The sequence below is a fragment of the Oryctolagus cuniculus genome, chromosome 14 (genome assembly GCF_964237555.1).
Source record: "Oryctolagus cuniculus chromosome 14, mOryCun1.1, whole genome shotgun sequence".
NCBI classification, from domain to species: Eukaryota; Metazoa; Chordata; class Mammalia; order Lagomorpha; family Leporidae; genus Oryctolagus; species Oryctolagus cuniculus.
In genome coordinates, this window is record NC_091445.1 from 71302406 (window position 1) to 71446584 (window position 144179).

At 38.9% G+C, this 144179-nt stretch overlaps 1 protein-coding gene across 1 annotated transcript; it reads right to left on the reverse strand.

Annotated features, from left to right (window-relative positions):
• Positions 1-4474: 4474 nt before the first annotated feature.
• On the reverse strand, positions 4475-65320 carry EMB (embigin). Its single transcript, XM_008262186.4, has 9 exons — positions 65083-65320; positions 53784-53873; positions 32299-32482; positions 31988-32076; positions 18371-18498; positions 14820-15099; positions 14037-14070; positions 11522-11576; positions 4475-10796 (listed from the first exon to the last, which is right to left on the reverse strand). Exons 1-9 carry the CDS (start codon positions 65186-65188, stop codon positions 10779-10781), a joined length of 984 nt encoding a protein of 327 aa, XP_008260408.1. The 5' UTR covers positions 65189-65320; the 3' UTR covers positions 4475-10778.
• Positions 65321-144179: the final 78859 nt, after the last annotated feature.

Here is a 144179-nt window from a genome sequence, read left to right on the forward strand (position 1 = left end):
TGTTGTATCACTTGGCGGAATGAACCAATGGATGGAAAATCCACCTGCTTTTCTCTCTTGCTCTCTCTTTTCCTCTCTTCTCACTGATAGCCTACCTTTCAGATAAATAAAACAAGTTTTTAAAAAAGAAATTACAAAGTGATTTGTTCTAGTAGAAACAAAAAGATGCTAACTAGCAACATGAAAATATATGAAAGTATAAGATTCACAAAATTCTCTAGGGAGCTCATGAGCTGCAAGAGAACCATAAAAAAGCTAAAAGTAAAGAGAATAAATTCAAACTCATAATACCCATACTATAATGGTATTCATAAATTATTTTAATTCTGAAACTTAAAAGATAAAAAATATCAAGAACATAAGTAAAGAAGTGTTAATAGATCGATAATATTTAATGGATATAAATTGTGATCCAGCAATTCCATTCTGGCTATAAATCTAAAAGAATTGAAATCAGAATCTCAAAGCAATTTATGCACTATTGTATTAATTTCAGCACTACTGCCTAAAGCAAAATAATTTCCATCAACAAATGAATAAATGAAGTGTAATCTATACACACAATAAATATTATTCAGCTTTTAGAGAGAAGGAAACCCTGCCATATGTGAGAATATCAGTGAATCTGAAGAACCTTGTACTTAGTGAGATAGCAAATAACAGAAAAACAAATACTGTATGACTCCACTTCTATTTGATCTCATAAAACAGGAAATAGACTGATGGTTGCTAGGGGCTGGAGGAAGGGTAAAATGAAAGATTGCTATTCAGAGTATAAAGTTTCAGTTTTGTAAGCTGAGTACATCCTTGAGAACTGCTATATAGCATTGTGTCCATACTTAACGCTACTGTATTGTGCACTTGAAAGTTTGTTAAGAAGGTAGAACTCCAGTTGTGTTCTGATCACAATTAAAAATAAATCAAAATTAAAAACAAACTTTTGATTTGTCTTTAGGTAGATTTATTTTATAACATTTTAAACATCTATGTTTTAAAGATTTATTTTATTTATTTGAAAGAGAGAAGAGAGAGAGAGAGAGAGAGAGAGAGAGAAAGGTCTTCCATCCATTGGTTCACTCCCCAGACGGCCGCAACGGCCGGAGCTGTGCCAATACGAAGCCAGGAGCTTCTTCTGGGTCTCCCATGGACTTGGGCCATCTTCTACTGCTCTCCCAGGCCATAGCAGAGAGCTGAATCGGAAGAGGAGCAGCTGGGACTCGAACCGGCACCCATATGGGATGCTGGTGCTTCAGGCCAGGGCTTTAACCCACTGTGCCACAGCGCTGGCCCCAAACTTCTAAGTTTTATGTGTAGGTGAAAGATTTTTGTTTGCTCCACCTCTAGAAACTTCACAGCACAACAAAGGGAAGAATCTATGTAGCTTGATAATCGTTTTGAGAATCTCCGTAGTTTTTAAAGTAAAAAAAATTATTGCATAAAATTTAATGTTTTATATAAAAACAGGTAAGCTGGCTCATCATGTCATCAGGCAGGTGTCTGTCTCACTCATAAACATGCACTGTTGAGTGTTATCCCTAGCCACACACTGTCTCCTGCCACTCCAAGTCATTGTCAGCCCTCATTGGTTATTCTTACCACCTGGACCACACTGTAGCTATTACAATGGCTGCAGGACACCTATTCAAAGAAAGAATTTTTCAGGTAGCCCATCATGTCATCTCCAAAAAGAAACAGCTTTATTTCTATGTATCGCCCAGCTATAGTTCTAACACTTTGTTAAGGGTTTTTTGATCTATACTCATGAAATACATTAGTCTAAAGGTTTCTACTATTTGGACTGTCTTTGATTTGGATAGTAGGCTAAAACTGGTTTCATAAAAACAATTTGAGAAATGTTCTTTAAGTGTCTGCAAGAAATTACGTAGAATTGATGTTACTTCTATTTATTTTCATGCTTTTAGGCGTTCTATTATTCATATCTTGGTAATTTCTCTGAAGCATTTTGATGATGGCTGTTTTAAATAATTGTCAGATAAAAATTTAAAAAAGATCATCCTAACATTTGTTACATCTTGGTGTTGACATATGTTTATCATTTCTTCCCACAGTCAGGTTGAGAATTTTGTGATTCTTGATAGGGCATGAGTTTTTATTGAAATGAGCACATTAGTTTTATGAGACTCTAGATATTGCTTAAATATTCTGTTTAGCTGGCCTCCCCTGACACAATTGGTTGAGGAAAAGGTACTTCACTTCATTTCTGTTAGGTGTAGTCAGAAATCCAGGTTCCTCACTCTGCCTCCAATGACAATCCAGGGGAAGTGGGATACCTGGTTTCTCTCTGGCAGGATTAGGGGCTCAAGCATCCCCCAGGGTATGGAAGAGTTTCCTCACTACCATCAATTGGAATGAGAGTCTTGGCTCCCATACCCAGATCCACGTTTATCCCTTTGCTATTAGGGATGGGGGTGGGTTATAATGGTGGTCAGAATCTTTTATCCTTGGTTTTGTGTGGTCTATTGTTAGCTGTACTTCCCACGAGGGAAGGGAAGGTATATCTAGGCATTTCTCCAGAAGTTGAAGCCCAATCACTGTTTTTAAATCTGGTCAGTGCCATAGACAATTACTTCTTTCCTTTAAATCAGATTCATGCTATAGAACATGAACACTGCATTGTTAGCCATTAATAATTTTAAGGTACATATAAAATTATTTTGGTTAAAGTAAGGGTCAAATATAACAGAGTGAAATATTCTTGTATACTCCCTAATATTTTCTTTTTGCCTGTAAGAATTATTAAAATGTCCTATTTAGAATATTGATTCTCTTTTACAGCAGGTATTTTTGTAGAACACAAATTTTGAAACACTTCACAACCATTTTTAATGATTCAATCTAAAATAACCCTTAAAATTGAAAAACATTTACCTAGGACAACAAATAAATTTGTTCTACAGCTTCATTTTAAATATTTACTTTTATCAAAGTTATGGCTGCCATTTAAACTTTCCAAATATATTTTGTACACTGAATTACTTTGTGACTTTCAATTTGATGTGTAAAAGCAGAGCTCGAGCTAGAGGTATATTTTTTCTTGGGCTTGAGAAAAAGGAATTTTTTAACAAAATTGAAATTTTCAATGGGGATACACACACACATTTAGTGTTTCCTGTCATCTAGTGTGTTTCCATTCAAATACCACTTGTTCTCCTTGATAGGTGACAACTAACTGAGCACCAAAAAGGAAACCTGTTAAAGTGAAATGAACACTATGAGAAACGGTGACTTGATCAGCCCTCACCCTGACTGTTGATGAGCAGCTTAATATGTTATTCCTCTTAGTATTTTGTTTGTTTGTTTGTTCTACTTAATACTTTTGGTTGAATACTGTAATCAATACACAATTCTTCTTAAGTGCTGAAACTTAACTGAAAAGTGATTGCTGTTAAATATAAGAGTGGGAGAAAGAGAGGGAAGAGATGTGCAATTCGGGACATGCTCAAGCTGACTTACCTCAAACGGTGGAGTTAGAAACATACCAGGGGATTCCAATTCAATCCCATCAAGGTGGCATGTACCAATGCCATCTCACTAGTCCCAGTGATCAATTTCTATTCACAATTGATCATAATGATAGGACTAAGAAACAAAGGGATCACATAAACAAGAATAGTGTCTGCAAATACTAGCTGATAGAATAAAAAAGGGAGAGAATGATCCAACATGGGAAGTGAGATACACAGCAGACCCATAGAATGGCAGATGTCCTAAATAGCACTCTGGCCTCAGAATCAGCCTTAAGGCATGCGGATCCAGCTGAAATGCCCATGAGAGTATTTCAGGCATGGAAAGCCAAGACACTCTGGGGAAAAAAAAAAAAAAAAACCCTAAATGAAAGATCTCTGCAAGTGAGATCCCAGTGGAAAGAATGGGTCATCAAAGAAGGAGGCACCTTTCTCTGAAGGGAGGAGAGAACTTCCACTTTGACCATGGCCTTGTCTAAACATGATCAGAGTTGCTGAACTCAGGGGGCTTCCATAGCCTTGGCAGCTCATGACAAGAGCCTAGGGTGATTACTGATGCCATAAACAAGAGTGTCAATTTGTTAAGTCAACAACAGGAGTCACTGTGCACTTACTCCTCATGTAGGATCTCTGTCCTTACTGTGCTGTACATTGAGATTTAATGCTATAACTAGTACTCAAACAGTATTTTTCACTTTATGTTTCTGTGTGGGAGCAAACTGTTGAAATCTTTACTTAATGTATGCTAAACTGATCTTCTGTATATAAAGAGGAACGAAAATGAATCTTGATGTGAATGGAAGGGGAGAGGGAGTGGGAAAGGGGAGGGTTGCGGGTGGGAGGGAGGTTATGGGGGGGAAGCCAATGTAATCCATAAGCTGTACTTTGGAAATTTATATTCATTAAATAAAAGTTAAAAAAAGGAAAAAAAAAGAAAAAAAAAGAAATTAAAAATGAAAAACTTGAAAATGTATTTTCCAACACTTAAATTTTAATTCACAAAGTACATTTTATTGAATATAATTGCATATTACATATATTCTGTGAGTTATATGTGACAAAAGCATTTTTAAAACATTCCTATGGAGACATTTTCTGAACTATTTATACAATACAGAAAGGCATTTCATTCTGATGAGAATTTACATATGCATGCTAAAAAAAAAAGAACATTACATTTTTTAAGAATTGTGTCATAAGAAATCCATGATGCTTAATTTAAATAAATCTAAATGGTCAAATTTCTGTCTTAAAAGGTACAAAATAGTTAATATAATCACATTTTGTACTATTCTTTTGTGACATTAAGTAGCATTAGAGCTAATTACAAAATAAATCTAATATTTTCATTTTTATCAAACTTTAGAAAAATAAGAACTTGTGCTAATTATTTTGAGATAAATCAGAAATTATATAACAAAATTAATTTTTATAAACAAACTTTTAAAACAGATGTACACAAAAATAAAATATAGATTTTAACCAATATCTTAAACAAGTGTCCCTAGCTTTTTCCCTTTGGGATAATGAAGGTTAACCATGGGATTAAAAGTAACTTTAGAATGTATACATGGGTGATTCTCACTGATGTCATAAGCAAATTTTATTACAAATGCATAATGAGGTATGTCTTATTGACAATCACAAAGGCATTATTAGTAGTTATTAGAAGATATGCAAGTCAAAAGAATAGTGATGTTCTCTCCATAAGCCAGCAAAAACATGACTTTCTTGGCTAGCTTCTCTTGTAACTTGTGAATCATACTTCTGAATGCCAATAAATCTTAATCTTGTTAGATACTTTTGGAAAGTAATAAAACTTTAAGCTTACTAAATTACCTCATTTTGGGCATTTTGCTGGAGGGAGACTCACCTGGAATTTACTAAATAAAGGGAAATTCCCTGCATAATCTAAAAACAGCTATTTCCCTGAAAATTAATTTCTGTTTATCTTTCAAAGTCAATGTGGATGTTCCTGCTCTGTGTTGGGTCAAACATCTATAAAGCACTTAGTTCCTCTCTGCAGGTTAAACATATGACCACAGGGTCTGGTCTCTGCCTGCTGTCCTACAGGAATTAAAAATAGCACCTTCTTTCATTTTCAGTGTTCAGCTGATAAATTTTACGGTCACCCTCACTACTGATAAATACAATTAGCCAAAGAACAAAAGTTTCCTAAAACAAATTAAATCGTGCAGATTCCAAAGCACCACTACAGGGACACAAGCTGACAAAGCATGTGTCCCCTAAACCTTGAGAGTAGGAATATAGAAATTAAGTTACAACTGCCTGCTAAAATAGAGAAATTTCTTTTATAAAAAATTATGAGTGATAGCTAATAGCTTCGTTTTCTATAAAGAGTGTATCTGGCAGAAGAAAATAGTTCAAAATGGAAGTTAAACCTTGGGTCTTGAGGCAAATTCCTTGTATTTCAATCCCAGTTCTTAACACTTGCAGGTAGGGTGGCTTCAGATAATTTGCTTAATCTCTCTACACTTGTTTCCTTATCTATTCAAAAAATTAGATAATAAATATTGTTATAGTATAGCAGGATGTGGGATTAAATGAGATAAAACATTTCAAAGCAATTTGCCCCACACTATGCAGTCAACAAATGTCAACTATTATTATTGAATAGAATGATACATTCTTAATGAAAAACTCACTTGGTAAAAAGGGCATGCACTGGCCCTTCTAGATACAGTGTAAATATATTCCTAAATCCCACATGAAAGAATTGCCCATAGTTCCATTTTCTTTTTCTCTATATCAAAGTAGGATAAATTAATGGTGTATTAATCAAAACCAAAGCAAGCAGTATTTAAATACGCACAATTTAAGATTATAAAACAATGGAAGCCATCCCTCTCCTTTGCTTTCCTTTAATAAATACTTATTCAGAGCATGCTATGAATAGGTAACTATGCCTTTTAGTCAATACTGGAAAAATACTTGAACTTTTTTCCACCTAAAGATGAACAATGTTAATAGGAAGTAAGTCTCTAATTCTTTGCATGGATTTTTTTTCAACCGTAGAAGATTCATTTTTCTATTAAGAAGTATAGTATATATTCAGTAAATCATTTTGTATAAACCTACTTAAGTTCCTCAAAGTCTACCTAGCGAACAAGGAAACAGAACTGATAGCTTTTTCTTGTGATGAATTTGATGAGAGATGTGCTTTCCATAATTAAAACTAAACAATGAAACCTTTAAAAATTGTTAAAGACTACATTTTGAATTGTATTCAATATATTGTAAGGTTTCATAAAATCCTGGAAGAGAAGTGGAATGAAAAGGTATATTGGGTGGGCACAATACAATTATCTAAAATTTCTTATATATAAGGTCAAAGAATCATGTTGCAAGAAACAGAATGAAAAATAAGGTTTATATTTTTATCCTCCATGAAGCATGGAGGATTAAAAGAATTTAATTAAGTTGAAAGCAACACACTAGACTATCTCTAAAAATAAGCATAAATCTGTGCAACTTGAGTTTCATGTATGCCTTCATTCATTCATGCATTTCATGATATCTCTAATACATCCTCACCGTGGTGGGTACAATACATGGAAATAAAAGGCACAATTCAAGAAAAAAGACCCACAAATATATTTAGCTAGTGGATAATAAACACAAATACACAGAAAGTTAGTTGGGTGCATATGATGGTACATATCACACTGTGTATAAGGGAGCCTCCAAAATGTGACATCAGATTAAGCAACCTTGAGTCAGTCAAGTTGGGAAGCATTCTAAGCCAAATCTCTAAGTGCAAGGCTACTTTAAGACACTTGGGAGAGACAGTGAATGGAAGGACTGCAACATTACGCAAGAGCAAAGGCCAGCCCACAGAGGCTTGGCACAGAACCTGCTGCGTTAAGTTACATAGCAAGGTCTGTGTTTTAGAAGAGCACTCTGACAGCAATGCACAAGATAGACTGACAGGAAAGCACACAGAGGTAGGAAAATCAAGGCATTAGCTGTTCAGCGGGCTGGGATGCAGTGGGGAGGCAACAGAATGACGTCATGAGCCGTTAAAGTCAAGGGAACAGGCATTCATGACCAATAAGGCACAGCAAATGAAGGAGAAGAAAATACCACAGTGAGATCTAGGTGTGGGCCTGAGTAACTAGGTGCTGGGGGAAAACAAAGATCGCAAAGGGAGATGATTTACGTTTTAGTATACACTGAATCTGAAAGTATCTGGGAATCATATGACTTTTTAAAAAGATTTATTACACAAAGAACATCATGAAATCTACTTAGTATGCTGAGAAAACCACTGGCTGGAAAGATTAACAGGATTTCCTGAGATGTGTAATACATAAACTTGGAGTCGTTTTCCTCGTTCAGCTTTCCTGCTGCTTAGAATCTGCAGTTGATCCACAACTGGTAGTTATTAGTTATTCCATTCACCGTCTCCATGAGTTTATTTAAGGGAAGCATTTCATTTTAGCCTAACAGTGGTGAAATAATTTTTTAGAAGTCTTCCAAGGAGATTCCTTAAAGCCAAAATTCATCTTAATTTTTGAGAATTTTTTTCTGCTTAAAGTTTCTTAGATAAATTGTTTTTGCTAGGAAAAAAAAAGTAAATAGCAAGCAGTGTCACTTACAATTTCAATTTACTACATAAATATTTCAGATTATTTTACCTTTGGGCACCAATTTTTCTTGCTTTAAAACTGTTTTAGCCTAAACAACCATGGCAGCAAAATGCAAGGATGCATTCTGCAAATGAGCTGCATATTGGTTATGGTTTTGTATCTTAGTCAAAGAGTAGGTTTGACTAATTTTTCAGTGAATTTAACATGCTTAGATTAATTAAGCTAACTGGTTGTAAACTACCATGTAGGTATCACTCCAGGTAATTTTGTTAAGCTAACATGAATTAAACCACAATAAAGTCATAGCACTGAGGGCGAAGAATAAACTCATGTATGCTAAGCACTTTACTCCAATGCAAGTTTAAAATGTTATCTCAAAACAGTATAAAAAGAAAGGCAAGCCAAGGAAGGTAGAAACAAAAAGAGGGGGAGAGAGGGAGGAGGAAGAGAATATCATTATATTCTTCTTAGAACTGTATCCACAAACTATATCGAATTGTTATAAACTAACTAAATATTTAAAAATTTTAAAAAGAGAAATAAAACTCAGATATGTCTTATATTGGAGCATTCATTCATGTCCCCGCCTGTTTGCTTCGGATCCGTCTCTCTGCTAATGCCCTGGGAAAGCAAAGCAGAAAGGGCTCAAGTACTTGCACACTGCCACCCATGTGGGAGAACTGGATGAAGCCCCAGGCTCCTGCCTTTGACCTGGCCCAGCCCTGGGTCATTGCAGTCATTTGTGGAGTAAACCAGGGGATGGAAGATCCTTTTGTCTCTCTCTCTCTCTCTCCCCTTCTTTTTGTTAATCCACCCTTCAAATAAATAAAATAAATCTTTAAAACATATATGTAATTAACATACTTTACAACAAAATACTACATTTTTTAAGCAACAAAATAATGGGTAGCTCCAAGTCACCACCTATGTGTATTATTCATATTAGCAGTAATGTAATCATCACTTAAGAGGTTATATAATTTTTACTATTGGACTTTATTATAATTTTTTTTGACAGGCAGAGTTATACAGTTAGAGAGTGACAGAGAGAAAGGTCTTCCTTCCATTGGTTCACCCCCGAAAAGGCCGCAGCGGCTGGCGCACTGCGGCCCATCCAAACCAGGAGCCAGGCACCTCCTCCTGGCGGGTGCAGGGCCCAAGCACTTGGGCCATCCTCCACCGCCCTCCTGGGCCACAGCAGAAAACTGGACTGGAAGAGGAGCAACCAGGACAGAATCTGGCGCCCCAACCGGGACTTGAACTGGGGTGCTGGCGCCACAGGCAGAGGATTAGCCAAGTGAGCCACAGCGCTGGCTTATAATTTTCTTAGCCAATACATGGGATACATTTACATACAATTTTTTTTTTCCTTTCAATCATTGAATTCCTCTTCCTCAAGCTTTAATCTCATAGTCACTAAGAACTGTGGCTGCTTCACCACCATTCTATGCTCTACAGTCTTCTGATTGTCGTTACTTTAAGCTGCTACCCTGTGCACATCGGGACACTGGACCCACCAAACACCAAGGCACCCAGCAAGTGCCATATCATGATCTCAGGCCTAACCTAATATCCTGAAGCATGATTTTAATATTTCATTCAAAGCTGACAATTTTTCAAGTCTATTAAATTTCATTTGATTTGGTTATAGTGTGTTTATAAAAGATTTCAGTTATACATGCAACAGAAATTAAATATCCTATGTTTTTAAGGTAAGCCTAAGGCATTCAGAACAAAATAAAAGGAGAACTTCAGTACTTCTGGATTTCCAGTTAATTATTATTGTAAAGCACCAATAATTCATTTTTAGCTATTTAAATAGTGTTGCATACCAGGAAATCAGACATCAAATAAAAGATAGTAAAACACCATGAACCACAAAAGCATCAATATAGCAGTTTCATTATGACTACATGGCACTTAAACCTTAAAATATCAATACCAGGTCTACCTTAAGAAGTACAACACTCATGGCTTAAAAAACAAATGCTTGACTTTAAGAAGCACTTCAGTTTCACGTAGGGAAGCAGTGGAGATGAGTGGAATAAAGATTGGAGATTTGCTTTTGTAGTGACAGAGCTTTGGGGCAAGTGTGTAGTTTTATTTCCTTGTCATGGTCAATGTTTATGGATAAGGAGTCATTCTGTAGACAATGAAGAGTAACCACCATAAGCAAAAGCAGAAAGTATACATTTCCTAAGGAAGACTTTTTTTTTCAATATCACAGAAGAATAAACTACAGAAGAACTGTTACAAATACATCTATACATAGTAGGCATGATTGGAAAAATGTTTTAAGAGAAATAACAAAGAATTTCTCTTTAATTAATTCTTTGGTTATAAATAGGTCTTGAGTGACTTTTGTTATATGACAATTAGCTGATTTTGCTGGTGTCTGTTTTGTGTGTCCCGCTATGACCAGGATGAAATTAATTATCCTGGATGATAGTTTGTAGAATGTATTTAATTCAATTCACTTTGCTCTAATGTAAAACAATTACAGAATGAAAATAGGTCTTTTGACAAGAGATAGCATATGTTATTTATGATCTGTTGTACATGTTGCATAAATTTTCATCCTTTTAAAAATAAAAACTCAGATGCTTTAAACAGGAAGGACAAACAAGGTGAAATACAAGCACATGGTACATCATTCCATGATTCTTGATATGATGTTTCCCCTTCACTGGCCCACAGATTCCTGAGTGAAATAAAGCACAATAATCATAATTAGCATGGCAGGCTTACTCAAAAGAGGGGGATGCTATTACTGCCCAAACAAAGAACTCCTACTCTAATAATGATGAACTAAGATAGTTGTGAGTCAGCTAAATAATGTTGGCTATTTTGGAACAGTTCATAGCACCAAATATATGGAAATCTCTGAGAATAAAATAACATAATAGTAGAGAAAACTTAAGAGCAATGAAAAAGAAATGCAGGGCTGGGCATTTGGCTCAGTGGTTAAACTACCGCACAGGACACCTGCATCTCATATCAGAGTGTATGGGTTTGAGTTCTGACTTTGCTTTCCATTCCAGCTTCCTGGTAACATGCACCTGTGGAGGCAGCAGGTGACGGTTCACGTACTTCAGTCTTGCCACCCACATGACAGACCCAGACGGAGAGTACATGAAACATTTTAAAATAAACTAGCCCAATGTGACAAAAGAAAAAAAAAATGTACAAGCAGCATAATCAATTTCCTTGTAGATTGGTGGTTACCTGTTCTCTGGTAGAAAAGGATGCCGTGTACTTTTGTGTAATTGTATATTTTACCCTATAATAGTATAAACAAGTATATTCAAGCAAATAGTGAATGACTAGGACTTTAATGAAACTGAAAAAAAAAAGCAAGTGGGTTAATAGGTGGTGGAAGTATATTGAATTTACTTATTATTTGGAATATCATTTAGAGTGACTTACACTTTTCCTGTGCCTTGGTGCATTATTTTCTATACCATTGCTATCATCTAATTTCCTGTAAAGAAAACAAGAGGGAAAATCATTAGATGCTTACATTGCCTAAAATTAAGTCTGTAGACCAGTCTATCATAGCTATCAGGTTAAAATGTAAAACATCAATACACAGAATTTATCCTTACTAAAAATATTTTACTCGTAATACTGATGGTATTGTTAGGCCATTGCTGAGACTGCAGCTATTGCCACTGATGATGGAGACAAAGGCTTGCTCCTTTTATGCAGAGGAAGGATTACTTCCCCCCAAGCATAAGTGGAGCTTGAGCTTATCATCACAATGTATGTATTGCTTTGAAACATGCAAGATAGTATAGTCAATGAGGTACTTAGTCCACTTGTGTGCCACTGGTGTTATAATCTGATACGTTTATTATATTGAATTAGAGGTTAAAGTTGGTTCTTCATCTACCCAATGTGCATCAGAGCACGACCACAAACGTGGGCTTCAGATTCTTAGGAACGAGTAACCTAGGTAAGCAGGGTACCTAACGGATGTCCTTCAAGGTCTTACGCACAGGCCTACCGAGTTAGCTACTAGCCTTTGCATAATAAATCCAACCAACTAATCAATTTTGTCAAAAGTGGGGTATGACTGGTATGTAGCACTGTAGGGCTTAAATGCCTGAGTGAATCAGATAATTGAGGAGCTCTCATTGAAATATTTGAAGTGACTGACCTTCTAAAATATTACACATTTAGTACGATTTTAAAGCACTTTTATCAAGAATCTTGAATAAATTATGGGTATCTAAACACATGTGTAAGCATGATGCACATATAAATATATATCATATATTAAATTAACCTCTGCCCGCCCCCCAAGTGATCTCAACTAAAAATTCTCAAAGGATCGTTGATAGAGGGATGCCCTATGAGTTCAAATGTCCTGTTACAACCTAAAGATGAGAAAGCCGCACACTTTCAGTGAGCTCTAATACAGATAAAATAGACAAAATGATGTAGATTATCCCGAGTTTCCAAAAAAGAAAGTCCACCTTTGCTATTACAGACTGAATCAGTTTGACACTACTTCTAAATCATTCTAGAGAGTATTAAAGAGTAGAATAGGTTGTATAAGTGAAAATTCAATTATTCAGAAGCTATAGTCCATTCCAGTGTCCAGGCACCATCCTTTCAGAGTATTTATTAAACACACCAGAATGCACCCTCCACCTCTATCTCGCAGAAGTGATCAGAGACACGGGGGAGGCTGAGCTGAGAAAACAGCAGAACCCAGACAACTGCCTTCCAGCATGTGAATGGCTGCCATGTTTATTAGATAACTCTAAGAAAAAGGACCAATACATGGGAATCGGAACTATTAACATTGTAAATAAATATAAACAGGATGCCCAGTTCTCCAGGAGGACTGACTGCCTGGGAGAGGAGCAATCCCTTCCAACTATGAGAGTCTCTCATTCTAAGACAACACTGCTTTTACCCCAACTGGTATTATGGAACCTTTCATATAATTATTTTGTGTCCTTAATTTGGAAGTTCCTATCTTGCTGATGTATTTTACCTCCTGTATGTGAACTGATCAAAAACACCTACTTGAACAATGTCCGTGAATTTCTCAATGCTGCCAGCTCTGCTTTGCTTCAACACCAGCCTCTCCCAGCACGTGCTGGCTAATAGGGATAAACTTTAAGTGCTGTTTTGTGTTGGGAACAGTTGCTCGGGCCTCCCATTTCTCAGCTTTCTTTAAGCTTCTTTAATTCATTTTCATTTCTTGGTCTCCAGCCCTGGCTCGGTTCCTCAGACTTGGGCAGCTCTGTCTCCAGCTTCCACACTCAGTTCCCCAGCTTGGAGAGTCAGCCACTTTCACCTCAGTCACACTCAGTTATGTCCCTGGTGATTTTAACCCTAGCCTTCTCATGTAAACAAGGGAGCTGGAAGCAAACACACGGCACGACTGGTGTTCTCTAAAAAATAATGAGCAAGAGAATCCTAGGCCAGTGATTCTCAATGTGACAAAACCAGAACAACTGGGAGATGTTTGCAAGAAATACAGATCCCCAAACCCCAATCCCAGAGGTTCTGATGGAGGAGATCCAGCAAGGTCTGTGCACCTGTATTTTGTACGATCCTCTTAAGTCATTGACAATACAGCCAAGGTGGAGAATCACTGTGTTATCGAACACCTGTGCTTCACGCCTGCACTAAGCATTTTGACATATGCAATATTCATTCAGCTATGTGGCAAGGGCTATTATTGAACTCCTTTTGTAGAGGGAAAACCGAAGCACACAGAAAAGAGTGTAGCAGGCAATGGAGGGGGATGCTAATGCAGACTCCTGGTTCTGGATGCCACGCTTCATCATCGCTAGGGTGGCACAGAAAATAACACACACGCCTGATATTCTGATGCTTTATCCTCAGCTGGAATCTTCATTCAGCTTCATACGAATTTTTATTTTACTCAAGTGAAAATTAATCTGTAAAATGTAATACTTACAACTGTTCAATTTGTTCAAATTCTTTCCCTTCATCTGTAAGAAGAATTTGGCCATGAAGTAAGGTTAGTTAGATATTTCTTATGTTCAATTTAATCTCTCCCCTTCCCCAAGAATACACTGTGCTGTGCTTCCCCTTGGGAAAGGGGGAGAGGCGTGCTGCCTCCCACATCCGCACCTCCTTCATGCCTTCCCCTTATCTGCCCTCCAGGCCCTACCCGCATTTCTAATCAACCACAGTTCAGTGCTCTGGGACTTCGAAAACTATGACTGATAAGAGCTTGCCATTATTTATATTAGCAAAAAGATTTAGTACAAAATCAGGAAAGAATACAGGATGCAAGATAAAGTTCTCAAAGGACCATCTGCACTCTTCATTCACTGGGCAGACACTAGGAAAGTTGGAAACTGACAAGACAAGGTCTCTTTTATAAGAATTCCAGAAGGCCAAACATTTCTCAGTGAACTATCTAAATGACAAGGTAATTGTTTAAGACTTTTCATATTATCACAGATTTTCCTAATATTCCAGTACTGACATACATATTACCTAGTTGGTGCATTGGTACCAGGAGCACCAAAAGAAAAAAAAGAAAAAAACAGAATCTTAATACTAAAATTTTTTAAAAATTGAAACAGGAAGATGACTGATATACTTTCACCATTATTATTAAGATTCTTTCCTCAAAACTCTAAAGTGACTGGAATGTACCAACTCATAACACATATCGTATGTGATACTTACGATTATTAAGTGTAATGTAATCTAAAAACACAAACCCTACCTGGTTGCTTCCTTTTCTTTTGTGTGTACACTTCACAAAGCAGAATAATGGCCACTAAAAGAACAACCTCAGCAATTATTGCAAGAAATGGTTTGAGAGGCACCCAAAAGCTCAGCACGACAAGTTCAATGTGTTCTTCACTCTCGCCCAGGTGGAATTGTGCCCGGCACCAGTAGGATCCCCCATCTTCTTCTGAAAGATGCATTATCTTGAGCCTTGTTTCATTAGCGTGTGTTCCATTCATCATATACTTATCATTCATTTGAATATCAACAGGAACCTAGTATAAGAAGACATTAAAATCTTTATATCATATTGCATTATATATCTTTATATACATATCCCATATGATCTAGTTTTGGGTGAAAGCTGTTAGCTAATGCCAAGAAAATTGCTTACTATGAAAAGTCACATTAAAATTCATAAGGGACCCAGCTTTATTGTACAGTGGGTTAAGCCACTGTCTGCCATGTCAATATCCCAAATTGGAGTGCTAGTTCAAGTCCCAGGTGCTCCATGTCTAATTCAGCTCCTGCTAATGTACCTGGGAAAGCAGCAGAAGATGGCCCGAGTATTTAGGCCTCTTCCATCCATGTACGAGACATGGGTGGAACTTCAGGATCCCAGATTTGGCCTGGTCCAACCCTGGCCATTATAGCCATCTGGAGAACGGACCAGAAGATGGAAGATCCCTCTTTCTGTGTCTCTCCCTCTCACTCTCTGTCACTCTGCCTTTCATATAAATAAGTAAATCTTTTTAGAATGTGTGAGAAGTTTTATTTTACAGATAAGAGCTCTTAACAGAATTCTATCTCCCAAATAGCAAACAAAGGAAAAAGGATCCTCTTCTGCAAGTATTTAGCACTGAATGCTGGAAACTACAAACAAGGGCGTAACTCACCACAGGTAAATGTCAGAACTAAAAGCAGAAAATTCCTAAGTATTTGGACCTCACATTCTAATCTCTGACTACGCTTCAGACTACTTCTTCCTTCAGAAGCACAGGCACAGGGGTTTTTTTCCTTCCTTTTTTAAAATTTTATTTAAGGCATACAAATGTCATGTATTTCATATATACAGATTTAGGAACATAGAGATACCTCCCACCCTGACCTTCCTCCCACCCATGATCACACACTTCATCCTCCACCTTCCTCTACTCCCACTCTTAATTTTTACAAAGATCTATTTCAATTTACTTTATATTCATAAGATTAACCCCACTCTAAGTAAAGAGCTCAATAAACAGTATGAAGAAAAAAACAACACTGTTCCTCAGTAGTAGAAACAAGAGCTGTAAACAATCATCGACTATCCAAATGTCAATTTCACTCCAACACATTACATTTTAGGTACTCTATTAGTTACCACAGATCAGAGAAAACATATGGTATCTGTCTTTTTGGAACTGGCTTATTTCACTAAGCAGCACGGGCACAGGGGTTGAGCCTGAAGCTACTATTTCTGACCATCGCTGTAAAGGAAAATCGCTCATTTTGATAATGGGAGCTCCACAGGCTGGAACGGCACATGAAATCCTGGGCCTTTGGAGCTGACATAAAAGGACTGATAGAGACCCTCAGTGGGGCTGGTTCCTGCGGTGGCTGCACTTCACATCCGGGTTTCTCTTCCAGGCAAGCTAGCTTCTGAGGTTGGCTGGGTTTCCCCACTTGGCTCACAGCAATCATACAAAGCTATTTTGGAGCTGTTTTATTTATTTAAATTAAATTTTATTCTCAGGCCATCTGATGCCTTTGCTGTTCTATCACTCAACTGTACTTTTCAATAAATGCTAATCTACATACAAATATTCTCAGAGATTTTCTGAGAAAGAACTGTCTGTGAGTTTATTATTTGTCAAAGAAATTATACCAAACTGACCTCTTGTGCACAGAACTGCCTGGGATGTCTGTTACAAACGCACATTCTCTGAATCAGATAATAAATCTAAGTATTACGTTTATAACAAGTCCAGGCAGATTTTGAAGCAGGTAATTTATCTACATCTTGAAGAAGCATTTGATCTAAAGTTTTGACTTATAACCTCTTCCTTCCACTTTACTCACACCCCAATGTGACCCATGCTTAGGGCCAAATTAAGAGGATAATGATTAGTATAGCAAATGGAGCCAAGTTCAAGTATATGCAAAACTACGTTAGATTTAGGCTATTGAGCCGGCGCCACAGCACACTAGGCTAATCCTCTGCCTGCGTCGCCGGCACACCAGGTTCTAGTCCCGGTCGGGGCGCCGGATTCTGTCCCGGTTGCCCCTCTTCCAGGCCAGCTCCCTGCTGTGGCCAGGGAGTGCAGTGGAGGATGGCCCGAGTACTTGGGCCCTGCACCCCATGGGAGACCAGGAGAAGCACCTGGCTCCTGCCATCGGATCAGCGCGGTGCGCCGGCCGCAGCGGCCACTGGAGGGTGAACCAACGGCAAAGGAAGACCTTTCTCTCTGTCTCTCTCTCACTGTCCACTCTGCCTGTCAAAAAATTAAAAAATAAAAAAAAATTTAGGCTATTGATTGTCTAACATCACACATGCATAAGTAACCAGGCTGTATATTTCAAATTCCAGTTGAGATTTATTTTTACAAATTTACATGATTTTTTAAAAAAATATTTGCTCATGCACAATGACTGCTGTTCCTAATCACCAGGAAGAAGATAAGCGGAAGCAGTCACAGTTGAAGTCGCTAGCTATGTGCTCTGGAACTATTTCTTTGAAGAATTAAGCCAGTGTTGGCATAAAACAGTCACTGCCCTGTCTAAGTCCTTCCTTTATCAGCCTTCAAGAGCCTCTAATATGTTCCTTCTAGAATTACAGCTTGCCTTTAACAAGACTTTAATTTCAATTCTCATTAGCACCAGGCCAAGAGAAGGGTGTACCCTAAGGAACAATGTTCTAATTTCCCAGCCATTAGAGGTTTTCTGGGAGAAAGACAGGAAGCCAGAAATGATTTATTAGAATACTCATGTTTTTCTTCCTATCAACTGTTTGAATAGCCATTTCACTTAAATAAATAGTAATTCAAAGTGCAATATTTGGCCACCAACAGGAATCTGGAAGGCTAAGAAAAAAAAGGTCAATGGCATTTACTGATAAAACCTAACACCTAAGTTCAAGTTACTAATTTTTCACTTTTTTTTCAAACTGTACCGTTATATTACATTAAGTCAAAGGTATTTCAGGAGAGAAGCTGGAAAAGAAAGCTTTTTTTTCTAGTTACTTTCCTGGAACGATAAGAAAAAACAGAATCTGTTTTTATGGGGTTATTATTAAACTGAGTTACTAAAAATGAATTGAAACCTCCTTTCAAAGGACGCCAATAAATTGTTCAACCTATAAAACAAAATACCAACTAATGAAACATTAAGAATACCTTCAGATGTACAATATAATGTGCTGAGACTATCAAAAGACAATTCCATTTTTCACAGTTCTTTAAGAATACATAATAAAAGATGATATTTGTAGGAATGTTGAGAATCTTGTGATTTATGAAATAAAAGTTTTGTTGATTTTTTCTTCGTATCAAAGAAACGTGGCCTTACCTGTGTGCTCCCATTACTGCTGTACCAGCTCCAGTTCAAAGGAGAGCAATCTTGACATTTACACGACAACACGGTAGAATCCCCCACATAAGTGACCAATGGCTTGTTTTTTCTATGAAGTTCAGGGACTAAGAAAAATTCAGAGAAATGTACATTTTACTAAAAGAATTTAAACACAGGGAATGTGCATGTATTCCACTTGAAGACATTTTTATCAATGCATAATTTTCTGTATATTGTTTCAGTTATATATAAAATAAATTTAATTTATGGTAGTTAGAGTGCAGTCTGTAACAATAATAATAGTAGTGGTTATATGGCCCCCAATATAATTGTCTTCAATGCAGAAAAGAGAAAAGTTTTCTGGGGGCTAGTGCTATGGCGCAGCTGGTTAACGCCCTGGCCTGAAGTGCCAGCATCCCATATGGGTGCCGGTTCTAGTCCCGGCTGCTCTACTTCCCATCCAGCTCTCTGCTATGGCCTGGGATAGCAGTAGAAGATGGCCCAAGTCCTTGGACCCCTGCACCCACGTGGGAGACTTGGAAGAAACTCCTGGCTCCTGGCTTCGGATTGGCGCAGCTCCAGCCTTTGCAGCAAATTGGGGAGTGAATCATTGGATGGAAGACCTCTCTCTCTCTCTGCCTCTCCTTCTCTCTGTGTAACTCTGACTTTCAAATAAATAAATAAATCTTAAAAAAAAAGAAAAAAAGAAAAGTTTTCTGAACCTAAAAACTAGAAACACTGTAAAAATGGTTGCAGATTTTAAACAAGAAAGAATTTCATGTTTTTGGATCAATTCTTTCTTCATAACTACTAAGGTATCACGGAGTAATTATTTTCCTCAAAGTTTTACTCTTAGATGGCATTTGAGTAGACAGAATGTCCAAGATTTAAAATCTTGAGTTGCTGCAGACTTATGCAAAGACAGCCAAAAGTAAAGTGAGAACAGGAGAAAAAAGCACAGGGAAATGAAGAGAAAAAGGACAGACTAAAGCAAATAAACAGATTTAAAATATTTTCATATAATTTTACAAAATAACATGTACTAATATTAATGATCAAGTAGACTTAGCAACAAAGATTTTGTTGATTTCACTTTGTTTCATGTAAACTATAGCAGATTTGGAGTTCGTGGAATTTTTTGTTGGTCTCCTTTGTTTTTTTTTTTTTTTTTTATCTTTTATTTGTTTAGTTTGCCAGCAGGGGAAAGAATAAATAAATTTCAAAATCTAAATATTTTATACTATGTAGACAAATTTTACAGATATTATTTAATATTCGCCTGTTATTCAATTTTTAGATTTTGTATTTGAGAGGCTCAAGATAGGGAATGGAAAAATCAGTTTAAATTGCTAAAGTCGGGCTTCTAGATTAAGTACGTTTTCTAAGCATTCATGGATGTTTGCTATGCAAAGGTAACTGAAAATCAGTTTAAATTGCTAAAGTCGGGCTTCTAGATTAAGTACGTTTTCTAAGCATTCATGGATGTTTGCTATGCAAAGGTAACTGAACACTTGCTTGATGTAGGAATTATAAAGATGAGAAAGAAGGAAAAGATATTAACAACAGCCAAAGAAATTCTGATTCATATAACCACCAGACAAATGGTAAAAACAGAGTTGGAGAGCGGGTTTTTCTTCATGGGTTTCATCCTCAGGTGATTATGGTTTCATTGGTGAGTGAGGCAAGTCTTCTTTTGGCCCTTGTTGAAAACGGGCCTAACCTCTTGACTCCAGTCTAGTCACACAGAGCACCCTCTTCAACAGTGCTGCTGCGGAGCAGCAGGGCACAGAATGAAGTGCTGCTAATAACCAAGAGACGCACAGAGGAGGGAAGTATGTCACCCACAAAGGTGTAAACTCTTCAAGTAATCACAAGGCAGACAACAAAGGTAATGCATAATAAGCTATGGCTCCCATACTTCTCATAACCAAGTAAACATGTTTGATTAAGGCTGTGCAATTTCACATTAACTGAAGATTTTAATCTCCCAACAAACAGTCCATAGACCCCTAGGGAAAAAATAGTAGTGTGCCCCTGAGGGATGTGACAGAAGAGATGAGTTCGAGTGACCAGGGTAACATGCTGGTGACTTTGTCATTGCAGCCAAAGAAACTGGGGAGGTAACCTTGCCAGCGACATTCAGAGATCACTTCTAAGAGACCTAAGAGTGTCCCATTCTTTTCAATTGGCCACCATTATACTGAGGGACATAAGGGGCATGTGGCTAATTTCAGAAGTGGGGTCCTGAATATTAGAAGGAGTCCACACAATGACAGTGTGACAGTGATGGACATGACACAGATAAGTTTTGGATTGAGGATATATTGAACATAGGATTACACTTTGGTGTTACTATGCCTGAGGACCAGGGTAAACCATATCCATCTTACAGTGCTGTTTTAAAGGATTAAATGAGAGAACATAAAATGTAAAGTGTTTGGTGCATTGTAAACACCATAAGATTAAAACTTCTGCTGTAATTATGCACTGACACTGCTTTCTTAAGTAAGTTTTCTTAGAATCTGTAAAGGCCATGCCTTTCTACATAGTGGTCATTAGCCAGCTTAATAGAAAGGATGAACTTCATGTATGATAATGGGCTCTGGGCTAGCTAGCTTTATGAAACAGAGAAGAAATAAAACAAGGGAAAAAAAGATGAGAATTAGAAATTCACCTGAATATATCTCCGAACCATGGGGATGTGTAAAAACACAGAAAAATGAGGAAAGGACTCTAAACTGAGTTCTTTCAGAAAATGCATTCCATCTAAAAATGGAGAGGAAAGTAGTAAAAGTGAAACAAAACACACATTAGGTCATGAATTCACAGCCAAGAGGGCCCAGGAAAATAACAGAACAAGCAAATTGAGATGTTCGTGATAGCACAAATCCAACCTTGAATATCATGTAATAATCAACTTTTGTAGAAGCTATAAAAATACTCTAAGCTTTTAAAAATTTTATTTATTTAGTTTGTTAGTTTCCTATTTATTTGAAAGGCAGAGATACAGACAGATGGAGTTCCCACTGCTCGTCCATTCCCCAGTTGTCTACAATAGCACAGATGGGGCCAGGCAAAAGTTGGGAGCTAAAAATCAATCCAGGTCTCCCATGTGGGTGGCAGATAACCAACCATGTGAGCCATCACCCAGTACCTCCTAGGATGTGCATTAGCAGGAAACTGGAATTAGGAGCCAGGACTCAAGCCTAGGCATTATAATATGGAATATAGGCATCCCATGAGGCATTTAAACTGCTACATCAAATGCTTGCCCCAAATTCTACCACTTGAACCACACGTTCAAGTGCTTGGCTAACACAATTGAAGAGATTATTGTATCAATTTTATAATTTAAGCATAAATTAGAACAATTCAAACCAGGGTGCCTAATTATTGTTCTTTTCCAATCATAAGAAATGAAATTGATTAAAAAAATCTTTTAAAATCTTGTTTCTAGATCTATGTAGTACACAGAGCAAAAAGAAAAAGTGGAATAACAGTTTTACACATTATTATGAAACATAAGAATAAAAAGGAAGTAGCCTATTTACAACATATTGATTGTAACAAGACAGGCAGAATAATGCAAAAACTACTTTGACACAATCATGAGCTAAACTTTTAAATAAAAGGGAACCTATTATCCAAAAGCTTTTCTTTAAATTAAAAAAAATAGTAATAAAAGTAAAGGAGTTTTCTCTCACATAGATGTTCTGTCCTGTATTGTTATTTCGGTTCAATTTCCTCAGTCTATAGCCAAGTTCATTCTTATATCTACATAGCACTAAAATGGGGGAAAATATCCAATATATTAAAATTGTAAGTAACTCTAGGATCCAAGAGAATAATAAACTGATCATCTGCAGATGCTAATGTAGCAAATATGTTTTCTTGAAAAACAAATAAAAAAAGTTTAAATGTGAAAATGTTGAAAGCTCAATTAGGCTGAACCACAGAACATTTGATTCTGTTTCCTTTTTCTTAGGATAGATCCAGTTTCTTCCCTACATATTAGAGGCCACGGCAATAGAATTAGGGACAGTGGTTTGTGGGCTGAGGTCCGGACAGACCTCTGCATAAATTCCTTCCTGCCTTCAACTCTCCTGTTTTCTAGCCCTAGAGGGGAGGGCTCTCCTGGGGTGGTCATATTCCAGGGCACTTATTGGGCTCTTTTCCCTAAAACTGGGAATTTGTGGACATAAATAATTCAGTCCCATACTCAGCATTTACTTTTTCTGGCTTGTGAGGTTGTAAGTTTCTCTCCAGAGCAGTAAGTGCCAATCTGAGTTTGTATTGTGAAGGAATAGACTAGACAGCCTTGGTTTAATGTCCATAAGACCCTGTTGGGGAAAAAGAGGCCTGCTAATCATGTAGTCAAGCTTCCCAAGGGTTTCCACAGCAAGGCTTGTGCCCACAGCAAGTCAATAAAGTGTTTTATCTCCCTTCTTTTATACATATGTTCACATCAGAAATTTTGTTGTGAGGAGTTACTCTTGAAACCCAACAAAGCACTATCAATTTCAGTCAATATTTTAATCATACTACTCTCCAAATTATCCAACGCCCGGTGTGGTTTTATTAACTAGGGAAAAGTACGAGAAAACTGAATTATTTGAGGGAGAAATCAACCCTGCTTAAGATAGATGTCAATCAAGGACCTTCAGATTAGCATGAAGGGGAGCTTGGCTATAACAGAGATTCTTCTCTGAAGCCCCAAGGTTCCCTCCGAGCCACAGACGGGACAAAGTCACACTTGCTGAGTTCCATGTGGAGAGCCACAAGGCATCACGGTGGATGCTTCTGGAGCCACTGTAAAACAAACAGTGCTTTGAAGAGCAGTTTCCCTACAGTGTTTTGTGCTAGTCACAGCCAATTTCTCCTTCCCCAAGCTGTTTATCTTCCAGATTTCTCAACCTCAGCATATTTCTTTCTGAATACTAGGTCATGCTTCAGCAGGAAATTTTGTGTTGAAATATAATGACGACATTGAAATTTACCCATAGGCTAAGATCAAATGTGGAAGAAAGGCTGTTTGGAGAAAAACTCATTTGCTAGTCTCTAGGAGGCACATAATCAGCAGCTGCAAGGTTACCTTGGGTATTCTGTGAGATTTAGTTGAGGAACCCATGGCTATGCTACTAAATCATCATTATTAAATATTTAGATCAGGCTGTAGACTAGAGACAAGTAACAATGACTGAGTGATGACATAGAGACACCAAAACCAAAATTCTGTTTTGCTTTCATCCCTTCTATTTTTATTCACTGTTCCCTAGACAAATGCCCAGTACAGCATTAACCATTCCTTAACTCTACTGTAGGAGGCTGCTAACAACAATGTGGGGTTAAATTATAAAATTCACTACATTCAGGGAGTATTAACTTGTTTGAACTATTCAAGAAGCCACAGTTGGTTCTGCACCACTGTTTTTTTTTTAATGCTGGGAAATATTTATTAACATATAAGTATACTGATCTAGCATTCTAATATGCCCTGTTGAGTTTTAAAATTTTGGATAAAACAGGACACATAAAATTCTTGAGGTTAAAATAATCCAGATTGAAGATGGTAAAATTGCTGATTCAGCCTAGTGTCAAGGAAGACAGGATTTTGTTCTACTCAATAATATTAACAGCTCCCTGAAGTTGTAAGAATGTAGATCTATATTTGCATACTCATAGACTACATGGCCTAAATGCCACTTTCAGTTCAGGGACATTTAGATATTATTAAATTAAGAAAAAGATTCTTCCATATTGTCAAGACAGCTACTAGACTTCAACACTGAATTTCCTAGCTGGTTCTGTTACACTATTTATCCATGCTTTGACTTTCAGGATACTTCCTGGGGCAGAGAAATGCCTGAGCCATGACATGTTCTTAGCATTTGGAAATCTCACATGACTTCCCAAAAGATTTTGTTCTTTAACAATTAAGTTCCTGATACTTCCTACTAAGAGCTTTTAACAATGATTAATATTACAGAAAGTGTTCAACAATTTCCTTAGAATATTTGACTCACTACCAACAAACATTGAACCATCACTCATCTTTCTTGGGTAAAAAGTAATCATCATATCAGCAGTTGCAAGTTTCCTGTATGCATTTTTCCAGTCTTCCCTGCTCTGTCATCATAGCCAAACACTCACAGTCAGCATTTTTTTTTTGCAATGTCCTAATCAGTGACATTCATGCCCTTTTACAATTTTATAGTAATAAATCAACCAGCTCCCTCAAAAACAGAAGCAGGGACTTTTCCAATGAATTGGTCTGAGGACTCAAGCCCATACACTATATAGGCAGCAATTTTGGTTTTGGCACAATTTGAAATACAATAAAGGTTTCATTTACATTCATTTGTACTCTTCTAAAAAAAGATACTTATTATTCTTTGGAAAATCATAAGCAAACCACGTGGAGAAAAAATATAATAAGACATTTATAAAAATATGTACCATACAAAATTAAATAATAACATATAATAGTATAATATGAATTATTCCATAGATGCCTTTAAATTCTATTCAAATAAATTATTTCTTCAAACAATATTCAATTTAAATGAATGATGTAGAATAATTATTCTACCAAGGAAGATCTAGAGGGGCCCAACTTGTTAACATCATAAACATCCATAGGATATACTGTACATTTAAAAAATAATATTAGGTGGGCAGGCACCACAGCTCACTTGGCTAATCCTCCACCTGCGGCGCCGGCACCCCGGGTTCTAGTCCCGGTTGGGGCACCGAATTCTGTCCCAGTTGCTCCTCTTCCAGTCCAGCTCTCTGCTATGGCCCGGAAAGGCAGTGGAGGATGGCCCAAGTGCTTGGACCCTGCACCTGCATGAGAGACCAGGAGGAAGCACCTGGCTCCTGGCTTTGGATCAGCACAGTATGCCGGCTGTAGCATCCATTTGGGGGGTGAACCAACAGAAAAAAAGGAAGACCTTTCTCTCTCTCTCTCTCTCTTTCTCACTGTCTAACTCTGTCTGTCAAAAAAAAATTAATGTTAAGTGAACACTAAAAACAAAATAGGTGAACCAAGTTTCTTCAAGTAAATTAGAAAAGAAAAAACATGAATTTTCAGTGGCTCTTTGTATTCCTTAAAGACCTGATTTAAAACCTATGTTTTGTGTTGGTGCCCCTGACACCAAGCCAACATCAGTTCACAAGTTAATAACTGAGAAATCAAAGATTTTCCGTTGACATATTTGACATTAAATTTACTGGTAAACTGAAAAGTAAAATGCTTTGGATAATCTTCACATTACAACCAAGAATGACCACTTCCAGATATAATTTACATAATTTATTACAAGAGCATTAACAATAAAAAGTAATACTTTCAACATTTTCTTCAAACAAGCATGAGTAATACATATTTCCGGAGTACAAGGTCTTCTAGAAGAGAAAAAAAATGTACGTCAAAAGTTGAATTTCTCCAGGGCACTTTAAGTCAGAAGATTTGATGAGCATTTTCTCAGGACCTGTAGGCCTACCTTACATATTTAAAGGAGATTCAAAAAGTACGTTTACTTTTTGATTTGGGATGCATGTGTTTTGCTCACTAGGATAGGGGAAATTGAAGAGGAAAAGAGGAAGGGAGGGAGGGAGGAAGGAAGGTTGGTTTTCAGCTATATGTTATTACAAAAGAGTCCAAAAGTTTGCAAATTTCAAGTTTTTATTGTATAAAAATTAGAGCAAGGTATTTGATTGTTTTTGTAGCTATTGTGAATGGGATTGATCTTAGAAGTTCTTCCTCAGCCATGGCATTGCCTGTGTATACAAAGGCTGTTGATTTTTGTGCATTGATTTTATACCCTGCTACTTTGCCAAACTCTTCTATGAGTTCCAATAATCTCTTAGTAGAGTTCTTTGGGTCCCCTAAATAAAGAATCGTATCATCTGCAAAGAGGGATAGTTTGAGTTCTTCCTTCCCAATTTGTATTCCTTTAATTTCTTTTTCTTGCCTAATAGCTCTGGCTAGAACTTCCAGAACTATATTGAATAGCAGTGGTGAGAGTGGGCATCCCTGTCTGGTACCAGATCTCAGTGGAAATGCTTCCAACTTTTCCCCATTCAATAGGATGTTGGCTGTGGGTTTTTCATAGATTGCTTTGATTGTATTGAGGAATGTTCCTTCCAAACCCAGTTTGCTTAGAGTTTTCATCATGAAAGGGTGTTGTATTTTATCAAATGCTTTCTCGGCGTCTATTGAGATAATCATATGGTTTTTCTTCTGCAGTCTGTTAATGTAGTGTATCACATTGATTGTTTTGCGCACATTAAACCATCCCTGCATACCAGGGATAAATCCCACTTGGTCTGGGTGGATGATCTTTCTGATGTGTTGTTGCATTCTATTGGCGAGAATTTTATTGAGGATTTTTGCATCTATGTTCATCAGGGATATTGGTCTGTAATTCTCTTTCAATGCTGCATCTTTTTCCGGCTTAGGAATTAAGGTGATGCTGGCTTCATAGAAAGAATTTGGGAGGATTCCCTCTTTTTCGATTGCTCTGAATAGTTTGAGAAGAATTGGAGTCAGTTCTTCTTTAAATGTCTGGTAGAATTCAGCAGTGAATCCATCTGGTCCTGGGCTTTTCTTTGTTGGGAGGGCCTTTATTACTGTTTCAATTTCTGTCTCAGTTATGGGTCTGCTTAGGTTTTCTAGGTCTTCCTGTTTCAATTTAGGTAGGTTGCATGTGTCCAGGAATCTATCCATTTCTGATAGATTTCCCTGTTTGCTGGAATACAAGTCCTTGTAGTAGTTTCTGATGATTCTTTTTATTTCTGTGGTGTCTGTTGTTATGTTTCCTTTTTCATCTCCTATTTTATTAATTTGGGTCTTTTCTCTTCTTTTTTTAGTTAGTTGGGCCAATGGGGTGTCAATTTTGTTTATTTTTTCAAAAAACCAGCTCCTCATTTGGCTGATTTTTTGTATTTTTTTTTGGATTTAATCCTGTTGATTTCTTCTCTGATTTTAATTATTTCTCTTCTCCTACTAGATTTGGGTCTGGTTTGCTGTAGGTTTTCTAGATCCTTGAGGTGAATTGAAAGGTCATCTATTTGGTGCCTTTCCAATTTCTTGATGTAGGCACCTATTGATATAAACTTTCCTCTTAACACTGCTTTTGCTGCGTCCCATAAGTTTTGGTATGTTGTGCTGTTATCCTCATTTACTTCCAGAAAATTTTTGATTTCTCTTTTAATTTCTTCTATGACCCATTGTCCATTCAGGAGCAGGTTGTTCAATCTCCATGTGTTTGTGTATGCTCTAGGGATTCCTGAGTTGCTAATTTCCAACTTCAATTCTTTATGGTCTGAGAAGCTGCATGGTATGATTCTAATTCTTTTGGATTTGCTGAGACTTGCTTTATGGCCTAGTATGTGGTCAATCCTAGTGAAGGTTCCATGTACTGCTGAGAAGAATGTAAAATCTTTAGCTGTAGGATTTAAATTTCTGTAGATATCTGTTAGATCCATTTGGGCTATAGTGTCATTTAAATCTACTGTATCCTTTTTGATCTTCTGTCCTGTTGATCTGTCTATTTCTGAGAGTGGAATATTGAAGTCCCCCAGTACTAAACTGAACCAAGGACGTTCAAGATCTCTACGATGAAAATTACAAAACCTTAAAGAAAGAAATAGAAGAGGATACCAAGAAATGGAAAAATCTCCCATGCTCATGGATTGGAAGAATCAATATCATCAAAATGTCCATTCTCCCAAAAACAATTTATAGATTCAATGCAATACCAATCAAGATACCAAAGACCTTCTTCTCAGATCTGGAAAAAAATGATGCTGAAATTCATATGGAGACACAGGAGACCTCAAATAGCTAAAGCAATCTTGTACAACAAAAATAAAGCTGGAGGCATCACAATACCAGATTTCAGGACATACTACAGGGCAGTTGTAATCAAAACAGCATGGTACTGGTACAGAAACAGATGGATAGACCAATGGAACAGAATTGAAACACCAGAAATCAATCCAAACATCTACAGCCAACTCATATTTGTTCAAGGATCCAAAACCAATCCCTGGAGTAAGGACAGTCTATTCAATAAATGGTGCTGGAAAAATTGGATTTCCATGTGCAGAATCATGAAGCAAGACCCCTACCTTTCACCTTACACAATAATTCACTCAACATGGATTAAAGACTTAAATCTAGGACCTGACACCATCAAATTATTAGAGAGCATTGGAAAAACCCTGCAAGATATAGGTACCAGCAATGACTTCTTGGAAAACACCCCAGAAGCACAGGCAGTCAAAGCCAAAATTAACAATTGGGATTGCATCAAACTGAGAAGTTTCTGTACTGCAAAAGAAACAGTCAGGAGAGTGAAGAGACAACCGATAGAATGGGAAAATATATTTGCAAACTATGCAACTGATAAAGGGTTGATAACCAGAATATACAAAGAAATCAAGAAACTCTACAACATCAAAACAAACAACCCACTTAAGAGATGGGCCAAGGACCTCAATAGACATTTTTCAAAAGAGGAAATCCAAATGGCCAACAGGCATATGAAAAAATGTTCAAGATTACTAGCACTCAGGGAAATGCAAATCAAAACCACAATGAGGTTTCACCTCACCTCAGTTAGAATGGCTCACATTCAGAAATCTACCAACAATAGATGCTGGAGAGGATGTGAGGAAAAAAGGACACTAACCCACTGTTGGTGGGAATGCAAATTGGTTAAGCCACTATGGAAGTCAGTCTGGAGATTCCTCAGAAACCTGAACATAACCCTACCATTCAACCCAGCCATCCCACTCCTTGGAATTTACCCAAAGGAAATTAAATTGGCAAAGAAAAAAGCAGTCTGCACATTAAAGTTTATTGCAGCTCAATTCACAATAGCTAAGACCTGGAACCAACCCAAATGCCCATCAACAGTAGACTGGATAAAGAAATTATGGGACATGTACTCTATAGAATACTATACAGCAGTCAAAAAAAAAAGAAACCCAGTCATTTGCAACAAAATGGAGCAATTTGGAAAACATCATGCTGAGTGAATTAAGCCAGTCCCAAAGGGACAAATATTATATGTTCTCCCTGATCGGCGACAACTAACTGAGCACCAAAGGGGAAACTTGTTGAAATGAAATGGACACTGTGAGAAACAGTGACTTGATCAGCTCTTGTCCTGACGGTTGATGTACAATGTAATACTTCATCCATTTTAGTATTTTTTTTTTGTTCTAGTACCATTGGTTGAACTCTGTAATTAACACACAATTATTCTTAGGTATTTAAATTTTAACTGAAAAGTGATCCCTGTTAGAAATTTGGAAAACATTATGCTGAGTGAAATAAGCCAATCCCAAAGGGACAAATACCACTTGTTCTCCTTGATAGGTGACAACTAACTGAGCACCAAAAAGGAAACCTGTTAAAGTGCAATGAACACTATGAGAAACGGTGACTTGATCAGCCCTCACCCTGACTATTGATGAGCAACTTGATATGTTATCCCTCTTAGTATTTTTTTGTTTGTTTGTTCTACTTAATACTTTTGGTTGAATACTGTAATCAATACACAATTCTTCTTAAGTGCTGAAACTTAACTGAAAAGTGATCACTGTTAAATATAAGAGTGGGAATAAGAGAGGGAAGAGATGTGCAATTTGGGACATGCTCAAGCTGACTTACCTCAAACGGTAGAGTTAGAAACATACCAAGAGAATCCAATTCAATCCCATCAAGGTGGCATGTACCAATGCCATCTCACTAGTCCCAGTGATCAATTTCTGTTCACAATTGATCATAATGATAGGACTAAGAAACAAAGAGATCACATAAACAAGAATAGTGGCTGCAAATACTAGCTGATAGAATCAAAAAGGGAGAGAATGATCCAACATGGGAAGTGAGATACACAGCAGACCCATAGAATGGCAGATGTCCTAAACAGCACTCTGGCCTCAGAATCAGCCCTTAAGGCATGCGGATCTGGCTGAAAAGCCCATGAGACTATTTCAAGCATGGAAAGACAAGACACTCTGGGGGAAAAAAAAAAAAAAAAAAAACTAAATGAAAGATCTCTGCGAGTGAGATCCCAGTGGAAATAATGGGTCATCAAAGAAGGAAGTACCTTTCTCTGAAGGGAGGAGAGAACTTCCACTTTGACCACGGCCTTGTCTAAATATGATCAGAGTCGCTGAACTCAGGGGGCTTCCATAGCCTTGGCAGCTCATGACAAGAGCCTAGGGTGATTACTGATGCCATAAACAAGAGTGTCAATTTGTTAAGTCAACAATAGGAGTCACTGTGCACTTACTCCTCATGTAGGATCTTTGTCCTTAGTGTGCTGTACATTGAGATTTAATGCTATAACTAGTACTCAAACAGTACTTTTCACTTTATGTTTCTGTGTGGGAGCAAACTGTTGAAATCTTTACTTAATGTATGCTAAACTGATCTTCTGTATATAAAGAGAATTGAAAATGAATCTTGATGTGAATGGAAGGGGAGAGGGAGTGGGAAAGGGGAGGGTTGCGGGTGGGACAGACGTTATGGGGGGGGGGGAGCCATTGTAATCCATAAGCTGTACTTTGGAAATTTATATTCATTAAATAAAAGTTTAAAAAAATAAAAAATAAAAAAATAAAAATTAGAGCAAGCTAAGATTAATTCTGCAACAAAGTGCTTTTTAAAGAGTCTGTGTTGTCTACTTGCACAGTGTTTATAAAATCTACAGTATGGTACCACGAAGTCCTAGGCCTTCATGTTCACTCACCTCCCACCCACTGACTCACAGGGCAACTTCTGGTCTGTGAGCCCCATCCATGGGGAGTGCTCTGTCCAGCTGCACCACTTTTTATTTTTTAGACTGTATTTTTACTACCATCTTTCTAGGTTTGGATATGTTTGGATATTTAGTGTTATAATTGCTTCTGGTATTCAGTATAATAACACATTGTACAGTTTTGTGGCCAAGGAGCAAAAGGCTACAGGCTACAGCCTGAGTATGTGCTGGGTACACCATCTGGGTCTGTATATGTAACTCCTACAGTGTTCACCCAAGGACAAAATTGCCTAACGGTGCCTTTTTCATAGCAGAGCTCTGTCGTTAAGTGACACATGACTATATTTTAAAATGTCCTAGCTTGATGACATAAAGAGCAAGCAACTCTTGTGCATCTTTATACTATTTTTCAATGTTACAGATTTCCAGAATCCCAAGCTGTGGAGATACTGATAAAAAATAAAAAAATAAAAACACCAAACTGCATCCTAAGAGCTGAGGCCATACTAACTTAAGAAATGTGGAGAACTGTTGTAAAAGCTCTGAACTTAGATGGCTAACTAAGTAAATTCAAGAGACTGCGATGATTTACAAAAACCTGATTTTCTGGTCTTCAGCACTAAACTCTGGTCTTTACACTATGGAATGAAAGCAGGAGGGGAGTGACTTGGGAATATAAACCATTTTAAGGTCACATCTGGTAATTCAATGGAAAGCATACAATTTTCTTCCAGTTGCATTTTGTTTATTATTATAGCAATAATTTAAACTTGGGAGATTCAGAAGTCTAAGAACATAATGTGAAATTATTATTTCCCAAGCTATTAATACTGACCTTTGATATTAAATGTTCCCCTATGTACCTTTTCATCTTCAAAGAAACAAGAATAACTTCCCATTTGTTTGCTGTTAACAATGGTGAACCTAAAGATAATTCAAGTCATTAATATAAGCTTGTTCTCATAAAATTTCTTAATGAAGACATAATTAATCAAATTTAAAATAGAAATAATTCTGTAAATATGCAAATTAGAATATTAGCATAACACTCAAGTGATGGCAAAGTGAAGAATGCTCAGTCAATAAAAGTAGTTAGAATTGCACTTATCTGTGGCCAGCCTTGCAGATTTGACTTTGTATACTCACATGTACTGAGTAGACAGCATGTTTCCCCTGGTACTGATGAGATGATCCTCAAGTAACTCATTCCCTTTTCTCCAGGTCACATTTACTGAATTTACATCCCCAGATGTTGTGAACTGGCATGTGAGCTCTACATTACAAGGCCTTTCTAAAGTGATATTTTTTTCCATCAGCATGCTGGATTGTTCTGTTAGCAACAAAGGGGAGCAAAATGTGGTAGAAGTTACATTCAGGAGGAAATCCAATATATAATGCATTTTAAGTTATTAACAATATCACTGTATCATAGTTTTTTAGTGTAACATTCATTTGTTTCTTTGAAGCATATTCCTTAATCAACTCAGATCTTCTCTTTCTTATGCTCTTTCTCAGCCACAGTGGGAAAAAGCCTGGTATAACATTTATAGAATCACAAAACCCTAAGGGTGTGACAGGATTTACTTAAAATCTCTATAGCTGAGTGAGATTTGTACAATGAGCGAGTACAAAGTGTGCCAAGTACCCTGACAGTGTAGTAACAGTACAGCTGTAACAACTGTAACAACAGATACACATCAGTGGGGTAAGAATGGAATGATTTTTTTTCTTTTCAGGAACCCTGTTGCTGGTATTATTACAAGAATGTTTCCTGCATAATGTGGATTGGAGGTGTATGTCATATTCTTTCCTTCCCAGAAAGAACCCACAGAGGGGTGAATAAAGATAACAGGCGTCAGACAGAGAACAGAAGCAGCAGCCTGTAGTTATAAATTGAACTGAATTGTAAATACCAGGATGAATTCGTATGGTGTTATATCTTAACAGAATATATATATACACATAATATGCACACATGCATGTGTTAAAAAATGCCAACAAAGCATAAGGCATTTGAGGTCCTGAAAACTCTTTTCAGACTAAAAACAGAGCCTCTCCAAAGAACTCAAATGTCCTAAATCTCCACTCCCAGGAGCAATCAAGGAAGACTGACTCATCCCAGAAGTTTCCACACCACCTAAACCTTATTACAAAACTATCACATCTCCTATCTCTTCTCCTAAGGGCTCACTTATCTTTTCAAAAAGCCATTTGATTTTCTGTGAGTGGCCTTTCTCCGCCTCGCCTTTCCCTTATTAAGATGGTATATGGATGAACCTGAAGGACATTATGTTAACTGAAATAAGTCAAGCACAACAAGGCAAATATACCAAGTGCTCAGTCGGATGTGGGAGCTAAAAACATCAATCTCATAGAAACAGAGAATGGAGCAGTAGTACCAGAGCCAGGCAGAGGCTGGGGAAGGGGGAAGGGGTGAAAGACACTGGACGGTTAACTGTCCAGAGGCACTGCTGGATAGGAGGGATACTTTCTAATGCTCTACAAAACAGTTGGGCAATTGTGGTTGGCAAGAACTGTCTATTTCAAAACAGTTAGTAGAGAGGGTTTTAACTGTTCACAACACAAAGGAATGATAAATGTTTGAGGTGATGGGATATGCCAACTATTCTGATCTGATCATACGTGTGTTGAAATGTCACAGTGGACCTCATAAACATGTAAAATTATTTACAACAATTGAAATATGTATTTTAAAAGATGTTATATAAGCCCCCAGTTCTAATTACCTCCTTTGAGCTCCACTTTTCTCTGTAAACTCCTGTATATACATGAGCACATCTGCCTTGTTTCCGGATGATTATTCACCTTTCGTCAGCTTAACTGGCTGAACCTAAGAAGGTAGAGGAAAGGTTTCTCTTCCCTGTTTGGCACGAGGGACAGGAGAGAAGGTCACAGGTCCCCACCAATCCCACTCATTGCAGATGTTGCAACTAAGGTCTCCAGACCTCAGACCAGGCCAACAAGGGTAAGCTTTCCCTGCCAGTCTCTCCTATTCCAGCTGGGGGGCAGGGTTCAGTAAAGCAAAGCACTGAGAGCCTCCCCTGGTCTTTTCTTTCTTCAGTTTAATCCTCTAACCACCCCATACTCTAAGTCCCTGACGATACATCCTAGGGGACTTCAAAAACTCATGGAAAATGCAAATTATGAAAAAACTATGAATAGATTTTTAGAAATCTTTTGCATCAAAGTAAAGTTACCTTTTAATTCCATTTTTTTTCATTGGACTCTCTGAAGTAACTCTGTGTGTGTGCATGTGAGTTAGGGTGGCAGGGACCCAAGTACTTGAGCCATCACCACTGCCTCCCAGGATCTGCCTTAGCAGGAAGTTGAAACCAGAAGCTGGAGCTGGGAATTGAACCCAGGTACTCAAATGCTAGCCACAGATGTCTAATTCTAATTCTTTTCTCCTAGGCCTAACATTAGGCTTCGACATATTCAAATCCCATTTTACAGGAAAATAGCTGATGGGAGAACTACATTCCATTGGGGGCCAGCTCTGTGGCTTAGTGGGTAAAGCCGCTGCCTGCAGAGCCAGAATCCCATATGGACACTGGAAAGTGGACGCTGCTCCACTTCTGATCCAGCTCTCTGCTATGACCTGGGAAAGCAGTAGAAGATGGCCTAAGTCCTTGGGCCCCTGCACCCACGTGAGAGACCCCAAAGAAGCTCCTGTGTCCTGGCTTCGGATGGGCGCAGCTCCAGCCATTGTGGTCATCTGGGGAGTGAACCAGCAGATGGAAGACCTCTCTCTCTCTCTCTCTCTCTCTCTCTTTCTCTCTCTGCCTCTGCCTCTGCCTCTCTGTAACTCTTTCAAATAAATTAATAAATCTTAAAAAAAAAAAACAGCAAAAACAAAAAAAACTACATTCATTAACCAAGACGATCCAGAATGCAGGAAAACTACAAGATGAATGATCTGGCTTTGTCAACAGATAAATTAATAAATGGAGACAGAAGAGCTGTGTTTGGGAAACCTGAAAATAAATGATATTTCTAAAAAATGCATGCCTTTGGGAGTGGCATTGTGGCACAGTGGGTTAAGTCACTGCTTGGGGCACCACATCCCACATTGGAGTACCTCGGCTCAAGTCCTTCATTTCCAATCTAGTTTCCTGTTAATGTGCACCCTAGAAATCAGCAACTGATGAATCAAATATTTGGGTCCCTGCCACCCATGAGGAACACATGGATTGAGATTCTGGCTCTTTGCCTTAACTTGGTCCAGTCCTGGCTGTTGTGGGTATTTGAGGAGTGAACCAGCAGATGAAAGACTCCCTCTGCTCTTCTTATTTTTTAAAGAAAGAAAGAAACTTTTTTAGAATGCCTTAAAAAGAAAGCAAAACTAAGCTGTAAAATTTAAGGATGTAATATTTATTATGCCTGGGTAATAAAGCAATAAATAAAAGTATGAAAGTGATGAGATAAAAATCAGAATAGTGGCAGTTACTTCAAAGGAGAAGGAAGTGTGCTTGCGAGTGGACACTACATTATATAAACCCAAGCTTTTCTCACACTCAGAAGTGGTAGGTAATGCAGAGAACTTAAGTAAAACGTCAAATCACTTTTAATTACACTTAAAACTTAAAACTTTGCAAAATGCTTTCTTAAGCAATGACCAGGTGCAGAGTTTGCAAACAGTGGAGTATACAGTTCACGTAAAGTGCTTTGTGAGCACATGCCTGAAATAACTGCTTGTGTAATCGCATACTTGCTGAATTGAATTCTATGCTCAAAAACGGAAAAAAACAAAACCTAGGACCTCAATAGGAGGCCAATTATAAAGGGGTAAAATCGAGCACATAAAACTGAAGATATTTACACATTTCATCATATTTGCTGAGCATCTCCTACATGTCAGAAATTATAGTAGGTACTATTAACAGGATAAAATGTTTCAGAATCAACTGTATTTGGTCCAAAGCTTATGCATCTATAACTTTTCCTCACTTCCCCTTATCTCTGGAAAATACACTTAAAATTTAGTCCTATTTTTCAGTCAAATCTCTGTCAAAAATGTTATTTCATTGATCAGTCTCTTGAAAGAATTAGCTGGCTACACAGTCTGTCCTCACTTGCATTCCAGCTTCAATAAAGCATATTCTGGCGTCCTACCTCATCACACTATAAAATCCACTTTGTTTTAGGTGAAAAATGGCCTGTTTAACCTGCTGACCTCTTTTCAGAGTTCATGTTTTATTTGAAGTCTCTAGAATACCAGATAGATTACTTATTCCTTGAAATTTCCTTTACTTTGTTTCTACTAATAGCGTTAAACATTTTGTATTTAATATTATGTATTTTAAACATTTTTCTAGCCACACCAAAGTCTTCCAACTACCCTTTAAATGTTGATGCCTCATGGATTTTGCTCTTTGGTCTCTCTACTTCTCAACTTGACACTCCTGTGTTGCATTTAATTGTTACTTAGAATACTCTTTCTTGTTTTGAATACTCTAAGCTCCATTCAGAACTTTCTTGATCTGCAGGCCCATAGCTCCAGGCATCTACTCAGCATCTAAACCAGATATTCCGCATGCATTTCAAACTCAGTATAACCAGGGGAGATCATTTACCCTTCCCTTCCCCTGACTTGTAACACTGAATCACACACACTTGTATTCAGTTGATTCTACCTCTGAAATATCAAACTTTCCCCTGTTCTCTTCAACTCTTGCTGTTAAAGTCAATATCTTTCTCCAGAATCAGGCAAATGACGTCCTACCTTCTATTAGCTACTTTTTCGTCTCAATTATTTAATAATGACACCAAACTTGTTCTTCTAAAAGTAAAAGTAGGATAATTTAACTGGTATGATTGGATAGATACCTTTCATTTGCAAATAAATTATCTTCATAATGGATACCTCTTTCCTTATTTGTAAAATGGTACAATACATTATTTCATGAGGCTATAAACAGTGCAATATAAGAAAAGCACTAGTAATATAAGGGTACTTTAAACAGTTTTTGAAAAACAGAATTAAATAATAAACTTATTTTGGTGAGGAAACATTTTGAAATTACACATACAAGGATCTTTGAAAATTCATGAAAAAGTAATTATTATGAAACAATTTATGCATGGATTTCAAATAATTTTTGCATCAGAACAATTCATCTTCGATTCTATTTTCCCACAAACCTCTTGAAGTGCCCTTGCATAATATACCAATTGCTCAATAAGGGTCCACTTACTTCATCTCATCATTTTCTCATTGGGGAATATAATAAAAACTATCATGTTCAGTGCTAAGATTTATATGATTATTATATTATTTAGTCTTCACAACAGTTCCATGAAGTAAGTGTCATAGTTATTAACTAATTATCTTGACCAAAATGACCAAAATGATATATAGTGGCTATGCTGAATCTCAAATTTAAGTGTGATTGAGCAAGATTCTCATGGCCAATGGTACACACCAACTCAAAATATGAAATCCTCTTGGTAATGGAATTAACTTCTTCACCTTCAAATGCTGAACCAAAATATTTAATGAAAGAAAATACTACCAGAAAATGAATCAAATTTATAATTTAGAATTACATGGATGTGATGATAGATGAACAATGTGATCTACACATTTTAAACATTCACATTTTTCATGAAATGCTTCCTTTATATCCTTAACATCATAAATATGTAAAAACTTCTGCTAATGTTAGACTCTTTTGTGGTTAACCAGCAAACCAAGGTTCAATGTATGTTTCAACTTCTCCAAATTGCACAATTGCAATGTGTTCCTGCTAATTTGAATGTTGCAAAAACATCTATGACATCTGCATTTTTAGGACTGTAGCCACTTGTTCAGCTTTTAAACATATCTTTAAGAGATTGTTCTTAAAATTCTAATTTTATATGTGTCTAAATCCTCTTGTATTTTCATAATCAATTTGTTTTTTTTTTTTTTTATGCATACATTTCTTTTTTTTTTTTTTTTTTTTTTTGACAGGCAGAGTGGACAGTGAGAGAGAGACAGAGAGAGAAAGGTCTTCCTTTTGCCGTTGGTTCACCCTCCAATGGCCGCCGCTGCAGCCGGCGCACCGCGCTGATCCTGGCAGGAGCCAGGAGCCAGGTGCTTTTCCTGGTCTCCCATGGGGTGCAGGGCCCAAGCACCTGGGCCATCCTCCACTGCACTCCCTGGCCATAGCAGAGAGCTGGCCTGGAAGAGGGGCAACCGGGACAGAATCCGGCGCCCCAACCGGGACTAGAACCCGGTGTGCCGGCGCCGCAAGGTGGAGGATTAGCCTATTGAGCCACGGCGCCGGCCTTTCATAATCAATTTGTAAGTATATGGACCTTTCAGCGGTTTTCAGTCTTCAGAGCATTGATGCATAGATCTGACGGGGTCCACTGAGGAGCAAAGCTCTTAAATACCACTTGATATGTAAGCCTACTGTGTTCTTTTATAGAAAGGGAAAAAGTGGAAGCCAATTAAATGTCTTGCATAGAATAGTGTTTACAAATATAGCAGAAACTCTTACTATGAAGAAGTACATGCATTGCAACACACATGCAACTGATAAGACAGGACAAGTTTCTCGGAAGTAAAGACAGGAAATGCAGAGCCCCAGCAGCCTGATTTCTCCTTCATCTCACCCTAGAACTTAAAGAAGTCCCATGTTACACCCTAAATTTGCATGAAACGATGGGAATCGTTACAGAAACAATAAGAAAGCCACACTAATATGAGGGCAATACTCCTATATAAAATTAAAGAAATTAGTCCTATTTTTAACATTGATATTTTGCTTTTTATCATATGGACTTGAATTGACTTATACAATCACTCTTCTATATAAGAATATCCTAAAATGTATATCCAACATGTATAAAATAACTTAAGAACATTGCTCTTTGCTTCTTGTAATTTAACCTATTTCCAAAAGTCAATCTCATATTGAAGTGAAGAATCATGATCATTTTTTATTGAGTTATTTCTGTGATCTCTGATCAGTGCAGTATTGATGTGATACAGCGTACAACACATATGGCTTCTGAATTCCAAAAGCTTAAAACACAAAATCACAGGGCTGGCATTGTGGCATAGCAGGTAAAGTCAGTGACACTGGCATCCCATACATGAGCCAGTTTGTGTCCTAGCTGCTCCACTTCTGATTCAGGTCCTGCTAATGGCTGGGAAACTCAGCAGAAGATGGTCCAAGTGTTTGGACCCATGCCACCCATCTGGGAGATCTGGATGAAGCTGCTGGCTCCTGGCTTCAGCCTGGCCCTGCCCTTGGTTTTTGTGGCCATCTAAGGAGAGAACTAGTGGATGGGCGGATGGAAGATCTCTCTCTCTCTCTCTCTCTCTCTCTCTGCCTCTTCCTCTTTATATATAATTTTGCTTTTAGAAGTATATTTTGAAAGTCAGAGTTACAGGGGAGAGTAACAGAGAGAGAAAAAAAGAGATCTTCCATCCACGGGTTCAGTCCCCAAACAGCCACAACAACTGGAGCTGGGCAGGTCCGAAGCCAGGAGCCAGGAGTTTCTTCCCAGCCTCCCCATGGGTGGTAGAGGCCCAAGCACTTGGGCCATCTCCATTCCTTTCCTAGGTGCTTTAGCAGGGAGCTGGATCAGAAGTGGAGCAGCCAGGACTCAAACTGGTGCCCATATGGGATGCTGCTGTTGCAGGCTGTGGCTTCACTCATAATGCCAGTGTCAACAAATCTTTTTTAAAAATGCAAAAATCACCATTGTACACAGAGAAACCTAAAAAGGACATAAGCCTACTTGAAAAAAAAAGTATAACTATTTTCTTATACACTTTCTAAGTATATGTATATAATTTCCAAGTCCTCCCTTTGGAAGTTCTTAAGATCTTTAAATTGTATGGCTACAAAGAAGGAGGTACCTTTCTCTGAAGGGAGGAGAGAATTTCCACTTCGATTATGGCCTTGTCTAAATAAGGTCAGAGTTTGTGAACTCAAGAGGTTTCCATAGCCTTGGCAGCTCATGACAAGAGCCTTGGGTGATTACTAACGTCATAAATAAGAGTGTCAATTGTTAAATCAACAACAAGAGTCACTGTGCACTTGCTCCCCATGTAGGACCTCTGTCCTTAATGTATTGTACTATGCAAATTAACGGTAAAACTACTACTCAAACAGTACTCTATACTTTGTGTGTCTGTGCGGTGCAGTCTGTTGAAATCTTTACTTAGTACATACTAAATTGATCTTCTGTATATAAAGATAATTAAAAATGAATCTTAATGAAGAATGCAATGGGAGAGCGAGTAGGGGATGGGATGGTTTGCTGGTGGGAGGGTGGTTATGGGGGGAAGAACTGCTATAATCCAAAAGATGTACCTATGAAATTTATGTTTATTAAATGAAAGTTTTCTATAAAAAACTGTTTGGCTAATATTACATGAGCCTATTCGCAAACTTTTTTTTAAAGATGTATTTATTTATTTGAAAGGCAGAGTTACAGAGAGGCAGAGGCAGAGGAAAAGAGGTCTTCATCTGCTGGTTCACTCCCCAAATGTCTTCAACAGCCAGAGCTGGGCCAATCCAAAGCCAGGAGCCAGGAGCCAGGAGCCACGAGCTTCTTCTAGGTTTCCCATGTCAGTACAGGGGCCCGAACACCTGGGCCATCTTCCACTGCTCTCCCAGGCCATAGCAGAGAGCTGGATTGGAAGTGGGGCAGCTGAGACTAGAATTGGCACCCATATGGGATGCTGGCACTGCAGGCAGGTGCTTTATCCACTATGCCACAGCACCAGCTCCCACCCAAATTTACCAGAATTTGTTTGTACAGGCATCCTCAAAAAAAAAAAAAAAATGTGGGGGTGGAGATACTAGAAAACGCGATGGCTTTTACACAAACAAGTCAGCTTTGTCAAAATAATTTATAAAATAATTAGTAAGATTCTGGACACTGTGCAAAGTAAAAATCCCAGAGAAGATCTGGTTGAATTTTATTAAATAAAACTCCTGTTTGTCACTGTTTTCTTGTACTTCAATTATCATCAAGTTATTTAGATAACCAGAATCAAAGTACCCCTCCCCACAACAGAAGTTTTGCAAGTAGCAAAGCTCCTGCTCACTATGGAAGCATAAAAGCCAAACACACCTTCACATCACATATCTGATGGCTAGAGGTTGGCCACTTGACTAATCATACTGTACCACTCAGGGCTTCAAAGTTAGAGAGTTGGGTTAAGGACCTAACTAGAATTAATCACAATAACACAAGCAGATAGGCGGCTAGCAATGATAGTGCATCATGATAAATTCATCTACTCATTCAACACTTAATTTCTGAACATCTACCTATGCCTATTATTTATCCACGCATTCAACAGTTTTAATAAAAATCTACTTGGCCTTTACTCTGGGACTGGTAAAGAAGACGGTAAAAGTGGCAATATCTTAACCAGACCCTTTTAGTGTTCCTTTCTGTCTTCCCTATGTCCTTGCCATTTCCAGAACTTAGCTATTAATTCTGTAGTCCAAAATCCATTCAGTGAATTATTTCCTACTTAATTGATTAAAAATGTTTCCATACCAGCTATCAAGATTTATTAAACACTTCATTGTATTCTTCTTCCACTTAATGATTAAGGTTTTATGGCACTTATATCATTTGGAAGCTCAGAAAAATCTAGGATATATACTTTTTGGGCCCTAGAATAAACTCCTAACCAAAGCAATGACTAAGGTTACTAGGGAAGCATGGTTCAGGCCTGGGCAGGGATCCAGGACTCAGAAGAGCCAATTCCAAGCCCTGTACACTCCATTCCATGCAAAGTCCTTCCCTCTTGTTTTGGAACCGTAACAACATATTTATAATTTGCACTATCATTTTGCATATACAAATCAAGGGTATGCTATCACAATTTGCCTTCAATTTTTACATCTTCTGTAGCTTGATGGAAAATTTGTTTGTTTTGAACCATTTGTACACCATCACTTGACCATAATGGAATAAAAGAAAAACAACTGGAAGATGTCAAATCATTAGATTCCCCAGTACAAATAACCACTTACATTTATATTTTGAAAAGGATTATTCCAGTACCTTTGAATATCATTTTAGAGACAGAGCTGTTATAGAAACAAATCAGGAGAACTCTTAAGTAGAACTCCACAAATATCATATAAAACTAAAAAAATATGTTTGTGCAATGAGTCAAGAATAGAGAGGGTGCAGAAAGTAATCAAGATTGGTTTCTTCATTTCCTCATCTTCTTTCCCCCACATGACTACATGCACAGAACAAAGTATTTAAAAATAACTGGATTTCATCAAAGAGTTAAGCACAGAAGCCATAGTACCCAGCAAAACAAGACAAGGGCCCATAAACATATAATATAAGTAGAAAGCATGACACACCTCTTTGGTAATGAATTTCTACGAACTACATACTTACACCTTGATGTCAGTTTGAGATTTGATCTTATGCTAATAGTTTATGTCTCCTGCTATCAATTTCCAAGCTCATAAAAATGCAAATCTGGAGGTCTCCTTTGAAAGGCATTGATTCTGTAGGCCTATGCCATAGTACACACTCAACTGGCTAGATCAGGTTAAGTGCCTGCTTCCCGGAGTGGGCTGCCCTAACCATCCCAACACTCTACTCTCACTTTCACCCTCTAACATAGCACCTTTATGCATTTTCTTCCCTATACTTTACACTGCCTGACTTCCTAAAAGTTATTTTGTTTACTTGTGTATCCATTTCCTCTCCCCACTGGAATATAAACTGTATGACATTAACAAAATGAGAACAAAAAGATAACTGCTGGGTCTGGTTAAACCAAACTTCCAATAAGTTTTTGTTGAAATGATTTTAATAATGCAAATGGCTCCTAGAATGCAGAATTTAAAATAGTAAGTCTCTTCCCTAGACAGAGAAGGAACTTCCCTTAGACGGTAGGCTTGGGCTTATTAAAATTGCATCAGGAAGTGTATGAGGAATTCAAGATAGAAAGAACTTAAGGAGGTATACAGGACATGTGCAAGAAATTCTGGTTTCACATAGTGGATTCATTCACTAACCAAAACAAATTCAGTACTTTTCTATTCTACTTGTGATACAGAAGTGAACAAATAATTTATCATGTTAGCAGAGGAGACACAATTCAAACATAAACATATAAAACCGAAAAATATGTTACAAATACAATCAGTGAAGATTGGAGGGGTGGAGAAAGCACTAAAGATTGGCATCTCCTTTGCCTCATCTTCTGTTCCCACATAAATATAAGCATGACACAAAAGATTTTAAAATAACTAAACTTCACCAAAGATTAACTGGAAAAGGTACTCTAAATCAAATGCTATCTAGATCATACATACAATACAATATCATGAAAACATTAACTTTCCCCAAAAGCAATCTACAGATTGAGTGACAAATACATCAAAATCCAGTAAATGCTCTTTATGGAATTTGGCTTTTCAGAAAAACTACATAAAAAAACAAGATTTAGAAAAATATATTTTTAAAAAAGAACAAAGGCATAGGAATATTTAATTATAATGCTTTAAAAATTAATATCTATATGTGTGACCCTTCCTCTCTCTGACACTCTGCCTTTCAAATAAATAAGTAAATCTTAAAAAAATACAAAAATTAAAGTGGGAGAAAAATAAAAAGTACATAATCAGTATCCAAAATGAAAAGCTATCTCATTTAAATAAAAAATCAATAGCAAAATGAATAAAGGATGTTAACAGGTAAACAGATACACACACACACACACACACATCAAACTCCAAAGTGCAAACCAAAACAACGATACAGCTTTTCACATTCATTAGCAAAGACCAAAGAGCCTGATAATGTCAAGTGCCAGACGGAATGTAGGAAAAATTCAACTCAAATATGTGGGGGCAATTTGGAAGAATCTATTAAAATAAAAAGGCATGTAATTCTATTAAATATTATATATTAATTATATTTCTATTAAATCTATTAAAATAAAAGGCACACATATCCAATTATATTATACTTAATATAATTTCTATCCCAGCAATTCTGCTTTGTGGTATTGATCCTAAAGGATCACTTACAACTATGTCCAGAGAGATATATGTAAAGTGTTCATTGCTATATAGTTTATAATAAAAAATATATAAGCAAACTAAGTCTTTTAAGAGAAAAATGTCTAAGTAAGCTGTGCATTTATACAGTGCATGCCAGTAAAAGAAAAAAGCTAGATCCATATAGAATACTGGCAGATCTCCAAGAATTGATTACAAATGACAAAAAGCAATTTCAGAACAATGTATCTGGACTTACACCAATACTATATTTAATGGCTTCTAAGAAGAGATACCCTGTATACAATGTCCCCTTTTCTGTGGTTTCACTGTCTGTGGTTTCAGTTACTCAGGTTCAAACATGGACCAAAAATATTAAATGGAAAATTCCAAAAATAAACAAACCATGAAGGTTGGGAGTCTGTCACAGCAGTTAAAGCAGTATTTAGGACACCCACATCCCATGTCAGAGTGTCTGGGTTTGAGTCCCAGATCCTCTACTTCTAATACAGTTTCCTGTTGATGCATACCCTAGGAAGCAACAGACGATGGCTTCAAGTACTTGGATTACCATCAGTTACATGGAAGATCCAGACTGGGTTCTGAGCTTCTGGCTTCAGTCTGGCCCAGCACTGACCCACCTCTCTCTCTCTCTCTCTCTCTCTCTCTCTTTCTGTCTCTCACTACCTCTCTCTCTCTCTCTCTCTCTCTTGTCACCTTTCAAGTAAAATGAAAATAAATTTAAAACAAGCCATAAGTTTTAAACTGCATATTGTTCTGAGGAATGATGAAATCTCACACCATTCCACTCCGACCTGCCTGGGACCTGAATCATCCCTTTGTCCCTCACATCACATCCACACTCTATGCACTACCCACCTGCTAATTACCTAGTAGCCACCCTAGCTATCAGATCAACTGTCATGGTATCACAGTACTTGTGCTTAAGTAACCCCTATTTTACTTAATAATGGCTAAAGTACAAAAATAGTGACGTTTCCCTTAAGTGTTATCTCACATGTTCACTAGAAGGATAAACAGAGTACAGTGCAATGTTTTGAAACTGAATAAAAAAATCACATAATTTTTATTACCAGATATTGCCTGATTGTTATATTTTATTATTAGCTATTGTTAATATCTTACTGTGCATAATTTATAAGCTAAACTGTATCATAGGTGTATGTATAGCAGAAAACACTGTAGGACTTGGCACTATTTGTAATTCCATCATCCACTCGTATTTAATGTTTCTTCTTATGCCTACGATCTAAAGTTCAAGAACGTCCAATCCCACTGTTCTTTAGCTGACTCTCAGTTTCAGCAGCTGCTTCATTGTTCTTCACGTTTCTCTCTTGTGACATGCTCTCAGCAGGGACTGCACAGCCAGGCAAACACAGCATCCTCCCAGGGATGTTTGCCAGGTGCTTTCCTGAAGAAATATCGCCTGCCAAGTGTCACTCTCGCGTTACTCCTCTTCTGCACAGGCAGGTAATCAAATCTGCAATCTAAAACTCATTGAGGGCAGGCTCACACCTGAATAATTAGAAAAATCTTGTTGCTTAAGCATGTGGGACACACGGAACATGGTTATCACAATGAAAGAAGGCAAAGGCAGAGAATCTTCCAGTCAAAGTACAAAGGAAATCCAAAGGAAACAACAGGAACATTTATGGGAAAATGGCAGGGAAATTGAACTTACTTTGTTTTTCCTTCTATAGTTCCTTGGATTTCAGAATATTCTGTTACTGGGAATCTAGCCACATATTAAGGCAATCTGTTTTTGAATCGTTATTAAAAAGAAGACAGTGATTTTATTGGACCATCATTTTTTTCCTTCTCTTACTACATATCTTGTGTGGTTATCACAAGATATATAATATCTTGTGTTAAGTCTTAGTTCCTATGTCTTTGGGCAGAAGAGTATACCAGTTATTTTAAATGAATTTTTCCCTGTCTTTGATGCTCAGTCCATAAGTATGTTGTTGCCACAGAAGAAAATACTTGGGTTTGCATTACTTGAATACTTCAAAACTGAAATTGATGTTACATTATGTGTGATAAATTACATTTTATTTCTGAATAAAATTAGAAATGAACTAAAGATTTGAACTACTTAAAGGATGAAAATAATGATAGTTCTTAGAAGCACAGTGAACCCTTTTGTGTTTGAGGCATCCAAACTTCAAGTGTTCATTAGATATTTCTCCTGAAATCCTGCTCTTCTTTTCTGTGCTTCATAAATTTATCTTATTAGGGATGTCATAAAACAGCAGGGTTAAAGTGTCATTATGTCTGTGTTCATTATGAATCCCATAGCATTTCTAGTGAGGAAAAAAATAGTCTCAAAAATACTCGCCGGCACCATGGCTTACTAGGCTAATCCTCCGCCTTGCGGCGCCAGCACACCGGGTTCTAGTCCTGGTCGGGGCGCCGGATTCTGTCCCGGTTGCCCCTCTTCCAGGCCAGCTCTCTGCTGTGGCCAGGGAGTGCAGTGGAGGATGGCCCAAGTGCTTGGGTCCTGCACCCCATGGGAGACCAGGATAAGTACCTGGCTCCTGCCATCGGATCAGCACGGTGCACCGCCTGCAGCGCACCAGCCGCGGCGGCCATTGGAGGGTGAACCAACGGCAAAGGAAGACCTTTCTCTCTCTCTCTCTCTCTCTCTCTCACTGTCCACTCTGCCTGTCAAAAAAAAAAAAAAAAATACTCAGTGGGATTGGCGCCATGGCTCACTTGGTTAATCCTCCGCCTGTGGCACCAGCATCCCATATGGGCAACAGGTTCCAGTCCCGGTTGCTCCTCTTCCAGTCCAGCTTTCTGCTGTGGCCCAGGAAGACAGTGGAGGATGGCCCAAGTGCTTGGGCCCTGCACCTGCATGGGAGACCAGGAGGAAGCACCTGGCTCCTGGCTTCGGATCAGCGCAGAGCTGGCTGTAGCAGCCATTTGGGGAGTGAACCAATGGAAGGAAGACCTTTCTCTCTGTCTCTGTGTGTCTATAACTCTACCTGTCAAATAAATTAAAAAAAAAACACTCAGTGTAATTTTTGTGGTTAGTATTTTACCCACTAATGATATTTTAGATACTTTTAATCATTTTAATAAGATGTCTATAAAAATTTAAAACATTACATATTGTATTTGAACTAGTTAGTGAAGAATAAGAAAAAAAATTAGCTTATTATGAATGTAGAGGTTCCATTAGTTAAATTTCAAAATTTTTAAAAAAGGAACTTTCAGAGATAGGTTGAGACTCAACAGTACCCATTAAACTAGCTCCTATGACATGGAAAGGAGCCCCAGAAGCAGTGGAGGACATGGGAGGGCACTTACTTGCCATGGATGTGATTGTGGTTTGCTCATACTTAAATACAGGTAGGGACACACTGACATTTTTGTTGCCAATGATCTGCAGCAGTGTTCTGCATTTATCTGTACTAAAATAACTATAAATTAATGGAATCTACAAAGAAGAAACTTTATGACTATACTGTATTTGGGAGCCTTTGTTCAGCTAGGTAAAGTTCCCATGATATAAAGTATTTGGATTTTAAAATTTATTATTATAAGGAAGAAGAATGACATTATTCTAAGCACTTAAATGACAACTTGCTTACTGAGTTTCAGAAGAAAAAAAATTTAAATGAATAATTGTCACTGCATTAGCTATAATGTTAAATTGGTAAGTTGTAGCATAAAGCTTAAATCTGTATTTCTCAAATGTGAACCATAGTAGTCTAATTCTGCTTTGTATATACTGTAAGTGCTAGAAATAGGCTCAGTACTGAACATGTATTGATACCTCTCAATAAATGCAATCTTTGATGTGCCTCAGAAAATATCTGAGTGTCTGCAAATTTGTTAATCTGTTTAGTAATGAAGAAACTTCTTGTTCTTTTAAAAAAAACATTGTGTGCTTTTCAAATATGTTTATTATTATTATTTTAATTGGCAGATAACAATAGTTATTTGTTTTTACTAAAGAAAGAAGTCAAAACAAAGAAGTCAACTGATTTTGTGCTGTCAGCTGATTTTTTCCCATGGGTCAAGTTTTCCACAGTGCTTATAGTGTAGGAAGGATCAACTTTCTGGAGAGTTTCCATCTTAACTTCCCTTATTATGTGGCTCTGAGGCCTTTCTTTATGCCTCTACCTCTCACAACTCAAGTGCTTTGGCAGCAAACACAAAGACACTTAACAACATTACATTAATGCACAGGTTTGCTGCCTTGGTCACCAGTTTTGGTGAGTGAAAACTGTCTTTACTTTTTTGTATCCTCAGTTATATGCTTAAAATATTGTTTAATGTATTTTAGATATCTCTAGGTATGGCCGAAAGTTTCATAGAGTCTTTAATTTGCTAGATGCTACAAATAATGTTTTAATACTTTTGAAAATAAACTAGTTCTTACTTATGTAATTAAAAGTTTCAAACTTAGTAAATATATATCAGAGAAACAGTGTTTCTCTATCTGTGCTTTATTGAAGATGTGGCTTTGAACTTAATTCTCCAAGATAGGGAAGTTTTAAACACCAGCAAGAGAGAGGGAAGAGGGGGATTATAATGGGGCAGGTTCCCTGTCCCACTTACTCTATGTCCCAGTACAGCACCATCATCTAACATCTTGATGAGATGCTTTATGAAATATTAACAGCTATGTGATTATTAAAACATCTGTCTTCCCATAGTGAGGGGGTGGGACACAGCTGGAGGGCTATCTTTTTTTTTTTTTTTTTTAATGTAGAGAGTAGTGAGCATAATATGAGCACAATGCTGTCCCTTAGAGGACATCTGGCTATATCTGCAGATGTTTTCAGTTGTTATAATTTAGCAAGTGTTTTGCACAGCTGGTAAGTTAAGGCCATGGATGCTGCTAGATATCCTTCAGTGCTCAAAACAGGCTCTGCAAAAAGGATTATCCAGGCACAGTGTCAGTATTTCTGCTACTGAGAAACCCTAGTGAAGAACAAAAGTTGCTTACAGCTGCTGCCACTTGTGTTGCTACAGTGGACCTTTCTCCTACCCTCTCTCACGCTCTGTTAGGACTCTGATTTTTTCCCTCAAAACATCCACAGTCTTCACATCAGATTTGATGCTGCCCTGTGAGAAACATCAGAAACATTTGCCCCCTCATCGGAGTCATTCTAGGACCTTCTCTGCAATAAGCTGCACAGCCAAGAAGAGAGACTGTTACTACTGCTCTCTGCAGTGTTCTCAGTCACCTGACCCTAAACCTGAGTGCCCCAAACCAGAGCTCCTGCCTTTCTGCATCCAGGCAACATGGCTGCCTTGCCTTGACTGATTTTCCCAACCCTTACATTGTGTGTTAGCCCACATATCTGCACCTCCAGTGTCTGCTCATGCTACCTCCTTGCTTCACAAGAACATTGCCAGGCCAGCTATTAACATCTCTACACAGTAAATACAATTGGTTCAACATAGGAACCAATGCCAATGTCATCGGCTGGTCAAGAAAACTGCCAGGGGGCTGGCACTATGGCGTAGCAGGTTGGCCTGCCACCTGCAGTGCCAGCATCCCATATGGACGCCCGTTCAAGACCCGGATGCTCCATTTCCAATTCAGCTCTCTGCTATGGCCTGAGAAAGCAGTGGAAGATGGCCCAAGTCCTTGGGCCTCTGCACCTGCGTGGGAGACCCAGAAGAAGCTCCTGGCTCCTGGCTTCAGATTGGCGAAGCTCTTGTAGTTACAGCCAACTGGGGAGTGAACCATCAGATGGAAGACCTCTCTCTCTCTCTCTCTCTCTCTGCCTCTCCTCTCTCTTTAAATTTGACTTTCAAATAAAATAAATAAATCTTAAAAAAAAAAAAAGAAAACTGCCAGCTTTTATTTTGGTTTTAACCTGTGTGGTTAAACAATGACACACTGACTGAGACACTACATACCACAAATGCAGAGGAACAAGGGGGAGGCTTGCAAGTGACAACACAGGAACACTCTAATTGTGGTAATACAAACACTGAATTGCAAGTCCATACACTGGAAATTTAGCACAATAATGAAAAATGGTTCATTACAAAAAGATAAGCTTTAAAAAACCAGTGATAGCAGAGACGGAAAGAGGATGTGAAACTTTTGAGTCTCAAATAAGTCAATTATATTTTCACAATTCATAGCCTACCTGGGAATAATACAATTTAAAAAGCTTATTTTCATAGTGTTTGAATATATCGTTTCAAAACTAACATCTGCCTCTTTAAAATGTGCTTAATTTTTTTTAAAGTTATAAGAAGAAATGAGTGACTAGGAATTAAGAAAAGCTACATAGCATGAGGGTGAACATAACAGAGGCTAGTGTCAGGTTGCCTTGGTTCAAGTCTTAGCTCCTGTGATCTTGGTCAGTTCAGTTAATTTACTTGTGCCTCTTTCTCCTCAACCACAAATTACAAATAACAGCACCCACGTCCTAGTGTTGTTATGAGGATTAATCAAATTATATTTAGAAATATGCACATGGTACACAGACAACTCCATGAATTTGGTAAGTAAATAAGTAGCAACATTTAAAAAATATTGATTAAGTAGATGACCAGGCTTTTATGAATCAAAGAACATAGTTTTCATCCTCCCAGGCACAGGATCCCATGTTTCCATTCTTCTCAATAAGTAAAGTATGAAGAGCTCACCAAGATGGTCACTATGTCAGTACTGTATTGAATCTCCCTACAAGAATCACTTTATCCTAACAGAGATCAACTTCTAAAACGGCTAAAGGGAAAGAGAAAATACTAAAAAACAAATAAAAATATTATAAGTACTGTTTGCAGACTAATAGAACTGATAAAATCAACATTGGCAAATATCAAACAATGATATGACAATATTAAAACACACCACACGGAAGTTAGATCCAAAAGTCCTAAAGATACCAGTAAGATGAAAGCTTACAGTTCCTATTAATTATGAATACATGTTCAAATTTAAATTCTGCATTTCTGTAAACATGGTTCCTAAGACCAAATTTTTGATGGGAAGGCAGTCAGACACCCCTACATGAAAATGCAGCCATCTGCTTCGCAACTCATCCCTCTAATGTTTCCAAATTAATGTCAAAACTCTTCTTTTGTGAAACAAAAACAAATACCAGGGCAGATGTTTGGCCCATGAGTTAGGCTGCCGGTTGGGACACTCACATCCCATATCAGATACCTGGATTCTAGTGCCAGCTCTGCCCCAATTTTGGGTGTCTGCTAATGCGCATCCTGGGAAGAAACAGGTGATGACTTAAATAGTTGGATCCCTGCCACCCACATGAGAGACTAGGAGGGAGTTCCTGGCCCTCAGGTATGTGGGGAGTAAACCAACAGATGGGAACTCTCTGTCTTTCTATTTCTATCTATCTCAGCCTGACAAATGAGTAAAACAAATCAAAAGTTAAAAAAAATAAATTTAGAATTCCTTTATTTAAAAAGGGGGCCGGCACTGTGGCATACAGTAGGTTAATCCCATACTGGTGCCAGTTCTAGTTCTAGCTGCTCCTCTTCCAGTCCAGCTCTTTGCTATGGCCTGGGAAAGCGGTAGAAGATGGCCCAAGCACTTGCACCCTTGTACCTGCATGGGAGACACTGAAGAAGCTCCTGGCTCCTGACTTCGGATCGGCTCAGCTCTGGCCGTTGCGGCCACCTGGGGAGTGAACCAGCAGATAGAAGACCTTTCTCTCTGTCTTTTCCTCTCCCTGTTTGTAACTCTCTCAAATAAATAAATAAAATCTTAAAAAAAAAAAAAAAGACTACTGCAATACAGAAAGAGTTCCAAACTTAAGATAAACATGTGTGTCTCCAATTCAAGCAGAATAAAAACTAGAGTTAACGGCTTGTCTTTTGTAAGAAGGAATAAGCAATCTAAGAACTTTTGAGGGAAATTGGGCAAACAAGCGAGTATATGCAGGCAGCACTAATGGGCTGTAGTCACCAGTTCTTGAGCTGTTCTGCACTTAATGCTTGCTGTGCCTTGGGGCAAGTCAGAGTTCAGGGGTCTAAGAAAAAAGGCAAACTAAAGTGTGATGAAGCCAAGACAGAGGTGACGGATAACTGTGAATCACTGTTGTCTTTAAAACCTTAGAAGTACTAGTTTTAATGGCATTATTAGAATAAGAGTAAGCAGGAGTTACACCTTCTAAACAGCTTAAGTCAATAGGCAGCCTGACATCAAATGCAAGTCCATTTCTTTCTTTCTTTCTTTTTTTTTTTTTTTTTTTTTTTTTTTTTTTTTTTTGACAGGCAGAATGGGCAGTGAGAGAGAGAGAGACAGAGAAAGGTTTTCTTTGCCGTTGGTTCACCCTTCAATGGACGCCGCGGCCGGCGTGCAGATCCTAAGGCAGGAGTCAGGTGCTTATCCTGGTCTCCCATGGGGTGCAGGGCCCAAGCACTTGGGCCATCCTCCACTGCACTCCCTGGCCACAGCAGAGAGCTGGCCTGGAAGAGGGGCAACCGGGACAGAATCCGGCGCCCCGACCGGGACTAGAACCCGGTGTGCTGGCGCCGCAAGGCGGAGGATTAGCCTATTGAGCCGCAGCGCTGGCCACAAGTCCATTTCTTGTTCCTGCTCTGGCACTGTCCCTGTGTTCCCAGACCCAGCTGTACTGGGTAGGTGAGGTGCGCCCCGCTGCCAACACTGCGAAGCTGGATCAGGCATTTGGGAACTTAGTTTTCACATGAATCTCTCTTAAAGAAACATTTCATCTTCATAGAGGCAACTAACACCTAGAACTTAGCAAAAACAAAATACAAGTAATAACATGTGTTGTCACTCTTTTTTACAAGTAAGGATGCACTCAAAATATCGGGATGGGGACATGTGCAAACAAATAAGAGGTGCGCCCAATCATAAAAATGTTCCACCAACAAAGCTGGGTGCAAACATTCTACTGGTATCAGCTTAGGGGGCACACACACACATTTCTACTTGTATAGCTTCTAGTCACCTGAAACACAAGCAGGGAACTCATTTCTGAGACAACAGAACAGTTAAAAACTGGGCACACGATTAGAACAAAAACTAGGTACTGACTTAAAAAACTGGCTTAAACTATTTTAATCATAATCTCATTTTAATGTCAACAGATTAACTAGTCTTAGGAATTTAAAGAACTCTCCAATTCCTTTAGAAACGCTGGGCTCCAAAGCTATACAAGACCTTGCAGAGAAAGCAAATCTGAGTTTTATTTTGCAATTCTTTACTTCTTTTGCCACAGCACTGTCATGGACTCTTTTGATAGCATCTTCAATTTCCCTGGCTAAAGGTTTGCCGGTAGATACACAAACTCTCCTTTCAATGCAGTGACTTTAATGGATATACAAGCAGGAACTGTTGAAAGCATATACAGAGGATCTCCAGACCAGAAGTAACCTGCCCCCTCTGAGAAGTCTGTGCTCCTGGGAGACTTTCTCACCCCATACAGGTCGGGAATAGCTGCCACCTCCTTGCCCCCAGAGCACAATGCGTCATCTCCCATCACATCACAGCAGGACTGCAAAAGGAATTGGTTTGTTTTTGCCACCAGACCACAAACAGGGATTAGCACTTCATGAGACAAAAAGTTTCAAAAAGAAGAGAAAACTTATTTTGACATTGTATTATTTGAAACACAATAGACTTACCAGTCAGTGATATGTTATGACTCTCCAAGGAAAGATTAGAGTACTTTGCCATCATTTCTTCTCTGACAGGTAAACTTGTAAAAGTTGAATCTGTAAGAAAAACAATTTGTGACTATACATTCTTATTGAGACTAAGTGACTACCTAAAAATCAGTTTGTAACAGATGGAAAATACCACTGTTTAATCAGGAAAAAATAGTGATCTCAGAGTGCTTTCAGTTTTATATTCAAAATATTTAAAAATACACTTGGCAGCTAATGGTGACCAAATTTCTCATTTTTTAACCAAAAAGTCCTTAATGATTGACACCAGATGGATTTATTTATTAAAAGCTTCCATTTTCTTATTCTACAGATAAATTCAATAGTATAGGATATAAATATTTTTATTTAGTATTGTATTTTTAGTATTTTATTTTTATCTTTAGTATCTTTATAAAGCAAAATGAACTGAAGATGTTGAGAAAGGTAAGAGTGCCCGAAAGGGAAGTGAATCAAGAAGCAGAGAGGAGGTGAGGCCAGAGAGGAATCTGGAGGCCAGAGAGGAACCTGGAGGCCATAATAAAACCATGAGCAAAATGGTTTTTGCTGGGCATTGAGCTGCTCTGCTATTTGTTTTCCAGCTATGGCTACACTGTTTGATGTCTACCAACTGACTTCCTGTTTCCTGTCACTGCTCTCTCCTTTTGAAAATTTCATTAGAGAAACAAGGTTCCATTTCCAACCAAACACTCTTGCAGAATGCTTCTGACATGGCCTACTGTTCTTTCATTTTGGAGCCCAGATCCTACCACGCAAGAAAATGAGCCCAATGCAATCACTTAAGTCAGAGCAGTGGAGAAAAAAGCCTGGCTGCAGTCTTTCAGTCTTCCATCCAATTTAAAACAAGCCCAAGTCTTTTTTATTGCACATGTGAGGGGAAAAAAAGCTCTACTCAGAAAGTTATTTTTAGTGCAAGATTAGATTTCCAGTTCTTTCCTTTTCTTATATGCACGAAAAATGTAATCAAAGTTGGGGATCACTTATGTTGCTTCAGTTGCACACACGGCTTTTACAATATTGCCCAATAAAAATAAAACCGTGCCTATCAGAAACTAAGTCTCCAATAGGCTGTATTCCAAAGGTTTAATAACCTCTCATGCAGGGCCGGCGCCGCGGCTCACTAGGCTAATCCTCCGCCCAGCAGCGCCGGCACACCGGGTTCTAGTCCTGGTCGGGGCGCCGGATTCTGTCCAGGTTGCCCCTCTTCCAGGCCAGCTCTCTGCTGTGGCCAGGGAGTGCAGTGGAGGATGGCCCAGGTGCTTGGGCCCTGCACCCCATGGGAGACCAGGAAAAGCACCTGGCTCCTGGCTCCTGCCATCGGATCAGCGCGGTGCGCTGGCCGCAGCGCGCTGGCCGCGGCGGCCATTGGAGGGTGAACCAATGGCAAAGGAAGACCTTTCTCTCTGTCTCTTTCTCTCACTGTCCACTCTGCCTGTCAAAAAAAAAAAAAAAAAAAAATAACCTCTCATGCAGCTCTGGAAGCTGAAATGCAGTTGCTCATAAAATAATCCTTTAATAACATACTGAAATCATGCTACCCTCTGACAGTGGTTATACAGGAAAATACACCCTGAGCTTCTCACTGGGCTTTCAGGGATACAAGACTTTTCATCCACCTACATCTAATATTCATCCAGTCATTCAGATTCATTTTCATATCCTTACTCTCTTTTTTGCACCCACACATACACATGCACACAGCTAAAAAGGCTCTCATTCTTTTCACAATGAAAATTAATTTTTTTCCATTTGTGGGTACATTGTGATTTAGAGATTGTATTAAAGAGAAAACATCTCGGGAATACCCAGGCAAATGCCACTCATTTATGAATGGGAAACCAGGAGAGGGTGAATGGCAATTATCTCTGAACCTCGCAAAAGCATAGCTTGCTTCCTTGCTAAGGAGTTCTCATTTCTTGATCCAGCCTACCACAGAAGAGAAGTCCATCTAGAGTGTTCTGATCCACTTCTTACCCCTTGAAACAAGCCCATAACCCTTTGAATTTGTCAGTCATCATTCGCTATTATTATTATCACTACCAGTAATAACAAGAGCAGCAAAGCTACAAAAGTGTTTTCAGTTCTTCTTCTCCCTATTCACTTAAGTAAGGAATTATACAAGTATATATAATTTCAACAATCTTGTGCCAAAAGAAACATCCTTTAATTCCATTTTACACAAAATTTTAGAAGTACCTTTGTTTTGGCTGGCGCCGGGGCTCACTAGGCTAATCCTCCACCTAGCGGCACCAGCACACCGGGTTCTAGTCCCGGTCGGGGAGCCGGATTCTGTCCCGGTTGCCCCTCTTCCAGGCCAGCTCTCTGCTGTGGCCAGGGAGTGCAGTGGAGGATGGCCCAAGTGCTTGGGCTCTGCACCCCATGGGAGACCAGGAGAAGCACCTGGCTCCTGGCTTCGGATCAGTGCGGTGCGCCGACTGCAGCGCACCAGCCGCGGCGGCCATTGGAGGGTGAACCAACGGCAAAGGAAGACCTTTCTCTCTCTCTCTCTCTCTCTCTCACTGCCCACTCTGCCTGTCAAAAAAAAAAAAAAAAAAAAAAAAAGAAGAAGTACCTTCGCTTTGGAAAATTTTCACTGTGAGAGGCAGACATTTATTGTGTGGCTAAATGATACTCAGAAGTACCTAAGCCTTTAGAGTCTAGATTGGCCTCATTGTAGTATCTGCCACGGGATTCTGCTTGCTGCACATTCTGGAAAAGTTGTGAGTTTTTTTACATACCAAAATTATCTGAGGGCATAAAAATGGTTTTCCAGCTAATATGCAGTTTTGAGTAAACATGCTCTGAAAATTTGAAAAAAAAAAAAAAAAAAAAAGAAGAAGTACCTTCATATAAATCACAGAAAGCACTGATTCATATATGCTTGATGCTGCATACTTGGGTCTTTGGAACTCATGTGAGAGGCCCAGATTGAGTCTGAAGTTCCTGGCTTCAACCTGGCCCAACCCCAGAGGTTGCAGGCATTTGGAGAGTAAACCAACAGAAGGAAGACCTCTCCCCCGCCCCCATCTTGCTCTGTCTCTCTGCCTTCCAAAAAGAAATGAGTAAATCAAAATTTTAAGACATGGGGCCAGCACTATGGCTCACTTGGTTAATCCTCCGCCTGAGGCGCCGGCCATATGGGTGCCGGGTTCTAGTCCCAGTTTCTCCTCTTCCAGTCCAGCTCTCTGCTGTGGCCCAGGAAGGCAGTGGAGGATGGTCCAGGTGCTTGGGCCCTGCACCCACATGGGAGACCAGGAAGAAGCACCTGGCTCCTGGCTTCAGATAGGCGTAGCTCTGGCCGTAGTGGCCATCTGGGGAGTGAACCAATGGAAGGAAGACCTTTCTCTCTGTCTCTCTCTCACTCACTGTCTAACTCTATCTGTCCAATAAATAAAAAAAAAAATAAAAAATTTTTAAGACAGAAAGAAAAATAAGCTTCACAGAGAGGGGAAATCTAGGTCCTTCCAGTTTATACAAGTTTTTGTGGCCATTTCCATTTGCCAGTTCATATATTAAAAGCACAAACAGCTGTAAAATCAACAACACCTGGACCCTATCTTTACCTTCCCTTTAAAACACAAATACTGATCAGGCTCCAGTTTCAACTGAACACGTCCCAAGTGCAAAATAACACAAATAACTATGGCGATTTTTGCCTTGGAAAGTCCCTCTGAGAGGCAAGATACACAAATGCTTAGAGTGAAAAAGCAGGGCAGCCTACAGATGGTATTAAAAGAGTACAAGAGAGAAGTTCTTTGTTTAGACAAGACATTTTTTAGTCAAAAAAGTGAGACTATAAACCTTATTGCTGCCAATAGGAGGACAGCTTGGCAGAAGGCTGATTCAGCTAACGTTGGTGTTTAAAAGAAATTGGCAAGAGAAACAGGCAGATGTGGTTTGAATAGTTCCCCCTGAAAGGATTAGAATGAGTCACAAAAAGAAGTATAAAACGAAGGGGCAGGAATTTTGTGTGTCCTAGTCCAAGTTCTGCCAACAGCTTGTTACTTGGGGGTTTCAAAATGTGATACGCCCAGTTCAGTGCTTTGGCAATAAGTTTCTATCATAAACCTTCTTTCATAGGGAGAAAAGGGAGGATCAGAAAATCTGTATAAATATTGACTGATAGTGCCAAGATCATAACACTCATTCCTCAAGTTATCACAATCACCCCTTTCTTAATCATTGCTGGAAGCTTTCCATCTGGCATTCTTTTATAGGTAGTGGCAAAGATGCCAACACAAAACAGTAACATCTAAAAATCATCCCAGAGTTTAAAACACTTTTTTTTCCTTCTACAGGGGAGATGGGACATGAAATCTGCACACTATCATTTCTACTTGAAGCATTAAGGTAACATTTTCACATATTTAATTTGGGGGCTTCATTTAGTTGAAGTAAATAGAGAAGGAAAAAAGAGAGCAAAAAAACACTAGAATATTGCCTTAGGTTTTAAGATTTGCTTTTATTTAAATCATAAAAGAAGTAACAAGTTAATCCTCAGCTTGCAGTGCTGGCATCTCACATGCGCATTGTTCCACTTCTGATCCGGCTCCCAGCTAACGCACCTGGGAAAGCAGAAGATGACCCAAGTACTTGGGCCCCTGCATCTACTTGGGAGACCTGGAAGAAGCTCCTGGTTACTGGCTTCTGCCTGGCCCAGCCCCAGTCATTGAGGCTTTGGGGAGAGAACCAATTGGATAGAAAATCTCTCTCTCTCTCTCTCTCTCTCTCTCTCTGTATGTCTGCCTTTCAAATAAACACATAAATCTTTTTTTAAAATGAGTAAATATTCTCTAATTCCCCCAAAATCCCTTTAGTTTAAAATCTTGGAAGTGACTGAGTTTCACATATAAAAAAATTTTTAAATAAGCTTATAATTAAAATAAATATCATTCCCTCTCTTTATCTCTCTCTCATTTTTGTATAAACTGCCATGATATGCATAATTAAAACTATTTTAATCTTCATTTTAACATTCAGATGTATATTATTATAAGTATGCAAAACAACTACAGAAATACTACAACTTAGGAATTGATAATATATGCCATTTTTTTTTATTGGACAGGCAGAGTTAGACAGTGAGTGAGAAAGACAGAAAGGTCTTCCTTCTGTTGGTTCACCCCCTAAATGGTTGCTACAGCTGGTGCACCGCGCCGATCCGAAGCCAGGAGCCAGGTGCTTTTCCTGGTCTCCCACGTGGGTGCAGGCGCCCAAGCACCTGGGCCATCCTCCACTGCCCTCCCGGGCCACAGCAGAGAGCTGGATTGGAAGAGGAACAACCGGGACTAGAACCGGGCACCCATATGGGATGCTGGTGCCGCAGGCGGAGGATTAACCAAGTGAGCCACGGCGCCGGCCCCTCCTCATGGAACCAATATTATATAGTACCAAAACATCCCATGACAAATAGTAATGCATTTAAGTCAAGATATGGTTAAACCAGATTGAAAATATCTAACTACCAAATAAAATATTGCACATAAAAATGCATCTATAGTTTTATTTCTAGGTTCTAGGAATAGTGTTCTTATCCCCTGTCCATAACTGCATTAGTAGAAAGAAAACAAACAAGAATAAGGTTACTTTGAGTACTGAATATTATATTCCTGAGAAAGTTTGTTAAGAATAGAGGAAAAAAGAAACTGACAAGAAACTGTAAGTTATCCTGATGTGGTGATGTATACGTCTGCTTTCATAACTCTGAGACAGATGAAAGTCCAGATGGGAAATTGATTCAACTTTTTTAGATGGCATGAGGACACACACCACTTGGACATACACATCCCATATCAGAGTGTGTGCAGCACAGTCTTGGTTACATCCCCTTTTCCACCTTCCTGATGATGTGCACTCCATGAGGCAGCAGCTGATGCTGACATACTTGCGTCTCTGCCACCCACAGGGACGCCTCTGATTTCCAGCTCTCAGCTTTGGCCTGGCCATTGTGAGCATTTGGGGAGTAAGCCATTGGGTGGAAGATCTGTCTGTTTGTATCTCTGAACTTCAAGTGAAATGAAAATAAATAAATTCATTAAATTTTTAAGATAAAATAAAGTTTTTGAAATAAAATGGATTTCAATGGGCAACACAAAACCCTGATGTTCCAAATCACTTCTACAAGAGTCATTAAGGTATTTAACCAGTGCACTTAGGCCAAACAAGACTCTTGTAAAAAAGCAAAAACTCAAAAGATTACCTGGAATTCTGTTATTTATAAAGACCACAGATTTATTTTTAAAATGTTTCAGCTGATAGGTTATTCTTTGAAAGGACTTAGATTTATACAGTGATCCTCAATTGGGAGTGATGTTTGTCCCATGGAGACCATTTGGTGATGTCTGAAGATATTCTGGTTGTCACAAATGGAGTGAGATTACAATGTGTATCTAGCAGGTCGTATTGGTTTCCATAACAAATTAAGTCAGTGCCATAAGACACTTGCACAAATGTGATGGCTTAAAACAACAGATGTTGGGATAGGCATTTGGCACAGTAGTTAAAATGCTGCTTGGGACACCCACTTCCCACATTGGAGTTTAAGTTCCAGCTCCCCCTAAATTCCCGTTTCCTGCTGAGGTACACTCAGAGGCAGCAGGTTGCAGTTCAAGTATTTGGATGCCCGAAACCTATGTGGAAGATCTGGATGGAATTCTGGGCTCCTGGTTTCAGCCTGGCCCAGCTCCAGCTGTTGTGGGCATTTGGGGAGTAAACAGATAAAAGATATCTCTCTCTCTCTCTCTCCCCCCTCCTCTCTCTGTGTAACTCTAGCTTTCAAGTAAAATAAATAAATCTTAAAAAAATTACAATCTAGGACAAACAGCCGCAATATATATAACATTTCTATTCAAGATGATATGATCCTTTGGAAAACAGTACCTACATAAACTGAAGACCATTTCTCAGCTATTTATTTTTTAGCTTAATGCCTATGTTAACTCAAGCTTTCTCAGAAAAAGTTCAATGAAGAACAGAGTATTTTCTCCTGGAACTAGCTTGGTGAACTCATAACCCATGACCCTTTAAAATACTGCTAAGTATTTCCTATGAAGGACATTCCCCCACACCACCCCAACACTGTCATTAAAACCAGGAAACTATCATGAGTGCATGAGCATCTCATCCCCACACTCCAGGTAGGTTTTCCTGTAATGAACTTTTTAGCAAAATTTCCAACTCAGAATCCCTGCCATTAGCTGCCATATCTCCAGTCTCCTTCACTCTGGGACAGCTCCACCAACTCCTAATTTTCGTGACTTTGATACTTACTGAAATCCTAGGACACTTTTATTGTCACATAATGAGATTTCAGGCAGACACCCTTGGCAAGAATACCACAGATTAATGCTGTGTTCTTATCATTGTGTTCTATCAGATGGCACACATTTTCTTTCCCTTCATGATTTGATTAAAATTGTGTCTTGCCAGGTTTCTCCCCTATAAAATTACTCTTTTTTCTTTGTGTTAATAATAATTTTATGGAAAGTGACTTTAAAGCTATGTACTCTTTTGTGCCCGTCAAACTTTCTATTAATTCATTTACATTGGTATGTACTCATAAATTCTGTTATTATTGGTATGGTTATAATCTACCAGTACCACCACTGATTCTGAGACTCAGTTTGTTCCAGATTTGTCCAGTGGGAACCCCTTCACACTGGCTCCTCAACCCTTTTGACATGACTCATCATTCTTCAAGCACTTTACTACTGTCTGACACAAGATATTCCATGTTTATATAATACTTTTCCATCCCAGCCCTGAAATCAGCCATTTCTCTAAGAATTCCAGCTTACTAATAGTAAAAAATCATATTGAGAATCCAAGTTGTGGATGCTAAGAATACTCATTACTACTAGTAAGCCACAGGTCCACATCAGGGGACATGTTAAGAAAACACACATGTTCATAACCACACATATACAACACATATATGATGTGTATAAAATACATACATAGACATGCATATACATCATACATTATTCAAAGAGACATTTACATCTACATATTGATGTATAGTTACAGACACAGGTAAGGAGAGATTTGAAGTCATGAATTCACACTGATAATACAAATTGCAATTAAATATCACGGGGCACATGTTGCTTTCCCCACTATTTTTATTTTCACCTCCGTAGCGACAAGCCTGGATCCTGTCATCCTCACTAGACTTATCTTGATCTGTTCTCCAGCATATACATAACTCATCAACTGCTACTGCCACACCTGTCCATACAGAGAAGACGGCTCCACTTCCTGCACTGGTCTGCCCTCCTACCTGCTCTATCTTAATGCTTTCCTGGGAATCAGACACCACTTGTCTGGTTGACCCAGCAGCGAAGCCTTGTCCCTTTTCTCAGCTCTGAGACCCTCTGCCAAGCCACCCCTTCGCAGGAGCGCCCTCCTTGCTCTAGCACTCCACACTGGGCCACCCTCCTACCTGGATGTCAGCTGGATGAGCTTCAGGCTCTGATACCTGGAATTGGGCCCGTTCAGCTCCACCCCCCAAGTGAGAACGCCCCTTGTCCCTTGGCCATCTAACGGCGAGATGACCCTTTCAGGGACAGTTGAGAGGGAGAAGGGAAGGAGGAAAGAAAGTAACAACTGCAGGTGGCATTCAAAATTCAACAAATCTATAGCCGGCTAATTTTTAAGTTGATAATTTTGTGTGGTCCATGAATGATGTGATAAATACCCAAATGGTCCTTGGCAGAAAAAAGGTTCCCCACCCCTGCCCCAGAACTTCATAAGATGACCCCATTTGGAGATAGATAACCAAGTTAAAATGAGATCATTTCAAGTAACTTCACTGCAAACATTTTTCAAAACATACACATAATCTGCTCCCCCAATTGGTTCTCTGGAATAATAATAATGATGGTGTTTAAATACAAACAGACACGTAATATTTCTCCTTCACAGAGATATTTTATATGTCATACTTAATTTCAAAGCCCTAAAAGAGTGAAGCCACGACCCTGTGCCTAACTTCATTCCAGGCCTCAGATGTCAGTATGTCCTCCAGCTCAAATCAGACATTTCAACTCATACGTTGCACTGTCAAAGTTCCAAACGTTCACAGGCATAACCAGTCACTTTCCACTATTGTATATTGTATTTAAGCTTTGTGTTTAGGAAAGCAGGTTTTGGAATCAGATTAGCTATTGCTAAATTTCCTGCTCTGCTGCTTAACCAAGTATGTGTACTTGGGCAATTACTTAACCTAAACCCCAATTTCCTCATTTGAAAGCCAGGAACAATGAAATCTAACTCAAAGAGCTATGAAATAAATAGTGCAGTCCCTGCATACATTTGTTATATAACAAACATAGTAAATATGTTACATAATTACATAATAAATCTGATAACCATTTTTATTATTGTAATTTGCTCCACAGCCTGAGGTTAACACAACACGTGTCTCCAAGTAGTTCAAAGCATCTACATAGAAAATGTCCAGCAAGCCTCAAGAAGATTCTTCATCAAACAGGAAACTGAATCTCATGGAGATTAGTGCAGAGTCAAGAGAACAAGCTGAGGTTGCCTGACAATTTGTAATTCTAGCTCAAAATTAGATACTAACTCATGCCTTTTAAACGGCACATTGTTTCATAATTTTAACTAAGAGGAGCTACAAGCACAAGACTTACACATATTTCCCCCTTTCATTCACTCTAGTTATCGATATCTTCATTTATTCCACCTACTATTATTAGTTATTAATAATACTTATTATTAATACTAATACTTATTACTAATTAATACTTATTACTAATTAATACTTATTACTAATACTAATTATTAATACTTATTAATAATACTACTTATTTTCTCTAAAGAGGTCTATCTGCTCTGGATATTAACTTAAATCTGATGCCAACAGAATCGCTATCTACCTAATAGTACAATCTCTTGTCCTATCTTTTAAGGGAGTGGGTTCCACTCTGCTTATGTTAGAATCATATGAAGCAGTTCCTGAACTTCCTAATATCTGGGCTGAATTCCAGGGTAAGTGAATCTGCTTCTGCCAACAGCACCCACGCATTTGCGTTGTTAAATCTCTCTGGTAATTCGGACACAGCCAAGGAGAATCACGATTCCAGGATCAACCCAGAATGCACTGCTTCTCAGAACTTCAAGATTGTGAAGCAAACAAATCATGAGAGCTACTCAGAGAGGGAAAATACCCTGGAGATTCTCTACAAATGGTGTAACTGAAAAGGGATAAGGGGTGTGAAACAGCCCAAACGGTTTACCTTTGAAAAGACACTGTTAAAAGAGTGAAAAGTTTATCATTTGATTATCTTTCCATCTTTATGGTATGTTACCAAAAATCTCTGTGGTATCACCTCACAACAATATATTCCTGTAAAAGGGGGAAACCTTTGTTTACAATAATGTCCTGATTTTGGTAACTGGTGGTTGATTTTTACCAGTTTGAAGGATGCCGGTGGTGTTATCCTCACTGACTGCTAATGCTAACAGATTTATTAACACAGACACTTGCATTAGAAAGTAAGCTAAAGCTTTGGAACAGTTCGACATAAAAAGTATAAACAGGTGATGCTGAAGTGGCAAATTTGCTGTTGGCTTTGGTAAGGTTTTGCACATAAATCTCTCTGTTGCTTCAGTGTCTTAAATAACAAAGCCCAAAACCATCACTACCAAAAAATAAAAATAAATAAAATGTTTTTTTTCCCCAATGACCATAATGTGAAAATTAGACAGACACATGATCCTACTGTAAGGTGTGGGGGCTTTGTCTGATTCGTTATGACGTTTCTTCCACCCAGCTCTAAAACCCAGCCTCAAGGCCAAGTCACCTGCCTGGAAGAGGAGGAAAAGCAGTGACATTTGAGCCTTACCCTCGATTTAAGTGAAGGGAGCTGGCCTTGGAGAATGTGACCCTTAGAAATCCAGACACCCTAGCCCCGCACCCACCCACACACCCGTCGCCCTCTTCCTAGGCTAAAAACAGCCCTGCCTAACACCAACACCCCCGAACTGCCAGACGTGGTCCTTTGGAGTCGCCCCACAGAGCCCCGGGGAGCCAGAGCCGCCCAGTTCCCTCGCTCAGCAGAGGTAGCCCGAGTGCAGCCAATGGGAGGCCGCCGGCACCGCCCAGCACCCGCCCGCGCCTGCATCCCCGCGCCTCTCCCCATCGCCCCTGCCCGGGATGCCCACGGGGACCCAAGCCTCGCGCGCTCCTCCCTGCACTCCCTGCACGCTCCCCAGCCGGCCCCTGTTCCCATCACACCTGTAGGCTGGCTGTCCGCCAAGCTCGGGCGCGCTGCAAGGAGGAGGCACAAGAGGAAGTGCAGCCGGGGCGCCCGGGGACACTGAAGGCCAGTGAGGGCGCGCATGGCGCTGGCGGGTCCGCAGCCGTTCTCGTCGAGGCTGCTACCGCGGTGAGTCGCCGACGGTGTCCGGAGCCCTGGCGCACACTCGCCGGTAGTCCAGGGCCCACTGCCAGTCCCGAGGGCAGGACACGCGAGAAAAGGCGGAGTGGGAGGGGCCCAGCCGCCCTGCCCTCCCCCCACCCCCCCCCCCAGATGCTCTCACCGCGCCCGGGGCCGGCCCAGCACTGCGCCCGGCCCTCCATCAATTATGCAGCCGCAAGCCGGCTGCGGGCGCGCCCGGGTGTGTAGGGCCGCGGTGCTGGCGCATCCTCTGGGGCCTCTCGCAGGTCGGAGAGGGAGCTTGGGGTGCGACAGCTGAGCTTGACCTGAGAGAGGTTGAACCCCCACCTCGGAGACTCTCCCTGGCGTTCGTCAGAGGCCAGTGCCCGAAGGAGAGGGGAGAGGACACTTTTCTTCCCCCCCCGGACATCATCAAGCTTCCTTTTGAAAGAGGTTCATTGTTTGGCTCGTGCGGGGCGCGCTCCAGGTGCCCTACAGTCTGGCTCTGCGCTCTGCCTGCCAATCACACACACCCTCCCCTCCAGTCCCTGAAGGCTTAACTGGTTCTGTCCAGATTAAAGTTCCAGAAGCCCAAGGCCCCACAGTGTATCTGTCCTTATTTTCCTATTGTTTGCTTGGCCTAACAGTTTCTGAGAACCACCTAGAGCTCAGGAAACAAAACCTACAGTAAGGAGATACTTTGTAAACAGCACCCAGAGGCTGGCCTTAGCCTACAGAACGGGTGTTAGGTAATGCTGTGCCGTACACAGCAAGGCAATGATGATTGCTCAGTGCTCCCGACCACGTTAAAAGAAAAAAAGTAGAAGAAAAGAAAAGAAACTAAAAATCATTGTTGCATTGGGGATAAAAAGGAGAACTCCACATTATAACATCAAAGAGCAGTAAGATTTGATGATTCATCGGGATGTAAGAACACATTAACAGATATTATGAATTTTGAAGATTAAGCTACAGAACAAGAGAGCTAAACCTACCCCACAGAGGTGGTTCATTTTCAGTTGGTAAATATTAGTAAAATGTGCTTGGGGCAAAACTTTGAAAGAGAGGATAGATTATTCAAATCGGCATTAAAGAATATGAAGGATACTATTTAATCAGCAATATTAAGTACTACCAAATGCCAGGCACTGTGCTCAAAATAGACTGCGTTTACAGCAAGGAGCTCATGCAAGATAATTAACCCAGAGAACTATTGATCTGAGGACTACCAGTCTGTGAAAGGCCACTACTTGCCAGGAAATTATGCTTATGATCACTTAACTTTCCTGAACAGATCCTCATGAGAGGCCATGAAGGACCCACAGTTACACTCTGTGACCCTCTGAACACCTTCACTGAGCTTGCTCATCCAATCAGGCTTTTGTCTTGGTACCCTGCATATAATTTCAGAACTAATTACCAACATGTCCTTATGCCTTTGGGGAGTTTTAACAATAAGTGCTTCACAGAACAAACTGAGCCTGACTGACTCTTCCCAATTAGTGCTACAAAATCCTCAAGCTCAAATTCACCCTTCTTCAAATGAGCTGACTTCATTTAAGGAAAAAATTGTCTTTCCTGTCAAATCAGTCTGTCTGAAAACTTACTCAAGTTGAGGCTAATTCCCACTGCCACTTCTGTTAGAGCAAAGTAAATTGAGAAGGAAATATAATACTTGTTTTGCTAAGCACTGTGAAAGTCTTTTCACAACTGTCACTATTTCATATTTAATGTGATTTTCCCCCTTGTGCCCATTCCACTTTTTCAAATACTCTGTAACCTTTCAAACATTTATCTACTGTCTTTCCTGTACAGCTTTCTCTGACCTTTCCCTTCTAAATTGACCTTTACCTCCACGTAGAGCTAAATGCAGCCACACATGCTTTGACGTGCTCCTCGTCCTCAGGCATACTGAAGAGGAAGGAAGTTCCTATGTTTTTCCCTTGACTGGGATGGGTTCTGGGTTTCCACTGACGCACTGAGTGTTGCTGCAGTAATGTCATGCACGAGATTCCTGCTCTAGACCACAGAGCTTCCGCTGCCTTTTCTCAAACGCCTCCCACTTAAAGGATAGCCTCCAGGTAGAAGTACCATGACCCAGAGACCACACCGTGAGAAGCCCAAACTACACGAAGGGCCGTGTCAAACCAAATCATCTCAAGTGAGTAAAAGAAATGTTAGCATGCAGGAGAACGGTTCATGAATTGGGAGACTGCAAGCAAAAAGTGATAAAATGCTAAGCTCAGTTCACAAGTGTTATAGCACAGTTTATAAATCATCAGTGAGGAAATGCACGGATCTCTATTCCGAATGGTTATTAAAATCTTAGCACTCCTTTTAGGGCAGGTAGAACCGAATGAACTTACTTGGTTGTAGCTGATTGGTTCAATTTTATCATATAATGGAAAGAAAAACGAGTGCTTTGCAGGGCTCCCACATTGATGGCAGGCATTGAAAAACTTAAGCCATCTCCTGCTGTCTCTCAAGATGCACACTATCAGGAAACTGGGATTGAGAGCAAGGCTGGAACGCAAACCCTGGCACTCGGACATGGGATGTGGGCTTCCCAACCAGAGTCTCAAGGTCTAGACAAGATGCCTACTTGAGAGCTTATTTTTTATATGGTTGAAGTTTGCATTTCAGACAAATCAGGATAGCTTAAGATACTGTTATATGGCCATGGAGTGATTGGCGTAGGGACATAGCCAAACTTTTTTTTTAATGGCCTCCTTTTTTTTTATATTATACTTTAACAATTCTGTCTCCCGTTTGGTCATCTTCTCAGTTGAACTGAGAGTTTGACCAGCTCTTAAGCACTACTCTTAGCCACATGTTGTTTCTTTTTTCGTGGTCATGAAAAGGTCACAAATGGGGTTTTGGTAGGTTCTCCAAATGATTCAAATTCATGCAGTTTTTGTGTTCAATCCTCATGGAGATCACCTGATGAATCAGTGACTGCTGACTGCTGACCAACATTTAGGACTCCTGAGAAAACGCAGCACCAGGAATGTTAATATGACTAACAACATGGTAACAAGAGTTTGGAAAATACCTCAAAGCCACAGTCCCAGACAGCTTTGATACAACCAACTAAATATCAGTTGATTGTGGACTACTGGGATCTGATCTTTTAGATGGGACCCCAACAACCTTATTGTTTCATTCACAAACAACATGAAGCATAATTGTAGGATCCTAATGGAAGAGGACTTTTGTAATGCCTGTTTTAACTTCAGTAAAGGCCTCCTTATGATTTCTTTCTCAAAAGAGATGCTCTCAGCATACTATTTCTAATTAAGTCATAAATTGGAGAGACTAGTATAGAAAAATGAGGAGGCCAGCATTGGGGCATAGCAAGTAAAGCTGCCCCTTTGGGACACCAGCATTCCATGGATGCCAGTTCATGCCCAAGCTGCTCCAGTTCTGATCCAGCTCCTTGCTAATGGCCTGTGAAAAGCACTGGAAAATAACCCATCTTCTCTCACATGGGAGATGCATATAAAGCTCCTGGCTTCAGCCTGCCCCAGACCTGGCCATTGCGGGCATCTGGGAAATAAACCAGCAGATGGAAGATTCTCTCTCTCTCTCTCTCTCTCTCTCTCTCTCTCTCTCTAACTCTGCCTTTTAAATAAATAAATCTTTATATATATATATATATATGTATATGTATAAATTATGGATCTAAGACCAGCAATATCCCACAAGAACACCGAACCCTCTGAGCTGCCTTTTAGTCACTGATCTGGGATAATTTTGGATAGCTTTATTTTCCTACTGCTTTTGCAGCAGATAAGCCATGACCTAGATAATGTCCCAGGCCTTATGAGAACTAAAGCTTATCTCAAGAGGCCTATGGCCCTGATAAGCCAGTTGGTATAATAGATATACAGAATCCATTTCTGAGTCCTCCTAACATGAAAAGAAAAAAAAATGGAGCATCCACAGAGTGAATCAAAGTAGATTTTCTGGAAAATTGCAGTGTTCAAATCCTGATCAAAACTTGTGAAGAGTATGAGGGAGTCACAGTTGATTCCCAGTGCATCACTGTCCAAGAACATTGTTGATTTTTACCAAGTAAAACAAATATTAACACTCTTTGTCTACAGGAAAGCTAAAAAATAAAAAACAAATAAGGGAGTATAATTCTACTGTGAACCACACACATTCAGTTGGCACCATTTCCAGCAAAATATTTAGATTTGGTACCACTGGAATCTTCGTACTATAATTTTATTGAGTCTTAAGGTCCTGTAAGTCTCCATCCCTGTGCACAGGATTTCTTGACAGTTGTGATAAGAGTTGCCAAGGATTATAGAATGAAAGTGAAATAATTAGTCCTTCATTTAGTAGGTCCTCCATTATCAGCATGAGTTTCTGTGGGTCTCCATATTTGTTCAAGTTTAGAAATAGTTTAAGGGGCCAATCAGAAATTTAACAGACTTGGTGCTTTTAATCTTTCCCATATGTGCAGAATAAGAAGCCCACAGACTGTCAAGACTTGCAGAAATGTGTATGACTGTATATTTATGATATTTAACAGCTTCTTTAGGACAATCAGTTTGAGCCTAAAGAACCAACAGTTTGCATTATCTGATGGATCAATTTCTAAGGTTATTTTCTCTTAAGAAGAATTTATTTAGACTCCCATAAGAAAGCAAATCTCTACCTAGGAGATTCACTGGGGCAGCATGATATCATAAAAGATGTGATTTTTAGAAAAATGGCCAAGAGTGATAGATATGAGCTCCAATAAAGGAGACCTTTGAATTCTCACCACTAAGATATTTTTATTGCACTGAGGAAGTCCTTGAGATATCATGGTGAAGGTTAAAATAGAGTTACTTTGGGAACTCTTATCAACATAGTATGAATTTCTGCATTTATTTTAAATTTAGTTTCTCCTTGTAGATTTAAAGAAATTATTGGAGGTAGCTAATCAGGGAGTTCCTTGAAGCAACATAAACATTGACGTTGTTAAAGGAATGTCATGGTTGTTCCTATTTCCTCTTATTCAGCAAAGGACAGCCTTTTTTCAGTGCTTTTTCTGCTCACAGTAACCCCGGGCTTCTCTATCAAACTTGGACATAGTTTTTTAAATATTTATTTATTTAAACATTAGTGTGTCAGACAGAGACGGAGAGAGAACTTTCATACTCTGGTTCACTGCTCAAATGGCCACACCAGCACTGTGTCAGGCCAAAGCCAGGAGTCAGGAACTCTATCCTGGTCTCCCATGTAGGTGGCAGGGACCCAAGCACTTGCGCCATCTTTGGCTACTGTCCCGGCACATTAGTAGGGAGCTAGATCAGCTGCCAAAACTCTAACCAGCACCCTGACATGGGATAACAGCATCACCAGTGTCTGGTTAAGCCACTGCATCACAACACCCATGCAGGAAGCAGGTTTTCTAAAAGTTAGGTCAAGGTTCCTACAACTGTTTTAACTATAGGGTCTTTGGATTGTTTGCCTGATGGTTTCTTTTTTGATCTAATTTTCTTTTTTTAATTGTATGGTGATTTATTAACAAATAAATATTACAAATATAATTTTTAAATTTGATTTTAAGAACACAATTTATATCTAAGTCAATCAATTATATTTAGGTGTCAAACAGAAGTATTACCACCATTTGGCATTAATCCCAGGAACTGTGAAAATGTAGCACTGGTCTCCCAGGTGTCTCCCTCAATTTCTGCTGACAGAAAGCTGAGGGAATAACATTTCTGGGACCCCGGAAATACCTGCTTCAGTAAGACACAATGCTTGGCAGGGCAGTCACTGTTCTGAGATGTTTTTATTTGGGGATACAGGGTATTCTCATTACAGATTCATAGCTTACAAACAGTGTACCCTATCAGGAGCTTGGAGAGACACCATGAAATCACCCCCAGTGAGGTGTGGTCCCATCTAGTCAGTGTTACACGTTTCTAAGCAGTACTGTGCATTTTGAAGTTCAACTAAATTTTGGTACCATCCCAGATGGAATTCAAGCTTTTTAAATAGTGTCTCAAGGCTGTTCCTTGCAGATATGTTGTTATCAGTTGTAAATTGTTAAGAAAATTTTGGGGGCCGGCGCCGCGGCTCACTAGGCTAATCCTCCGCCGGGTTCTAGTCCCGATCGGGGCGCCGGATTCTGTCCTGGTTGCCCCTCTTCCAGGCCAGCTCTCTGCTATGGCCTGGGAGTGCAGTGGAGGATGGCCCAAGGCCTTGGGCCCTGCACCCCATGGAGACCAGGAGAAGCACCTGGCTCCTGCCATTGGATCAGCACGGTGCGCCAGCCGCAGTGTGCTGGCTGCAGCGGCCATTGGAGGGTCAACCAACGGCAAAGGAAGACCTTACTCTCTGTCTCTCTCTCTCTCACTGTCCACTCTGCCTGTCAAAAAAGAAAGAAAGAAAGAAAGAAAGAAAGAAAGAAAGAAAGAAAGAAAGAAAGAAAGAAAGAAAGAAAGAAAGAAAGAAAAGAAAAAGAAAATTTGGGAAATAGAATGTGAAGGAAATTAACATTTATTAAGGGATTATAAAGTAAATGTGCTATGGTTAATTATAATGCTTAGGTTAAATTACCATTTATTATTTACCTTAAACTGTTCTCCTTCTATGGAAAGTACATTGTTTCAGAACTTGCTATGTAGTTAGAAACCATCATGCTGATCTAATTTTCTTTCAAAATATTCTACTCGATGTCATGGTTCTGTTAGAGGAGTTACGTCCCATTCAGATTTATGAATCACTTATTTCTGCATATAGTGTGTTAAAAAAATGAACTGATTAAGACATTTCATCATTCTTGCCTTTAAGACTGGAATATTGTTTGAAAATCCTCTGTAGATGTATTCCATAGTCTACAGCCAATCTGTTGTTTGTTTTCAATGTTGGATTTTGACCCACTCTATTCTCTTAGAAGTATTTCAGGGATAGATTCTAATAACCATGGATCCATGTATCTGGACTTTCTATTCCCACTAGGGAGACATCTAATTCATTTACCCCAACCAACTTTTCTTGGTCACGTTCAGGTTTATTCCTTGCCTACTATCAAATGGACAAGTTGGTACAAATACACAGCTGTGAATCATAGGATTCTGGAAGATTTTTAAATTCTCTAAATTTGGTTTGACCTATTGTGGATCACCAAAATCTTTTGTAATGGCTCTGAGTTCTGTGCAAACCAAGATTTAAATTCAACAGTTACAGGAATTCTTGGATCATTTGAAGGCTAATTTTTTTAAGGAAGTTGGTATTGAGGATGTTTGAGCAGAAAAGGCAAGAGACTGAGGGGATCAGTAGTTTCAGAAGAACCAGGCTGTGGAGGCAAAAAAAAAAAAGGAAAAACCTGTCATTTATTTAAGCTATACAAGTTTCATGTATTTCATATATGCAGATTTAGGAGCATAGTAACAGTACCTCCTCCCCTCCCTCCTGCCCATTATCCAACCCTTCCTCCTCCTCCCTCTCACATTCCCACTCTTAATTTTTACAAAGATCTATGTAGAGATTCTTTGGGAAAGGCTATTTTTGAGTTACTCTGTGTTTTAGAAGCCTCCACATACCCGTTGAAGACCGCATTCCACTGCCTCGAAAAGCCTCCAGGTTCTTTGCAAGGGTACCCTAAAAGTAAATTATTTGGTTTAAGTTGAAGATTCCCTTATTTGATCACTGTAGTCTCAAATTATCCTTTGTAAAATTAACCCATTTTTCCCAAAAGAGCATGAGATCCTCATCCATAGTGTAAATACATGGAAGCCAAGGTTTTAGAGGGAGTTTGGGAAGGGATTATGAGCCAGGTGGACACTATTGTTGCCTTAGATTCCCTGAAATGGCTCTATAGGGAACCTGATAATTTTATTACTGCCCAGAAACCCAGGAAAAAATGGGCAGTCTGCCCTTATACACAGAAAAGTGACCATCAAGAAGCTTCAGTAAAGCATAGGAAAGCATAAGAAAGTGGAAGAGTTAAAAACAATGCAGGGGCCAGCTCCGTGGCTCACTTGGGTAACCCTCCACCTGTGGCACTGGCATCCCATATGGGCGCCGGGTTCTGGTCCTGACTGCTCCTCTTCCAGTCCAGCTCTCTGCCGTGGCCCGGGGAAGGCACTGGAGGATGGCCCAAGTGCTTGGGCACCTGCACCCACATAGGAGACCAGGAGGAAGCACCTGGCTCCTGGCTTTGGATCAGCACAGCTCTGGTCGTAGCGGCCATTTGGGGGGTGAACCAATGGAAGGAAGACCTTTGTCTCTGTCTCTCTCTCCCACTGTCTAACTCTACCTGTTAAATAAATAAGTAAATAAAACAATGCAGATAGTAGAGCTCCAGTCTAGGAGAGTCTTACCCTTAAACTCTGGTCAGCAAGAAAGCAGTGAGCACTGTGGGCTCAGTGGATAAGTCCTGGTTACTCACTAGCTTTGAGGCTCATCTTCCAATCTGACTTCTGACACGAGGAACTATAAAAATTAAAGTGAGATCAAGTGAAAAAAGGCAATATAAGTGTTTATTATATATAAAAAACAACAATTCATAAGCTGGAGGAGTTCAAACCAAAAGTAGGAAGATCAGCTCAGGAGAGTTACAAAACAGCTTAAAAAGTATCAGTGAGGAAGCAGATATTTGGCACAGTAATTGAGTTCCCACTTCAGATGTCTGCATCCCATATTGGAGTCACTGGGGTAAAATTCCAGCTCCACTTCCAATCCAGCTTCCTACTAATGTTCACTCTACAAGGCAGCAGGGTGTGACTCATATACTTGGATCCCTGCCAACCATATGGGAAACCTGGACTGGGTTCTGGACTCCTGTCTTCAGCCTGGCCTAGCTCCAATTGCTGTGGTCATTTGGAGAGTGAATCAGTAGATTCACTCTCCCTTCTCCCTTCTCTCTGTCTCTCTCTGCCTCTCAAATAATTTTTTGTTTTTAATCAATGAGAAAGTGCCTTGATTTCTATTGTGTTTGGACAGTATAAGCATATTGCTTTTGAGCAAACAAAACTGGATAAACTTACTGTTAGCTAATTGATTGAATTTTTATCATACTGAAAAAGCAGAAATGCTCAAGTTCTTCAGGTAAGAACTTGTATTTCTGAGAAAGTAGGATAGTTGCCGTTTCATTTATGTGGCTGTAGGTGGTTGGCCCAAGGGTATGCTCAAACTGTCGATCCTATTTTGATTTTAACATTCCTGAAAGATCAAATGCCAAGCAGAGAGAGAAAGAATGGCTGAGAAACAGTGAGGTATCAGATTTGTGAGAGATTCTTCTTGGAGTGTTCAGAAAAGGCCATCCCCAGCTGAGTGTCACACAATGGTCCTGTTGATACTCCTTAGAGCAGAAGAATTACTCCACTGACCTTTGCCTGACTTCTGGCCTGACTTCTGGCCCATACAGTTGTGAAGTATAGTATAATTTTTGTTAACCACTAAGTTTTGGGTCATTCAATAAATAATCTGAACATTCTCCTTTGAACTCAGACTGCCTGTAGGATTAGTTTGGCAATTAATAATTTATAGCTTTGTGACTTGAGCTTCATAGAATTGCAATTTAAATATTTTATCACATTCAAATTCTTGTGCGATTATATTTTCTTTCCCAACTAGATTACAGTTCTGTTTAGCTCTTGCAAATAGTTCTATAAATAATAGTAAATTTTGTTTTATTTTTTGTATTTATTAAAAAATAATATATGGAAGACAGTTTTTCCTTTTTTTCCTTTTTGCTAAAGTTCATGTGTTTGCAAAATAATGTTACAAATATTTTTTCACATTTTAATATATAAACGTTCATTGAATGGAAATTATATGACAAGGTCCTAGGAAGATATGGAAATCAGAGTGGGATTATGGATGTAGGTCATTTCTTATTGAAAATAACTTGATCTTAAAGAATGATTAGAGAAAAACATATGTCATGGGGTGAGTGGTATATGAAGTACTAAAATAAAGGTGAGAATTTACTGCTGTCCATTAGTAGAAAATAAACAAATAGGAAATTAAAAATACAAATATAATTCTCAGGATATATTAGACAAAATACTTGATAGCCCCCAAGGCACTTGCCCCTAGTACACACACTTTATATAATTTCCTTTCCTTTGGTTTGGGCAGATCTGTGAATATGATAGGGTAGCCACTGGCTTGATGTAATTATATTTGATAAGACTCTGTTTTAAACATCTAGTGAAAGAAATATACCTGTACTTGTCTGGAAGAAGTGAAAAACCACACAGTGACCTTCTTGTGGAAAAGGACAACCTTCAGGAGCTGAGCACACCTCAGTTCTGCAAACCCAAGAAATTGATTTCTGCCAAAGACCAGTGGACTTGGAAGAGGCACCAAAGACTCAGATGAGATCATACCCCCAGCTAACACCTTGTGACTGCAGCCTTATGAGACTCTGAGAAGAAGACCCAGTAACTGATTCCTGACTCACAGGACCTGTTAGATCCCACACTTGCATTGTTTTGAGGCCCAAGGTCCGTGATACCTTGTTATTGAGCAATGGACAATTAATAGAGTTGCCATCAGCTGTGGTTTTAGTTATACCGAAAGAAAATTATTCTATACTTAAACATGGACAAAGAGAAATTACTCTGGCCAGTTTTGATAATATTAAGAATTAATGAAAAGTTCTAGAATAAATAGATTGTATGATTTCTAATTTTGGACCTAAGATGAACTGACAGTTACTTGCTCTTCTCCACTAATATAGCTAAGTTAATATATCCTAAATTATATAAACAAAGTATGGAGAATCCTTGATTTCAGGGATGAAAGCCTCCTTCTAATCCCAGGCGATACATCTAACTTTCTTAACTGATGAATATAAGCTCACTCCCTTTAGCAGAGGGGATGAGAATAAGGGGGAAGCACAGTTAATGAGATATAAAAGCAAATCTGCTGTTAAGAATTTCTCACTAATAAGGGGAAAAAAATCTCAAATGGAGAAAAGTCATTGCCCTATCCCCTTTGCCTCTTCCCTCCTGCCTTGACTATAACCAGGATTAAGAGATTGTAAATGGCAACTTTTCCAAGTACAGTAAAGTAAAAAGAAAAAACAAACCTGATTCCTTGGTGACATCACTGAGCTATTGCACCAACTCTGAGATGCCTACTTTCAGACCTCGTGTGCAGTAATAATGATAGTAATAGCTGATTAATTACAGAACTATTGTTTTTATCTATTTGTCTATCTATCTATTTTGGTTAATGGCCACTAAATATATTTCAGTCTGTTCCAGGAGTTTCTATGGCTTGCCTTAGTTTGAATAATAAGTCTTGTACTGCGCCTTAAATCTAAGTCTCCACATAAAATTCTCCATCTATCTTCTACATTGAATGACTCACCTTTGCTTTTAGGATAATATCCATTACATATGGTCTTTCATGCCATTGGCATTAAACAACTCTTGAATTTACCTTCAATGTCTTCCCTCTCCCAAATTCTCCTTGTTCAACTAGTTGTGTTGTGTGCCTCATTAACGTTGCTTCTGATTTTTCTCTCTCTTTTTTCTTCTTCTTTTTAATGTTTTGAATAGCTTTTTCTATGGTGCTGCTGCCTAAATATCAGTTCAATTTCTTTATGACCTTTTTTCCAGAAAGATTCTCTGATTATCCCTTCAAAAACTTCTTTGGCTTCCATAGCATCTTGTGTATGTCGTAATCCCAACATATGGTGCTATAGTCATCAGTTTTACCTCTGTGACTGAGCTCCTTAGATGTTGAGACCATATCTGGTTTACCTTTGTGTCTAATGTGCACAGTATATATCAGTCATCTTTCAGTAGCTATTTGTTATATAGCTGAATGATATTCAAAAGCTAAAAAGAGGTATACTTGAAAAACTAACCATTTCCAGAAGTGTCCCCAAATAGAATCTCTCCATGAGAGAGCAGCTATAAATTGCCACCTTCTTCCAGATATATTTCAGATCCATGCAAACAGGTTTTGTGTTTTTTTTTTTTTTTGTGCCTATCCATCTTCCACAGGTGGGAGCATCAGTGTTCCTTATCCCACACCTAAATTCTCTACTTTAACTATACATCTACTGGTTCCCAGACAGCGCTTTTTATTCTAAACAGCTAAATCTTACTCATTCCATCATACAGATGTTCATCAATGTACGGATGCTCTTCAACTCATAAGTCTTCACTTGGGATTTTTCAACTATGGTATTTCAACAGTGGTACAAAACCATACCTATATGATCATTATGTTTTCCACTTTCAGTACAGTATTTGTTACATGAGATATTCAATATTTTAGTACAAAATAAGCTTTCTGTTCAATTATTTTGCCCAGCTGTAAGCTAATGTGTTTGGAGCATGTCTAAAATAGACTAGGGTAAGCTGTGATTTATGGTATGCTTGGTATATTAAATGCATTTTCAACTTATGATATTTTCAACTTAGGATGGGATTACTGAGATGTATCCTATTGTAAGTCCAGGAGTATCTGTATTTGCTAATTGTCAGTTAACTGTATTCTCCATCATAAATAATGCAAAAACTAACATGATTATGTATTTCTTTAGTGGTTCATATTAATACATATGTGGAATATATCACAGAAATTATATTTCTTGGCAAAATAATATATTTGATTTTAAATTTTGATGAATATTATCACATTATCTTCCTTCAAAATTGTATTGGTTTGCATTCTCACCAACAATAAGACGATCTGTGTCCCAAACCAATGTTAGTGAATGCCTACAGGTCAAATTTCAAATCTTTGTCAATATGATGGCTAAAAGTGGCAAGGACATATAGTTTAATTTGCATTTATTTTATTATGAGTCAAGGTGAACACTTTTGTATGTTAAAATATGATGTGCAAATCATGTTGGAAACAATATAATCTTGTCTGTCTAGTTCAACCAGAAATATAACCTCCTAATGGTGATTAGGTACCGCCTGAGACTGCTGACAAAGTGAGACTATGATGAACTTCCAGGAAAACCAAAAACCATGCAGTAAACTGGCATGATAGAGATACTTTCAGGGTATCATCCATCAGACATGAAATTCCAGGGACTAAATGTCCCCATCTACTGCTGCCTCTATGCTTTAGTGCTACCAAATCAGGTACTTGCCCTTGGAATTCCTGCTGCCACCTACACTAGGAAAATGAGAGCCTTGCATTGTAATCTTTAAGCCAATCTCACGGGTGTGTCTGTTGTTGGATGTCTAGGTCACATGCTTGAGTACTAGGTGCAAGAGAAGCTTGGTGTTTGAGCTCTGACCTCAGTTGCAGAAGGCAGGATTTATAATGTGAAAATTTTCTGAAATAAAAAGTTTACAACATATGACAAGAATCCTTGACTCTGTCACAGATCCTCTTCAATACTTCTCACTGTGAACAGATAACAGTTCTTCTTACCCTTTGAAATAAAAGCAGACATTTCCCCCAATATAATACCTTCCACTCATTTCCAGTGAGAACACCCTAGAAAGGGCAAGTCTCATTAAAAGTGAGGAAAAAGATTCCTGATTTGTGGAGATATATTCTTAGATACTGGAAGAGGAGCTAATAATATGTTATTTTGCTATATGCTTCAGTAAAATTTGCTAAAACAAGCTGTTTTAACTGAAATTATTTAATGCTGTCATTTATTTCTACTCCAATTTTTCTTTCATGGTACTTCCCCACATGTCAGATGGCACACTTTAAAAAAAAGTTCAGTTAAGGATACATTTAGTAGGGAATTATAATATGGTTGACATTTTGTAGCATCTTCTGCATAGTAGCAAACTGTTGCTAGCCATCCCAGTATAGAAATAGCTTCAAGGTATACAGAGTTTCTGCTCTATGACTCACCCCACATTGTGACTTGACAGAATTAAGTATGGAGTGAAAGAGATAGCAGGTTACAAATGTATGGATCCAGGAGATGATCTGGGAGAGTTCTTCTAGTCATCAGCCAAATTTGAAGCAATATTTCAACTCTGAATAGCAGTTATTCAGAATTGAAATTGTCCTATCAGATATATATTTTATAATACAGGATACACAATTACAATTGCACCACAACTTTTTTCTCTTATAGTGGTAATTGCAATTTATAGAGTATAAGAGGGAAAAATTAGACCACCTGCCATGCTGCAGCTAGTCTTGGCAGCAGCACACTTTGTACTCATGATCTTCCTTGTCAACTGTGCAATCTGGTTCCCTCTGTCAGCTATTCTTGTTTTTGTTTCTAACTTGTATACATACACAGACCCTTATCTTTTTTTTTTTGACTGGCAGAGTGGACAGTGAGAGAGAGAGACACAGAGAGAGGTCTTCCTTTGCCGTTGGTTCACCCTCCAATGGCCGCCGCGGCTGGCGCGCTGTGGCCGGCGCACCACGCTGATCCAATGGCAGGAGCCAGGTGCTTCTCCTGGTCTCCCATGTGGGTGCAGGGCCCAAGCACTTGGGCCATCCTCCACTGCAATCCCGGGGCCACAGCAGAGAGCTGGCCTAGACCCTTATCTTAAAGTGTCCTGGGATCCAGGTCGCCAAGCCTTATGGGGCCATTATGCCTTTTCAGTCCATTTACCATGAGTGGATCACAAGAGTGCCAATCCTGTCAAGATGGTGACTCCTCATGTTGCCTTCTGGTTCCTTGTCATGATGGCAGTTTCCAGGTGACAGTGACACCTTATAATCAATGAAATTCTATGTTCTCTGGTGGAAATGCTCCTTCTTTGAGAACCAGGTACTTTAAATCCACAGGACCTAGAGTTGTGGGGGTAAAAATGCAGATTCCCTAATTTCCACTGTTAGTTTTTGGACCCAAATGAACTTGTTGATTTAAAGTGTACATTGTGTCCTGTGGATCCCATGATCAATGGCCACTCCTTATCTTTTTGGTACAAAATAAACCCCTTTATTGACCACAATGTTGTGTAGGATACAGGGCTGGATCAAACATATAGTAAGCCATGAGAGAGAAGGACAGACTGAGATCCTGTGAGATGGAAAGACAAACTCATACCCAGAATGCACGTCTATTTCTGTTAAAATCGATCACTACCCTTTCCAAGGGTTAAGGGGAGCAATGCAAGCAACCAGGCTCATTCACTTGGTGTGTTGTATCAGAAACACAACAGCAATCTTTGCTAATAATAGGTTTTAAATTCAATGTCAATGAAAACTAAATTAGACTTATTGTTGTTGGTTAGATTGAGTTCCCCATCAATTTTTATGTTGAAATTCTAACCCCCAGTACCTCAGAATATGTCCTTATTTAAATAACATGTTGTTGCAAATGTACCTAATAAAGATGATGTCATATTGGAGTGTGGTAGTCCCCTAATCCAGTATGACTGCTGTCCCAGAAAAAGCAAATGGCTTATGAAATGACAGAGAAACACACAGAGGGAAGATGATATGAACATGCAGAAAGAACGTTGTCTACAAACTAAGATACACTTCAGAGTACCCAAGGCTAAGAGAGGCAAGGAACAGATTCTCCCTTATAAACCTCAGAGGAACCAACCTTGCCCATTCCTTGACTGTGTTTTTGGCCTCCAGAACTGTGAAATGATACATTTCCATTTTTGAAGCCACCCATTTTGTGGCACTCTGCTGTGGCAGACCAACAAAACTAATATACTTGGAAAGTAGGAACACCTGCTGTTGGCATCTTGTCTAGCTTCCATCCCAGCCACCATGTTTAATCATGAGTACAACTGACCGTTATCTCAACATTGAGCCTACCTGATGTCAGCTGACCATGTGGACATTAGCATTAATGCAAGCTTTGCACCCATTCCCAATTGTCCATTTACAGACATTTTCTCCAGATCTCTTTTTCCTCAGATATTTGGTATTTTCTATTCAACATTCCTGACCAGTTGATTAAGATACTCTCCATTGTCCATAAACTGTGCGTATTCAAACTAACTTTGAGTTATTTTTTTCTCCTCAAGTTGAATGATTCAGTGCACCTCCTGTGGCTCTGCCCCTTGGGAGTATTTTTCTTCACCACTGATTTTCAGAGTGGGCTTGAATGCAGCTCCCTCCCATGAAACAAGCTCATATTTTTTCTTACTCTATCAGTTAGTCATGTGGGATGCTCAATTCAACCATGGTGAGAGCTGGGTGAGGTGCTGTTGCAAAGGTGTTGAGAGCCCTGGAGGCTAATCTTCCTTCTCATTCAGTTTACTCCTGTTCTCTGTCTGCTCATGCTCTGTCCTGGCTATATATATCACTCCCATCCTAGCTTAGGTGTGACGGTACTGATGGACTCCTTTGCCCATATAATCAGTTATTATACATGACCCAGAGTTCCAGTGCACACAAAAGAAATTCTTTGTTGAGAGGTATATAGTCCTCTGGTTCAGTTGGTATGACATTGTTGTAGTTCCCAGTGGGGTGATTTGTGATTCTTTTTGGCCTTTCCCTAAAACCTGTATGACAACTTTCCCTAGCATTTTTACCTCTACTATCACAAGGTGAACCAGGTTATATGGTCTGACAAAAATCTGCCAAGACCTCTCCTATTATGGACATTTCATACCACTAGGTTCTTGGGTTGGAGAACTATGTTCTGCTATGGAAAATGCTGCATCCAAATCAGACAATCTTTTGCTAAGTTCTGAACAGAGTAAGATAAAAATTATATAGATACTCCCTTAATATTAGACAAAACATTTCAGAGACCCCAGACCATTGGAAACCTAAGAATTAAATCACAGTGATGGGTCCCTAAATCTTCCAAGAGTTCATTTCTCACCTTTTGGAATGTAAATGTTCTGTTACACCAAGGACTTTAATATTCTAGCCACTTCTTGTTCTTTCAACCTGCTTAACATAATGACATTGCTATAGAATTTCAATGTGGTATTCTACAGGAAATTCAGTTAGTCCAGGTATCTCCAGACTATATTACTACAGAAGAGGAAGAGAACTAGCGTAACACCATGGCATGATAGAAAATGTATGAATATGAGCTAATTCTGATTTGAAGGAAGGAGGGGTGGAGGCTGAGAATGAAAGAACATCTTTGCAAAATTCTGGTGTTATGGACTAAATTCCTGGCACCTTAGAATGTGACTATATTTGGGGATAGAACCTTTTAAAAGGCAACTAAGGCTAAGTGATGTCATAAGGAAGGGCTTAATCCAGTATGACTGGAATCCTTATAAGAAGAAGAGATACCAGCAAAATGCGTGCACTGAGAAACGGGCATGTGAGAACACAGAGAAGGTGGCCATCTGCTGGCCAAGGAGAGACAACTCAGGAGAAACCAAACCTGCTGCTACCTAAATTTTCAGCCCCCAGAACTAAAAGAATAAATTTCTGTTGTTTAAGCCATCCAGTCTGTTATGGAAACACTAGCAGACTAACAAAAATACATACTGACACCCAAGACTAAGTTGATCTACTCTAACAAAGGTACTGGATCTGGTACAGCAGCTGCAATCGGGTTACTACTTAGGTAATCTTGCAATCATGCACTGTCATCTTACAGGAGCCATACATTTCATATTTGTTTTTGGAGGCAGTTTTGTTGGGTGACAGACTGGTGACCTAAATGGTATATGCACCTCTGTTTCATGCTAGAGATTTTTAAGAATGGTGATTACCATTGCTGCATGCTTTTATATCTTTAAGATTGGCAGTAACTTTGCCTGAGAAGTGGTACTAGTTTTGATTTACTGTCTTGGCTGGAGCTAAGGAAATTTTAAGAGGCTTCTACTTAGCCTTCCTTATTATAACTCTTATTCCAGAATCTAAAACTTTAATATGAGTATTATACCAAAAACAAAGTACCTGTATTTCAATTTTGCATTCAGAGACTAACACCCAAAATGATCTCTAGAACCATTGCATCCACAGTGAGGCAAACCTGGACTAGGGTTTCATTTATTACATAATCCCCGGTCATATTTCTAAGCAAAGAGCCTTGACTTTTATTAGAGTGGTTGACCTTAGCCTACTGACCATCCATCTTTGATTTCCTTTGATTGTACAGTTGAATACTCTTATTGACTACTCATCTAGTTTATGCCAAGAGAGCCTCATTCTAACTATGCCTGTAGACCCCTGTTGGTCAAGACCCTTAGTGCCCCTTCAACTTTTTGTCCAGTTAGCTTCTTCTGATGGGTAAGTGTCATCAATCACCCGGCCTCTATTATTTCAGATCACCGTTCTTGTTATCAGTGAGTCTAATTCTGACACAACCACTCTTACTCCCTTACAGAGGAGAGGCACAGCTGAACATTTTATTGATGCTGATTGCCCTCTCCCCAGCACATTTTTTTTTTATTAATTCTATGAATGGCGTATCCTCTGTACCATCATCCTATGGCTGTATGTATTTCATTCTAACACATCCAAATTACTGAGACTTTAATTCTTTCTTTTGAGATCAGAGAGAGATTTAGGCACGGAGCAGGGCTCTTTCCACATCTCCAAGAACTGTCCTATTAGTGAATTTGCACTGTCTGCTTGAGGTCTTGACATGGTGGTAATCCTTTGTCTTAGGACCTAAAGACTCCTCTACCTAAACTCTTTATTTTACCCAAAGTTATGTTCTCCCACTCTGCATCCCCCATCAAGAACCATCAGAATCCACCCCCATGTATGCTTCTGTGGGTACTTGCTGCTTATGCAACGTAACTGGCTCTTTGGACCTCAAGCTTGAGAATGTGAATTTTGCATCCAATTCATGAAGGTTGCTGTTAACATGTTGGCCTTTGCAAACTGGCAGTTGAGAAGATACTCTGTTTATGCTGGGTTCAACCTCACTTGAAGCTGGTATTCCTTCCTTCCTTCCAGCTCTCCAGCACAATTGGAAATCAGGAGATATCCCACAGTCTAAATTCTCAAGCTTAACATCCTCCTCCTTACTTGCAGTACTTAACATCCAAGGCCTACCCATCGGTTGCCCTTCATACTTAAGCTCTCTTTTCCATACTCTATTTGCTTATCTTTAGTTACTTGAAAGGTGAAATGGCAGAATAGGACAGATAGACAGAGATCTTCCAAATACTGATTCATCCCCCAAATGTTCACAACAGCTGGGACTGGGCCAGGCCGAAGCCGGTAACCCAGAATTCAATATGGTGGCTAATACTCGCTCCCCGCCAGGGTGCGGTGCACATTAGCAGGAAGCTGGATGAAAAGAAGAGCAGGGACAGAGCTCTCTGAAATGAGATGTGAGCATTCAAACAATCTTGACTGCTGTGCCAAACAGCTGCCCCAACAGTGCTTCACTGAGGTGATATTTCGGTTAGTTGCTGGATCACTATATGCTATACAGAACAATAGCCCTTTCCTTTAATATTGGTGGTATTCACTCTGCCTTTCCCTTCAATGTGGAAATCCCACCGTGCCCTGAGAATTACCCCAAATTTCCATTTTTTATATGTCTTTTTCTTTTAACTCTTTACACATTACCCTATCAGTTGTGATTCTTAGTAGCAACAAAAAAATTCCAGTCTTGGTGGTTTAGTCAGAAAAGGACAAAATCATCATGTGGACTCTCGGAGAAGAAATCTCAAGTTTAGGCAGCCATCCACTGAAGTTGCTTTATGGACATGAAGAGGACAATGCCAATGCACCCAACTGTCTTCACAGATTTTAGGAATTGTTAGATTTTAGAAATCAAAAAAAATTTTAATTATGCTGAAATTGGAGATCACCCCCGAAAATCTATACAGAAATGTGTCCCCTTAAAGTTCCCCAGAAGAGATATCTGGGGTGCCACATATGCTACTGGAATTTGGGGTGCCATACAATTTCACCATGGCCTTATTACTAAATCCCCAATATTAATAAGCCCAAGAGGGTTCTTCCCTAATATTTAGAGAAGAATTGTAAATATTGGCACAGATAAACAAGGCAGATGGTACAGTTTAAGCCATTATTTAGTGAGAAAGATGCATAGGAGAGTGAGAGCTTTATTAAGAGAGAGAGGTAAATCTGGGTTCATACCGAGCACTAAGAACCAGCCATGTGGAGGAGCATGTAGGCCAGGAAGCCTAGGACGGGTGCCCCCAAGGCCATGTGCCTTGGAGGCGCAGGGCTACAGCAAGCCCCCTCCTGACAAGAGGCCAGGGAATATGAGAAGGCCCGGGACACATCGTTTCCCAGGCTTTTAACCCACTTCCAAAGGGGAGTGGTTAATTAACCTTACTGGCTGGTGGGCACTCAGGTGTGGCCAGGTAGGGGGATGAGGTCACACAGAGGCGTGGTAAAGGCATGGTCTTCCAGCTCACAAACCTAATCAATGTTAACCTGTATGCCTGCCTACTTCATTGCTACAGTGAACACCTATGCCACTCTGCACTGCACAATGAAATAATTCAACTCAAAAAACCAGATGCTTCTACTAGAAAAACTAAAAGATCTGTGCATAGCCTGTTTTCCTGTAAATTATGAATCAGCATGTCAAATGAGTATTTTGCTTCTGTCCTGATTGGGTAGGAGGACATAGCTTACAATGTGGACATGTCCCAAAATAAAAGAAAGATGCTCAAAACTTTTCCCAGTGTGACCTTTGTCCTTCAGCATTATCACCAAAGACTGTTATCATCAGATTAGCTAGTATTTTTAATGGTTTCTATTTATCAAATCTAGAAGAAAAAATGAAATTTAATTTTTTTTTTAATCCAGGGCAGATGTTTGCTGCAACAGTTAAGATGCTGCTTGGGGCTGGGCGGGGGGGTGGAGGGGGGGCGTGTTGTGCAGCATCTTAAGCTGCCACCTGTAATGCACGAACCCTGTATGAGTGTCAGTTCAAGTCCTAATTACTCCAATTTGGATCCAGCTGCCTGCAAATGTACCTGGCAAACCAGCAGAAGATGGCTCAAATCCTTGGGCCCCTGCCAGTTACCTGGGGGACCCTGATGGGGTTTCAGCTTCTGGCCCAGTCACAGATATTGTAGCCATTTAGAGAGTGAACCAGCAGATGATATCTTTTTCTCCCTCTCTCTCTCTCTCTCTCTAAATCGCTGCCTTTCAAATAAATAAATAAATCTTAAAAGATGCTGCTTGGGACACTAGTATCCCATATCAGATTTCCTGGGTTGGAGTCCTGATTCTGCTTCCAATTCCAGCTTCCTGTTTTGTTTTTTGTTGTTGTTGTTGTTGTTGTTTTGTTGTTTTGTTTTGTTTTGTTTTTGACAGGCAGAGTGGACAGTGAGAGAGAGACAGAGAGAAAGGTCTTCCTTTGCTGTTGGTTCACCCTCCAATGGCTGCCGCGGCCGGCGCACTGCAGCCAGCGCACCGCGCTGATCCGATGGCAGGAGCCAGGTACTTATCCTGGTCTCCCATGGGGTGTAGGGCCCAAGTACTTGGGCCATCCTCCACTGCACTCCCGGGCCACAGCAGAGAGCTGGCCTGGAAGAGGGGCAACCGGGACAGAATCCGGCGCCCCGACCGGGACTAGAACCCGGTGTGCCGGTGCTGCAAGGTGGAGGATTAGCCTAGTGAGCCGCAGTGCTGGCCTCCAGCTTCCTGTTAATGCACACCTTGGGAGGCAGAAGATGTTTCAATTGCTTAAGTTCCTACTATCATTGCAGGAGACTTGGATTGAATTCTGGTTTCCTGGTGGATGGAAGATGATCTTTTTCTGTCTTTATTTTCCTCTGTGTCTCTGCCTTTCAAATATAAATAAAAGCATAAATGAAATAAAGAAATCTTATGTTTTCTTCTAGTTTTTTTTTCTTTTATGTTTCTTTTATGATTCATCTTCCTTTGAAATTCAACCATCTTTTATTTTAAAATTTCATGTTGATTCTTCAGTTTTGGCACTAAAGCAATTCACTCATTTTTAAGACTTTATTTATTTACTTGAAAGATGGAAACGTAAAGGGAGAGGGGGGAAGAGAGAGAGGGAGATTGAGAGAGAAGGAATATCTTCCATCTAGCTGTTTGCTCACAAAATTTCCTCAACATCCATGTCTGGGTCAGGCTGAAGCCCGGAGACCAGAACTCCATCCAGGTCTCCATGTGGGTGATGGGGAAGCAAGTACTCAGACCACCATCTGCTGTTTTCCTGAGGTGCATTAGCAGGGTGCTAGATCAGAAACAGAGCAGCTGCAACTCCAATCAGCACAGGAATATGGGATGCTGGTGCTGCAAGCAGAAGCTTAACCCACTGCATCACAAGACAGCCCTCAGTCATTTTTTTAACTATTCTGGACTATTTCTTTATGGCATTTTATTTTTTGAAGATTTATTTGAAAGGCACAATGACAGAGACAGCCATTGTTGGGCCAGTCCAAAGCCAGGTGCCAAGAATTCTCACATGGGTGGCAGGAACCCAGGTATTTGGACCATCATCCAATGCCTACACAGGCACACTAGCAGGAAGCTGGACTGGAGGAAGTGTAGCCAGGACTTGAAACTACAAGTTGGACCACAAAACTCACCTCTATTAACTTTTATTTTTTAAAGATTTATTTATTTGTTTGAAAGTCAGAGTTACACAGAGAGAGAAGTAGAGACAGAGAGAGAGAGAGAAGATTTTAAAAATGAAACAATTTACAGAAGGGAAAAGGAGAGCTATGAAAATCTTTATACAAGCCACCAGTGTCTGATTAAAACTAGGGGGAAGTGCCGGCGCTGCGGCTCACTTGGCTAATCCTCCTCCTGCAGCGCCTACACCCCAGGTTCTAGTCCTGGTTGGGACACCAGATTCTGTCCCAGTTGCTCCTCTTCCAGTCCAGTTCTCTGCTGTGGCCCGGGAGTGCAGTGGAGGATGGCCCAGGTGCTTGGGCCCTGCACCCGCATAGGAGACCAGGAGGAAGCACCTGGCTCCTGGCTTCCTGCACGCTGGCAGTAGCAGCCATTTGGAGGGTGAAACAACAGAAGGAAGACCTTTCTCTCTGTCTCTCTCTCTCTCACTGTCTAAATTTTGCCTGTCATAAAAAAAAAAAAAAAAAAAAAAAAAAAAAACCAACTAGGGGGAAGGCTAACTCAATACTTGAGTGGGACAAGAAAATTATAATGCGACCATCTAGCTTAATCAAAGTAAATATTTCATAACTGGACTGACTCCTCAATAGATTCAATTCATGCTCACAGTTTTGAGAAAAGATAATTACAGGACAGACTCTGGGGTGCCAAAGCCCTTATACGAGAAATGTTACCTCACTCTTTTCAGTTGAAGAGGGATAAAAGAAGACATTTCCACAGTAGATGATTTAAAAGTCTCCATTTTTATCCAAATGTTTATGCAGAGATTTACCTCAAAATGAAGCCAATATATTATTTCATATGGCATTTTAAGTGTCTTATGAAAAGTTGTTTAAGTGAAATTTAAAAGTCAGGTAAAATTTATTCATCTCCAAACCTAGGTATCTGGCTTTAGTGATAGTCTCATTTCTCTTTCATTGACTGTCACAGAAAAAATATACTCTATTTTAATTTTAAGAACATACTCTCCATAAATGTTTTTTTGAAGAATGTGGCAACATAAATAAATAAATAGTAACTCTGGTCTATGTTCTGATACAAAGCTGCTTTGTTTTCATTCTGGACGATTACTGATTGCTAAGGAAAGCGTTTAGTTAATAAACTCGGGCATTGTTTGTTAAGGAACTCTTGTCCAAAAGAGGAAGACAGAAGATTAACTTCACTCAATGAGGCAAAATAGCAAAAGGTGAGATGTCACTTGAAAAAGAAACCTCTGCCAGGACGTGAGGCAGTCTTGCATATTTACAGGGGTTAACAGCCTGCATATTTACAGGGGTTAACAGCCTCCGTTGGAGGCAGCAGTTTTGAGACTCAAGAGCACCACTTAATCTTTTTGTGAAATTGGGAATAATCCCTCCAAGTTTCAGTTTCCTTTCTTGTGAAGGAGGAATATAGTACATGTCTGCCAGTGTTCTACAGAACATTATGAAGTGCTGGCAGTACTGCAAACGATAAAGTGCAATACAGGCATGTTTGCTGTGATGATTACTGCTGTTGCTACAATTGTCATGATAGATTATACAAAAGTAACATTTTTTCCTTGAGGTAGTTTTGTGCAAAATACATCCATTTGGAGCTGTCGTTTTGTGCACTGGAGCTCAGAAAAAATATTCTCAGACACTCTAATGGGTTAAGAAACAGATTCTACTGACAACATGGAAGCAGTGTATGATCACCAGAAAGAATAGTGTGGGTTGCCCAGTATCTCCTTAACCACACAGAGAGGCATGCTGGGTCCAACCTGCTCTATTAGGCACACAGTGTGGATAACCATTTAGGAAGAACCTCAGCCCACCACTGATATAGAGCAATATCTTTGGATTATCAACAGGCACTCTGGATTTGGGTGGTCAGTCCCGCACTGGAGTGACCTTAATGCCCATGAAAAGCAGTGCAGTGATGCAGTGGCCTCTGAAGGGAGAGAGAAGGAGAGTCTAAGGCAGCACTAGAATAGGGAGCTTTGTGCGACATCCAATTTACAGCCTCCTGTGTTAGTTAACTGAGCAAGTGCTTCTTCCTTCCCCAGAGACAAGTAGAGAGGGTAAAACCAAGGGCCTTTTGTCTTAGATATGCAGACTTGAAGATTTAAGTACCAAGGACTGTATACATAATTTGTAGATCTCAGTGCAAAGTTATAATGTGGTCTTATTTTTCAATAAGTATTAACAATTTCAAGATAGTAATAGCAGAGAACTGAATCAAACTTGAGGCCCTTCTATACACAGGGCTCAGCTGACCGCTTAGGTTGGTCCACACAGATGTCTGTGTGTGTAATCACATGCATACTTTACTGAACACCAGTGTATATGCACATACTGAATGCCAGAAGCTGAATACTGAGCCCCCTTTACAAAAAGGCCGTTAACTTTACTCTCAAGATGGGATACTAAAAGAATGTTTTCAGGTGTATATAACCTACCAAAAACATGCCACTTAAAATATCCTTCAAGTGAAGCTCAAAGGCAAAAAGATGCATACATTAGCAAGGGTGATTAAAATAAACTTCTGATCCCCACAATCTTAAACAAGAACAAAAAACTGAAGTTTGTCAAACATGCAAAGACCATGTTGCAACTATGAGAAAAAGAACTAAGGAAGGTAATATCTACAGCAGGGGGAACGTTATGTTTAAAAGCAAGATAAGAAATGATAAAGTTAGTAGATATTTCAGAACACAAAGTTGAGATAATCCCACAGAGAACATAAAGTTGAGGTAATCCTACAAATAATCTCGTCATCAAGACAAAGACACAGCTGCAAGAACAGAGAAATATAATATTAAAATATTATTCCTAGAGACCCACTATCCAAATAACAGAAGTACCAGAAAAATAACCAGACAAAATGAAAGCAAGAAATCAACAAAGAATAATTTTATGAATAACTCAAAAATTGAGTATAACTGAAGGAAATGCAGGCTAAAGGGTTCTACTAAATTCCAAACCAAATGAATGAACACAAAAACTCTGAAATTTCAGAACCCTACGGATAAGAAGAAAATTCTCCACAGAAAGGGGAAGGAATACGGAACTGACCAGAAATTAAAATTGTTCAACTTTCTCAGTAGAAGAGAAATGTCTTCATAATTCTGAAGGAAAATGTTTCTAACCTGGGTCCTATTGAAATGTTAATTAAACATGAGGATAGAATTAAAACATACTAACAAATTGTCTCAAAAATTATCTTCCATGTATACTTTTCTGAGGAGGCTACTGGAGAATTTCTTACCCAAAATAAAGAGAGTAAATAAAATTAAAGTGAAGGATATGAGGACCAGAATCATGAAGATGCTGTAGAATAGTCTAGGATCACAAATGGGCACCAGACATGATATGCATTCAGGTCAGGTGCAATGGGTGGAATGCTGAGGGCTCTCACGCCTATGCCTCTGCCCTTGTCCCATGAATATAACCTGGTGATTCCCTGGTACACAACAAGGCAATAAATCAAATAAGGGGAATATGGGGACCCTAAGCAAAAGGAATAAGAAGTTTGACAGAGAAGGGAAGCCCTAGAATAACAGTTGTACTTTAGGCATAAAATATAACCAAACCAGACAGGACAAACAGTCCAGGATACTGTTTCCAATAAAACAATTACAATGTTGAACTTTATCTGATATTACTGATCTTTAAAAATGTTTACTTAGAGGCTATTCAAAGATGGTGAGGATCCTCTCAACATCAAGGAGAATAGCAGTGGATAATCGCATACAAAACACACACACAAGAAAAAAAGAAGGGATGAGTAAAGCAAAAGTATTTATTAAACAAAATCATTAGCTGGAGAGAATACTTGCAGAGGACTAATACTTAAACATTGAATATTGACTTAGTAAAACCACAAGATAAATTGGGATATATTTTGAAATACTAGGAAATCTATTTATGTAATTTGCTATTCTACTCATGAAAAAATATGTAATTATCTCTATATACAATGAAAGTATACTTGGTAAAAATTCAACATCCGTCTTACAGTTAAGCAACCTTCAACAAAAAAACTGCTAGTGAGTGAGGAATAAAAGAAAGCTTGCTTCATATAATTATGGATATCTATCAACAACAAAAAATACATTTAACAGTAGAATTCAGTAAGAATTCCAATTTAAGTATGAAGCAAAGTAAATTCTGTTTTTACCATTACTACTCAATATGTTCTGATAAATATGAAATGGTTTTTATAATTGTTTCTTGCTCAATAAACTACAATTCCATGATGTAGAAATTTCCCGTCAACTAAGGAACCCTAAATAGTCAAGAATCATATTTTTCCCAAATTTACTTGCCACTTCATAGATGCATATCACATGGTTTTAACCAATCAGATACACTCAAACAGAACCTTGAATCAGGAAACAATGTAATGCAACAAGGACAAAAAGAAGTCACTATGGCTTCCCAGGGAACAAGATGGCAGCAGCACCCGTGGAAGTAGCAAGTATCAGTGCTGTCCTGGTGCTGCTGATGCAAGGTGGGATTCTGCTTCAACAGCAACAACAGTAATCTGTTCACCAGATGGATTTATTTTACATTTGACCCTGGCTGCTTAGTCTACCTGTTTTCCAAATGCAGTTTTCTAGTTACTTCTTAAATTGATTTCTATTTTTTGTGGATTTTTTTGGCCAAAATTAATCATAGCTTGGATTACTCTGTTTGAAATTAAGTATCATGATCATTAATGAGAATGATAGAAAACAAGAAATTAAATGAGAAATAAATATTAAAAAGGGAGAATAGAAATCACCATTAATCACAATTTATATTGTTTTCTGTATAGACAAAATGGCTTATCAATAAAAAAATATTAGAATGAATGAAATAATTTTAATGGCCAGTTTTAAGATAGTATATAAGTTAATACATTTCAATTTATAGAAATAACAATATTAAAATATCTGTAACAAAGGCAAAAATAAAGGTATATTCATGAATATATTTAGCTAAAATTAGAAAAAATCAATATGGAGGAAATATTAACATTTTCTAAGTCTCAATAAAACATAAATACATTACAAAACAAAAAGAATTCAGCATTTCAAAGGTGCCAGATCTCCCAAAACTAATCTATAAATTCAATATAATTTCTATTTAAATTCCAAGAGGGATTTTTTTTGTCAGAAGTTGATTCAAAAGTATCATAAAGTGTAAATCAAAATAGTAACCAGGAAAAACTTGAAGCCTATAGCAGGAGAATCCATCCTCCTGAATTTTACAATATACTACACACCTATCACAGTTTTAACACTTTGACACTAGTACAGAAAAATGCAAATAATCTAATAAAAAATAAACACACATATAGGTGAGATTTTGTATACAGAAAATACAATATTCCAAAAAAGAGGAGAGGTGCATTACATGTCCAATACATAGCTTTCCATTTAAGCAATTGAATCAGGATCCCACTATACACACCATATTAAACAATAAATTCCAACTTGTAAAGATCTGAAGATAAAGTTATAAACTTTTTCAAGAGCTCTAAAAATTTTAAATACTTTTGGAGCCGCGGGACCGAGCCGCCCAAGCCACAGGGTCTGCGCGCCAGTGCTCGATGGGGAGTGCGTGCCACACAGACAACAGTGGGGAGACTTGGGATGTCCAGGGCTCCGAGTCCACACATCGGCGCTGGAAGGGGAGCGGACCTGCGTGGAGAGCGTGGGAGCCCACAGTTCGGGACACCAGCGGCAGACTCAACACACCAGCGCTGGAACGCGAGGTGAGCCGAAACTCAATAGCCGGCAGGCAAGCGGAGAGAGGAAACTAGAGGGAACGACCCCCGGGGGGGGGGGGGGAACTTCACCAGGCTAACTGGGAGAGAGAGAGGAAAAAAAAAAAAAAAAGGTGACTGGTACGGACACGGGTTTCTCTCTCTCCGCTCACCTCTCAAGGGTGAGCAAGACAAAGAGCAGGCGCCATCTTGGACATACGTCATAAGCAGAGCGACCTCAGGTCTGCACTGGCCCTGAGCCTAGCAGAAAAACCTGACTCTGGGCGGGGCGAATTAACAGGAGATTAGGAGCTAGTAAATTTGTGGTGCTACTGAACTGAGACTGTGAAAAAAGAGACGGTGGGGGAGAGAACTCACGGAATTCACGTGAGCACTCTCCAGAGACGCTACAATTCCGTAACTTTGGCAACCCAGTGGGAGACTGAAGGAGAATTTGAGCCCACTCTGAGGGCTGAACAGATTCCCTGTGTGGTCCTTGGGAAAGAGCTTCTGATCTCTGGCTCCTGTGGGTATATCATTTCCCTGCTAACTACCTCCAACTTCGTTCAGCTGTGCAGAATAACTTCCCTTTTGAATCAAAAAAAAAAAAAAAAAGAAAGAGAGAGAGAGAGAGAGGTTTACCACGCCTAACCTGGGAGTGTCACCTTTGGCACACCAAACAGAGCTCTCAGGCCACACCCATCTCAAGCCCTAAGGCTCCATCAAAAACAGATAGTCCACTTAATCTAGAGTCATAGTATAACAAGAAAAAGCACCACAGTGAAGAAACCAAATATCTCCAATATGCCAAATAACAAACGCAAAAACCAAGGTAATAAAAACAAGGAAGTCACCATGAAGCCCTCAAATGAAAAAGACACCCCAATTCAAGATTATGAGGATGATGACATAGAAGAAATGCAAGAAGCAGATCTCAAAAAATTGATAAGAACATTAAGAAGTTCTCAAAAACAAATTCTTGAACTACAGAAATCCTTAATGGACAAGATAGAAAATCTCTCTCGTGAAAATGAAATATTAAGGAGGAATCAAAATGAAACGAAACAACTAGTACAACAGGAAACTGGGATAGTGACTGAAGTGAAGAATTCAATAGATCAAATGAAAAACACAATAGAGAGCCTTACAAGCAGAATGGGTGAAGCAGAAGAGAGAATATCGGACTTAGAAGACAGAGAACAGGAAAGGATACAGTCAGACCAAGGAAGAGAAGAGGAAATTAGGAATCTAAAACATATTGTCAGGAATCTTCAGGATACTATTAAAAAAACCAACATTCGGGTTCTAGGAGTTCCTGAAGGCATGGAGAGGGAGAAAGGATTAGAAGGCCTTTTTAGTGAGATATTAGCAGAAAATTTCCCAGGTTTGGAGAAGGACAGAGAAATCCTAGTACAGGAAGCTCACAGAACCCCTAATAAACACGACCAAAAGAGATCCTCACCACGACACGTTGTAATTAAACTCTCCACAGTGAAACATAAAGAAAAGATCCTAAAATGTGCAAGAGAGAAACGTCAGATTACATTCAGAGGATCTCCAATCAGACTCACAGCTGACTTCTCATCAGAAACTCTACAAGCTAGGAGGGAATGGCGAGATATAGCCCAGGTACTAAGAGAGAACAACTGCCATCCCAGAATATTATATCCTGCAAAGCTATCATTTGTGAATGAAGGTGAAATAAAGACTTTTCATAGCAAACAGAAATTGAAAGACTTTGTTGCCACTCGTCCAGCCCAGCAAAGGATGCTTAAAGATGTGTTACACACAGAAACAAAGAAACACGGTCATCAATATGAAAGAAGGTAAAGGAAGGAAACCAAGGAAGGAAAGCTCACAGCAAAAGATCACAGGGAATTCAAAGCATATATTAGAACTTATCTTTGGCAAATGGCAGGGCAAAGTTACCACTTATCATTAGTCACATTGAACGTGAATGGCCTGAACTGTCCAGTTAAAAGACACCGATTGGCTGATTGGGTTAAGGAACAAAACCCATCTATTTGCTGCTTACAAGAAACACATCTTTCCAACAAAGATCCATACAGACTGAAAGTGAAAGGCTGGAAAAAGATGTACCATGCCAACAGGAATGAAAAAAGAGCGGGCGTAGCCATCTTAATTTCAGACAACATAAACTTTCCCACAAAAACCGTTAAGAGAGACAAAGAGGGACACTACATAATGATTAAGGGATCAATTCAACAGGAAGATATAGCGATTATCAATGTATATGCACCTGACTACAGGACACCGGTTTATCTAAAAGATTTGTTAACGGACTTAAGGGGAGACTTAGACCCCAGTACAATGGTACTGGGGGACTTCAGTACTCCACTCTCAGAAGTGGACAGATCAATAGGACGGAAGATCAACAAGGATACAGTAGATTTAAATGACACTGTGGCCCAAATGGATCTAACAGATATCTACAGAACTTTCAATCCTACAGCTAATGATTTTACATTCTTCTCAGCAGTACATGGAGCCTTCTCTAGGATTGACCACATACTAGGCCATGAAGCAAGTCTCAGCAAGTTCAAAAGAATTAGAATCATACCATGCAGCTTCTCAGACCATAAAGGAATGAAGTTGGAAATTAGCAACTCAGGAATCCCTAGAGCATACGCAAACACATGGAGATTGAACAACATGCTCCTGAATGAACAATGGGTCATAGAAGAAATCAAAAGAGAAATCAAAAACTTTCTGGAAGTAAATGAGGATAACAGCACAACATACCAAAACTTATGGGACGCAGCAAAAGCAGTGTTAAGAGGAAAGTTTATATCAATAGGTGCCTACATCAAGAAATTGGAAAGGCACCAAATAGATGAGCTTTCAATTCACCTCAAGGATCTAGAAAACCTACAGCAAACCAGACACAAATCTAGTAGGAGAAGAGAAATAATTAAAATCAGAGAAGAAATCAACAGGATTGAATCAAGAAAAACATTACAAAAAATCAGCCAAACGAGGAGCTGGTTTTTTGAAAAAATAAACAAAATTGACACCCCATTGGCCCAACTAACTAAAAAAAGAAGAGAAAAGACCCAAATCAATAAAATCAGAGATGAAAAAGGAAACGTAACAACAGACACCACAGAAATAAAAAGAATCATCAGAAATTACTACAAGGACCTGTATGCCAGCAAACAGGGAAACCTATCAGAAATGGATACATTCCTGGACACATGCAACCTACCTAAATTGAACCAAGAAGACATAGAAAACCTAAACAGACCCATAACTGAGACAGAAATTGAAACAGTAATAAAGGCCCTCCCAACAAAGAAAAGCCCAGGACCAGATGGATTCACTGCTGAATTCTACCAGACATTTAAAGAAGAACTAACTCCAATTCTTCTCAAACTATTCAGAACAATCGAAGAAGAGGGAATCCTCCCAAATTCTTTCTATGAAGCCAGCATCACCTTAATTCCTAAGCCAGAAAAAGATGCAGCACTGAAAGAGAATTACAGACCAATATCCCTGATGAACATAGATGCAAAAATCCTCAATAAAATTCTCGCCAATAGAATGCAACAACACATCAGAAAGATCATCCACCCAGACCAAGTGGGATTTATCCCTGGTATGCAGGGATGGTTTAATGTGCGCAAGACAATCAATGTGATACACCACATTAACAGACTGCAGAAGAAAAACCATATGATTATCTCAATAGATGCTGAGAAAACATTTGATAAAATACAACACCCGTTCATGATGAAAACTCTAAGCAAATTGGGTATAGAAGGAACATTCCTCAATATAATCAAAGCAATCTATGAAAAACCCACAGCCAACATCCTATTGAATGGGGAAAAGTTGGAAGCATTTCCACTGAGATCTGGTACCAGACAGGGATGTCCACTCTCACCACTGCTATTCAATATAGTTCTGGAGGTTCTAGCCAGAGCTATTAGGAAAGAAAAAGAAATTAAAGGGATACAAATTGGGAAGGAAGAACTCAAATTATCCCTCTTTGCAGATGACATGATTCTTTATTTAGGGGACCCAAAGAACTCTACTAAGAGACTATTGGAACTCATAGAAGAGTTTGGCAAAGTAGCAGGGTATAAAATCAATGCACAAAAATCAACAGCCTTTGTATACACAGACAATGCCATGGCTGAGGAAGAACTGCTAAGATCAATCCCATTCACAATAGCTACAAAAACAATCAAATACCTTGGAATAAACTTAACCAAGGACGTTAAAGATCTCTACGATGAAAATTACAAAACCTTAAAGAAAGAAATAGAAGAGGATACCAAGAAATGGAAAAATCTTCCATGCTCATGGATTGGAAGAATCAATATCATCAAAATGTCCATTCTCCCAAAAGCAATTTATAAATTCAATGCAATACCAATCAAGATACCGAAGACCTTCTTCTCAGATCTGGAAAAATTGGTGCTGAAATTTATATGGAGGCACAAGAGACCTCGAATAGCTAAAGCAATCTTGTACAACAAAAACAAAGCCGGAGGCATCACAATACCAGATTTCAGGACATAATACAGGGCAGTTGTCATCAAAACAGCATGGTACTGGTACAGAAACAGATGGATAGACCAATGGAACAGAATAGAAACACCAGAAATCAACCCAAACATCTACAGCCAACTTATATTTGATCAAGGATCTAAAACCAATTCCTGGAGCAAGGACAGTCTATTCAATAAATGGTGCTGGGAAAACTGGATTTCCACGTGCAGAAGCATGAAGCAAGACCCCTACCTTTCACCTTACACAAAAATCCACTCAACATGGATTAAAGACCTAAATCTATGACCTGACACCATCAAGTTACTAGAGAACATTGGAGAAACCCTTCAAGATATTGGCACAGGCAAAGAGTTTCTGGAAAAGACCCGGGAGGCACAGGCAGTCAAAGCCAAAATTAACTATTGGGATTGACTCAAATTGAGAAGTTTCTGTACTGCAAAGAAGCAGTCAGGAAAGTGAAGAGACAACCGACAGAATGGGAAAGTATATTTGCAAACTGTGCAACTGATAAAGGGTTGATAACCAGAATCTACAAAGAGATCAAGAAACTCCACAAAAACAAAACCAACAACCCACTTAAGAGATGGGCCAAGGACCTCAATAGACATTTTTCAAAAGAGGAAATCCAAATGGCCAACAGGCACATGAAAAAATGTTCAAGGTCATTAGCAATCAGGGAAATGCAAATCAAAACCACAATGAGGTTTCACCTCACCCCGGTTAGAATGGCTCACATACAGAAATCTACCAACAACAGATGCTGGCGAGGATGTGGGGAAAAAGGGACACTAACCCACTGTTGGTGGGAATGCAAACTGGTCAAGCCACTATGGAAGTCAGTCTGGAGATTCCTCAGAAACCTGAAGAGAACCCTACCGTTCGACCCAGCCATCCCACTCCTTGGAATTTACCCAAAGGAATTTAAATTGGCAAACAAAAAAGCGGTCTGCAGCCTAATGTTTATTGCAGCACAATTCACAATAGCTAAGACCTGGAACCAACCTAAATGCCCATCAACGGTAGACTGGATAAAGAAATTATGGGACATGTACTCTATAGAATACTATACCGCAGTAAGAAACAACGAAATCCAGTCATTTGCAACAAAATGGAGGAATCTGGAACACATCATGCTGAGTGAAATAAGCCAATCCCAAAGGGACAATTACCATATGTTCTCCCTGATCGGTGACAACTGACTGAACACCAAAAAGGAAACCTCCTGAAGTGAAATGGACACTATGGGAAACGGTGACTTGATCAGCATAGCCCTGACTGTTAATGAACAACTTAATACATTATCCCTCTTAGTAGTTTTTTTGTCTGTTCTACTTAATATGACTGGCTTAATTCTGTAATTATCACACAGTTATTCTTAAGTGTTGAAAATTAACTGAAATGTGATCCCTGTTAAACATAAGACTGGGAATAAGAGAGGGAAGAGATGTATAATTTGGGACATGCTCAAGCTGACTTGCCCCAAATGGTAGAGTTAAAAACATACCAGGGGATTCCAATTCAATCCCATCAAGGTGGCATGTACCAATGCCATCTCACTATTCCAAGTGATCAATTTCAGTTCACAATTGATCATAATGAAAGGACTAAGAGTCAAAGGGAGCACATAAACAAGTCTAGTACCTGCTAACACTAACCGATGGAATAAATAAAGGGGAGAGTGATCCAACATGGGAAGTGGGATACTCAGCAGACTCATAGAATGGCAGATGTCCTAAATAGCACTCTGGCCTCAGAATCAGCCCTAAAGGCATTCAGATCTGGCTGAAAAGCCCATGAGAGTATTTCAGGCATGGAAAGCCAAGACACTCTGGCAAAAGATCTCTGCGAGTGAGATCCCAGTGGAAAGAACAGGTCTTCAAAGAAGGAGGTACCTTTCTCTGAAGGGAGGAGAGAACCTCCACTTTGACTATGACCTTGTCTAAACAAGATAAGAATCGGAGAACTCAGAGGGCTTCCATAGCCTTGGAAACTCATGACTGGAGCATAGGGAGATTACTGATGCCATAGACAGGAGTGCCAATTTGTAAAGTCAACAACAGGAGTCACTGTGCACTTACTCCTCATGTAGGATCTCTGTCCTTAATGTGCTGTGTATTGAGATTTAATGCTATAACGAGTACTCAAACAATATATTTCACTTTGTGTTTCTATGGGGGTGCAAACTGTTGAAATCTTTACTTAATGTATACTAAACTGATCCTCTGTAAAAAAAAAAAAAAGAAATTATCAACTCCCAACTTGACTCTCACTGGGATTAAACATGACAATAGGTCTGATCTGATTTCATCATCATTTAAAAAAAAATCATCTATTATTTTTCACTTTATGTTTCTGTGTGGGAGCAAACTGTTGAAATCCTTACTTAATGTATACTAAGCTGATCTTCTGTATATTAAGATAATCGAAAATGAATCTTGATGTGAATGGAAGGGGAGAGGGAGTGGGAAAGGGGAGGGTAGTGGGTGGGAGGGACGGTATGGGGGGGAAGCCATTGTAATCCATAAATCGTACTTTGGAAATTTATATTCATTAAATAAAAGTTAAAAAAAATTTTAAATACTTTTTGGGACAGGAAAAGCCTTCATAATATGCATACAATTTAATTATACAAGAAAAGATTGAAATGTTTTACTATGTAAAATTTTAAAGAAAACTTACACATGACAACACACTGCAAAGTAAAAACAAAATGCACAATGAGAGAAAATATTTACAATGTAATACCCACATTGAGTTGACATCCTTAATATTAAAGAGCACTAAAAACTCAACACAAAGCACAAAGCATCCACCCAAAAAAATAAAAAGTGGGATTGGAGGCAGTTGCAGCAATGTGTAAATGAATTAAGTTGTCTTAAAATTTGGGGTAACAAAGTAGGCTATTGTAGTGTTGTCACTTTCTAGAATCTAAACACCAAGATCCCACTCAGTCCATGGCATCTACAATAAGGTCTTGCATGGACTAGAAACAAAAATTATAGAGCCATAAGCAAAGTCATTGGCACAGAGACAGCCTGAAAAGTGACCAGCAAGTTAATTCAGATGATGTCCCTGGAGGAGGCAGGTTGCTGAGCTGTTGCTGCTGGATCATATTATCTTCCACCTGTTTGTACCTCAGCAGGGCTCCTTAGCCAAGGCAAAGAGCTCTATTTTCCTTGAGATACTTGGGAAAAGCATTTTGGAAATGTTGGCCCTACTTTTTGAGAAGCAAATGAACAACATAGGTTTTGGGTAGACCAGGGCAACATTGTGAGACTGAATGAACTGGCCTCAACAAGCTGACAGAAGCTGAAAAGGGTTGTCTCAATGATGGAATCACAAAGGATCCAGACAAGGAAAGGTACCCACACTAGCACCTAGAAGACAGTGTCACAGACCCCTCTGCTGCCATGGTATCTCTCCAGGGCCTTCACAATCTGCAGTACCCATTGCAAAATATAGACTCAGGACCCCTTGATCAAAGCTAGATGAAAAATTTAAAACAAGTGTGAGACCTATCTGAGAACAGGAGTTTTGTAACTGCACTTATAAATTGCTTATCAGGCCCACCCTGACCTTACATGAAGTTTCACTATACTTGTGCAAGGGGGTTAATCCTTATTCCAGGTAGTAATATGTCTGAATTGAAAATTACTATTATAAGTTCAGCTAATAAGGGGAAAATGTGAACAGTAAGGGGAAAAAGCTCCAGTAACTGTATTAAACCGCCAAGCTACTGCATTTCCTCTGAAGTTTCTCTGTTGACTTCTCGTGTCTTTTTTTATTTGCTTTCTTGAGAAAAAAAATTCATCATCAGGAAAAATTTTACGATTTATCATTTTATGGCATTTTATGACATCTTGGAATGCCATATAAGATACTTATATAAGAGCATTTAACTATATGGGAAACCATGGGAAACTACACAGCAGTAAAAAAAAAAAAAAAAAAAAAAAAAAAGAAATCCTGTTATTTGCAACAAAATGTATATAACTGGAAACCATTATATAACTGGAAACCATTATATTTGGTGAAATAAGCCAGTCTGAAAAAGACAAATACCATATGTTCTCCCTGATCTGTCCAAAAAAGATAATTTATAGAAGTAAAGATATTTTGAGATGCGATGATTTTGAATAGCCTTTGTCTCAACTTTTGAGGAAGCCTTTTTTTTCATACTATTTGTTGAACTCCTTACCTAGTATAGGGTTAATCTTAAGTGTATAAAGTTCATTGAAAAGAGATCTTGGTTAGGCCAGCGCCACAGCTCAATAGGTTAATCCTCCGCCTTGCGGCACTGGCACACCGGGTTCTAGTCCCATTTGGGGCGCCGGATTCTGTCCCGGTTGCCCCTCTTCCAGGCCAGCTCTCTGCTGTGGCAGGGAGTGCAGTGGAGGATGGCCCAAGTGCTTGGGCCCTGCATCCCATGGGAGACCAGGATAAACACCTGGCTCCTGCCATCGGATCAGCGCAGTGCGCTGGCCGCAGTGTGCCAGCCATGGCGGCCATTGGAGGGTGAACCAACAGCAAAGGAAGACCTTTCTCTCTGTCTCTCTCTCTCAATGTCTACTCTGCCTGTCAAAAAAATAAAAAAGAAAGAAAAGATAAGAGATCTTGGTTTAAAAAAAAAATGGGAATAGGAAAGGGAGGAGGAAGAAGGGTGGGAGTGTTGGTGGGAGGGAGGGTGTGCTGGGAAGAATCACTATGTTGTTAAGTTTTTATAAATGAAATGCATGAAATTTATATATCTCAAATAAAATCTTTCTAGGTAAAATAAAATAAAATACTCAAAAATAATTATATGTGAAATCCTTGAATGATACAATTCTTATTTCATAGCTCATATATACATTTATATTTTTTTATTATCAAGCAAGTGGAAATGCTACACAAAAGCTGCTCAATTGTTTTCATTTTACTTCTTGATATATTCACATTCAAATAGCACTTTTCTACCTCTGCCTTTCTGATGATTAAGGAGGGGACAAAAGGAAAAGAAACTAAATATTGCCTTATATTTTTATTTCCTTCTATGTCATCATCTTCATTGTAAGTGACTGGGAAGGAAGTAACATGAGTAAGAAAAGTTTTCACAAGATTCCTCAGTTACAGATGGTTCATGAAAAATGACTGCCTTCTTTGAATATTTGGAGGAAGCCTTTGTTCCAAAGAAAACATGAATTCCAGTAGCTGACAATTGTCCTGTTCTCCATCATAGATATAAAACAGTTACCTGGCTTTACCTGGCTTCACTTTGAGTCTCACTGAATCCCCACACAGGATGAGTCAACTAGAATTCTATGCTTAGAGGGCACTGCAAATTCTATCTGCAAATAGGGTGCCATAGAATGCAGTGCTCACTCATTTTGAGTGTATCTCCTTTGCTCTTGTTTACATTCCATTTTCTCATCAAACTTAGAAAACATAATTTCAGAGATAAAATCAAGACTGTCAAGACAATGACAATAGAGTTAAAACAAGTGTGAGACTTTCTGAGAGGAGGAGTTTTGTAACTGCATTTATCCAATGCTTATCAGGCCCACCCTGACCTTATATGAAGTTTTGCTATACTTGTGCAAGGGGGTTAATCCTTTTTCCAGGTAGTAATATGTCTCAATTGAAAATTACTATTATAAGTTCAGCTAATAAGGGGAAAATGTGAACATATTAAATATAATAGCTAAAACCCAACATTGTATTTCTTTTTTTCTAGGTGAAACTATATCCAAATGTAAATTTTATTATTTTTTGCTTGCATTACATACATACATATAATAAGTATATATTACAATTAAATATGTAAGCATCAAAAGATCTGAAAAGCATTAAAGTACGTTCCAAAGTCACTTGTGTTTAAAGTTAAATATGCTGTTGTAGGGTGGGTGCTTATTCTAGCATTGAAGACCACATCATAGCTCCTAGATTCAACACCCAACTCCAACTCCTGACTTAACTTTTGCAAATGCAGATGCTGGGAGGTGATGGCTTCAGTAGTTGGGTTCCTGCCATTCTCTTGGGAGACCTGGATTGAATTCCTGATTCTCAGCTTCAACAAGAAAGCTCAGGACTGGATGGCTTCACTGCTGAATTCTACCCAACATTTAAAGAAGAACTAACTGATTCTTCTCAAGATATTCAAAGCAATTGAAAGGGAGAGAATCCTCCAATTCTTTATATGAAGCTAGCATCACCTGAATTCCTAAACCTGAAAAAGATGCAACAGATAAAGAGAATTACAGACCAATTTCCCTGATGAATATAGACGCAAAAATCCTTAACAAAATTCTAGCCAAACAAATCCAACAACACATTAGAAAGATGAATCACTCAGACCAAGTGGGATTTAGCCCTGGTATGCAGGGATGGCCCAACATTTGCAAATCAATCAGTGTGATACATCACATTAACAAACTGAAGAACAAAAAACCATATGACTATCTCAATAGATGCAGAGAAAGCATTTGATAAAATACAACACCCTTTCATAATTAAAACTCTAAGCAAATTGGGTATAGAAGGAACATTTTTCAAAACAATCAGCACAATTTTTGAAAAGCCCACAGCCGGCCGGCGCTGCAGCTCAATAGGCTAATCCTCCGCCTGCGGCACTGGCACACCGGGTTCTAGTCCTGGTCAGGGTGCTGGATTCTGTCCCGGTTGCCCCTCTTCCAGGCCAGCTCCCTGCTGTGGCCAGGGAGTGCAGTGGAGGATGGCCCAAGTGCTTGGGCCCTGCACCCGCATAGGAGACCAGGAGAAGCACCTGGCTTCTGGCTTTGGATCAGCATGGTGCACTAGCTGCAGCATGCTGGCTGCAGTGGCCATTGTGGGGTGAACCAACGGCAAAGGAAGACCTTTCTCTCTGTCTCTCTCTCTCACTGTCCACTCTGCCTGTTAAAAAAAAAAAACCCACAGCCAGCATCCTATTGAATGGGGAAAAGTTGGAAGCATTCCCACTGAGATCCAGAACCAGACAAGAATGCCCACTCTCACCATTGCTATTCAATATAGTCCTGGAAGTGCTAGCTAGAGCCGTTAGGCAAGCAAAAGAAATCAAATGAATACAAATTGGGAAGAAGGAAGTCAAACTGTTCCTATTTGCAGATGAATTGGTTCTAAAAAAAAGGGGACCAAAAAGACTCCACTAAGAGACTATTGGAACCCATAAAAGATGCTGGTAAAGTAGCAGGATATAAAATGAATACACAAAAATCAACAGCCTTTGTATATACAATGCCACAGCTGAGAAAGAACTTCACAGTTCTTTTACTTACAACAAAAACAAAGCCGGCAGCATCCCAATACCAGATTTCAGGATATACTAGAGAGAAGTTATAATCAAAACAACCTGGTACTGTTACAAAAAAAAGATGGAATGACCAATGGAACAGAATAGAAATGCCATAAATTAATCCAAACATCTAAAACCAACTTATCTTTGACAAATGAGCTAAAATCAATCCCTGGAGCAAGGACAGTCTCTTCAACAAATGGTGCTGGGAAAACTGGATCTCCACATGCAGAATTATGAATCTAAACTCCCACCTTACACCTTACAAAAAATTCACTCAAAATAGATTAAAGAGCTAAATCTACAACGTGATACCATCAAATTATTAGAGAACATTGTGGAAACCCTGCAAACATTGGCATAGGCAAAATCTTCTTGGAAAAGACCCCAAAGGCACAAGCAATCAAAGCCAAAATTCACAAATGGGATTACATCAAATTGAGAAGCTTCTGTACTGCAAAAGAAACACTCAGGAAAGTGAAGAGGCAACAGACAGAATGGGAGAAATTATTTGCAAGCTATTAAACTGATAATGGATTAATAACCAGACTATATAAAGAGATCAAGAAACTCAACAACAAATACCTCAGTGAAGAAATGGGTAAAGAGCTTGAGCATACATTTTTCAAAAAAGGAAATCCAAATGGCCAACAAACACATGAAAAAATGCTCAGGATCACTAGCCAGCAGGGAAATGCAAATTAAAACCACAATGAGGTTTTACCTCACCCCAGTTACAATGGCTATCATACAGAAATCAACAAAAAACAAATGCTGGGGAGGATGTGGGGGAAAAGGTATCCAAATCCACTTGTTGGTGGGAATGTAAACTGGTAAACCCACTTTGGAAGAATGTGTGGAGATAGCTTAGAAATCTGAATATAGACCTATCATATGGCCCAGACATCCCATGCCTGAGAATTTAGCCAAAGGAAATGAAGTCAGTTTTGAAAGGGTTATCTGCACCCCCTGTTTATTGCAGCTCAATTCACAATAGCTAAGACAACCCAAATGCCCATCAGCTGAAGACTGGATAAAGAAATTATTTGATATGTACACTATGAACTACTATACAGCAGTAAAAAAAAATGAAATCTGGTCATTTAAACAAAATTCTTGGATCTGGAAAATATCATACTCAGTAAATTAGTCAATCCCAAAGGAACAAATACATATGTTCTCCTTGACCTGTGATAATTAGTGGAGCACCTAAAGGGAATCTATAGAAGTGAAATTAACACTTTGGGAAGCAATGGCTTGAATAGCCCTTGTCTTGACTGTTGAGGAACAGCTTTTTTTTATATACACTATTTTTTGAACTCTAATTAACATAGAGTTAAACATATTTGTATAAAGTTAATTGAAAATAGATCTCAGTAAAAACAATAAGAGTGGGAATAAGAGAGGGAGGAGGAAGTGAGTTTGGGAGTATGAGTGGGAGGAAGAGCAGGGTGGGAAGAATCACTATGTCCCTAAAGTTGTAATTTTGAAGTGTATAAGTTTGTAACTGTAAAGCTGTATAGTTCTGCATACATTTCTATAGACTTACTTCTTAGAGTACAGTTTAAAAACTTTCCGGGGCACCCAAAATCCCCTTAAGCTGAGTGGTAAAAGACCACCTTAAGTGTTAAAGTGATCATATGGATAGAATTAAGGGTCTGGTAATAATAACAGATAGAATTAAAAAGAAAGGAATGTTCCAACATGGGAAGCAGTACACACAGCAGACTCATAGAATAACAATCACTTTAAATAGCATTCGGACCTCAGAATCAGCCCGGAAGGCATTCTGGTCTGGCTGAAAAGCCCATGAGAGAATTTCAGGCTTGGAAAGCCAAGACACTGTGGCAAAAAATGTCCTACATGAAAGACCTCTATGGATGATACCCCAGTGGAAAAAAGTGGTCATCAAAGAAGGAGGTACTTTTCTCTGAAGGGAGGAGAGAACTTCCACTTTGCTTATGAGTTTGTCTAAATACTGATGGAGTTTGTGGATTTATAAGTCTTCCATAGCCTTGGCAGCTCATGTCAAGAGCCTTGTGTGATCATCATATGTAAGAATGTTAATTGTTAAATTAACAACAAGATGAAATCTTTACTTAATGTATGCTAAACTGATCTTCTGTACATAAAGAGAATCGAAAATGAATCTTGATGTGAATGGAAGGGGAGAGGGAGTGGGAAAGGGGAGGGTAGCGGGTGGGAGGGACGTTATCGGGGGGAAGCCATTGTAATCCATAAGCCGTACTTTGGAAATTTATATTCATTAAATAAAAGTTAAAAAAAATTAACAACAAGAGTCACTGTTCACTAACTTCCCATGCAGGACCTCTGTCTGCAAAGAGTTATATTATAACTATGTCTCAGTGCTGGCAAAAGATGTATCATTCTTGAGTGCTTCTTTAAAGTTAGTTAAGTTCTTAAAAAAAAGAAAAAATAAGTGAAATTAACTTCAAGATGCAATGAATTTGAACAGCCCTTGTCTCGACTGTTGAGAAACAGATTTTTTGTTTTGTTTTGTTTTGTTTTCTGTGCAAATTGTTGAACTCTTTACTTAGTATAGAGTTGTTCTTCTGTGTATAAAGTTAATCAAAAATGGATCTTAGGGGAGAATGGGACCGGGAATGGGAGAGGGAGGAGAAGGAGGGGTGGGAGACTGGGTGGGAGGGAGGGTATGGTGGGATGAATCACTACATTCCTAAAGTTGTGCTTATGAAATCCATGAAATTTGCATTCCTTAAATAAAAGGTTTCTTCATGGTGGTGTATTTTTTAAAAAGAAAATGGTTGTACTTTCAAAGACTAATTTAAGGTTTTCCCAGGTTGGAAAGGCTAAATTTATTCTTTCGTTTGTGATTACTATACAAGTATATGTTATGTATATAGTACTTAAACATTGTCAAGTTTTTTATAGATATTGTATTTTCAGTAAAGATAATATAACAAAACTTTAGGACTGGCGTTAAACCACTATCTCTGACACCACCGTCCCCTATGAGTACCAGTTTGAGTTTCAGCTTCTCTGCTTCCAGTCAGCCCTGGGAAAGTAGTAGAACTTGGCCCAAGTACTTAGGCCCCTATCATACTCTTTGGAGTCCCAGATAGAGTTCCTGGCTCCTGGTTTCAGCCTGGCTCAACCCTGGCTGTTGCAGCCTGTGAGGGAGTGAACTAACAGATGGAAGATCTGTTTCTCTCTCTACCTCTCTCTCTCTCTCTGTAACTCTGCCTTCCAAATAATTAAACAAATATTTTAAGAAAAATAATATATTTCAAGGAAATGTTTAATATTTAAAATGAATTAAGTATTTTACTTAAAATAGTATCATAAATATCTCCAAATATATAGCAAAAACTTTTTTAAATTAATACTATCACATTTTAAAAACTACAGTAATTTGCAATTTCTGGACTAATTTCTAATAACTCATTGGACCTACTGATCTCCTTAAACTGCCTGTGCTTACTGTTTTAACGAAGTTATTTATCTTTGAAGTGGAGTAGTTTAAGATTAGATATCATCACTTTTCATGAAACTGAAATTTTAGACACATGTCTTAGTTTCACTTGCCTAGTCAACTCAGGTTTACAGATGGGAACACAGGTGGCATCTTCTACATATAAATGAAGAAAATGGCATGAGAAGAGGAGACGAACTCTTGCCAATCTATTGCTGAAGACACTCCATGGTTGAATTTGTTCTTCCCCATTTCTACTATTCTACTAACTGTAAATAAAATTCAGTTGGCATTAGTATTTGATTGAATTAGCATGCTTGCATTCATGATCACTCTTTATTTAATAGCAACAGCCAAATTTGAATTACCCAAAGTTCTAAACAGAGTTTGGTTTTTTAAAATACGTAATGCTGAGGCTGGCGCTGTAGTGTAACGTGTAAAGCTGCTGCCTGCATCCCATATGGGCAACAGTTCATGTCCCAGCTGCTCTACTTCCAATCCAGCTCTCTTCTATGGCCTGGGAAAGCAGTGGAAGATGGCCCAACTCCTTGGGTCCCTACACCTGTGTGGGAAGACCTGGAGGAAGCTCCTGGCTCCTGGCTTCGGATCAGCACAGCTCTGGCGGTTGTGGCTAACTGGGGAGTAAACCAGCGGATGGAAGACTCTCTCTGCCTCTCTGTGTATGTAACTCAGACTTTCAAATAAATAAATAAATCTTTTTTTAAAAAAATGTAATGTTGTGTTGTCAAGCATGTATAATATATGTTATCACTGTCTACTAAATGGGTTCTATATCTTATATATCCACTTCTAAATTTAAGATGAGTAGAAGAAAAACTATTTATCAAACATATTTAATTTTCACTTTTATTTATTTATTTATTTTTTTTTTTTTTTTTTTTTTTAGACAGGCAGAGTGGACAGTGAGAGAGAGAGACAGAGAGAGAAAGGTCTTCCTTTGCCGCTGGTTCACCCTCCAATGGCCGCCGCTGCAGCCGGCGCACCGCGCTGATCCTGGCAGGAGCCAGGAGCCAGGTGCTTTTCCTGGTCTCCCATGGGGTGCAGGGCCCAAGCACTTGGGCCATCCTCCACTGCACTCCCTGGCCATAGCAGAGAGCTGGCCTGGAAGAGGGGCAACCGGGACAGAATCCGGCGCCCCAACCGGGACTAGAACCCGGTGTGCCGGCGCCGCAAGGTGGAGGATTAGCCTATTGAGCCACGGCGCCGGCCACTTTTATTTATATTCATTGCATATCTAGTCTGCATTGTATATAAGCAGATTTAGAATATAAAATTGTATTTTTTTCTGTATCCCCATCTGATGGAGAATTATATCAACATTTTTCCGCAGAAAAATTATTGTATAACATTGGATATCAGGTTTTAGCATTGTTTATAGATATCTATTTGCTACTCTTCATCAAATTGAGTTATAATTAATCCTCTAAAGTACTTTTTAAAGAAGATTATTTATTTATTTATTAAAAGGAAGAGTTTCAGAAGTGTGAGGAGAGAGAGACAGAGAGAGAGAAAGAGAGAGAGAGATCTTCAATTTGCTGGTTCACTCTCCAAATGGCCATAAAGTCAGGGACTCAGATGGAAACCAGGAGCCTGAAACTCCATCCCGGTCTCCCACATGGATAGCACAAGCCCAAGAACTCAGGCAGCCTTTTGTTGCTTTCCCAGGTGCATTAGTAGGGAGCTGGATCAGAAGTGAAGCAGTCAGGACTGGGACCAGCTCTCATATGACATCCAACTGTATCATTTTGCCGGCCACTACAGCACTTCATTAGTACTTTGCCTAGAATATTTTACTCAATTCTATTTCATTTGATGAAAAGAACACTCAAATTTTCAAGTAACAACACAATAATACTCTTAGCACATGAAAGCACATGAGACTGACTGCCTTAAAATATACAAATTCATTTCAAATTACACACATATATACACATATGTATGAATATGTTATTATATATATTTCAAATTCACATATATGAAAACACTTTCAGTTTAATAAACCTATATCTCCAAAAAAAGAGATTAAAAAAATAAAATTTCTCCATGAAAAGCAAAGTTCAACATGTAAAATATGAAATTATATATAATTAACATTATATATATAACATTAAAATATGAAATTATATATAGAGCTTACAAATTATGGGAAACATTGTTGTGTGTGAAATATAGTGGTATTAAAATAGCAATATAACCTTTCCAAATAGCAGTCAGTGTTATATCTGAATTCAAATTTTCTCCATCTAAGATCAAAACCTGAGCTTATTTCACCCACTGTGTTTCTCAAATCATACTATATAACCACCTCTACCTCCCAAAAAAAGAACAAAAGTACACTGAAGCAGTACTGGCATTGTGACACAACAGGCTAAGCCACTACATGAAACTACTGGAATCCCATATGAACGCTTATTCAAGTCCAACCTGCTTTGATTCCAATACAGTTTGCTGCCATTGCATCTGGGGAAGCAGCAGAAGATGGGGCAAGGATCTGGGTCCGTGCCACCCACATGGGAGATCAGGATGGAGTTCCTGGCTCCTGGCTTCAGCCTGCAGCCATCTGGGAGGCAAGCCAATGGATGGAAAATCTCTACTTATGTGTATTTCTCTCTTTCTTTGTTACTTTGACTTTTGAATAAATAAATAAATACATAAATAAATAATTTTTAAATGCACACTGATATTAGTGATTTTAAAACTATTTTACTAGAAAATAATTTTGAACTACTGAAGATAAATATCTCTCGAAATATAACCATTGTAGTAAGGTGCAATTTTAATATTGCAATCAACTGTGGTCAATTTGGTTTAAGAATTCAGACTCAGGGCAAGCATCTTGGCAGAGCAGTTAAGATGTCACTTGGGGCCGGCGCTGCGGCTCACTAGGCTAATCCTCCGCCTTGCGGCACCGGCACACCGGGTTCTAGTCCCGGTTGGGGCGCCGGATTCTGTCCCGGTTGCCCCTCTTCCAGGCCAGCCCTCTGCTGTGGCCAGGGAGTGCAGTGGAGGATGGCCCAGGTGCTTGGGCCCTGCACCCCATCGGAGACCAGGATAAGCACCTGGCTCCTGCCATCGGATCAGCGCGGTGCGCCGGCTGCAGCGCGCCGGCCACGGCAGCCATTGGAGGGTGAACCAACGGCAAAAGGAAGACCTTTCTCTCTGTCTCTCTCTCTCACTGTCCACTCTGCCTGTAAAAAAAAAAAAAAAAAAAAAAAAAGTCACTTGGGATGCCTGCATCCCATGTCATAGTACCTTGTTTAAGTCTCAGCTGTTCCATGTCCAACTCCGCTTTCTGCCAATGGACACACTGGAGGTAGCAGATGGTAGCCCAACTGCCTGGGTCCCTGCCACTCACCTGCAAGACCCAGATGGAGTTCCTGGATCTTCACATGGGCTTAGATAAGCCCCAGTTATTGTGGGCATTTTGTAACTGAACCAGTGGGTGGAATCAATATCTCTCTTTTTCTCCTTTTCAAATAAATGGAAACAAATTTTTAAAAACTTTTATTCAAAAATCAGAATTCCAAATGTATAATATTCTCCTGTGATACTTTTATATTTTACTCAAGTTAGTACTGATTTTGAAGTTTTTTATGCCTTCATATTTTGTGTGGCTGTTTTTCTTAGAATTTTCCTATCTCCAGTGTTATGATAGAGAATAATCCAGAACAGCATTCCAGGCTATGCTTAATGTGGGAAATGATGCCCAAGAAATACATATCCTAAAAGGCATCAGCATCTGCTTCCATTACTACCCCACACCCATCCTGTTTCCCAATTTTCTTCCTAAGGACAATCTTTCTTGATAAATTCCCTCATGAACAATGTTGAATTTATAATCCTATGATTTAATTAATAGAGAAAGAAATAGATCAACAGAAACAATTGAAAAACTCTTCACATCTCAAATCTATTCTAATTGCAAAGATACTAAGAAATTCTGAAATTAAAAAATCAACATCTTTTCAAGGAAATGACCAGGTTGCTGAACATGGGTCAAGTAGGGTCTTTAACAAGCAAAGAGGAGAGCTGTGAAGTGAGATCCAGAACCAGGAAGATGTTTGTTGATGCAATCCCAACTGTAGCTGGCACTGATATTCAAATAGTAGATTAGTAGCTTACACTGGACTTACATTATAGGTAATTTTTATAGTCCTGTGTTCATTTGTCTATCATTTCGTCACCATGTCCCTTAGAGGATGGTTCTTATATCCCATTTTGTGCCAGCATGTGGCACAGCAGGGCTGAGCTGCCACCTGTGATGCCAGCATCCCATATGAGCAATGGTTCAATTCCCAGCTTCTCTAATTCTGATCCAGCTCCCTGCTTATGCACCTAGAAAAGTAACAGAAGATGAATTAGGTACTTGGTTTCCTACTACCCATTCGAGAGACCAGGATGGAGTCCCAGGCTTCTGGTATTGACCTGGCCCAGCCAAGCCATTGTGGGTATTTGGGAGTGAACCAACAGATGAAAGATTCTCTCTCTCTCTTTCTTTCTCTTTTCTGCCTTCCTCTTTCTGTGTCACTCTGTCTTTTGAATAAAAAAAAAAAAAAACAAAAAAACAAAAAAAAACCTTTTTTTTAAAAAAAATGAGAAAAAGCACCCAGCTATGCATCAACATCAATTGTGGACATGTTTTGCAGTGGTTTTAATATATAGTCTATTTCAGATTTACTGAATCAGAATCTTTGAAAAAATTTTTTTTTCTCTTCCTCTTTCCCTATCTCCCTTATTCCTTCTGTCTTCCTCTATCTACCTACAAGGCAAAACCACTGATGCATGGAAAGAAAAAAATAAACACATAATAATACAAACAAATCAGCATTTAAAAAATTATTTATTTATTTGAAAGACAGAGTTACAGAGATGCAGAGGCAGAAAAAGAGAAAGAGAGAGAGAGAGAGAGAGAGAGAGAGAGAGGTTGATTCACTCTCTAGATGGTCTCAATGGCCAGAGCGGTGCCCATTCGAAGCCAGGAGCCAGGAGTTCTTCTCAGCCTCCCACATGGGTGCAGGGGCCCAATGACTTGGACCATCTTCTACTGCTTTCCCAGGCTATAGCAGAGAGCTGGATGGGAAGTGAGGCAGCAGGGATATGAACCAGCGACCATATGGGATGCCAGCCTTGCAGGCAGTGGTTTTACCCATTATGCCATAGGGCCTCATTTCAGAGAATAAAAGCCAACACTCAAATGCCTTAGTTTTGAGAGTCTTTTCCAAATGTAAAATATAATAATTTATGCAGATCATTTAAAATTAATTAAGATATAAGCAGAGATATGATCCCTGTATTGTCTCTCTTTTTTTTTCAATTCCACCCCTATATACTATTTTTCCCCCAAATAAACCATTTATTTAATGAGTACAAATTGCATAAGTACAACTTTAGGATTATAGTGATTCTTCCCATGATACCCACCTTCCTAACCCACTCCCACTCCACCTCCTCCTCCTTCTCCCATTCCCAGTCCCATTAAGTCTCTTAAAATCAGGTATCTTTCAGTTGTCAAGGGCCTCCACTCTCATTCCCAAGGGTGCTTCATTGAGACATCTGGAGATGCTTGCAATGAAGATCCAACATGATGGTTTATTCGTCCAGCTCCAGTGTATAAATGAATTATTTTTTAAAAAAAGATTTATATATGTATGTATGTATGTATCTGAAAGGCAGAGATACAGGAGAGAAAAAGAGAGAGAAGAGAGAGAGAGAGAGAGAGATCTTCCATCCACAGGTCACTCCCCAAATAGCTGCAATGATGGGGGCTATGGCAGGCGGATGCCAGGAGTGAGAAGCTTCATTTATGTCTCCCACATGGGTACAGGGGCCCCAGCTCTTGGGCCATTCTCCACTTCTTTCCCCGGCAAATTAGCAGGGAGCTGGATTGGAAGTAGAGCAGCTAGGACTTAAACCGGCACCCATATGGGATACTGGTCCAGCAGGTGGAGGCTTTACCCGCTGTGCCAAAGTGCTGGCCCCTTAATGAATTCTTTAAAGGATAGTTAGCAGTGCTGAGTTTGTCTCTGATTTTACCCAATTTACACTGCCCCTTCATTACTTCCACTGCCTAAAGCACCCTTTACCATAGTATTCATCTCCTGAATTTTTGTTTATCCTTCTAAATAAGCCTAGTAAGTAACTCTTGAATGCCAATTCAGTACTGAGTTGTGATTGCACAGAAAACATAAAATGAAACTAGACTTTGTTCTTTTACTAGGGACAAGACTAGCTGTTGAGAGTGATAAGTAAATAAACACAGCAAGGTATGATAAGAATTCTATTGAGAACATTCTGGTAACATAGCAACACAACATATAAATTGAACAAGAAGAGCTTTCTCAGCTGAAGTTAATAGTAGCATGTGTCCACACCTTGTCCTTGAACTGCACCTCTTAATATGGTTATCATCGGAATAAAAACCTAGAAAACACTCCTGGCAAAATTTAAGGGAAAGCAAAGCTGCAGGTGGGAGACCTAATATATTACAGGAAGGAAGCAAGCTCCCAACTAATGTTGGCAGCCCAGATTGATGATCCAGAATCAATGCAATAGAATTGAATGAGAAGAAAATATGGTACTGGAGGGAAGACATCTATCTTGAAAACATTATTAAACAAGAGTTGTCCAGGTTTAAGTAAATAATTTTTGTGAGCCATCATCATTGTCATTTGACCTTCTAAAACTATACCATCTATTTAAATTTCAAAACTGCACAATACTAAGCAATATATAGGAAAACTTTAAGAAAAGAATGATACTTTGCCAAATAAGAAGCTTAGTAATTCAGAACTGTGGTTACCTAAGAGAGGGGACATGCAGAGAAATACAAATGCCATAGTGAATGGGAGCAAGAGGACATCAGAATTAACTGCATCAGTAATATTCTGCTTTCTAAATAGCAAATATCAGCAGATGTGTGAATTATTTCAAAATTAAATTTGACATGATGAAAGCTTAAATGTGTAGTAATTGATCCAGCCTGAGTTCAACCAGAGAAGCAGAACCACTAGGAGATTCATAAATAATTTGTTACGGGGAAGTGGGCAGTTGTAGGAGCTGGTTAAGCAGTCTGTGAAAGGCAATTATTCCTGCGTCTGATACTGAAGCATGACATCCACAAAACAGGCAGTCAAGGAGAGAAGTGTAAGGTAGGGGAGATCAAGGGAAGTTGAATCAAAGGCGCGACTGGGAACCCAAAGAGTAAGGGCTGAAATCCGTCCAGTGTTTATTGCCGCTGGCCTTGGTGATGATGAGATCCTGCAAAAACTGATGTTGTTGACCACAGAGCTGAATTTCCACATTTCACCTAAGACAAGCTAGAGAGTTGCAGGCTTGGCTACGACTTCACCACAAGGAGAGGAGTCAAAAAAGCAACAATAATATGTGTTAGTCACAAAAGAGCTGTTGCTGGGGTGAGCATTTGGTGTAGTGGTTACGATGCCAGCCATTCCAATGTCCTACTAGTGCAGACCTTAGGAGGTATCAGTGTTGCCTCAAGTAGTTAGGTCTTTGCCCCTCACAGGGGAGAGCAGGTTCAGTTCCTGGCTCCTGGATGAACATTTGGGAAGTAAACCAGAAGATGAAAGCAATTTCTCTTTGCTCTCTCTTTGTTTCTCTGCCTCTGCCTCTTGAATAAATAAATTTAACAAAAAAAAAAAAAAAAAAAAAAAAAAAAAAAAACTGCTGCTTCCCCCTCTGTCTTCCAAATACCCCATGTATCTTGCATGAAAGGGAACTATTAAAAATAGAGTTAAGCAGCTCTAGGCTGACATGCTGTAAAGCCTAAACAATAATGATATAAAAGGGTTCTTCAAGAAGTTCATGGAAAACATGTATTTTGAAAAAGCTATGCATGAATCTCAAAAGATTTTTTGCACCAAAATAAGCATTTTCTGGTTTCATTTTCCACAAACTTTTTGATGTACCTGCATACCATTGACATACCATGCTACTTTGGAGACCATTCCATCTGTGTTTTCATACCTAATCATTTTACTGAATTTGGTAGGAAATATCTATATTCAATTCCAGGTACTGAATTTGAAGAAGGTCTTGGTGGAAATATAATGTAATCTGCAGGTGAATTCATAAGAATCCTATGAGAAAGTTTCTGGAATGTCACAAAGAGGCATTTGTTTCCTTTTAAACCTAAAATCACCTCTAGACTTCAAGCTTTATAAGACAGGGAAATTTCTTTCTTTATTTGAGAGTGAGACAAAGAGATCTCCCATCTATTGATTCACTCCCCAAATGCAACAACAGTCAAGGTTAGGCTGAAGTCAAAGCCAGGAGTCAGGAATTCAATTCAAGTTTCTCACTTGAGTAGCAGGAACCCAACTATTTGAGCCATTACCTCCACCTTCTGGGATCCGTATTAGCAGGAAGCTGGACTCAGGTGCCAGAAACAGGAATTTATTTCAGTTACTCTAGTAAAAGATGTACACATTCTAACCAGTGGCCTAACTGCTAGACTAAACGCCTACAACCCCCAAGGACAGGAAAGTGTGTGTGTTTGCGTGTGTGTGTGCACACATGTGTGTGTGTGCGTGTAGGCATGTGTGTGTTTCCAGAGTTTGGCACAGATTAACATATGTTAAAATGATCAAAAGTGTTTCTTGGCATAATCACCTAATCACTGGATGAATTAGATAATTTTCTGAAACTAGGAATTGCAAAATGGACTATGCATGTATTTCATAATTTCATTTTATCTCACCATCTCTTTTTAAGCATGTACTTTCACAGTTGTAAAAATGAGATGACAGGAAAGTTTAAAAACAAAAGTAATCTCCATAAAACATCCAGAACATCTCAAATCTTCGAGATGTTATATTTTAATAAAAACAGCATAATGACCAAACATATTTTACACTTCCTTGGGCAACTTGAATGTGTCCATTGAATTGTAAAGCTACACAGAGGATAAAGATTTCCATTTTCTTTGGTAGTAATGTCTATTATTTCCATATGATATATTAGACCAAAATATGATTTCATTTCTCATTTATTTTTATTGGCTTAGTAGTCACTGTTCACTTGAATGGAACTAATACTGCCTCACAGACAAAAACACTGAGGATACCTAACAGTGGTCACTTAGGAGTGTTTGTGGTTTTGTATCAAATTATCTAGCATCTTTTGAGCAACCTTTATATAGTTGTCCCCTAATATACATAGGAAATTGATTCCGGGACCACTAAGAATACCAAAATCTGTGAATGCTCAAGTCACTTACATAAAAATGGAAGAGTTGGGGGTGGGCTTTAAGGCACAGCTGGTTAAGCCACCACCTGCAACCCTAAGCATGCCATGTCAGAGCACAGATTTGAGTCCTGGCTGCTCTGCTTCTGGTCCAGCTCCCTGCTAATGAGCCTGGGAAAGCAGTGGAAGAGGATGGCCCAAGTACTTGAGACCATACCTTAAGCCTGGCCCAGCCTTGGCTGTTGCACACATTTGGGGAGTGAACTAGCAGATGGAAGATCGATTCTCTCTCTCTCTCTTTCTCTTTCCTTCTTTCTCTCTGATGCTCTGCCATTCAAATAAAAATAAGTTTGTAAAAAGCCTAAACTTCAATGCAACAAAATTATTTCAAAAAATAAATAAATAAAAGGACAACTCCTCTGTTTACCACATTCTCTAGTTTCTCACAGCCCTGCAGCCCATCCTGAACTGTGCTCATAATCCAAGGTCCTTTCTGCCCAATATCCCAAATGTAAAAATTTTGTACTTAAATTCCTGAGATAATTTTTATTCCAAATACTTCTTCAACAGCAATAGATTTTCAAAGGAAATTACTAATATGCTATGTATTTGTAAGCATACTAATGAAAATTTGCTCATTGCACATAAAAATGAAATTCCTCTAGAGCTTTCCACATCCCTCATTTTCAATGCTGCTCTTTTCTTTTCTCCTGAAAACTGGCAGCAACAAATAGAGTTACTGTACTCTACAAAGTGGGAGCAGCACCTGCAAGATCCTCTCCTGGATTATGTCATTTCTCTTTCATCTCTGATCCCTGCTGCCACCACTTTTCCCATCTCACTGCAGGACTTCTTGCTGCATGTCTGTCAGATACAAATACATCCCTGCAAATGGTACTGCATTTTGGAAGTACAGGTGTTTTTAATTTAGCTAGCCAATTTTTTTCTCTTTTATTAATTTATAGAAAACAGATTTCATTAATTGTGTAGATATGATTCTAAGAATACAGTGATACTTTCCTCCCTGCCTCCTCCTTCCTTTTTTCTTTTTTTTTTTTGCCATAGCATATTTTCAATTTACTTTATAATCACAAACTCAATGCTCCTCTGAACAAAGAGTAACAAGTAAAATAAAGGTAAATCCCTGTTCTGCAAGTGTGTAGGCAAGGTATAGAGAAATCACATCACAAGCTTTCAGTTTAGCTCAATATACATTGTCGTTTTTAAATGAGTTTATTTTATTAGTCTGTTGCTAACTTTTTTTACTCAATATTGCTTTTTAAATCCATCAATACACTTAGGCTTATGGTTCTGTCTGCTCTTCATAACACAGTAGTCTCTTTACAAACCGGGGCGGGGTGGGGGGGAATACATTCCAAGCCCTGCACCACACCCCCAGCCTGAAACCATGGACAGCACCAAATCCTATGTAAACTCCTTTTTTCTGTGTATACATACTCTCTTAAAGTTCAAGTGATAAATTAGGCACAGTAAAATATTAACAGCAAGAACATAATAAATAGAACAATTGTAGCACTATAGTACAACAAAAATAATGTAAAAATGTCTCTCTCTCCCTCTCTCAAAATATTTTATACTCTGCTCATGCTTCCTTTTCTGATGATAGGAGATGATACTTAGGTAAGTGTTTTACAGATTCTATTTGACAAATGTGAATTGCCAGCCTCACTACTCCTGTCTTTTATAACCTTAGTAAGTTAAATAAAGGTTACCTGAATACAAGTACTGTATTGACAGTCAACGACAGTTAATGACAGTTAATGACAGTCAATCTGATAACAAACTGTAGCCTATACAGCAGAAGGGAAGATTCACATCCCTGAGGGCAGGGGTGGGGGAGGAGGGCAGCACGGAGCAGGACCTCAAGCAATTTCATTACTCCACTCGGAAAGATCAGCAATTTAAAATCCATGAATCGTTCATTTCTCAAATCTTTCATTTGAAATTTTCAGATTGTAGATAACTGAAAGTGAGCAAAGTGAAACTGTCGCTCCCCCTCTTCGTGGAGGAACGACACAGGACCCTGCGCTGTTCTTTTGTCTGCTCGGCCCTCCCTGGGTTTGCTGCTGGTTCTTCCCGAGTTGGCTACCGACCCTTCCACCTCCGTGGAAGGGCGGTTCCCCCTGCCACTTTCCCCACTTCCGCAGGGGAGCGGCACACCACCGGCCGGCTCTCTCGGGGGCTGCTCAGGTGTTCCTTCAGATAGATGTTCCTGGTGCATGTTGTCTCTCTCCTCCTTTATAGTCCTCTTCCACCAATCCCAACTCTGCTACCCACACGCCGAGTACGCTGCTCTCCTCCAATCAGGAGCAGGTCCTACAGTTTATTGGTTGAACTGGAGGCAGCTGTGTAGAAGCTGTTTCCTCCTCTCCCAGCGCCATATTGTGGGAGAGCAGATGCATAGAATAAGTCTTAATTCCAGTAACTTAGTCTAGTCCAAGTTGCTCCCAGTTGCTCCCCACAGAAACCATGTATAAGAAGGGGCTCCCGTGTGCTTTTATCATCCTTTGTATCCATTCCCTGGTAAGAGTAGCAAGGGTGTACTTCTTTCACAACAGTGCTAAATTGACCACATGGCTTTACCCAAGTCCCTGTATGGATCATTGCAAGAGGTTCTTTGGGAAGTCTCTGGAGCAGGATTGCTAGGGCGTATGTTGTATGCAGTTCTACTTCTACTCTACATGGGCAGCTGAAGTCCACGTAACTGCACAGGTTGACCCTCCCTTTCCTCACTGGTTTACCAACAGTTGGCACAATCTGTTGGCCACATTTTATGGAACTAATGTGTGGAAATTCTTATCTCATTGCTGATATAATCTGCCTGTGGTTGTTTAAAAGGAAGATGGAACAACTCCCTGAAAAATTATTAGCCCTTAAATTTTCATTTTATGAGAATGACTTATTATTCTCCTTTGCCAATTTTGTTTTGCTCTTACTGGATTTCTTTTCTTTTTCATGTTAATTTTCAGAAAATTTTTGTATATTCTGAATTCTAATCCCCTATTTATTTTACATCTTGCAAATATCTTCTCAAAGTCAGTCAGCCATCTTTTTTTTTTAAAGGTTTATTATTTATTTATTTTTGTTTGAAAGGCAGAGTAACAGAGACAGAGGGAGAGATTAAGAAAAAGATAGATCTTCTATCCGCTGGTTCACTCCTTAAATGCACACAACAGCCAGGACTAGGTCAAGCCAAAGGCAGGAACCAGCAACTCCATCTGGGTCTCACACATGGATGTCAGGGGACCAAGTACTTGGGCCATCTTCTTCTTCCTCCTAGGTACATTAGTAGCTTAAACCTGCTGAGCCACAAAACCTGCCCTGTTAGGCATTTCTTAGCTTTGCCTTTGATTTTTCTTCATCAAAATAAACTATTATTTTAGCGTAATCGAATCCATGTTTTCTTTCTTCTTTCTTTCTCTCATTCCTCTCTTCCTACTTCCCTTCCTTCTGCTTTCTTGCCTGCCTTCAAGGAATGTCCTCCTGGAGTACTGATCAGTGTGATTTTTCCTTCACCCCAAGGAAACACATATTCTCCTGAATTGTTTTCTTTTTATTATTCTACTTTGCATGAAATTATGAAATGAGATGTATCTTCTAGCTAATTTTTATATCGGTCTCCCAGTTGCACACAGCCATCTGTAATGTCTTCCACTTCCTTACATTCACTTTTGTCACATATCAGATTCATGCAGATGCTTATAACTGCATATGTGTGTGTGCATTTCTGAGTTCTCTGTTGTGTTTGCCAGTCTTTCCACCTGTGATGAAAACGACATTGGCATCATTACTATTATCATTATTATGATTGCTCTAGCTTTGTACCTATGTCTTATGTCTATAGGATATGTCCTCATTCTTTGTTTTTTTTTCCAAAATAAAAATGACCAAAAGACTCATGGACTGTCATTCTGCCATATATATTCTAGAATGCAACCATTCCATTTTAATTTCCACCCCCCTCCCAACATCCACCATCATGTTGCCATCACACTGTCTCCTACACCTGCTGTCATAGTATCCACCAGAAGTGCTCCAGCACCTTCCTGATGTTATTCTTCTTTATTTGGCTAATGCAACTACTCTCCCATTCTGGGTTCAGCTCCTCTTTACAGCATAGTATTCTTATTGATACAATCACAGGCTCTGTTTATTAGTCCAGCATGTCCAGAAAACTTAAGAATGTTGATACTCTGTGGCATCAATAGAATACGTTTTTAAGCTTTTGTTTCCCAAGGTGTATATATGAGACCACTCACAAAATGCTTGATTTGTCAAGCATTGGAACAGAAACAGGTTAGGAAATGTACCATGCTTGGGGTTGGTGCCCTGGCGCAGTAGGTTAATCCTCCACCTTTGGTGCTGGCATCCATATGGGCACTGGTTCTAATCCCCGCTGCTCTTCTTCCAATCCATGTTTCTGCTGTGGCCTGGGAAAGCAGTAGAAGATGGCCCAAGTCGTTGGGCCCCTGCACCCATGTAGAAGAGCACCTAGCTTGGCACAGCAATGCAGCTGTTGCAGCCATTTGGGGAGTGAACCAACGGAAGGAAGACCATCTCTTTGTCTCTCCCTCTCACTGTCTACAACTCTACCTCTCAAATAAATAAATAAAATATTTTAAAAAAAGAAAAATAAAAAAGGAATGTACCCTGCTAGAAGAAACTTCTTACTTTCTCATATGATTCAGACAATGATTTACACACTTATCTTTGCAATAAAATATAATACAAATTAAACACAGGTAGCAATTAAGTGTGGAGTCTGGGAATTTACAAACTTCATGACCTTGTATCAAGCATTTAATCTCAGTTTCTCCATCTACAAAATGGAGATATAGACAGTTTCTATCTCATAGGAATGTCGTGAAAGAAAATTGAATATGTATTCATTGATTTCATTAATATTTTATATAGACATTTATATTCCTTAGAGTTCTGAATGGGACACAGTAGGCATCTCATAAATGTTAACTACTGTTATTATTATTGTACTCTTCAGAACTTTCAGGAACTTCAAGATTCTATAACACTAGAAACACACTGTTGCTATATAGTTTTTTCTCTCTGTTTTCTGCCCTCTAGTGGTAATTACAAATGAGACTTCTCTGAATCCATGTGGAATTCTTACTGTTGAATATCAATTCATTTTGTTCTTGTGGTTCTGTTAAGCTCAAATTACTTAGAACACAACCTCCTATATGTATTATTGTAAGAAATTGCAATTTTTTCTTGCGATTTTGGTGACGGATAATTTGAGGATTGTTTTTAAAAAGAAACTTTCTCTTCAATGCCCAGTTGGATTCATTTCTCTAAGACACTTGTACCATAAAACATTTCCTTTTTTTTTTTTTTTTTTTGAAAAACAAGAAAACAAGAGCTCTTCTTTTACCTTACATTATCTATGGAATCATACCTTATTTTAATTATGTAAAGGTAAGCAAGCATTTTTATATTAAAATTCTTCCTTCCTCAAAAGTAAGCATTTACCTCCAAAATTAAGTGTTCCATAGGGTAGTGAAAGCTTCAATCAAAGAGCAATAAAAATACTTTAGCTGTGTATGCTTTGGAAATCTGTCACTTTCTTCCTTTCCTTTTGCTACAACCTGCTTTTCAATACAAATTATGCTCACTTTGAATTTAGAAATAAAGACTATTTTTCACAGCTTTATAGTGAAGTATGATTTCAGGAATACATGTGCACCACATACATTAGTGAACAATAGCACTAGTATTCAAAATTTTTTTAACTTTTATTTAATGAATATAAATTTCCAAAGTACAGCTTATGGATTACAATGGCTTCCCTCCCATAACGTCCCACCCACCCGCACCCTCCCCTTTCCCACTCCCTCTCCCCTTCCATTCACATCATGATTCATTTTCGATTCTCTTTATATACAGAAGATCAGTTTAGCATACATTAAGTAAAGATTTCAACAGTTTGCGAAATTAATACCTTAGTACCATTTATATAAATGTTCTTTAAATACCAAATTCTACGTGTATAATCAATTTGATGATACTGTCAATTATTGCAAACTGCCCAAACCATTCCCATTCCCCTTCTTTGTCCCAAGTCTCAGAATGCCTGCAATAACAAGGACTGACTTTCTTAAGAAAAGGTTTTCTGATGCTTTTACAACATAGCTTTTTTACAAAATTTTAAAATATCATCTTAGGCCACACAGCTTTACCAAACAGATATATCATAAATAGAGCTATATTAAACCATAAGAAATTAATGGAGCTATCAGAAAAGACTTGCATTTTATATTTCTAAGCCAGGAAATGGAATAAGAAGGGAGAACTGAAGAAGAGCTGTACTGATTTATACAAGACTTAATAAGTGGATCAAGTATTCAAAATATGATCTTGAACTACTTAATAGAGCCATATGTTATTATGTCCTTGATCAGGATAGGACCATAAATATGCGAGAAGGAAAGAATCTCTTGGCTGAAGAGTGCTCTTCAGTTTGACTAATAACATTTATTTCATGCGTCCTAAAACTTCCTCTAAGTAGTCCTTCCTAGATTTTAGAGTAGAAAGATGCTTGTCATAAATAAACTTTTATTACCTTCCCTTTCTGGCTTAGTGAAATAACTAAGACATGTTCTTACACCAGAAAAGTAAAATTGCAATCACGACCTTAGATAAGAAAGAATGGAAATAGGGCAGACTTTGGCCTAGCAGTTAAAACATCAGTTTGGATGCACAAATCCCATACTGGAGTTCAATTCCTGGCTCTAACTTCTGACTCCAGCTTCCTGCTAATGCAGATCCTTGCAAGTGATGGCTCATGTAATTGAGTTCCTGACACTCGCTTGGGAAACCTGGACTGAGTTCTCAGTTCCTAAATTTAGCCCTCTCCTTGCCCTCAGCCTCAGATCCAGGCTTCAGCACTTATGGGCATTTGGGGAGTGAACCAACAGACAGGATCTCCCTGTCTCACTCTGCATCTCAGGTAAGTGAAAGAATTGATTTCTAAAAGATAAGCATATTTTAAAGGGAGAACCTGCCTACTCACTTCAGCAAAGACGTAATAGAATTACAGGGGAAAGTTTCACTTAAGTAATCTGATTTCAGTCTAGTATTTTATTCTGATAGAATATACACTGCTCAAAGTATACTTTAAACGTCATTCTAACATCACCTGTAAAGTTTGAGTGGGACAGCAAAATTTCACAAACTAATATTTCGCTCAAGTTCTGTCTTCAGAGCAAGTCTGCCTGATAGACACTGCCGAATTCTTTTCATGCATGATTTTGCCACTTATTCATCCATAAATGTGTTGACCCTTCACTATGGGCTGGATACTATTTTAAGTGCTGCAGATAAAAGGGAAGCAAGACCAAAATGGGCTTTGCTTGATGGAATTGGCATTAAATCCAACACCCTAGGGTGAAACTGCAGAATGAGAGTGCAGTGAACAAGGGAAGCCATACAAACAAGGAATCAGAGTCACAGAGAGATGAAGTAAATAAAATCATAATAATTTAATGTATTTTCCTCCAAAGAGTGAACTCTGCTTCCATTCTCATTACACTCAAAATATGAAAATAATTGTACTTGAAAAATAACACCTGAAATCAAGGTTGAATATTTATTAAACTGTTTAAGACAGTGGGAAAAGCACACATATTTTAAGATTTCTAGTGAGTGATATTTTTTCTTAATTAATTATTAATTAATCAATTTGAGAGGCAGACAGAGAAAGAGAAACAGAGAGCTTCCATCAGCTGGTTCACTCCCCAAATGCCCACGGTAGCCGAGGCTAAACAGGGACAAGGCCAGAAGATACAAATACAATGTAAATCTCTTACACAGATGGAAGGGACCCAGTTCCTTAGGCCAATATTGCTGCCTCCCAGGATCCTCATTAATTGGGAAGCTGAAATCAGGAGTTAGAACCAGGTATCAAACGCAGGTACTCTGATATGATATGCACATGTGTATACAATATACAAACATAGCATATTATGCATTATATGCATTTTTATTGTACAGATATTATGTATATAAAGAGATATATTTTAAGGAATTGAACCACATGAATTTGGAGGTTCACTATCTCAAAATCTGCAGGGTTAAGACAGCAAGCTAGAGACTCCAGAGAGCCACTTATGAAGTCCAGTCTGAGTCCAAAGATCTAAAGACCATAACAGTCAGTGATATTGTCCATTCCACAGGCCAATAGAGCAGATATCCAAGAAGGGCCAACATTTCAGCTGAAGTTGATGTCAGGAAAAAGCCGATGTTCGAATTCTCAGGCAGGCAGGTGGAACCCTCTCCCTCTCAGATGAGGTCTTTGAGTTTATTCAGTCTTCCACTGATTGAAAGAGGCCCACTCAAATGAGGGAGGATAATCTCCTTTATTCATCTGGTCTACCAATGTCAATGTCAATGTCAATTTCATACCAAAAACACCCTTGAGCATCTAGAGTAGTTTCCCCAAATATCTGGGCACTCTACCACCTAGTCAAGTTCACACATTAAATTAATTGTCTTAATGATACTGTTTCCTTTGGCTTCTCCAGTTAACAAATAGTGTCATAAGCATTCAGAGGAAAGAGTAAGAGTTGACATAAAAACCAATCCGCTGACAAATATTTCTTGTGTATCTACCATGTGCTCAGGGACTGACTTCCAGCATCTGGTAATCCAACTGGAAATCTAATCCGTGCAGTATGACATGATAACACTTGCAGTGCAAAGCTAGGGTGGCATAAGAAGTTTCACTGGGCAACTGGGCAGAGTGTAACAGGAAGAAGTGCACAGACAGGATGAACAACATGAATAAAAAGATAGAGATAAGCATGACATGTTAGGACAAGGAGTAGGGTTTACCTGGAAAGTAGGAATACAGTTCATGACGGGAAATAAGAGAAGATGGTTGTGTGGTAGTCAGCATGAGAGAAAGCCTCAGATAAGTAGTGTATGAGGCTTAATGATTTCCTTATAGAAATCTTTTATTTAATAAATATAAATTTTGTAAGTACATCTTTTGGATTATAGCAGTTCTTCTCCCCATACCTGCCCTCCCACCCCCAAACCATCCCACCTCCTGCTCCCTCTCCCATCCCATTCTTCATTAAGAATTAATTTTTAATTATCTTTATATACAGAAGATTATATTAAGTAAAGATTGCAATAGTTTGCACCCACAGAGACACACAAAGTATAAAGTACTGTTTGAAGACTAGTTTTACCACTAATTCTCAGAGTACAACACAATAAGGACAGAGGTCCTACATGGGGAGCAAGTACACAGTGACTCCTGTTGTTGATTTAACAATCGACACTCTTATTTATGACATCAGTGATCATCCAAGGCTCTTGTCATGAGCTGCCAAGGCTGTGGAAGCCTCCTGAGTTCACAAACTCTGACACTATTTAGACAAGGCCATAAACAAAGTGGAAATTCTCTCCTCCCTTTAGAGAAGGTACCTCCTTCTTTGATGGTGGGGCTTAATGTTTTTAAAACTGTCATGATACACATTATCTTTATTGAATCTTTTAATGACTCCCTGAGGTACACATTATCACCATTAACTTTTGTAGTGGAGGATGCTTATTACTGTGCAGGTGTTGCAGTTAACATCTATCCTACTTCAGAGTCATTTTCCCATTGGAGTGACAATAAGGACACATTGATTTGAACAGAATTTATGAGATACATTGAAGAATGAAATCTAGGAAGTCGGAGGGCAGTAGTAATGCTTGTACCTATCTAGTGTTAAACATTATTACAGAATATATAGGAACAAAGGAAAATTGACAGCCGGCTCCGGGGCTCACTTGGTTAATCCTCCGCCTGCGGCGCCAGCATCCCATATGCGCACCGGGTTCTAGTCCCGGTTGCTCCTCTTCCACTCCAACTCTTTGCTGTGGCCTGGGAGGGCAGTGGAGGATGGCCCAAGTGTTTGGGCTCCTGCACCTGCATGAGAGACCAGGAGGAAGCACCTGGCTCCTGGCTTCGCATCAGCACAGTGCTGGCCGTAGCGGCCATTTGGGGAGTGAACCAACGGAAGGAAGACCTTTCAATCTGTCTCTCTCTCTGTGTATAACTCTACCTGTCAAATAAAAAAAAAAGAAAATTGACAGATTTTTATATATATATATATATATACAGTAATATTTAAAGGAAGAAATGAAAGACTTTTAAAGATGGGATCCATTAACATGTACATAGTGAGAAATACAGTGCAGGCATGGAGATAAGAGGAGAGATAACTCACTTCAAAAACTTTGTCAGATATGTTTTATCTGTATGTGTTTAAATTCAGCTTAGTTTTTTAAAGACAACCAAAATGTTAACTTTCATTTTACTCTTCCATGATCTTATGAAATCCCTTCATTTCAGGAAAAACACATTCAGAAGTTGTTCTTGTAAATTTATATCTTTTGATGGAACAGATTTAAACAATTTCAAACAGCGTAGGTTATTTGTTTCTATCTTACTCATTTGTGCTGCTGTAACAAAATGCCTATTACTGGGAAACTTATAGACAGTAGAAACTTACTTCTCACAGTTCTGAAAGCTGCGAAGTCCAAGATCAACATGTCAGCAGGGTCAGTTTCTGGTGAGAATTTATTCTCTGCTTCCAACCTCACGTTGCACACAGAATGGAAGGCTTGAGACAGCTGTCTGAAATCTGGGATACAAGGGCATTCATCCCATCCATGGGGGCACAATCCTCATGGCCTTGTGCCTCCCAAGAGTCCCATGGCATAGTAGCATCACTTGGGGAGGTAAGTTCCAATAGAACTGTGTAGAGAAACATAAATTCCAACCACAGCAATTACTTTGCTCAAAGCACTTCTTTTTCTTTGATGTCTCCCTTTTTTTTCAATAATGACCTTCTGTCTACTACCACAAAATGTATCTCACAAACCTTTGGACAACTTTAGCTAAATACTTTGCTTTTGTGGTGGTGGTTCATTTTTTTTATTTTTAAAGATACTTATTTATTTGAAAGGCAGAGAGGACAGAAAGAAAAGAGAGATCTTCCATCCACTGATTCACCCCCCAAATGACCACAATTGCCAGGGTAGGGCCACATGAAAGCCAGGAGTCTGGAGCTGGTCTCCAATGTGGGTGGCAGGAACCCAAGTATGGCAGCCATCTTGCACTGCTTTCTCAGGCACTTTAGCAGGGAACTGGATTTGAAGTGGAGCAGCCAGGGTTCCAGCCTAAGCTCCAATAGTGATGCTGGTGATGCAGGCAGCACCTTCACCCACTGCACCACAATGCTGGCCCCTGTTTTTTATTTGTGTGTGTGTGTGTGTGTGGCATTTTGTTTTTGTTTTTGTTTTCTTTCTTTTTATGGAAATGGGGGAGGGGGGACTTTAGCAACCAAGGAATGAAATAGGAGGCTATTTATGAACTTAAGAATCAGATCAAATTAATCTTTAAACTTCTGCCTATTTTCAAGTTACAAATGGAAACAAACTTTAAATTAAACTTATTTGACCTCTTCTGTCTCCTTTCTTGCTTGATATACAACAAGTACGTGATCTCTTAAGGAAATAAATTGCCTAAATAAATAAAATAAACTTCTTCCTTGTAGACTCTTAGAGCAAATCCAGACATTTAAGAGGCCCTGCCATCATCTTTATAGTATGAGTCAAAGAAAGAATGGCCTTTGTCAGCAGAGTTCACATTGATCTATTTTAATTTGCTTTGTTTTGTTAACACTTATTCCAGATATATCTGAATTTAGAAAAGAAAAAAATATACTCATTCTTTATTTCTCATGTAAAGCTCCAGGGAGTAGAAAGGGAAACACAAAGTAAACATGACATCATTTCTACTCTTCAAGACTTTAAAATATGTTCATAAAGTGAGTGTAGGGAGACGTTAGCTGTTGCCTTAGCCAAACACAGCACCCAGGAGGAACAAGTAAGTACAAATAAATAATTTACCTAAATGAATGGTGCCAGTACTAGGTGACTTCAAGTAGTCATAACAAAGCCCAGGTGTGGTTATGGAGGAAACATGCATATTGAAGTTTAAAACAGAGCTATCCTGAAGCAGGATACAGATTTGAAATGCCAAAGAGGAAAACAAAACAAGCTAGTTGACTGTGAGAATGTTGGGAGGTGTGGATGGGGTCAAGGAACATTATGTGATTAACAGTCTCAGACTCAGTGGAGTGGAAACAAAAGGTAATGTGGGAATATGTCACAAGACTTCTGCAAAATGAATATGCTTCAAAATGAAACTGGCCCAGACACCAAACATTACATATTTTCCACCAGAATAGAGAAATGGAGATTCTTTCTAAAAGTATGACAGATGAGAGAGAGGGAGAGAGAGCAAGAGAGAGAGAGAGAGAGAGAGAGAGAGAGGAGAAGAAGGAGGAGGAGGAGGAGGAAGAGAAGGAGAGAGAAAGGAGCTATTGCTAGATTAAGTCAAATATGTTGCCACGAAAGTTTAGTTCAGCCTTAGTATACTTTTCTTGTTTCCTAGTTACAGAAGAAATAAATGATGCAAATAAGCATCAAAGCAAAAAAAATAAGCAAACTTTAGCATAGATGTCATTTAATTCCTCATTCCCTTACTCCTGCTTTGGCCATTTGTGGATCACCTGTCTTCTACCAAATAACTGTGGACACTCTTGTTTTGACCTTTTCCTAATATATTTCAGAAATAATCCTATTTGAAATTCATATTTGATAGACTGTATTGAACTTTATTTTCCTTTAAAAATTATATGTGAAAATATCTTCTCCCATTGCCAGCTAAATTTTAAATAATCAGTACTACACCTAACTTTCTGCAAAAATAATAATCATTTTTTGTTTCTTACCAGTTTTAAAATTTTTCCTGAAATGCTGATATTTTGTTGAGATGTCTCACATGTGGATTCACCATCATTTTATTATCAGACTGCAATTTATATCTAAATGATTAGAAGATTGTCTGTACATAGTTATAATAGATGGAGAATGAAGGAATAAATAAGTGAATGAATTATAAGCTAATGAATGAACCTTAAATTCAGTAGTGGGGGAAGAGGAAAATAATGAACATATTTTTGATTGGTATGAAAAAAAGCTCAAAAGTTAAAGAAGGTATCTTTGGTAAGATATAAAGCAGCTTTAAAACCGCGGCTCACTTGGCTAATCCTCCGCCTGCAGCGCTGGCTCCCTGGGTTCTAGTCCCGGTTGGGGCGCCAGATTCTGTCCCAGTTGCTCCTCTTCCAGTCCAGCTCTCTGCTGTGGCCCGGGAAGGCAGTGGAGGATGGCCCAAGTGCTTGGGCCCTGCACCCGCATGGCAGACCAGGAGGAGGCACCTGGCTCCTGGCTTCGGATCAGCGCAGCGCCCTGGCCGCAAGGCGCCGGCTGTAGTGGCCACTTGGGGGAAGACCTTTCTCTCTGTCTCTCTCTCTCTCACTAACTCTGCCTGTCAAAAAATAAAAATTTAAAAAAATTAAAAAATTAAATAAAATGAGCAGTAATGATTTTAAATTTGTAAGTAGTCCAAATATATGAATATTTGCATATTCTTCTAAAGCTGTTCTTAAATATTGTAGATAAAATTAAGGTTTCTTTGAACATAACCCCATAGAAAATATGTTTTTTGTATGCATGGATTTTTTTTCCAAGAGAACTCTAAACAGGTGTTTCATCCTAGAAATGAGATAAAATCAGGACATATTCTCCATGTAACAATAATAAAAATAGTTAATATCTACCAAATTCCAATCTTTTTTCCAAATATTTTATGCACATTAACATACAATCCTTGCAAGGACCAGAGGTAGGTAATAGCATTACTCCTACTGTGCAGATGAATGGACACGTATTTTAGAGATTAAGTAATTCCTACAAGGTCACAGAACTTTTAAGTGTTGCGGCTAGGATTTGTACTTTAAAAATGTGACTCCAGACCCATACTTGAAACCACCAGATGCTGCACACAATTTACAAGGAATGGAGCCTATGATGGAGTACTGATGGCACAACCATCTGAGGACATGCAACACTCATCTGCCATGACACCAGTGTCTATCCAAGCCAACTCACATTTTTCTCCAACTTCTTGTGAGCTGAATACTCCCAAATCCTTGTATTTATATTTTATTTTCTACTTTGCTGCTGTCCTAGTAGTAGGGAAATCTGCTTCAGTTTTAGAAGTCACTTCTTCTTGGTGAATAAGTGAATAGAACTAAACCAATGAGGACTCATAATTCAACGCCCTCTGGCTGCAACTCTGTGAATCAATATTAACACACTCTTCGTTGATATAGATTATCCCAACTGAACATCATTTCCACTAAGCTGTACATCAATGTGTTCCGTGCCTTCACTGTGCTTGAAATATCCTTCCTTTGTTGGTTTACATGTCAAAGCCTGTTTATCTTTACAGTTCTTACCAGGATTCAATCTCCTCTGTGAAGTCTTCCCAACCTATACTACTTCCACCCCTTGCAAATGCTGGTTGTACGTACTGCACTGTCACTCTTGGTTTTCACTTTTTTTTTTTTTTTTTCACACTGTTCTCACAATAAGATCTCAAGTAAATAATACTATTGAGAGAAATCATGGTGCTTGGTATTCTCTGGCTGGTATTTGACATGCCTTAGATGCAAATATTTGTGAAACTAAATTGAAGCGTGACTATTATGCCAGCTTTGTTTGCAGTCTGGCAATACTGTAGACAACTACCTTATAGTTCACTATCTAGCTGGAATGTGAATTGGCTTAATCATGTTGAACAAAATTGTTTTCCTATTTCTTCAAAAATATATTTTTCCGCTGTCTTATTTCCTTCTAACCTTTTGATGACATTCTGGTTACATTTTACTTAAATTTAGTAAGAAGTCTACAAATTACAAGCTACCACATACACTTAAATGCAGTGGAATGTTTTAGGTAGTGTCAATTTTTTAAAAAGGGTATATTTTAAAAGTGTATAGAAAATAGGATTGAATTCAGCCAAAATGAGCATCCTAGCCATTGTTGTTCACATAAAGGGGTAAACTGTCTTTTCAAATAACTCTCCCTCAAAATAAAAATGCAACTTCTATCTCTAACAGGGTAGTTGATTAAGATAGCTAGAAACACTATCACTAGCAAATAGACAGGGTGAGTAAAATATAACAAAATTTATCTTAAATACTTGGCTAAGTTTTTAAAAAAGAAAGAGAAATTTGTATGCACCAAAAATAAAATGGAAACTGAAAAGCAAAGGTTAAGCATGTGAACGGAACCTGAGGCTGTCTGTGATGTATTTTAGGGACTCCAGTTATATTTTCCTTAGGAGGCAAATGACTTGCCCCAGGGCCTTCACCTGGCAGAGAACTGGAATTGAAAGACAAGAATCGAGCATGGGCCCTCAAGTATCTACATAGTTGGTGAATGACTTCATTTTAAAAATTCCCCCAATATCTTGGGAGATATCAAGGAAGATTGTTTATCTATACCTGGGTGAGTATAGGAAAATTGTACTCTTATTCCCAAATAAAGTAAATGCTACTCCTATGGTTATCATAGGATTGAAGTTAAAATGAATAGATCTGTTTTAACAACACACATCCTGTGGTTCCTGAGACAGAGATTACCATCAAGCTACTCAGCAAAGTTAGCGCACAGGTATTCTTTAAAAGTTAACACAAAGGTGTTTTTTTTTTTAAAAAAACGTACCATAAGGATTCAGAAAAAGCTGGGAACTCACTAAAATAAACTGACCACTTAAAAATGACAAAACAGAAATAAACCATCATGAAGGAGATGGAGCAAACACAAGAGGAAGATTAGAGACTCAGAAATGAGAGATACAGAAAGGTAATCAAAAAGAGTATAAAATCATATGTATCAACATAAAAACCTTTTTCAAATGCATAGAGGCATAAATGTGGCTGCCCTGAGAAGTAATTCACCTAAAGGGTGGTAGGGTGGAAGACAGCAGACAATCAAGAATGAATCTCAGTTCAAGGGCAGGCTTGATTGCTTCACCCTTCCTCTCCCAAGCCATGTTGGGCCCACAATACTTTAGTTACAGTGAACACCTGCCCTCTGGCACCCTGTGCCACTGAGGTTTCCCTGGTTCTACTGTTCACCACTTTGTTTCAAGATTTTACAACGTCCAATCAGATAAACAACAAAAAGACATCAGTGAATGACTCAGAAATGTCCACCTTAAAAGCAGTACCTGTGTGGTAGCACAACAGCCACGTAAAATTCAATTTGGTGTAATGTTGCAGGAGGGAGAAAGGTGAGTGATGTGTGCATCAATGTTTAATAGCCAACTGATGTAGGAAGTGCTAATTTGTAGACTTTCATGATTTCTGTGGTGATTTCAAGTTTTAACCAGTTTAACAACCAGCTTTCGAAATTAGTTGTCACAAACCACTATGAGCTGGGTCCAGCACCCACAGCACCCAACCTGCCTTCAGAAGGCAAAGTGGTTCCATTCCAGATGGACACCCAAGGCATGTTTCTGTCTGCCTCTGTCTACCTGTGGGTGATGAATGAGGTCCTAGCAATAGAGTTACTGACATCCTAGTGTTGACCTTGGTGTGAGCCTTGTCTTCATCTTTATACACATTTTAGCAGGAAGTTGGTAAACAAAAAGCCAGAACTATTTTGAGCTGAATTCTCAAATTTTAAAATAATAAGATTTCTACACCTAGTATCTATTAATTTTAAAATGCATTAAGTACTTTCTATGCACAGTTTTAGACTGCAAGAATGGAGCAGTGGAGGAAAAATAATTAAAGCAGAACAAACAATCCTTGCTCCTCTGCCCCCTGAAAATTCCTCCCTAATGTGGTTTATAAAATTTTATTTATTGCCTTTATGTAAATTAGCACATGGCCTTATCTATACGTAAAAAATCGGTTGTTGAATGTATAAGTACTAAAAGGAAATAAATCTCTGCTTAACATGAAGAAAAATGACAGACCATAATGAAACATTTGCAAGCAGATCTGTATCCAAGTCTCCCATATTGGGGTCAGGTGCACAATTATTTGAGTCATCATCTGCTGCCTCCCAGGAGGTTCATTAGCAAGAAGCTGGATTGGAGTCAGAAGTAGGACTCAATGCTAGGTGCTCCAGTATGGGAGGCAGGCATCCCTAGCAGCGACTTAGCCTGCTAAGCTGCAATGCCTGCTCTGGAAGTACTAGTGATAGATCCACACAAAGAAAACTTATATAGCAGAGAAAATGGATAAATCCAAGCGCACAAGTCTCTCTCCGTCTCCTATATCTGTATCTATATATAAACCTCACAAATCTAATGTTGAAAAAATAATTGCCAAAATTATGTAGAACATGTTGCTTTTAAATTTTAAAAATGAAATTTTATTTATTTATTTGGAAGGCAGAGTGATAGAGACAGACAGAGTGAGTGAATGAGAGAGAGATTAATCTACATCTTCTGGTTCACTCCACAAATGCCCACAACAGCTGGGACTGAGCCAAGCTAAAGGCAGGATCTGGAACTCCATCTGAGTTTTCCCCGTAGGTGGCAGGGATCCAACTTTTGAGCCATTTTCTGCTGCCTCCAAGAGTGCATGCTAGACCAGGACTCCATTCTAGGTACTTTGATATGAGATTCTGAACTCCCAAGCAGCAGCTTAACCAGCTGTGCCACAAATTGGCTTCTTAAATAAAAATTTAAAACCTATATATACATAATACACACACACATATGAGTATGTCTGATATTCATGGCAACAATAAATATTAATTTCATGAAAGTAATAACTTCAGAAGTTTAAGGAAATTTTATGCTACTGAAAAGAGATTCATAATCAGCTTAACTATATTAGGATATTTTTTCTATGACAGAAAGTAGTATATAGATTTTTCTTAACTCTCTTTTTCTTCTGAAATGTATGAAATAATCCACAATATATTTTAATAATTAATAATTTAAAATTTATTGATTAAGATTTTAACTTCACTAAATATTTGTGTAGTCTGAACATAAGTCAACAGAGTTTGGCTTGTGCATAAAATTCCTCATTAGTCTTTACTGCTTTCAAGTTTAGCAATTACTTTCTTCAATATTTGGTCATCAATATGTCACTAATGTTATTAAGGATTTTCTACCCAATTTCAAGTTATAACTTGCATAGTTATTCACATACAAGAAATCAGAATTAGTAACTAGAAGCATCATAATTATTATGCATAATAATTATGTATAATTACAGCCAAAACCTCACTTAGAATGAATTTGATGATGACATAAATTCAATTTCTCTTTATTGTACACCTTCCACATTTTGTTTAGGAAGACCTAATAAGTTCTTCATAATAAAGATTTCTGACATCATATGAGGGTGGATGCTGGTGCATGTCCATAGCACATGTGTGTGTATGTATGTGCATCCAATGAAAAGCTACTGTGATATTCTTTTTTGGTGTAGAAATGGATCCAAAACACAGAACAAACTGTAGTCAAACAAGAACATGTGGTTTCTCTAAAACTAACTTAAATATTGATTTACTGAAAGATACTGAGTCTCTGACCTAGAAATCCCTGCTTTGCCAAATTCAGAATTAAAAGTATATATTGGATGTAAACACTGTTGAAATAGCTATAAATGGGCCTGTAGAGACTCTTTCTTCCCCCTTCATTGAGTTTTAAGATCAGATCAAGACAAAAAATCGTTTGCAATAAAATGGACTTTGAAGAGAACAAAAATGTGTGGTTAAACATAGATTTTCAAAATAGTAGGCCTCCTCCAGTTACTGACCAGTTTTCTAGCCTTCCTGTGCGTTTGTTGTGTAACAAATCCACTCTCTGGCCTAACTTTTCTGCCTCTCATTTTCTTCCCACTTTACAAAATATCTGGCATTCTAGATATACTAATGGAAATCATACTGGTTGTACTTATTTGATGTAAGTAGGTCTGAAATATTTAATAATTCACATTTTCCTGAGGCAACCCAGGACTTACATGTGCCCTAGAATTTCCCTCTGAGATGATAGAAGTTTTATAACGTTAACAAAATAAATGAAACATAGTATTTTCCCAGGTTTATTCTCAGTAGAAAAAGACAAAGCACACTCAGATTTCTTGGGATCTGAAAGAACAGTGAGAGCACATATGGATACACTTCCCACAACATGATAACCAGCTTTGAGGGGGAAATGGAATGAAGAAGGAACAACACCCAGGGTGTTACTAGTGCCTGAACTTTCCTTCTTTGGTAAGACCAAGCAATTTTCCCTCAGAATTACATAAAGTGGCTCTGTCAAACTCTACCACAAAAATCTTTGAAGGAAATCAAATGTTTATCAAATTCTACATGGAAAATTTCTGACTTGTTGAAATTATAAATTAAATAGGGACCGTCGCTGTGGTGCAGCAGGTTAAAGCCCTGGCCTGAAGTGCCGACATCCCATATGGGCACCAGTTCCAGTCCCGGCTGCTCCTCTTCCGATCCAGCTCTCCGCTATGGCCTGGGATAGCAGCAGAAGATGGCCCAAGTCCTTGGGCCCCTGCACCCACGTGGGAGACCCAGAAGAAGCTCCTGGCTCCTGGCTTCGGATCGGCGCAGCCCTGGCCATTGCAGCCATCTGGGGAGTGAACCAGTGGATGGAAGACTTCTCTCTGTGTCTCTACTTCTCTCTGTAACTCTGTCTTTCAAATAAATAAAATAAATTAAAAAAAATTTTTTAAGTATAAATTAAATAGGACTAGTTGGCTTTCAAATGCATCCCTGAGCATTTAAATGTTATTTAATATACCTCCATTTAAACTGTATGGGAAAATTTTTTGATAACTTTTATTTATTTGAAAATAAGAGAGAGAGAGAGAGAGAAAGAGAGAGAGAGAGAGAGAGAGAGAGAGAGAGATCTCCTATCTGCTCATTCACTTTTCAAATGACGGCAAATGACAGGGCTGGGCCAGGTTGAAACCAGGAACCTAGAGCCCAGTCCAGATCTCCCATGTCGGTGGCAGGGACCCAACTATTTGAGCATCATCTGTTGCTTCTCAGGATGAACATGAGTAGGAAGCTGGAATGGAGAGCAGAGCTGAGGCTTGCACTCCAAGATGGAATGCAAGTGTCTCAAGCAGTAGCTTAACTCACTGCACCAAACCCTGCTCCAGGAAGACGAACATTTAAGGAGGTATAGAGATTTATGTGATTTAAAACTTTTATTAATTCAACATCTCAAGTAAATAAGAGTGATGTTGCAGGTGTAGGCATTTGGCACACTGTTTGGGACACCCACATCCCATTTTGGAGCACCCAGGTTTGAGTCCTGGCTCTGTCTCTTCAGCTTTTTGCTAATGCACATCCTGGAAGGCAGCAGGTGATGCTCAAATAGTTGGGTCTCTGCCACCCACGTGGGAGACACAGATGGAGCTCCAGTTTCCTGGCTTTAGCCTGGCCTAGCTTCAGCTGTTGTGGGCATTTGAGGAGTGAACCAGCAGATGGGAGTGAGCATGTTCTCTCTCCATCTCTGCCTCTCAAATAACTAAATAATAAATAAATATTGTTATGGTTGGTCTTTTTCCTGCATTTTTTCATTATTCATTAAGAATTGAAAAAATCGAGGCTAGTTTGTGACATAGTGAGTAAAAGCTTCCACCTGCGATGCCAGCACCCCATATGAACGTTTGTTGGAGTCCTGGCTGTTCTACTTCCAATACAGCTCCCTGTTAATGGAACGGGAAAGTAATTAGGCTCCCACGACCCACTTGGGAGAATTGGACGAGTCTCGTGGCTCCTGGCTTCATCCTGGGCCAACCTTGACCATGCGGCAATCTGAAGAGTCAACCAGGAGATGGAATGTTCTCTCTCTCTCTCTCTCACTCTCTTTCTCTCTCAAATATAGTATTTTTGATATAGTATATTTATGGTAAAATTTGAGGAGCTGACACTGGGAATGCTTAAGATGGTTTTAAAATCAAGATATTGCAAAAATACAATTAAGCAGTTATATCAGACATTTTCAAAAGATTCATTTATTTGAAAAGCAAAGAGTTGAGGGGAGAGAGATACAGGAGAGAGAGAGAGAGAGAGAGAGAGAGAGAGAGATCTCCCATCTACTTGTTCACTGTCCAAATAGCTGAATTGTTTGGGGCTGAGTCAGGCTGAAGCCAGGAACCTGTAACTTCATCTAGGTCACTCACACGAGTGGCAGGGGCTCACGTACTTGAGCCATCATCTGCTGCCTTCCCAAGCAAATTAGTGCAAAGCTGCATTGGAAGCAAGAGCAGCTGGAGGTCAAACCAACCCTCTATTATGGGATATAGACATCGTTAGTGGCAGCTTAATCCACTGTGCCACAATGACCAACACTTAGATTTTAGTATGAATTTCTTGAAGCAAGAACAATCAATTATCAATTAGATCAATCATTCTAAAATGTCATATGAATAGAATTGTTACATGCACACACACACACACACACACACACCTCTGTGTATGTATATTTGTACCTAGCTTCTTTCTCTCGGGCTAATTGTTTAAGATTTATACATGTGAATCTTTGGAATCTTTACAAGGGACATCCCTGCAATAGAAGATAGCTCAGAAGCATATCTAGAGTGCTAGACTATATTCAAATAAGGAAATCCAAGGAGCCACATATAGGAAAATATAGCCCTTTGTGGTTTTTTTTTTTTAAACCACATATTGATGTTAAAACTTTTTAGAAGTTTACAATCCTGGGAACTATCCTAGAGGGATTTTTTTTAAGATTTATTTATTTATTTGAAAGTCAGAGTTACACAGAGAGGGAAGGAAAGGCACAGAGAGAGAAAGAGAGAGAGAGAGGTCTTCCATCTGATAGTTCATTCCCCAGATGGCTGCAACAGCCGGAGCTGCATTGATCCAAAGCCAGGAGCCAGGCGCTTCTTCTGGGTCTCCCACATGGGTGCAAGGGCCCAAGGACTTGGGCCATCTTCTACTGCTTTTCCAGGCCTTAGCAGAGAGCTGGATCGGAAGTGGAGCAGCTGGGACTGGAACTGGCGCCCATATGGGATGCGGCACTGCAGGAGGTGGCTTTACCAGCTACGCCACAGCACTAGCCCCTAGAGGGATTCTTGAATCAGAGTTTTCCAATATCTATTGGGCTATCACTGTACCCACTGAGAGACTAGTAAATTAGTAAGGCAAGCCCAGAAGAAGAAAATAGGGCATGGTGGGTAGTTTTGTGAGCACCAAGTCAAGTGTTGTGATGCTGAAATGGAGGATAAATTTTTTTCCAATCTTTACACATATGAATAAATAAATGAATTGAGACTTGAAATTACATGTGGACTTTATTATTTAGTAATTATACAAATACTGGAAAGTTATTTAATCTCCGTTTTTCTTAGTTTCCTTGTATAGATAATAATATATAATTTATACGTTTTTTATGGTTTAAAAATGCCAGTAGAGCTCCTGGTATATATTAGAAGTTTCACTTTGTTATGCTTTACACCTTGAACCACTTCAGCTTACATGTATTGGAGAGTAAGCATTTTCTAAACACATCTTGTATTCTCTCTCAGAGTGCACACTTAATAAATATTACTGATTGCAATAAAAGCTTAATGTGCCTGGGAACAAATAGTAGTAATTATATAACCAATAAACTGTCACAACAAATAAAAGAAAGATCTAATTATTAAAAAAGAAGAAAAAGGGGGAAAAGAAAGAACATGAAACATATAATTCAAAGGAAAAATTGTTTTCATAATAAACTTCATAGAGCAGATATTTAAATAAATTTGAAAAAAATTATTATTTTACTCCACAATTCTTCAAAGAATAAGGTTATACATTTTATAGCTGATAATAAACAAAGATTATGCATCATTTGTTTGTGGAATTGAATTTTTTTATCTTTGCATATTTTCCAGACATTCAAATATTACTGTGTGAAATTCCTCTTCAAAAAATACTTTACTGAGGTTGGCATTGTGGCATAATAGATTAAGCCACCACCTGCAACACTGGCATCCCATTTGGGTTCCTGGCTTCTGACTTCGGCCTGGCCCAACCCTGGCCATTGTAACCATTTGAGGAATTAATTAATAGAAAATGTCTTTGTGTGTCTAACTCTCTCTCTCCTCTCTCCCTCTGTAACTCTGCCTTTCAAATAAATAAATATTTAAAAATGAATACCTTTGTCTAATTATAAAACTATAGATGTAATGCAGGTGTTAGTACCTAGCAACTGCATCTTGCAAATTAACCAAACTGTCCAAAGTTGAACAGGTGGGATGCAGCCATTCAATCCTAAGTCTTTCAGGATAGGGAAAGAGAAATTCCACTAAAGAAAGTAACTTCCAAAATCACACCCATAATTATGGATATGTGACTAAAATCAGCACGTCTACACGGAGGACACTCAAACCCTCCTGATCAGAAACTCCATTTTCTCCTGTACTTAGATACCCTGTTGCCACTTCCAATGCAACCACATCAGAGGTAAGGTCTTTATCTCCAGAAAAGCAGTTTAATTTTCTCAATCACTAAGGTTTAAAGGTAGATATTTGTCTTTCCATCCTTATTTGGTTTCGAATCTCATGTCTGACCAGTTCCCAAGCTCTAAATATTTCTGATGAGATGAGAGGACTGACAGTTATTTCTTATTTCCTTCCTTAACTTTCAAAGCAGAAAGGGGAAGAGAAATCCTAAATTTAAGAACCACAATTCAATCATTTGCTTATCACTGGAAGAAGGAGCCTGTGAGCTTAAAAATAGCCCCTGCCAGAGTCAGGTTATCAAGATCTATTCTTGTCACCCTCCTAACTACCCTGTGACATCAGAGGAAACACTTCCCCTTTCTGCTTCAGTTACTTCACCTGTAAAATGGTGGGGGAAGTGGAGGGTACAGTAAAAAGTCTTTCCATTCTGACATTCTTTCAGGTTCTCTTTTCACATTTGTCCCTTTCTTTCCACCCTCACTATGGTTAATGCAAGTGGAAACCTTTATCACTTTATGGTTATGTACATTACTTTGTAAATGTAATACACTTTGCCCTAAAATTCACCATTGACCTTACTGGAACATTTAAACTCCTAAAGCACCATTTTCTTTGTTATTTCATTATCAAAAATGACTAGCAATGTTAATTAGATGAACTCATATTTCAGATTTTTCTATATTACCCTCTACTGGAATTTCTTGCTATATGTCATCTTGTAAGTATAATCAAATCTTTTACATTAAACTTGGAATACTCATTAATTCAAGAACACAGTTTCAGTTTTCTCTTTATTCTTTGGCCCATTTTTACGTAAACCATTCTTCTTTACCTAAAATATCCTCTGCATTTCTTGCTACCCCATGAAATTCACCCTACTCATATCTTACGTCCTCTAAAACGTCATCCTGGCTACTCCAAAGTGATTTGTCTTATGTCTTAATACTAAATGAAAAGGCTTAAGTACTATAGGATGATGGGAGAGAGGAGTCTCAGACATTCAGGCATAAAGGCGTCCCAGGGGGGCACCTTCTAGTTGGCACAACTGCCAGTTTCCCTCCGCCATCCTGCAAAGACATTTGTTAGAAACAACGAAGAGGTGCTCAAACATGGGTTGCTGGTGTTCCACCCACTAGTCACCTGCCCTGTGTTGCTTACTACAAGTACCTGAAATGCTCTGGCTAAGGGTGCTCTCTGGCTGTCATGCAGAGCTAGCTAGAAGTTCCAGGGAACTAAAACCCCCAGGAGAAACCCTCAACAGAGATGTCTCTTTGCTCCTGAGCGCAGATAGGGGAGGGTCTCACACAGCGGTTTCCACTGGAACGGAGCCCCAGACGCTCCCAGTGGTAAGCCACGCAAGTGTGTTCCCTGTTTTGTTTGCACTTTCTTCAGTCTTGTTTCTCCATTCCTATATCAGCATTTTAAATCAATGCTTAAATAAACTAGTTTCCCTTTAATTCTTGACTTGGAACTTCCTTCGGAGAGTATATAGGTTTTCTACACATTTTTTATCTTTTTTCTTTTGCCTTGGTTTGATTTACAAAACTTAAGTCTTTTCAAAAAATTTTAATTTCACTTACATCTTCAACCTTATTCATGTATATTATGTATTATATATAATATTACATATATACAGGTGTACTATTTTCTCCTTGTTTTTTAAATATCTAATGAAGATGAAGGTTATATCTGTATTTTCATTACTAACTGCTTTTTGCCCTTCTCTTGTTTTATTTATCATGCCTGAAAGAATGTCTATTTTATTTGTCATTTCAATGAATTCTTAGTTCTGTTGATCTTCATTTCTGATTTTGGTTGTGGCTACCTCTGTTACTCATTATTTCCTACTTTGTTAATTTCTACGTTTACCTTTGGTATTTCTTCCTCTACTTTCCTTCAGTTTAATACATTTCTAGCTTTTCTATATGAATGCTAACTTTGCTTATTTTCAGTTTGTCTTATTTTTTAATTATAAGACATGACATTATACACCTCCATCCAGATGTTTATTTAGGGCAACCAGTTAGGACATAAAGTACTTTTATCACTTACTAGTTTTAATATTTTAACTATTTCCATTGTGGTTTATTTTTCAATGTTTATTACTTCGCAATGTAATATTCTGTTTCCAAAATTAATGTGTTTGCTTACAATATATAGCAATCCTCCAAACGGGTCAGAGGAATTGTTATATAACCCCCAAAGTTGGGCCCACTCACACAAACTGAGAAAGCCCATCACCCACATCAGAGTAGTGGCACAGGCAGGTGTTATTGCAAAGCATAGAGCAAATCCTCTCGGGCAGCCATCACTTAATATCCAGGCTCCAGGAAGGCTTAAGGGGTGAAAGTTGGTATGGGTCAAGGTTGGCACTGAGAGGTCCATGTTCAGTTCATATAGAAGTTCTGGGTTTGTCTATGGAGCTCATGGGTCCCTTGATTGGTTTGCAATGCTGTGTTATTTCTGATGGAAAGCTGGACTTCTGGCAGTCCAGGAGGCTACCTGCAGGTGGTAGTTACTTCCTCCCCTGGGCTTGGGTTCCTGATCAGAAAAACCATTGAGTCCATATTGACCTTGAAGATGTTCATTGTTGGAGAAAGTGATTTCATGAGTCCAGTGACAGCTGCACTACTTCCTCAGTGCAAGTAAGAGGTAGATTTGCAATCAGAAAACTGGACAGAAAATCCAAGCTAAGGGAGTGAGGCTTGGTGGCTGAGACCTGGTGTTATCTAGTATATGCATTCAAGTCACTCTACAGGGGATCACTTTCACTTAGATATCCTTGCTTTTGGTCTCTGGTTTTCTTTATTTTGATTATTTAAGGGGCTGGCATTGTGGCACAGTGGTTAAGCCGTTGCTTGGGTTGCTCACATCCCATATCAAAGTGTCTGGGTTCAAGGCCTGCTTCCACTTCTGATCCAGCTTCCT

Bases quoted from the DNA above. Each gene is read 5' to 3' on its own strand.
- EMB (XM_008262186.4), bottom strand. From the start codon at position 65,188: ATGCGCGCCCTCACTGGCCTTCAGTGTCCCCGGGCGCCCCGGCTGCAC. The intron at 32,483-53,783 runs GTAAGTCTATTG...TGTTGCTAACAG, and splicing joins TCATAACATATCACTGACTG to AACAATCCAGCATGCTGATG. The intron at 14,071-14,819 runs GTAGGGTTTGTG...TTCTTCTTACAG, and splicing joins AAAGAAAAGGAAGCAACCAG to ATGAAGGGAAAGAATTTGAA.